The sequence below is a fragment of the Watersipora subatra genome, chromosome 6 (assembly GCF_963576615.1).
Source record: "Watersipora subatra chromosome 6, tzWatSuba1.1, whole genome shotgun sequence".
NCBI classification, from domain to species: domain Eukaryota; kingdom Metazoa; phylum Bryozoa; class Gymnolaemata; order Cheilostomatida; family Watersiporidae; genus Watersipora; species Watersipora subatra.
In genome coordinates, this window is record NC_088713.1 from 47,829,674 (window position 1) to 47,933,588 (window position 103,915).

General features: G+C 35.9%; 2 protein-coding genes across 2 annotated transcripts; one reads left to right on the forward strand and one right to left on the reverse strand.

Annotated features, from left to right (window-relative positions):
- The first annotated feature begins 13,904 nt into the window (after positions 1-13,904).
- Positions 13,905-61,153, forward strand: LOC137398587 (uncharacterized). Its single transcript, XM_068084747.1, has 11 exons — positions 13,905-14,039; positions 21,291-21,393; positions 25,285-25,389; positions 29,851-29,985; positions 38,441-38,615; positions 45,484-45,609; positions 47,022-47,215; positions 52,839-52,979; positions 56,999-57,111; positions 57,814-57,969; positions 60,495-61,153. Exons 2-11 carry the CDS (start codon positions 21,340-21,342, stop codon positions 60,691-60,693), a joined length of 1,398 nt encoding a protein of 465 aa, XP_067940848.1. The 5' UTR covers positions 13,905-14,039; positions 21,291-21,339; the 3' UTR covers positions 60,694-61,153.
- A 938-nt stretch (positions 61,154-62,091) lies between these two features.
- On the reverse strand, positions 62,092-101,463 carry LOC137398982 (cyclic AMP-dependent transcription factor ATF-6 alpha-like). The gene is made up of 15 exons (XM_068085141.1): positions 101,325-101,463; positions 99,297-99,373; positions 96,169-96,277; positions 94,180-94,298; positions 84,295-84,456; positions 84,116-84,208; positions 80,517-80,687; positions 77,466-77,576; positions 73,021-73,139; positions 70,115-70,299; positions 68,715-68,854; positions 66,692-66,919; positions 66,167-66,292; positions 65,201-65,285; positions 62,092-62,837 (listed from the first exon to the last, which is right to left on the reverse strand). The coding sequence occupies exons 1-15, from the start codon at positions 101,380-101,382 to the stop codon at positions 62,707-62,709; spliced, it is 1,914 nt and encodes a 637-aa protein (XP_067941242.1). The 5' UTR covers positions 101,383-101,463; the 3' UTR covers positions 62,092-62,706.
- Positions 101,464-103,915: the final 2,452 nt, after the last annotated feature.

The following is a 103,915-nucleotide window of genomic DNA, read 5'->3' on the forward strand; positions in this document are numbered from 1 at the left end:
TCTATTTCGACAATACATCTTATATACAGCGACCTGCTCTACAGTCAGTGTGTAAATATTAGTCAGTTTTGTCAATAGATGTACAACTTGACTATAAATCTGTTCACTTATTTAACAGATTGCCTAAAACATTGATATAAAGTACATGTACATGTAGGGCAACTCATTTGTATGATATAGAGCAGGGGTTACCAACCAGGGAGAAATGCCCCCCTAGGGGGAATTTCAAATATACAAGGAGAACAGAGAGGTGTCTGATTTGATAAATTTTTAATTTATGTCCTGCAGTTCCGTGTGAGGTTGGGTTTTATCATTTAAAATTTTGGTTTTATCTATAGCACTAGTTGCTAATAATGAGCTACTAGTCAGAACCAAAATATATGTGAACACATCCATCAGATTTTGATTGGATAGTAAATTAAGCTAGTCACAAACCAATTCACCGCCATGCTGAAGGTCATGTATTGTTGTGTGCAGGCCCGTATTCCCTGGGGCAGCTGGCTAAGCCACCCCAACCTATTAGGAATTTTCTGCAACTAAGTACAGTCAAACTCAGATAACTCGCCCTCGGATAATATGTAACATTTCATCTCGAACACGAGATTAACTAAAACGGATTTGTTTGGTCCGTTCCCACGCAATGATAAATTGCTTCAGATAACTCGACCTCAACATCATTTACTCCAACAGGTATTTGCCCAACGGCTATGGAAACGATTTTGATCACTGTAGAATATCACTTTATTCCAAACCATAGAGACAAACATCAACTTTTAGTAGTTCTTGGGCGTCATTATTATTGTCATCAGTGGCAAAATATTCTTGTTAACGACTTTTATAAAGGTTTGCAAAAGGTCAAGTTTTACCAAACATCTGCTTGACCATGTTCCATCGAAAGCGTGGAAACCTCCAGATGAACTTTAAATAAAATCGGCAAAATTGATCGTTGTTAACACACTAACAAAAATCTCTTTTTTCGGAGCGTTTTAACCGCGGTCAAGTTTTACCTATTTTAATCTAAAAACGTCTCGGCAGTCACATCACCTAAAACAAAACAAATCTCAAAAAATAGAAAAATGTTGATACTTTCCGATAAAATTTTTTAAAACTTTACATGAGAGGCCCAGCTGAGACCTACATGAGAGAAACCTGTTGGAGGCTTTCACCGCCCCCCTCCACACCCACAGGTGTTCATAACTAGTCGCCTAACATTAGCCACCCCAACTTGCAATCAGTGAATACAGGCCTGGTTGTGTGTTGTATGTGTGCTGTATAAAAAAATTATATGTTGTTATATGTATAGATATGTACAATAAAATAGGATTAGAATTTGTATCGGTTGTTTTTAATCTTGTGAGTTAAAAGTGCAGAGAATCAAATTTATAAAAAGGCGAAAGGGGGAACTAAATGAAAAAGGTTGGGAACCCCTGACCTAAGCACTATTTTGATATAAGAATATACCTTATATTATTTGATGTTCAGAGTAAGTACAGCAATATGTAAGTGGAAGGATGGAATACACCTTCAGATATTATGTACCTCATGATATGGTCTTTAAAATCAATGAATGAATGAAAAAGGTTGGGAACCCGTGAAGTAGAGCATCAACTATCACATATATACATTTTTATAGTCTTCCTACTATTTTTTTAATTGTTAATAAGTGCAGTATATAATGTTTAGTATTTTATTGAGGAAATGAAGATTACCTACAGTTAAACAGATGTCAATATCTGTACTTTACAGACCTCTTCTGTTCAGTTCTATCATGAATAGTCTACACAAAGACTTCTCATGAAACTGCTAAGTAACAGTACAGATGTTTATATGGTACAATAACAGCACAGATGTATATATGGTACAATAACAGCACAGTTGTATATATGGTACAGTAACAGTACAAATGTATATATGGAACAGTAACAGTACAGATATATATACGGTACAGTAACAGCACAGTTGTATATATGGTATAGTAACAGTACAGATGTATATATGGTACAGTAACAGCACAGTTGTATATATGGTATAGTAACAGCACAGATGTATATATGGTACAATAACAGTACAGTTGTATATATGGTATGGTAACAGTACAGATGTATATATGGTACAGTAACAGTACAGATGTATAAATGGTACAGTAACAGTACAGATATATATATATGGTACAGTAACAGTACATATGTATATATGGTACAGTAACAGTACAGATGTATATATGGTACAGTAACAGTACAGATGTATATATGGTACAGTAACAGTACATATGTATATGTGGTACAGTAACAGTACAGATGTATATATGGTACAGTCGACGTGTAAAATCAATCAATTTGTAACATGAGTTAGTAAATCAGGTAGTTTAAAAATTGACTGGTTTTAAACTTTGACCGTACCATATATACTTCTGTACTGTTACTTAGCAATTTCATGAAAAGTCTATGTGTAGACTTTTCACAATGGAACTGTACAGGATATGTCTGTACAGTTCAATTGTGAATCAATTTCAATAAGTTTTTATCAATTTTTTGTAATCAATTGCAGATTTCAACAAATTGATTTCAATGGATTGAATCAATCAATCAAACAAAGGATTACAGTCTTTCAGTTCTATGAAGGACTGTAATCTTTTAATATCCTTGCTTCTTGCAAAGCAAGAAGCAAGGATATTAAAGTCTTTTACAGAACTAGCCCTAGGTCTCAATCTTTTTTTCCTTTCATAAACAATAAGTTTTCCCATAAGTGATCGTTTTGTTTGCGGTTATATCTCTGTTTTGACAGCTTTTATAGTTATTTGAGCTAAGTTAGATAAGCTGATATAGCATATAAAAATTATGCAATAAATATTTTGACCAGACGGCCATTTTTTTGCCGATGGATGGCAGCCATTTTCACTTATGGCGGCAAGATGTAAGTCAGAGACAAACAAAGAACTAAACACAGTTTCATTTAGTTAATTGAACGGCTGAATCAGATTGATGTTGCAATTTCCTTCTTAATAATGTTCAACAGTCTTTGATCTGCTATTATCAGAAAATAATGTGTTCATGAGCGTTGATATTTATTTTTCTTCATAGTTGCGCCTTAATAATAGAGGACAATTCCAAATATAGCGCAAGTGAACTTTTCAACCGTTGTTAATCTTTATTATTTTGGCAAAAGTTCCAGTTAGCTTTTAGGCTAGTAAGTTACTACCAGAAAGAAACTTGTGTAATATTACCTACCAATTAAGGCCATAGTAATTAACAAAATATATCATCAATTTGAGTTATTTACCATATAAGGGCTAAATAAATCATTAGTTTTGTCCAAATAATTAGCTATTTGGAGTTGTCAAACTAATATTATTGGCTAAATGGTTTAACTATATAAGTTGAGTAAATTAATTGGCCACTGCAAATTCCAAATAAAATTTCAAAGCCGCCACAGAACATTTTCAACTTTTGCAGTGTGCCCTCGAGTTACGATGACCTTGTCATACGACATTTTTTGCCGTACGATACTAACAAAGATTCTTCTTGAAATTTAAATTTGGCAGTCGGTGTGCTGAATACATTAGAATAATAAATATGTCGATATGCTATTTGCCGAAGTTCCTCCCACAATGCATGAAAGAGATAGGATGCTTGATATTTTTCAATTATCCTCATTCATTTCCGGCTAAAATTGTATCAAATTTATTTGTCTTTGGTAACTTTCATGGGTGGAAACAGAAAAGATAATATCAAGACCCGGCAGTGGAACTAACCCGGATGTAGAGGATGAAGGTAAGGGCAATATTGCCATTTAGAGCCACTTAGAAAGTTAGGTTTGGGCGATAACTTTGGGAGTAAAGGACAAGTGTAAATGCACAAGCAGCCCAACTTGAATTGAATTGAATATATTCTAGAAGGTTCTGTCTGTTCCAAACTGGTGAAACTTTATTGGTGTTACTAATAAAGCTTATTAGTAGCACTAATAAAGTATATAATTTTTATATATTTATATTTTGAATAATATGATAATATAAATATTATATAATATTAAAATATTATAATATTATTATAATATCAATCAATCTCAATAATCAATATCAATAATGACATTATTATTAATGTTATACATGTATAATGTATTAATAATATTAAATATTATATAATAATATTATATAATATAATGTTTTGTATTATATAATGAAATATAAACATTACATAAATACAGTATAAACATTATATATAACATATTAAACTTTTCTACTTCTTGTTCTTTTAGATTAGTACTTTAGCCAACCATTTCATTTCAAATTTCATTTTTAAATTATGTCATACATGAATCATAAAACAAAAACAAAAAAGGGCAACAGTTACCTAATAAAACAAATAAATGGCTTGACATGAATCGCTTGAGGATCTAAACCATGAAAGATCTTGAAATAACAAAATAGTAACAGCAACAACAATAATGCCAATATTTTGCACAAGTACAGCTGCACATAATTATTAGCCAGCAAGACATCATTCCTGACCTACTAGCTGGTTTCAGCCACTCCAGACACTGAAATATAAAGGATTCACGTAAATCATCTCAATTTTGCAGTGTCATAATCCTTTTTATTGCATCCTCTGGATATACTGAAGTCATGCTAGTGGTAAGATTTCTGGTTAATCAGTTAGTAAGGTTTGAGGTTGGTTGGTGGTTAGAACTAGGGCTAATGAGATAAGATTTGAGGCTTACCATGTGGTTAAATATATGCAGCTAGATTATTTAGCAATTTTTCTTTTTACTTTGTCATTTTTGCTTGAAGTTTTGCATCTTAAAAATGTTAGCCCTTGTCACATATTATTAAATAGCATTATTAATCTATGTTATCATTGGCGGTTGTCAATTGATCTGTCCGTTTGTTCGCTTTCTAGTCTCAAAGCATAGAGAATAAAGATTAGTACAACTATTTTGAGACTTCAGAGTGAGTTACAATGAGTCGATAAGCTCAGTTGATCTGATAGAATGTTGAAATGTCAGTGAAATAAGCTGAATGTAGGTTCAAGCCCTATATCAGACAATATTTTAGTCATCTCCAAAATTGTGTTTACAGAATTTTGTTATTAAGTAAAAGATGGCACATTTAAAACAACTGATATTGTAAAATATTCATACTACACTTTATGCTTTCTTACAATTTAACGTTGATTCAATGGCACTTTCAATAACAATGAATCTGTGAGACTTGAAAGAATCTCAAATAAAAATGATTTCAGGTAGAAAAAATTAAAAGGAAATTTCATTCTGTCCAATGAGAGCCACTTGTTTCAGTAAAGCAAATATATGAAAAGGATTTTTCAATCGTCAATCGGAAAGCCTTATGATTAAAGAGAGAGCTTTGCTATCACATAAAATGATCATACATATGTAATAATAATAATAATGGGAACATAAAAAAATATTTTGAAAAATTCTTATTGTTTTAATTTAAATTATAAGCTGAATGTTTTATCTGGTTAATTGCTATTATTTTACATTATTAAAAAGTGAAAGTGTCCAATCTTCTCCAGTTGATGATAGCCAAATCTTTTACAACAAAATGTACTTTATAAAGTGTATGGAATGTAAAAGTAAACTTTCAATGTGGCGCGAAATTGTTAACAAAAAATTACTTAATAATATTCTGCAATGTACCAGCTGAAAACTGATTTCAAGGTTCTATGAGTGAATCTGGCAACAATGACCTAAGCAGGCAGCATGTCACTAATCAGTGTGCTCAAGTTAAATCTGTGGCTGTCTTCTGATAGTCTAGTGTGCAGTCTTGTACGCATATATCTATATAAATCTCAGTTTTTGATTTCATGTTACACCTTGTATCCAGTGATAGCAATTAAAATCTAGATGACACATTTGCATGACACTGGATTTGATCTTGGAACCTCCAGGTCTAAATGCTCAAACTTTACCATTAAGCTACCCGGCATGCAATGGATTCACTAGGCAAATAGTTGTGTATTCTGTAATAGTTCTGTATTACCATCAGTACAGAAAACCATGCACCTTGTCAATTCTATGGATTTCATCACCATTCTTCGTAAATAGCATTAATAGGCTTTAAATAAAGCAGGGTGGCTGATGATGTGGCATTGGATTCCGAGCCAGCACTTTTGCTAATATTAACGAACGCTATTGGGGTAAACTGTCAAAAACTGGCAAGCTATTGGTTGTGGGTGAGGTATGATTGCCTAAATGTTGTAGAGGTGCCAATGGAAATTGTGGGGGTATACACTGATATACAGGCATTAATAAGCCATCAAGCATAATCAGACAAGCTAAAGATGTGACCAGCTAGCATCCGGCTCCTGGATGACGCTGTTTTCTAGAATTTTAAAACGGAAGAGTATTTATAACTCAAGTGTATGTTGTATATAACTTACGTGTATGTTGTATGTTGTATACATCTTGTGTGTGTGATCTAATGGTCAAATTTTGTTTTGTTTTCGTAATGCTGTTGCTTAAATTGTGTTAGGTAATTTTCTGTTGCAAGAGCCACCTCGAGGTCAAATTTGTGATTCTTAGGACAGATGCTGCACCGCATCGGACAATCATTCAAATCCTGTACATTGACCGGACAATTGAATGTCTGAGAAAATGAATTCCAAAGAAGGGGGGTTGCCGGTATTAAACACACAGGCTCATCTTATATAACAAAGTAACTACATGAATTGATGCAAGCACCGGCAGCCATCGACAAGTGCTTCTCATATGCATATAAAGCAGGCTGGTGTTTGTTTAGAGAGCATTAGCATTGCTGAAAAGTCACTGGCTGTTTTGTTGCTGATAAGTCTGTGCTGTTTTGTGGAATGCTATAAAAAACTAGTTTCCAGCCAATCTAGTGTATATGTAGCATAGTACTCACAAATATATATGAATCTCGGTGTTTGCCTTTTTGTTACACCCTGTGTCCAGTTATAGCAATTAAAATCTACCAATGACACATCCGCATGACAGTGGATTTGATCTTGGAACCTCCAGGTCTAAAAGCGCGAACTTTACCATTAAGCTACACGGAATACAATAGATTCATTGAGCAAATAGTCATTACATTGGTTCAGATACTCATTATTAGTGTTAATAATTAGCCCAATTGACCGTTACTCAGAACCGTTGTTAAGCTGGCCCAAAACCTGCATATTGTTTTTTGTAAAGATCTAGCTTTCCAGATAAGTTCCTCAAATTTCATGGCTAATTTTTTATTATTAGTATATACATAAATTTCAGTGTTTGTCTTTTTGTTGGTTAAACCTGTGTCCAGTTATAGTGATTAAAATCTACCAATCAAACATGGCACGGGATTCGTTCTCTGAATCTAAACCTCTAGAGGTGACAAAATTACCAATATGGCTATGGTACCTAAGTGATAAATGATTGCTAAGACATTTATTACATCTGTTAAAATATTCACGCCTCAAGCGCTAAGGGTCATTAACTAGCACAGCAAACACAGCAGTTGTTTTAGTAACTTTACTAGCTTACGAGATAATTAACTCTTGCAAAAATTATATTACTAATAAAAGAAATAAAAAAATATTAGGTAACAGTGTATAAATTTATCAATTAATATTGAATCAGTGTAAGCATTACAGAAAAGTATTGATTTGGTTTAGGGAAAATATCAGGGGTCCAAAGCAACCTGACATTTGATGAAGATAATGTTGCAACGCATGGACATCACTCTCACTACTACATGCTAAATAACGGACGAGTATAACTGGAGTGGCTCAGAACCTGGTCCCTTGACGGGGGAATTTTCTGTTTTTGTCACATTTTCTGTTCTTGCACATGCCCAGTTGCATTTAATCATGATTAATATTAGACACTGGCCACAATGCTATATTCTATCACAGCAATATTGCAATAACCCACTACTAATAACCCAATACTGTTAAGAAATATAAGATAAGATATTATGCAAAAATGTGCATAAATAGTTGCAGAATCTTGCATAAGATTATTGTACACAGAGAGGTATTTGGAAAATGTATAGAAAAATAGAGAAATGTATAAACAAAAATAAATCTCGAAAAAATTGGTAAGATTTGGCATGAGATATTAAATATTAGACAAAAACAGAAAATTCCCCGTCACGTGACCAGGTTCTGAGCTACTCCAGTTATACTCGTCCCTAAAAAACTAGCAGGTGAGACACACTTTCTGTTTTCTGACCTTGATGTACCATCACCAAGGCCAGCGTCTGGTAGCCTTAGGTCTGTAGTTTCCGTGCGTTTTCATTACAGAACTTTGTACGGCTGACGAGAGCAATCCGCAATCTCGTACCGCCTTGTTTTGAAGAAACCAAAAAAGGCTAAAAACATAATGAAAAACAGACATATTTAGAATTTATGAAAACAGTATTTTATTGGAAGCCCTTTTTACCGATAGTTGGATTGTGATGAACGATTCGTCAAATGATACCTCAAAACAAAAGCTGTAACTCATTTATTATTTGTGATAATCTTTTTGTCAAAAAATGCAGCACAGAGTATTTGAAACATTAAGACTTTTCTTTATTGGGATTTGCTAATAGGTGATGAAGAGATTTTTCATGAAGATCTTTTTTGCAATAACGTCAACTTTTTTCATTTTCACAAATGAATCTTGCATCATCCCGAACAACAGGTTGCACCCCTAATCTATAAGCTCAGCTTTAGTTATATACAGTATCTTGCAGTTTTAACAGCAGTTCATAGTCATTTTTCCAAAATCCTTATTATGAAAACTCGATGTGAAGTTGTCTGCACTAGGCAGTCTGTAAAGTCGGTGCTCTGAGGGTCAAAAAGATGTAAGAAAGACGATTTATAACGGGTGAAGCTAATACTCCTCATAGCTACAGAGATTGACTCTTGAGGAAAACTGTAATAAGAGTTATCCTAAAACCTCTGATTGAACGTCGCCTTTATTTCACTTCAACTATAATAGAGGAAGGATTAAAAAGTAGAGCGCCATGGCATCCAAATAGAGGTTTTACGGTATTATGGATCAGACATAGACACGATTGGTGATTGTGATATAATAACATAAAAAGACAGATTTGGAGGTCAACATCAGAAAATAATATATAAGATGGAGAGTTATAGATTATCCACATTTATGTTGGTACACAGGGTATGAGAGATGCCTAGTGAAAGAGTTCATTTGATCCATTTAGTTTACAGCTTTATTTAGACATGTGTAACAAGTTTTTATTATCAATACCTTATCAAATCATAAAATTATTACTTACCTTTATTCAAGTTCTTATTACTACCTATTAGCGCTGCTCAAGTTAAATCGGCACGCTTTGCCTTAGACAGCCACAATTTTGCTAAATTTGGCGACTGAGACACAGGCACTCTAAAAGAAGTTATGCCATGACTTCTAGTGTCAGATTCGCAACTAGCTAAAAGACATCTACGCATTGTAACTAACTGATTGTGGCTAAACAAAAAAATTCAAATGCGCCAGACAATATCTCACTAAGGAATAAGTTACAGGAAACGGCTGAATTGAGAATCAATGATGATCCGAGGTAAATGCACCAAAATATATTTTCAACTTTGAACTTGCTAAGCTAGTAAAAATATCTGCTAAAATTTTGTTTTCTCGTTCAATTAACGTTGTATGATGCATTACCAATCATATAAAACATTCTTAAAATTACGTGTTTACTTTCATTCTAATACAACAACTTACAGTTATGGAAATGGTTTTGCATCTGTTATAAACCCATTTTTAACAGATCAGTACTTGTTAGGTTTAACCAAAGTACTGTCAATCTATTGGCCTTTCTCTACTGAATCAGTTAACGAACCCATTTAACTCATTTTTATTATTAACATGCGATTATAAAAGTTACTTTATTTACATGAATTCTACAAAATGATTCTGAGCTAAAACTTGAAGATAATATAATACATAAACTACTACTATTTATCTAGTAATGGTAAAATTAGAACTTGAAGGTAACGCTACACCTAAAAAGCTTTACAGGAGCAATTTATACATTATACATGTAAATGTTGAATATATGAAAATTGAAAAGCTTTTTTATGATCAATAAAAAACAAGCAAGTGAGTAGAGCTGCTTTTTTTGAATAGCTAAGATAATATTAATATATAATATACATAATATATTACATTATATAATATATATTACATTATATAATAATATATACTATTATATATTATTATATTATATATATAAGAATTATTATATATTAATAATATATATTTTATTATTAATATTATTAATAATAACATATAAGAATATAATACATTATATATTATTACTAATATATAATCTATATATATTGTGTTGTCCTGATAAGTTTAGAAACAGATTATGAATGAAATCAGAAACATATAATAAAATAACTAAATAAACTTTGCTAGTCAAATATTTCAGGAATCTTTTCAAGAATTTCATTCTGAAAAAAAACAACTATTTGCTCCTATCATAGAAGAAAACTGTGAAAGATCGTAAAAGTTCGATGTTTTGTCCAAGCTGAACTAAGTCTGAACAAAAATCAATTTAAACACATGTAAATGGTGAGTTGACATTGTTGATGAGCTTGGAGTTAAATATGTTTGGTAAACTAAGCTGGGCTGTTGGTTATATACTATTACATGTGACCAAATATTTTGTCATTTTTAAACATGATTTTTAAAAATGCGCAGTGTCAGAAAAAAGTACGTCAAACAGGAATTGAACTTGAGAAAGAGATGTATCAAGTCACAGACATTAATAGCAACTGGCAAAGAAGTTAGCTATCGAGTGTAGTCAGTGATTGGCAGATTACAGAGATAATTATATTATTTGTACTATTAATTATAATATTATAATTATAAATTATATAAAATATATTATAATTATAGATAATTATATTATTTTTATTCTTTTAATTTAATTTTAATTTAACTTTAATTTTAATTTAATTTTAATTTTGAGTTAATTAATTTTAATTATTTATTTTTATTATAATATTTCAACGGCAGTATGAATCATCAACCATAAATAGTGAAAAAGCGTGATGAACTTGATAGTGATCAGCAACACATAATGTTAATATTGATATCATACGATAAAACTTTTTACAACTCTCGTCTGCATCAGTCTAGGAATATTTATCTAGGTAAAAACAATATAAACATCGATAATGATGGCAAGTCTATGAATATCAGTAAATAGTGTACGATGTGTATAGTGCAAGTTACTTGGGCTTGTGTTTGCATGTTTTTAATTTGTAAACTGTTGGTGTGCTGAGTACATAATAATTTAGTTGAGTGTTTGTTGCTACGGTCTCCACAGCGATCACCTTCACCTCAGCTCTGTCATTCCACTTAACTCGGCTATTCAGCATAGCAGACTGACATGCTAACCCAGGGGTCAGGAACCTTTTTGATTGAGAGAGCCAAAAAAGCCCACATGTTTCAACTTTAATTTTAGGAGAGCCATATTTATAATTTAAATCCCGAAAACATAAGGAAAAGGAAAGTCAACAAACTTAGGATGTTTGAGCAATTTTAGATTATAAGAAAACTGGATTTATTTTGAACAACAATATTCAAATAACAATTTTTTCTATTAGCCATCTTTTGGTTTGAAGGGTTTACCTTTTGATCTAAAAATGACTTGTGCGGTCTCTGTGCGGCCTGCGCAGAGTGTAGGACAAAAAGCACTAGACACTTAAAACTAGAAACTGCAGCGCCCCATCAAAAAGTTGTAAATGAAAATATATCTTTATTAAATGAGCGTTATTTTTTATTTTGTTTATTATTACTGTAATTTCAGCATTATTTGTATTATTATGTTGATTAAATTAACAGCCAACTTATGGATTATTTCTCCATTGATTTATTAAAAAGGCAGATGCAATCATCAAAAAGAGCCACATACGGCTCGAGAGCCATAGGTTCCCTACCCTTGTGCTAACCATTGCACCAAAATTGCATTTTAAATCTTTTAATACTATAATAAAAGCTGTGTCTGTCTATCTGAAGCCATGGATAAAGGTTATGGAAAAAGATTGCACCGTATGGGATTTGAACTAAGGTCATTTAGGTGCGCAGCAGGACACTCTGACGACTGCGCTAAACCTCTTTCTATCATTGTACATTAATGGTGCCGATAGTTATTACACCTGATTATCTCTTACAAGGCACTGGAATACTTTAATATTATCAGTTCATATAAATAAAGCAGAGCCACACAATGAACATGAATAGCATCAACTATTTTATTATTTATTACTATTTATTACTATAATAAAAGTTGTGTATGCCCATTTATTCGAAGCGATGGATGGAGGTTGTGGAGAAAGATTACACCATGTGGGTTTCGAACTCTTATCATTCAGCTTTGCAGCCGAACACTCTAACGACTCTCTCAGCACCCTAGTCACAATAATATGAGTGTTCATTGTGGTAGATTTTTACAATCTCTGTCGAGAGATTGTAAAAATCTTTCTGTCGAGAGTCAGTAACCTAGAAAATCTATTATTTTCATCTCATTGGCCTGCTAGCTTTGAAAGCTAACTAGAACTTATGCTAGGCTTCTCAACTGTGGTGATACATTTGACAACTTGTCTCTGAACGAGAATGTTCTTTCTACCCTTAGTTTGGAGTTGACATAGGATTTGTTTCCTCTAAGGAGGAAATAACTCCTAAAACAATTATGACCTAAAGGATGTGTTACATATAAAAAGCCTTAGGCTAATAAGTTACAGCTAATTTGAGTCTATTAAAGTCTCAATCAGACAGCAAGGTAGCCAATCAACATATAAGTCTATAAACTTAGTGCCTTAAATAATAAATATGAATAAAAGATGATCTTGGGTTGGAGTAAACTGCCGACAAAATCAAATTAAGATTAAGACAATGTTACGAGTAACGAGTGTTTTGGTCTCATGATAAAACATTGGGATTTGTTCTTGCATTTTAATATTCTTCTTTTGATCATACCAGTACAATATATTATATTATTGTATATTAATACTAGAATACATTATATTAGAATAATATATTATAATAAAATATTATTACATGTGTATTTATTATGATTTATATATAATAATATAATGTAAATTATATTATTATTTTATAAAACAAAATTTTTTAAACAAGAAAAATATTTTTTTTACTTTCATACTAGTTTGCGGCTGATGTGTATGGGCATGTGTGTGCTATGACTGTCATACATAAGGTTTTAATTAAATTAATGTTCAAGTAAAACTGCATTCATATTGCTCATATCCATCAGAGATAGTTCAGATCCTAGAACGAACTCAAAAATGCAGCTCATGTATGAAATAAGCTCTTTTTGGTATCAATGAATGTTACATCTGGCACCTTGAACTAATATCCTACACCAAAAACTGTTTTCTTGTTCGGTAACATGTAATAGGGTAAGGATTGTTAGGATTAAAGGTCCTAACCCATTGAACAGACCAGTCATGCAGTGCTGCTACTTTATCTTCAAAACCAGCAACCCACACTCTGTGATATTTATGCCTAACAAGGTGTCATCTGCAATAAGTTGGCAGAATGTGCCCTTCATAAAACAGCAGGTGGCCCAGATCCGATTCCTGCAGGACTCAAGGAGAGACAGCAACAAACTCTGACCTTAACAGTAACAAATGAAGTACGTTCTTCAACTACATCTTTACAAACTTTACTACAAGAACATTTAATCAATTTTATTGACAAGTAGATGATGTGGCATCTTACCAAAGACCTTAGCAGAGTCGAAAAAATATTTGATTTTTGGTTTCACAAGCCATCCCATAAAGAAAATGGCGCTTTGGTCGATGTGTGGCTTACGCGTCGATCGTTTATTGCAAGAGTGTGAATAGATCTATTAATAATACACTTCGTGTTAGGAAAGCGAACTATACTACGGACTTCATTTTCGGCTGTGAAACAGCTCAAGTAAGCAATTTCCTGCGTCGCATAAGTTTAAGCTTACCATCAACTTTTTCAGCTGTCTGCAGTCATTTGATTATTAATAAACTTTCAAATTATTTGAAAACCAGCTTTGACGGGTAGGTTGCATATTATCGAACTTTTTGCGTGTGAGTATTGCCTGTAATGTTGAATCGATTTTGCCGTTTCAACGTGGATAAGCTATATTGGTTTGGGTTTGCATTTATTAAAGCAGGTTTTTTTGTACCTATGCGTTAAAGAAGCTGCCAATGAAGTTAAATTGAAGATTTTCAGTCATGTAGCTTTTTTGACACACAAATGTGCATAGAGCATATTTGAAAGATTTTGAACGGCAGTAAAATCTTTACTAAGTGTGTACAAAGTTTGTTGTGTGACCCAATCTTGTAGTTGCAGTTAATAAGTTCAACTGATTTTTTAAAGAGTATATGCTCTGCTGTTTTAATTCTGATTTAATTTAACGGTTATTTTGGTATACATAACATTGATCAGCTGTCCGCCATAGTAATGATAGCACCACATTGTTCCAATCGCCAAGTTGCTGCATGTGGGATGTCTCATAATAATTATATTTATGGTGTTGTTTGTTGTTAATTGTTATCATTGTTGAGAATAAAAAAGTTGACTTCCATTACAAGCACACTCGTGCGTCACATTTTAAAATACAATGATTTTCGTTTTAGGCATAGAATTTACCAAGTGTAACTGAAAAAAACCTCATAGTCTCAGATTTTGATGATTTTTTAATATGTTGTTGCCCATGTTGGAAAACGCTTAAAGGTATAAACACACTAGGCGATATTTAGAGCGATATCGCGCTCCGTGGCGCTAATCTGCGCTGGAATTCACTCAGCGTGCTCTTGCAGAGCGATAACGTTAGACTTTCTCTGCACAACTTTATCGCTAGCGAGATGCATTTCGATTGGTTGGATTTTACCAGAATGCAATTTTATGGCGGGTAATTATTTCTTATCGATGTTCACCAACGTACAGCAGCGACAATTTGCTATTTTGTTAATATTGAAACATCTTCAGAACGAGCACTGAATTGTTTATAAATTTAATAATAGCACTCCCAGTCATGTGCACCATAACAAACAAAAATTACAAAAAATCCAAGTTGAAAGCCAACATTTGGAGTCAATCGTTGCGTAGGCTGACCATCTTGAGAACGGTAAATATTTAATACATTAGGCCTAAATATCAAAAACCACTACAAAATAAAATATGTATAAAAATAGTAAAAAATATTACAATTAAAAATGCAATAATCGTTTTTCTTATGTCTCCTTGTAGTGTAGGCAGTGTACAATCCGTGAAAGTGAGATAGGTTTAATAACAAATGCGTAAGTTGTTTACGTTGTCGTCTAGACGGCGCCGTATTGACTGACCTAAATTTATTAACAACTCCGAAGAAACTAATGACACGGAATTTTATTGGCAGTTTGTGGGCGTGCCCATTATATCGCTTGCTAGTGAATCGCTCAAGTGTGTTTATGCACACGCTAGCGATATCTCTGCCCTCCTCATGACGCTCGCGATAAAATCGCCTAGTGTGTTTATACCTTAAATCCTAAATTTTGATTTTCTAGGGTCATCGGTTTAGGTGCTTTAAGGATTTGAACTTTGACCATTTGTCGCCCGAGTTTGAGGGCATAGCACATCTAGCTGACTTTAGACTCGTATAAGTTCAAGAATATGCAAGTTAGATGTATAGATTGTTTTGTGTCCACACACAATTCCATATTTACACAAAAAATTGGTTTGAAATTTTTCGGATGAATAATGTGAGAGATAGCTCTGACCGAAAGTGCTATTTTAGCCACTATTCAAAAGCAATTATCACCACTAGCATATAATTTGCCACTTGTTTCTGTTAATGTTTTTGAATTCCTTCAGGCCTCCGCTTTCCAAAACTAGTCTCATCTTCTCTGTAGAGGCATCGGGTCAGCGTCTAGAAGCCATACAAGATTAACGTCTTTGTCGAAATGCTACAAAAGCAGAGGTCAACATGTGGTTTCAACAAAGTAACACATTTTCTCATGTTTTACACCAATTAACATATACAGATTTCATGAAAAACCATAAAGTTTGTGTTTCAGACTGTAAAATGCTTAAGATTGAGTCCCAAATGCCCTCTAAACACCTTTGTAAATCACCTCAATTAAGTGAGATTATCCCCCTTGTCAAGCTTTAACTTGGCTGATTATTATCCTAACAAATTCAACTTTGCTGTGTGCTTGTGGTTTGTGACTGGGATAGTAATGAGCCTTAAAATATTTTCTCAACTTACATTCTTCAATGTTATCATCAAATGAATATGTTTTGCCTGAGTTGGTGGTAGATGGCGGCGCCAAAGCTAATAGAACATGCTCTTGTGGTACCCAGCAGATGTCATCTCGCTTTGGCCATGTGAAACTGTTTGTTGAGCCTTTGTGCATGAATCTCACATTAACATCATTGTTCTCTTGATCAAAGCCAATTGCCATCCCCATATACCACCAAACATCATATATACAGTCCAGATATTGTCCAGGTTGAGGTGTTAAGGTATTGCCGGTAACATGTGAGTCATCATTCTTCCCAACTTGGTATCCTTGTAGCATACATTTTTCATCAACCAGTGGTGAAAGTTTGCAAACTTCAATGGCTGTTCTACTGAGTGGCTTGAACCAGTGCTGGTCCCAACAACCAATGACTCGTTGTGCTGCTTTGAACCTTGGTTCCAAAATTGCTGCTCGCTTTGCGACTTTTTCAGTGGGTACATAAAACACCTCCACCCCAGCAATGTTTTCCCAACCATACTTTTACAGTTGCTCAGCACTGAGCAGTCTTTCTTTCCCTGACTTAACTAACTGCTTGGAGTGACGGGTGGCCAGTCTTTTGACTACCCCGCCAATCCCATCGCACGGACCTTTTCCATGTGAGGTGGCAAAGAAGCTCCAAAATGCTGTAAGATTGAAATCAAGCTCATGGTGACATAAGTTGGCAAAGTTCTTGTATTGGGCATGAATTGGGTATTCACATGAGTCACTTGAGGTAGGTTTTCTTTGATGAATCTGATGAGCGCTCTCTAGAATGTATGTATACATTCTAGAGAGCTCATCAGATTCATCAAAGAAAACCTACCTCAAGTGACTCATGTGTGAATCATTTTAGTGACGAATCTGGTGCCCAATACAAGAATTACAAGAACTTTTTTTACAAGAGGCGCTTTTCAACGTGGACAACAACATATTAAAAATCATCAAAATCTAAGACTATGAGGTTTTTTCAGTTACACTTGGTAAATTCCATGCCGTTCCCAACTTACAGTTTTTGCACTGATTTAAAGACAAATCAGTAATTCAATCGTTTTCACTAGTTCTTACAATCTCAAGATGACTTTTAGTATCATGAAAAGCTGATGATGAGACCCAAGTCCGTCCATATTTGCTTAGTCATGTTAATTCTCTTTTGTTCACCGAGCATAGATTAGCCTATGCTATATAACAACTCTTGTAGTAGAACTACTTGTACTTGGCAGAGTGATCACTTCCATTTTGTAACATACTGTCGAAGATGTTGCCAAAATGAATTTGGTAAGAGTGTGAGTTAACATGTTGTGGATAGGCCTACCAGTTGGTATCGCTTGATCATAAGTTCATGTACAAATATTCTCATCTATGAATATCCATTTTTATCTATATAAAGTTGCCCTGCTGAGTAATCTGAATTATTCTTGCAAGCATCTATGTAACTATTATGTGATGTTTTAATCAATATTGCTGTTTGTGTATTCCTGTGTTAATTACTATAGCGCTTTCAGTACATTAGAGACCTGTTTAGTTATAAATATACAAACGTTTATTTGTTTTCTGCCAATCATCTTGTGTATTACCTTTATTTTGCTTCTTTGCTGTCTAAGATCTGTTGTATATCATAATGTTGTATTACATAATTTATTCTCTCTTGTGTTTGTTGTAATAGTTGAAAAACATCATTTTTCATTACGGCGCTTTCTTCGGTCAATATCTTCCAGAAAAGTTTGTGCCAAATTTTCTGTTTCTGAAAGGATTTCTCTAACAATCACTATTCTACAAGATAGACGAACTTCAAGACAGTCAAGTTTTAAATTCATGTTTTAATTAAAGCACATAAATTACATAATTTTTTTATTATATATTTCAATACATCAGAATCTTGGCTTTCGAATGAGCCTATATTCAATACACAAAGAATAATAAAACTTTGAAAAACGGGGTGTCAAAAGTATGTCCTGCAAAAAAACACTTGGTTCAGGTACTCAAAACGTGACGTCCTAATTCTCATTTAGCCTTAGGTCGTCGATCCCTTTCGCTGCCATGGAGGCTGCGTTTTTCTGTGACAATCGCTGCTGTTAAACCCGGAGAGCGCTAATAATAAACTAAGATTCTAGATAATCAACAATGCCCGCGATCGTGCTAACGCCGACCAATACAAACACATGCTCTGGGTTAATTAATTATGCTTCAACAAACGTACTGTCGTTGATAAAGGTAATGAAATCACATCGATTGAATTATGACCTGCGGTTGCGTGGCCCTTGGACTAAATGTCAATCGCACTTTCCCGAGATCACACAATGTTTGAAATTAATTAGTCTCAGTCGTCACCCTCAACATCACATTAAAAATAAAGAGCTAGTGCATAATATCATCTGGAAAATATAGTATGGTTCTTGAAGTCTGAGGTACTTATCATAGAAATAATATGTAAATGGAGAACTAATGACACAGATTCCTTTGTCATCTTCATTTGTTCTCTGGAGTTGTCCTACCTTCGCCTGCCACCAGCGTCATTATCGTCATTATCGTAGTTGATAAATAAGCGGTAAGAGCACACAACAACAAATATGAGAGTTGTGACATCACAATTTTCGAGACTGCCAGTGAACTTTTTCGCGGTAGAGCTCTGGGGAAATCCTATAAACACCAACCAATGTCTGTCTCACCATGGCAAACAATAGCTCATTCGAAAGCCAAGACTCTGATGTATTGAAATATACATTAAAAAAATTATGTAATTTATGTGCTTTAATCGTGTGAAGTCTGAGCTTTATCCTTATTGGTCTTGACATTATCGTGAATTTGTTAGCACAAAATGGTTTTTGTACAAATTGTGTTGTGCTACACATTTATTTGACCTTTAGATTCTGATTCAAAGGCTCTTTACAAGGGACTATGGGAACAAGCATGTATCATATATTTAGACCAAATAACCTTGGTTCAGTTATCTATGGACAGTTATATGCATCTGGTGACTGAAGGATGAGGGCTGAATAGTTAAATTATAGTTACAAGTGGATAGCAATACTCACGTTGGAAACAATTTTTAGAGGCATGCACGTGTCTATGAAATAATAATTTTAATAATACATTCACACTATATTATTATATTATATGTTTATATTGTAACATGTAAATAGTAAACATAATGCGAGGGCAGGTTTTGACATAAGCTAACGAATAGCTAATTTTTTATCATAAATTATATTATTATTCTTTATTTATTAGCTTTTTACAATAATAAGAGCCGTGTCTGTCCGTCTGTATGTCCATCTGTATGTCCAAAGCCTGGGTTAGAGGTTAGGATAAAATATTACTTTTAACATTAGTCGAACTTATGACATTCAATTAGATAGACCAACACTCTAATGCCAATCGACTGCCTTCCAGTTTTCAGAATAAGTGTGCACATAGTTATTCTCCATACTTTCTCTCATGACACGCTAGACTACCAGGGTATTAGTTTTAATAATACACTCACATCTCAACCCACAGAGTTAATTTGCTCTAAAACCAGCTTCGTTTCTTAGAACCATCATATGTTGGAGCCATGGTTCTTTTTTGGTTTATTCAACTCATTTCAGATCCTGAATTCCTATAGTTACTCAATAATAAATGCTACCGGTCATTAAATCAACACCATTGTGCATAAGTATATTAGACAAAAATGTAAACAAACTTAATCCTATGTAAGAGATAAAATTGTTAAGGGAATACTTAATATAAGAAAATTTTTTATATAAGAATTATATGAATTTTATATAATATATATTCTTATATAATTTATATAAGGAAATATAAGGTTTTTTTCTGTAATTTTTGGGAGCAAATGTGGTGCAATGATTACGGTACATACTTACTATCAGTAGGTCAATGGTTGGAGTGACACAGAGACCATTAGTAGAGTTAGGAAAGGCATCCAACCACTATTGTTTCTATCAGTCCAAAGTCTATAGACTTGGCTTAAAAAACCTTTGAGCTTATTCAAATAATCTGTGCGCATGTTTACTGCTAATCTACTTGAGAGATTGTAAAGGCTGGGGGATGTATAGGTTTATAGGCAGAAGTAGTAGTGAAGATGGAATGTTAAACTATTAATCTGGCACCTTCAGTTTTGAGTACAACCAGAATAGCCAGCAGAATATTTTTGTTCAGTAGGTCAAACCTACTGAACAAAAATATTTTGCTTATGACTTAATGTAACTATGGCAGCTTCTCCTTTACTATTGCTCCTCTGTTTTGTATCTTTCGCAGCCTAATTTTAAAATAAATCCCTTTGGTCAATTACAGCTGAAATTGTTTTTTTTCTGGACACTGGTTACAAAAGAATATTTCATTGCTTTTTAACTGTTTCACTACCGTAAGCCGATGTATTGGCTTTCGCGGTAATATAAGTACAAACCGTAAGCCAATGTATCGGCTTATCAATAGGGTTTCACGTTTCTTTTCATTACGAAACCCACACAACATATCTCCAACAAAACGACCTTGTTACCAATCACGTGCACCAATAATGAAGTCTTTTGGCTCGGCAATTTCATTTTTAATTATTTTTCAAAACAGGAAAACCAGATCGTTATCGTTATGGCAATAAGAAACACACCACGTTCGTTCAACGCAAAGTAAGCGTCAGAAGTTTCGCGAGAGTTGGATTCACTAACAATTTTATACTTATAGAGAATTTTGTTTTGAATAAGATGCATTTTACAGTAAAACGATATCTGTTTTTATTCTCAAGATATTGCATAAATACTAGCGGTGTATCGATTTTTTGAAAATCCGTTTGAATTAATTCGGTCAGAATAATCATTCGGTCAGAATTTAATGTGGTGGCGAAAGAGTTAATGACTCGGTTTGGAGCTGTTTGCTATTTACCTTGATTGCCACCCCATTGTCTATGTTTTTTTAGTCTTCGTGGTATGATAATAGCTTTCACTCATCTCCAAGTCACAAATGGAGTGCTGGAGCCATTTCATTAATGTGGTTTTGTAGTGCCATGGGTTATCACATTTTAGCTGCATTCTTATATGCCTCGGTTTCTTATAGGCTTTGGAAAGCACGATAGTCCCGTGACAATGTCACGTAGCCTGTGGTCATGCGGATAATGAGGTTCAACCGACAGATAATCAATGAGTTCTGCCTGATAATGGTGAGTCGTTTGAATGACAGGCTGTTTCTGCCTGCGGAAACTTCCAGTAATTTCCGCTATCAAAGATGAGCTTACACAAAGTTTTCGTAGATTTTATGATAAAGTATCGGTATTTTTCTTGTTGAGGTGATCTGACTGACAGGATGTTTCAAGATTAAAATCGACTAAAACTAGATGGCTGTTAAAACGCTCTGATTAAGTGCAAGTATGATTATGGCATCTATCCTTCGTTTTTTCGTGACGTAATTATATCGTTGTCGGCCATCTTTATAGACAATTTTATCGTTAAAAACACAAAGCTTTTGCAATAAATTTTTGAAAACGATGCTTTTGTTTGCATTTTTTTATTATAGTATCAAAACAACACCAACAAGTACTGTCAAATAGAAGAAAAACGATTGTTCTCCACAAATATGGCGGCTTTTTCGTGCGCTAGCGCATGTGCAAACGGCTTAATGACGTAAAAAAACGATGGATTGTTGCAAAGAGACGGACAAAATGGAGATGCGTGATGCTGCACCTTGAACGCAACAGCTGATATCAACTAAAGAGATGAGAACTAGTAAATTCATTTCAACTCATTTTCCTTTTGAGCGTTTTAACTGCTATCAAGATTTGTCGATTTTAATCTTGTAACATCCTGACAGTCAGATCACCTCAAACATCAACAACAATCGCAAATGCTAGAAAACTGCAGATACTTTCTGTTAAAATCTAATAAAATGTTGTGTAATTTAATATTTGGTTTGCCTAATCCTTCTGGCTAGTAAATGCCAATTATTGAGAAACTCAATTTTATTTCCACTATCAAGTTTGTTAACCCCCTCTTAGGTTGTTTAAAAGTACCTTGTATTTAACTCAGCTTCGTTGTTTCATGGTAGCCCTTTAAACAGCCTGTCACATTTATTGAAGTAGATGAGACTTAATCATAAACAGCTGTCACCTGCTGTCACCTGCTAGGCTTATTAATATTCTATGACAGATTTAGTATTACAATTGGAACATATTGAAGGCAAAATAGGATTCGTTGAACAGTGACTTTAGCATTGTCCTGCAAATTTCACTAGGCATCTTTTTTCTTTGAAATCTATAGATGTAAATTATTATTATTACTCTTGCAGTATGAATTCTGCTTTTTAATACTCCATTTTGATAATTTTATTTTCAGAACAATTTTTCTTTCAAATATCACGTGATTTTACAAATCAAATTACTTTGGGTTTTAAAGGTTGACTTGCAACAAAATTCACCTTACAGTTATTTGGTATCAAAAGGTTTCCCATGTCTTACTCTGCTGTGTTGTTAGTGCAAATATATGTGTAAATGTGATTACAAGCTCTTAAAAGCTCGAAAGCAAACAGTTAATTGCAGCCATCACAAAAATGTCATAGTTTGGAATTCCTTTATTTTGATGACGTACGTATTTTGAGCTTGTAATCACATTTTCACATATTTTGCACAACACAGCAGAGTAAAACATGGTAAACCTTATGATGCCAAATAACTGTAATGTGAAATTTGTTGCAAGTCAACCTTTAAACCATAACTGTCACGAACAAATTTTATCGTATTTACTAGGTAAATCAGACACGCTGATTCCGATTTTGTACTCAAAATAAAGATTAGTCGACTAACTTTCAAAGTCATTTAGGCTTTTTTAAAGCGTTTCAATATCCGTTTCGAAAACAACACCATCGGCATTACAAGCTCTGCCCATAAATATGTGACGAAACCTAGCTTTTTCAGAAACGGAAGTTAGGAATGTTTAGTCCGATTTAGAATAATAGAGATGGGTGTCTTAAAACCCATTATTATCTAAATCCAGCCTGTAAAATAGTTTCAGTTTTTTATGAAAGGGATATAAACTATTTAAAATTGCTCGCAGCTTGTTACATGACGTTTAAATGGGCTGGACGCCGAGAAAAATGAGCTCAAAAACTGCGGTTTTATCACAAGCTAGCGTTGTTATAGCGCTTTTTTAAATATGCAATGCTAAATAGCTTATCTACCTTTCAGAAAAGACTGATATTGTTTTTAAGGCTGAATTTAGATATTAATGGACTTTAAAACACCCATCTCTATTATTCTAAATCGGTCTAAACATCCCTACGTAACTTCTGTTCCTAAAAAGCTAGGTTACGTCACGTATTTATGGGCGGAGCTTGTTATGCCGATCGTGTTGTTTTCGAGACCGGTATTAAAACGCTGTAAAAAAGCTTTCATTACTCTGAAAGTTAGTCGACTAATCTTTATTTTGAGTACAAAATCGGAATCAGCGTGTCTGATTCACTAGTAAATACGATAAAAGTTGTTAGTGACAGTTATGGTTTAAGCTTGCACGTAATAAGAAAAGCATGTCTATGATGTTGTAATCTCAAGTTCTTGCTCAAGTACTTGATAATTTGCATGGTACTAAAAACATATTACCTCATTTTGTAACAATTTCCTACACCTTGTGTATTTTCACTAGTACTGCCACAGAGAGATCTTTAGCAGTAGTTAAAGATCAGGCTTGCATCCAAGTTTGTTTGCTCAGTCATGTTACTATCAGCTATTTCGGAAGTGATTAAGTGGAAGACAGTCTAACATACTATGTCTAAAATGTTGACTCCAAGGGAGTCAGTGGCTTTTATCTCACGTCACGAGCCAACCATCTACAGACGTAGTTCATCTCCGTTAGTTTGTAAACTAACCATCTACAGATATATGTCGTATCTGTTTGCCAACCAACCATCTACCGAGGTAGTTAGTTCATCCCTGTTTGTGCGGGAACCAACCATCTACAGAGGTTACAATCTTGCTCGTTTTCCTTTTCACTGATATAGTTGAGGTGATCAGGTACCTTTGGAGGATCGTCTAAACATTAAGGAACATCGGCAGCAATTTCTTCACACTAGCCAACTTTTTAGTTCAATTATTGCCCGCAACTAAACCTTTAGAAAATTACCATGTGTTCAAAAAGTCATCTCGACTGTGAAAATGCACAAGTTATAATGTCTGGTTTACAAAATGTATTGCAATATTGGAATGTAATGAAATATGATGACAATATATAAATGTATTATAAATGTATATTCCTAATTGTTTAGAAATGGAGTTTCTTTTCTACAGTATCTAATGAGATAATGGTTATCACATGTTCTGCCATGTGTTGTTTCTATTAAGATCTTGATGGTATAAAATCTACATGAAAACTTCTTTTTAGGTTTCCTCATTCTATAAACTCATCACCCGAGTTTACAGGTCACGTTTTACTACTGTAAGAAAACACTGACTACTGTAAGAAAACACTGACCTCTGTAAAGCCTGGTTCTCATATACTCCGCAAGCACCTGCGACAGCACCGCAGGGCTATCAACGGTGAAATGTAAACCTACGCGCCGAGTATTGCTAGTAGTTGCCAGCGGTCAACATAAGAGTTTAGCGCTGTTCATCTTTCGTGAAGAGTCACAGGCAAAACTTTCTTGAAATGCACTGTACAGGCGCAGATCAGCTTTTCGAAATTGCGAGTGAACAATTTTTATGCGATTATTAGCGATGTAGCTTTTTGTAAACAGAAGCCGCTGGAGTTTAGCACCGCAAGTGTTTTGCTGCATGAGATTACTGCCGGGGTCTTGCATTCGATATAGGAACCAGGCTTGAGAAAACACTGTCATTCCACAGAGTTTTTACAATTTGCACAATTACTTTTCCTCATTTCAGAATCACATATTTGTTGGTTGAAGTTTTGGCACTTGCGTCTTCTTTTGACTATTGATATATTTTTATTCGTTTCATCTTACAGTAATTTGTATTATCTTTTAATTTAATATGGTAAGTTTGCAGTAGAATTGCATATTCATGTGGAAACACGGCCTCTTGATTTATAACATGTTTGTTTTATTTTTATAGACTTGTATAGCAGTTGTCGGATTTTTTCTGGTGGTAGCCATAATTCGTGCTTCTATTGCTGGAATCCTGAGCCAGTGTGACACTGATCTGTTCGTCAACAATTTTGTAAGTTTTTCCCTTCATCCTTACTAATTGTAAAGCCATATGCAGGGTTGGATCGGTGTTAAACCACTCAGTTTAAACCTTTGGTTTAAACTGAGTGGTTTAAATCAGCTGAAAAAACCGGTTTTTTCGGTTTTTCATTATTCTTTGAGAAAAAAACATAATATTTTAAGCTCCTAGTGGTTCCTGTGCAGTAGCAATGCAATTATATGTAATTATCAGCTGTGTAAGTTTATTTAGGACACAGCAGTAAATTGATGGTAGAGCTCAAGTTGAAACTACATGGAATCCTAGCACAACAATGAATTAGTTAGTTTCATTTTCAATTGGTTTTATCGAGTGATATGATGATCTCTTTACTGATGAAATATAAAAACCATGTGAAATATACTCATCCAATCATCGTTTCTAATAATGAATAAATACTCTTTCAAGTCTGGCCAGTGAGAAAGGATCACTTATAATTAGAAAATAAAACAATAACATCCTTTTGGGCAAAAGCTTTGAGTTTGCAAACGAATATTTCATTTATTGGGCACAAGCCAAAGTAGTTGGATTGTTAGAATTCAGTTTATCAAGTTTTTGTGTTTTGAAAAGTTAAAGTTGTACCTCAAATTTTCAACATGCCTCACACACAGGATCCCGTTTGGCAGTTTTTCACTCGAACTACAAAAGGCAAACGTTTTAAGGCAAAATACAATAGGTGTGCTGTCATAACGGGAGGTCACGCAGATAGGCTTAAAGCCCACGTAGCAAAATGTCAAGCTGACAACACCAATTTAGACAGTGATGCTAGTATTCAGGTGATAGAAGTTGAGTCATCTGCCACTACTCCAAACACTAGCAATGTCAAACACTGTCCAAACACTGCATTATGCTCTGCTCTACACTACCACATGACTAATCGCTTGAATTAAAATTCCTACTTATAGATAGAGCTGTATGTAAAATATTCACTTTATGTGATAAGATTTCTGCTCTGTATTTCATTGATCATGTTTGATTAAAGACTCATTCCAAAATTTCCATGTTTTCTCTCTTTTTCCCATCACAACTCCCACAGTACCATCTTTAATAGATGATTCCACATATATACGTTCAATACCCAATCATGCAGCTATATGAAGTGATGTTAATTAGACTTATAATTGCAAAAGCTTCGATAAAATTATAAAAACTGCAAAAACTGGTTTAAACCATAAAAACCGGTTTAAACAAAAAACCTGCTTTTTTCATAAAAACCGTGGTTTTTTCCAACCCTGACCATATGGTCATATCTCGACATATTAGCTTAATTCACTCCAGAATTGAGCTCATTTGTCAATTTTCTTGGATCTCAAAGGAATATTTTTTATATGAAAGAATTAAACACCAATTAATTCGTTTTAATTTTCTAAAAACAGAATAAAACAATGGCAAACATGTTTTAATGGTTGTAATTTACTACCTACGCACACAAAGTAACAAATACTTGTCTAGTTGTTATGATCTGCAATACAATATAGCATTATTATGTATAGTATACTGTATGGAAATCTTACCTTCGAGAAAGACAGCTGCTAACGACAGTGAGAGAGAGTTCATGGCACGCTACACTCTAATAATGCTTCGTAACACTGTATAAACCTTAAACTTGGTTTAAATGAATTTATCTTACTAAACACACACTTAAAGATTACTGTTTATTTTACACGAAATTCAATTTTAATTTTGTCTTCCTTTTCATATTTTATTATCATCCTCCGGTTTGGTGCTTTTTGCATCGATTTCAATTTGAATTTAGGTCGCAACTTTAAAAACTTTTTCAAACAGATTTGATGAGAAAAACCGAGGAATGCTTTTCTTGAAAGCAGCCCCTTGCCTACTTGTCCATGTAGCGGCCGCATCGGGCACTTTCATTTTATGATGTTATCTAAAATTGGTCTCGCATCCCAAGGCAAAAGCTTGATCGAAATTCTGTTAACATCTCGATTTTCTCATACGTTGAGGTATGACTGTATTTGATCACTGTATTGTATGCTTGACCTGATATTCATGCAAACGTGTGTGTGTGTGGGCATGTTGCGCAAGGGGGACGATTCAATACATTGTATAAAACTGTCTGGTTGAGTCATTGATTGTAGTAATCTCCCTTGTAATTCATATTTACATTACCCACATTCACAAAAAAGGTTTGTCCTTCATTGCAATACTGCTGGATGTACAGGAAAATTTTCAGCTAAAATTATAGAGGTGGGATAAACCGTTTCAGGCAGCCTTCAAAACCATTTTAGGCAGCCTAACAACTTGATAGATAAACCAGCATACTTTATCAACCTATTGTTGTCTGACAAGTTGAGTTTTTTATGATCCTTGTCATCGGTACCAGTACCTGGCTAGTTGTCTTACATTGTTTTTACTTGCAAATTTTTAGTTAGTTCTATTGTACTTGGATGCTGTGTTCCTGAAACTTGTATTTCAGACTGTAAAAGAATGTATAATGTTAATATCTCTTGGCGGAGGTCATAGCAGCCGTGGTGTAGTGGTTAATGCTCAGAAATGTCTAGAGGGAGGTCATCAGTTCAAGTTTCGCTAGGGACTCAGGATGTTATCTGGTTTTGACTCACTCCTGTGCCTCAATTTGAGCTTTATGATATGGTTATTTGTTTGTTTGGTAGGGATTTTTAAAGAAGTTTTGAAAATTGCTACCATTTAAAGATATATTGTATAATTGGCTATATTGTATTTGTACTTCCTTCACAAGTGTCAAGGAAGTACAAAAACAATAGCTGAAGTATTTAATGAAAGCGATCAGTTTTTAAACAAAAGAATTAACTAATGCAGTTAATAATGGAAAACGTATCTGCACGGCACATCAAATACATACCATAATGTCCAGATCAGAATCATGATCGTCCTCAACTTCGGTATTCGAGATTGATGGAGTTGATTTCAATGTATAAAGACTAGGAGAGCTTTTTTGCGATGATGAAGCCATGCCGAACTACTTATAAAAACCTTGAATAATTTTGTAAAGTTTGCTGCAATGGCAATAAAACTCGAACCCCGGCGAAAATTTTAAAGAAGTTTTGGAACTCGGCTACGTTCAGTACTTCTGCCTAGTGGCTATTTTCGCTATGACGCCGTTCTGCCTATCTTGTGACAACCTTGAATAATTTTGTAAATAAATGTGATGCATTGGCAATGGTGTTAGCTCAAAGCCTAGGCAACGATTTTAAAAATGTTTTGGAACTCACCTACGTTTAGTAGTTATATTAAAAACTAGCCTAGCGACTAGTTTTCAATTTGATGCAGTAGTTATTCTCCCTTGTGATAAAAAATAGAACTAATTATTCACGGAATTTAATAATTCGCGGACTTGACTGTTCGCGAAATCGCGAATTTTTATATCCATCGGATATTTTCATCCTGTACGGTATATCATTTACACAATTGGCGACATCTCTGAAATGGTGGCGATTTTTTAATAGTTAAACCATTACTGTCACGAACAACTTTTATTGAATTTTTTAAGTAAATCAGACACGCTGATTCCGATTTTGTACTCAAAATAAAGATTAGTCCACTAACCTTCAAAGTCATTTAGGCTTTTTTAAAGCGTTTCAATATCCGTTTCGAAAACAACACAATCGGCATTACAAGCTCCGCCCATAAATATGTGACGAAACCTAGCTTTTTCAGAAACGGAAGTTCGGAATGTTTAGTCCGATTTAAAATAATAGAGATGGGTGTCTTAAAACCCATTATTATCTAAATCCAGCCTGTAAAATAATTTCAGCTTTTTATGAAAGGGATATAAACTATTTAAAATTGCTCGCAGCTTGTTACATGACGTTTAAATGGGCTGGACGCCGAGAAAAATAAGCTCAAAAAGCGCGGTTTTATCACAAGCTAGCGTTGTTATCGCGCTTTTTAAATATGCAATGCTAAATAGCTTATCTACCTTTCAGAAAAGACTGATATTATTTTTAAAGCTGGATTCAGATATTAATAGATTTTAAAACACCCATCTCTATTATTCTAAATCGGTCTAAACATCTCTACGTAACTTCTGTTCCTAAAAAGCTAGGTTACGTCAAGTATTTATGGGCGGAGCTTGTTATGCCGATCGTGTTGTTTTCGAGACCGATATTATAACGCTATAAAAAATCCTTTATTACTCTGAAAGTTAGTGGCCTAATCTTTATTTTGATTACAAAATCAGAATCAGCATGTCTGATTTATCTAGTAAATACGATAAAAGTTGTTCGTGGCAGTTATGGTTTAACTTTCGAAATAACTACCAAACAATTAAATGCCACATCACGAAGCTCCAAGAAGCCCTTGGTCAGTGCTAGGCCTACCTAAGGCAGCTTAATTAATAGTTAGTCCTAGTTGTTTAAAGGGCCTAGTACAATCCAACCTTTGTCGATTATGACTGAATCATGCCATTCCACTTGTGGTAGTTGTGAGTTTATTTTACAGTGTGAAGCGGTTAGATCTGGTAAGGTAGAAGGGGGAGCATGTGATTGGCTCTGTAGTGACAAGGAAGGAGAGCAGCACTGGAGGACCCTCTCCCTGTGTGATCGACATGTTACACACCAAATGAGTAACAGTAAGGTTAGTGAAATCCTCTACTTACTGTACGTGTCTGTCGGGAGGAAGGAATCTCACTCAGCCACCTTTGATTATCATCTATAGTTTTCGTCTGGGTTGACTGACTCTTGAGGGTCTCTATCCCATTGTTGCTGGTGTGTATTTAGATAGATGCTCCATCCAGTATGGGATTGGGAAAAATAGGGCCATCAAATTTTGATGGCTTTTCAGTCTAATATGGGGTTGCCATACTTTGGAACAAGTTTTAACAGTGATTCTGCTGTGTTGTAACGAAACTTTTCTTTTCTTCGTGGCCCTTTCATGCATCCCCCTTTTCAATGTCGTTCACTAATGGCGGTCATTGTTATCATCAAATGTGCTGCAAGACGCTTCTTCATGTTGTTTACCATTGTCTAACTCAGCGATCTCTACCGTGATAAGAGACGTGTCCGTCTGCCCAACGCCACGGCTGGACAGAAAAAAAGATTGTATTAAACGGGATTCGAACATGATATTCAGTTTAGTAGACCACCACCTTACCTCTGCATCAATCTGCCGCAGTTTGGACTAATTGTGTAGATGATTGTTCCAAGAATAATGTACGCATAGTTATTACAAGTGCCAATATCTCCTGGCCGCTGATTACTGCCAGGTTACTACTAATTGTAACGGTTGTTACTTATTCTGTGGTAAATATCGTGTTATCTGTATATCTACTGTAATCAGATGTCAGAGTCAGTAGACTGTGCAAATGGGGTTTTATCCTTGCATTAAGAAGCAGTCCTGAGTGATAAATTGCTTTGTCATGTTGCTGGCAGTAGGGCGGAGTACAATGTGGTTTACGCTAGCTAATTAAGTAAGGTGCCAAGACTCATAAAGCCAGAAATCAACTCATCAAGTACAGCCCAAAACCAACTCATCAAGTGTAGCCCAAAATCATCTCTTGAGGTATAGCCTAGCCCAAAATCAACTCATAGATTGTAGCCCAAAATCAACTCATCAAGTGTAGCCCAAAATCATCTCTTAAAGTATAGCCTAGCCCAAAATCAACTCATAGATTGTAGCCCAAAATCAACTCATCAAGTGTAGCCCAAAATCAACTCATAGATTGTAGCCCAAAATCAACTCATCAAGTGTAGCCCAAAATCAACTCATAGATTGTAGCCCAAAATCAACTCATCAAGTGTAGCCCAAAATCAACTCATAGATTGTAGCCCAAAATCAACTCATCAAGTGTAGCCCAAAATCAACTCATAGATTGTAGCCCAAAATCAACTCATAAAGTATAGCCCAAAATCAACTATATTCTGCTTGCTTTTAGAACCTTGATTAGTTTTGGTAAAGAACAGATGTATTTACTAGTTTTAGACAGATTGGTTATTACTTATACCATTAAAAATGAGCTTGCACTAAATTTTAGCAGATTTTATTAGAAAAATTAGTATTTTTCTATTGTTTGCAATAGTTTTTGATGTTTGAGTTGATCTGACTACCAGGATGTTTTAAGATTAAAACCAACAAAATTTGATCGCTGTTAAAGCGATCAGAAGAAAAATACAGGCTGAAATAATGTCACCAGTCGTGGCTGACTGTCTCTCTCGTTATTGATATTGGGTATTGAGTTCAGGTTACAGCGTTACGATTCTCTATTCTGTCTCTTTGCCGAAGTGCAACTAGGGATGTTGCGCTTCGGTAAAGAGCTGCTTCTGAGTGAATGCTTGATTCTTAATGCGTTGAACTCGACCAAGTTTGGTTGAATTTAATCTTAAAACATCCTGACAGTCAGATCATCTCAAACATAAAAAAATCGCAAATGATAGAAAAATACCGATAATCTTCGATTAAATCTGCTAAAACCTTCTGTAAGTTGATCTTTAATTGTGTACTCTGAGTAGCATTGTTTCTATGTAGAGTTTTTAGTATAGTTTCTGTGTGAAAGGAGAGCTTCAGAGTACTAATTGAGCTGCGTTTTCATTAGCAGGCAAAATGTGTGCAACACAAACTCTCAGTAGAAACAGCAAGACTAATTGTGTTTTATGCATTAGTTAGGTATGAATGCTGTATTAAGGTACAGCCGTACGTGCTGATCATTTTGTTGGTTCTGACCGAAATTACGAGATGACAAAAAAACACAGAATTTTTCACCAAAATCGTCGACGAAATGCTTTTAATTAGCTAAACAAATTATTAGCGAGCGCTATTCTAGCAGCTTTCGCAATTTATATAGTCCGAGGCACATAACATGACACGCAAGAAAAATACTAACACAATTTGCCATAGGGAATACAATGCAATTGACTTGATTGCACTAAAGATGGCAACTCTTTCTACAGCGAAACTTCTGCTAAAAAGAAATTGTTATTAATAAAAAAGAAACGTTTCGTAGCCATAGTGTCTGAATAATAAAAAACTAACAATAGCGCAATCTAAGCAGTTGCATCGTGTATACTACGTTGAATTGCACTGGTACTTTTATTGTGTGTCATAATACATTTCTTGGACTATACTAATTGCGAAAGCTGCTAAATTCTCGCTCGCTAATAATTTGTTTAACCAATTAAAAACATTCCATCAACAAGTTCGGTGTGCATGCACAGCTCTGACAATTCTGTAAATTTCGGCCGAATTATTCGGTGTTTTTCGTTCATTGCAAGATTTCGTTTTTCACCAACGAAGAGTTTGGCCCGTTTGGCCATACCTTTAGTGGTGCTCTTGTTATGAATACGCCTATTTTTCTTATCAGCTTAGGTTGGTGAACAACCAGGGCTTACATTCTCAGTGTTGATAACGACTCCAGTAAAGTCTGTTCACACGATTTGTTATCGTTCGATCACATGTCGTTTTAGCTCTCGCATTATTCGTAGTAAATATCTAGGAAACGATTAGGAATGAAGGAATCGACACTTTTAAGATGTTAAACATGAGTAAGTTTGGGCCTTAGCATGGCCTATTTGTTACCATGGAAACTGTAACTCTAGAGTTTCGGCTGTATTTATTACGCATTATATAGATGATGAAATCAGTAACACCATTTTCAAGGGGTAATTTTAAATGAGTACATTTGCTGCCATAACCATAAATTTTCTGATGAGTCATAATAATCCAAAGCATGAGTCCTTAGCTGATAGAAATTGTATGCGCCTCTACATATGGTCAGGCGTTACTACCTTGGTAACAGGCGGTGGGAGAAGCGCACTAAATATGAACGCATCAGTAAAGTTATCGTCTTTAGCATTGATTCGTCTACACTAGGCAATGTCTCTCGCTCCAATAATGTTAACCTCCTATAACATAAATTCCACGTATCATAAAGAATTTATGGAATGTTTTAGCTTTGCGCAAAAATTACGCAACATTATGCAAAAGTTCTATATAATGTAAAGAGTCAAATCAGTGCGAGTTCTCAAATTCGATTTGAATAATGAGATTCTCGTAATTAGCCTTAGAAAAATCAATTTCTCTCCTGCCAAGTACGGGAGAGAAAACAAGACATGTGTGTATTTGTATTACATGTGTATTAGTACCTCGTAATCTAGTGTGCCGTGAGAAATCGGCAGATAAGTCGATAAAGCACAGAGGATAAGTAGCTGCGCAAGTATTCTGAAATACCAAAATGTGGTCGATTAATAAAGGTGTTAAGGTCCGGCCAAGCGTAACGGGTTTTTCTTTGGAAATGAACGAAAAACAGAATTATTCGGCTCAAATTCACAGAATTGTCAAAGCTGTGCATGTACACCGAAATTGTCGACAAAATGCTTTTAGTTGCCTAAATAAATTATTAGCGAGCGCGATTTTAGCAGCTTTCGCAGTTGGTATAGTCCAAGACACATATTACGACACACAATAAAAATACAAGTGCAATTCAACATAGTACATACGATGCAACTGCTTAGATTGCACTATTGTCGGTTTTTTATTATTCAGGCACTATGGCTACGAATCGTTTCTCTTTTATTAATAACAATTTTTATTTAGCAGCAAAAGTTTTGTTAAGTAGAGAGAGTTGCCATCTTTAGCGCAACCAAGTCAATTGCATTGTATTCACTATGGCAAATTGTGTTAGTATTTTTCTTGTGTGTCGTGTTATGTGCCTCGGACTATATAAATTGCGAAAGCTGCTAAAATCGTGCTCACTAATAGTTTGTTTAGCCAATTAAAAGCATTTCGTGGACGATATCGGTGTGCATGCACAGCTCTGACAATTTTGTGAATTTCGGCCAAATAGTTCTGTGTTTTTCGTTCATTTCGTGATTTCGGTCAGTGCGAATGACAAAATCGTTACGTGTGGCTGTACCTTTATAGTGTTGATCTAACGATCTGAATGTCATGATTTGGTGTCTCGTTAAAATTGATCATTCATCCTAATCTCTAGCTTAAAACATGAACGGACTGACAGACACCGTTCATACTATAAAAAATATATATATTTTTGATTATTTTATTTTAGACATTTACAACTTTTCTCTTTCCAGCAAAGACTGTTATCTAAGAATAATGTAAAAAGTTGATTTAAATTGATATTGAAGGTGTGCACTTCCCTTAACGTAAAATTACCACAATCACGGACCTTAAACCAAGCGAAAGGGATAAAAAAAAAGTTGTTCGTAAAAACCAATAGTACCACAGTTGCTGTACAGTCAGTAAACAAATAAGTTAGGTTTAGTTTTTTCCTATGTAAAGGAACAAATGGGTATGTGACTATGTGTCAAACGATCTTGGAACAGATTAGGCAATTTACTTGTATTTTACTGTTCATACAATGTAAACATTCTTGGAATGTTGTAAGAACGTCTACTGTAGTTTCATTGCCAAAGTCGGCTAACTAATTCTATACCTGTGTTATTATCCGTGTAATCACTTCTAGCCTGTGATTTCATGTGTGTTAGGGGCTTGCCCCTAACACACATGGAATCACAGGCTAAATCATATTCTCTTACTCCACATACAAGAAAAGTGTGTACCCAACCTTCTCGTGTCACCATTTCTGAAGTCAAGTCCGTTCACCCACTTTCGATATATTGGAGATCATATCGTCAGACATTTTATATGAGTGATGAGCTGTACTATGGTTGTGACTCTTCCTTTTAAAACTGCCATCAAGTAGGATTTATACAAGCTATAAATTTTATAGCTGTTTAGTGTTTTTCACCTTCACTATGTTTCCAAGATACGCATCATGCATATCATGCTGATTTGGAGTTGTGCGCTAGTTGCGTTACTGTGTGAGTCAAATGTTTCTATGGAAATTTGTATGATGCGGGTCGACTCCGCCACCTTGTTGAATAAAGGTAAGGAACTGTAAGCTATAAGTTAATAATTATTGATGCAATTGGCAACGCACGTGTTAGCGACGCAAACGCGTGGATCTCGATTGAGAAAGGATGACGGAAGTATTTAAAATTGAATAGTTAGCGCGGTATTTTAATGTGCATCATTCGCAAGTGCTGTTTCCATTATTCGCAAGCAGGATGGAATCGATAAAGTTTTGCGAATCGCGAAACTCGCTTAGCTTGCGAAATTTTCCATGATGCGGTTAACTTGTGGATTGGCTCAAATTTGCGAATCATGCGCTTCATGGAAACATAGAGTGTATTAACAACTTTCCATCGACTGTGGAAACACTTAGGAGAGCACAACTCCTTTTTAACTGTATATCAGTTTTAAACTCCAAGCTTATAGAACGCAATAGATGAAATAGAGATCAAGTAGAGTCAAGCTTTTTATGTTTCAGAGGCAACTAAAGCAACATGGTCAGAGTAAACCGATTCTATTGGAGTGTTTATGAATAGATAAACAACTAGTTTTAGTATGAAGCTCTTGTTGCTAAGGAGAAGCTTTTTAGCTTTGGTTTTTTTTATCCTTCATTACCGAGACGTTCAGTCGGCGTCACTTTAGAAACTAGTGTCCAGTTAGCAGCCATTTCTCGGTCTATTAAAAGTACCTTTTGTATTTTTGTGATATCTCAAGAAGTAGGGATCTAATCAACTTCAAAATTCAGTGTTAGACTGGGAACATGTGAAACACGCAGCTACCAAATTTCGTATTCCTACGTAAGCAGAAAGTGCGAAAAACAAAGCGTTAACAAAACTCCGCAACCGAGTTTACTCAGGCGTAAGATCAAGTGGGATCACAATTTTCCAAATTACTTTTTATCTAAGCTTGAAAGCGTTAAGGTACGGCCACACACGCCGATTTTTCCTGGGTTCTGACTGAAATCACGAAATGAACCAAAAACACAGAATTATTCAGCCGAAGTTCACAGAATTGTCTGAGCTGTGCATGCACACCAAAATCATCGACGAAATGCTTTTAATTGGCTAATCAAATTATTAGTGATCGCGATTTTAGCAGCTTTCGCAATTTGTATAGTCCAAGACACGTATTACGACACCCAATAAAAGTATGAATGCAATTTAGGGTAGTACATAATAGTACATAATTAAAAGGAGACGAGAGCTTAACCTTTTAGAGCATTTTCCTTAAAGTGGTTACAGGGCAGACAGCTTTATTCTATGAGCATTGTTTTGTAGAACAGTTAATTATAGTTCAGCATGTTTGTGTGAAATCTAGGACAAACAAACACGAATTCTCGTCGTTATGCACTTGTTTAATAGAAAACTATGCCAAGAGCAGCATATTATCACATCAGAACTCTACAGTTTTGAGAAATTTGTGTAAAATGGTCGAATACAATGGAATCTGTACTTACGAAAGAATCTTCATACAGAATTTTCAAGTTACGAAATGTCTCTTCGTAGAAGTTGCATTGACTTATGAAAACGTTTCTCGATGCCTAAGGCCTTTAGTATTTTGTTTGGTTCGTGAGTTTATTTCCCATATTGGCCCGTTTGTGCACCGCGGTTACAATATACAACCTGTCGTACTCATTTTTATGTGCTAGCGACAGTCAGTAACCGACTTGTGTTTTGTTTTTGTTTGTACATTATGGAGTCGTTTTTGAAGTATTGTCTTAGAAATTTGTACAAAACAGCCTAATACTCGCTACAAAAAAATCTTAGTACCGTACTTGCTGGTACGCCCCTAACTTTTAAGTCCATAATGTTCAGGAGTTAGGCTTTGATGCATGACTGGTTCTGACTGCCTCCTCCTTTATTGTTATTTGTTGAATGGCTTACGTAACTTGTTCTGCTAGGATCCATTTAAAAGTGATCATCACTATTGTTCATTTAGAAGACACACTCGTCGAGTTACACTATGATGGTGCGTTGCGGATTAATGTGGGCACATTGTTAAAAAAGGATGAGCAATTCTACACTAGTCGTGACGCCACACTTCTGTCTCACTTAGCAGCACACTTTCAAAATACGAACGACTGAAGTTTGGAAAATGTTTAAAAGTTGACTTGCAACAAAATTCACATGCAGTGACAACACCTGTGATGGTCAAAAAATGCTGCAGAAATTGTTCGCACTATTTGGCAGAAATATGGGTCACATGATCAGATTATGACTAGTTTATTAGACCAAACTGAAGCGAAGCTGTAAAGTGACGAGCATCTATATTTGATAAGGGCTTTTCGGTAAAACCTGAAGTGTTTGTCATAAACTAGTGCTACGAAATGTTTTATATTGAGCCTTTTATTGGCTTTTCAATTCATGTGATAACATCACGTCCCAAAACAATAACCATGTCGAGTTGAGTATATTGTAGAAATAAAGGGATTCCAACCTACGGCAGTTTCGTGATGGCTGCGATTAACTGTTCGTTTTTGAGCTTTTAAAAGCTTGTAGTCACATTTCCACATATTTTGCACCTACTACACAACAGAGTAAGACATGGTGAATCTTTTGATACCAAATAACTGTAATGCAAATTTTATTGCAAGTCAACCTTTAAAATGGAATAGCTTGCAGGGCGTTTTCTTGTGCATCATTCTCAAGTGATGTTTCCATCTTTCTCAAACATGAAACATTTATAAGATGCAATTTATACAAATTTTTGCGAATACCAAAACTGCTAGTCTTGTTGCGTTTTGCCGTTTTCATATTGTGGATGACAGAAACTTGCGAATGTAAACATTGATTAAGCAATTATTGACGTACATGTAAATCAACAATTTAAAATGTGATCGATCACTGTTTGAAGTTACCAAATTTTTTGTCACGCTTCAGAAAAGATTTTTGTCATTGTTGGTCTTTACTACAATAAAATATGCATCCATCTGTCTGTCTGTCCGAAGCTACGGTAGGGGGGAGGGGGTTGGGGAAAATATTGCTTCATACCGGATTCCAACTTGTGATATTCAGTTTGGTGGATCAACACTTCAGCTAGCACCAGTAGCGATCGTCTGCATTCCGAGATGTTGAAACAATTGTGCAGACCATTGTTATCTCTGCTTTCTCATCACACCTGCCGATATCTAATGGCACACCAAACTGACAGGTTACTAGAATATATACCAGAGCCATGTGTCTAACATGTATCCGCTGAGGAAATAGGAGTTGTTTGTTTTTTGCAGTTCATATCTAGTTCCACCGGTGTAGTGTTTGCTGTCGAGAAGGATTATCTGGAGAAAATATCCAAACCTTATGTTCTACACGCGACAGTTCAACCAGAAGGGGACACGTTTACTAAAGCCTCGTCGAGGGCGAAAGCCATGTTCCGCAAGGTCTTGGATCAATATCTTAACGCAGGTGAGCATCCATTTTTCATCTTTTTTATGATATACAGTGTTGAGTTGCATTTCAAAATGCATATATGATTTGATATAACTTGTTTTAAATGCGTTGAAACCTTCAGGAATAAGTTGTGTGGTCTTTGTGTGATCATACAGGTGCTTGATTACAGGTGTGAGAAATAACCTGGAGCCCTTTGCTTGAAAACTAACAATCGCACCTACAATATTGTTACTCATTGTGAATTCAGTCAATAGCCATAAATTATATATTAAGTGAATTATCATCTTGTCCTGATTTCAAATATGTAAACCTAACAACTGTCAAAGTTATGATATGGAATGGTTATTTAGACTAAATCCTGATCGTTTTATTTTTTTATTGTTGAAGATAACTTGTACAGATATGATCATGTCGCATACACATTTATTAACTTAATGCAAGTCATTTACATTTATATGACTTGAAATAAACATATTTGTAATCAAAACAAAATTATATACAGTGTACGACGTGTTAATATGTAATTTATGGCTATTTTTGGAAACAAGAAATCATTTAAGAAACCTATATGATTAAATGTTCATAATTTAGGCTAATGACTCATTTAAAAACATAATTCTACAACAGTCTGGTCTAAATATTTGAAATCAAGACAAAATAAGATTTAATATATAATTTATGGCTATTGACTAAATTCACAGTAAGTAACAATGTTGTAAATGAGAGTTTTAGTTTTCCACCAAACAAAGGATCCAGTTGATTTTGCTTAACACTGTACTTTCTGCTTGATATTCTCATATCTCATATATATTTTCAAGTACATAGCTAGGAATCCTCCATAGAATTTGGTTGGTCGATATAAAACTTTTTAACCTTTCAAAGCAAGCTACAGACTGACGGAATGCACCTGCAAGTAGCATTGTGTTTGCATGAGCATACAGCGGTCTCTTGAGATATGAATTTAATTCATTCTACATTATAATCTTAGTTGTATGTCAAACAATTGTATCTCAAAGCAATTCTTCCCATTTAAAAGAATGTAATATGTATCAATGCGATCCAGCGATATGAAACTACCCAAATAAGGTTAGATAACATATAATATAGCAATTTGTATATAAATAAACTAGTAAAAATGGTAACATAACATATTGATGTAGGATAAATGTGAATAAAACCATTTAAAAATAGGTTTTTCTGTATGTTACTTACCGCTATAATCTTATGCTTATCTTCCTTTGATATCATTTTTTTAGACTTTCTTGTCATCACCTTTGACTTTAGCCTTGAGTCTCATGGTTGACAACATAATAAGGGTCTTTAGCCTTGAGACCTATGGTTGACAACATAATAAGGGTCTTTAGCCTTGAGACCCATGGTTGAGAATATAATAAGGGTCTTTAGCCTTGAGACCCATGATTGAAAACATAATTAGGGTCTTTAGCCATGGTTGATCACGTAATAAAGGTGTATAATCCAAAATAAAACAGAGCGCAACGAATAAGTAAGTATTTGGGAACGGAGCGGCGGCGACAACCAAACAGGCTAAGCAAACACACTGCTCCTTAGCGGCACTCACAGCGATCATCAATTCGTATCTCAAATCTTTCATTGTATGTCAGAACAAAATCTGTAGAATCTTTCATGTCGTATTTCACACGAATCAGATTTACTGAGTTGATGCCCAATGAACATAATCTTTATTTTATTTTTGTTTTCATTCCGGCACAGGCTGGATTTATTAAGAAACGCTTTCAACATGTTTTCACATGAACAACAAATTATATGTGGACAAAGATACTATCGCTTGTAATAACAGATATGGGAAGGTCATAAGTATAAATTGCAACGGTTCATAAAATCTGTCAGGTTATTCATCAATAAATTAATGTTGAAACCCAAAGATTTGTGCAGTTCATCTTTTTTATAATGCTTATAGCCTCAGATACATTGCTATAGCTTGTTTCACATGGTTTAAAGATAGGCTGGTTAGAATTTGTCCCGTCGATTTCTCTAAATGCTCTGTAAACATACGAGTACCTGATGCTTATGAAACTGTATGTTTATTACTTATGAACTATAAAACTATCGATGTCATTTTTGGAGTAGTCTTTTTCTTATGAGCGTTTTAACCGCGATCAAGTTTTGCCAATTTTAATCTTGAAACACCCTGGCAGTCAGACCACCTAAAACAAAAAAATGAAAATATCAAATAAAAGGAAAATATATGTTTTTTTCTGATAAAATCTTTTAAAATTTCATGTTGGTGACCTTCTAAATTACATTAATGCGTCACTGTCTTAGTAATTTTTTGTAGTAGCATGTCAACATGGACAGTTAATTAATGTATTATATGACGAAAGGGAAAAGCAGTTAGGTCGCTCATGCCATTTGATTTGAGGGATAGGTTTCAGCTTGCCAACAGGCTGATGAACAATGATCGTGAGCAAGATTTGTTGCCATAGGGTAAACAATAATTATTCATACGTTTGAAAAATGACATTGTGATAAGGCTGGACTTGCTAAATGGGCTCCAGTCAAAGGTTCACAGACTTGTTCAAATACAACAAAGGACTGCTCTAGTTTAAACAGTACTGCCTTGTCAGGAATAATCAGTTTGCTCTCTAGAGAAAAACAACTACCCTAGGACACTCATATTTCGCTAGTATTTAGTTTTGTGAGTAGCATACAGAGTAAAATTTTGCTGCAACTTAATTTCGCAGCTCTGATGAGTGCGAAAATATAGTGATGTGAAAATAAATGCAGTGGAACAAACATAATTAGATTCCTCAGGTTCGGTTCACCGGTAATAAAAAATTTCAATTTGAGACTAGTTTGTAATTGTCAACCGCAGGTAGAATTGTGTGGGCGATATCGATGATGCAATTTGATCGCTTGCTACCATTTGTTTCTTGGACTATCAATGAACAAAGCTATTTAATTTCGCGTTTTCGCTCGTTCGTTATGATAATTTACTTTTGCTCATGAAATTTTCGCGAGAGGATGGCTTCGCGAAAACGCGAAAGTTAGATGAGGCGAATACATAAGTGTCCTAGGTACAGATTTAGAATGAAGATATGCACCATGTTTTGATTGTGCGGATGGTGCCGATTTGGAATTGTGTGCACATTGAGTTACAGCACGATAAGTGTTTCATTGGACATTGACATGTTGCGGATTGACTCGGGCGCTTTCTATGACAGAGGTCATAGCGGCACATTCTTGTATCACCTAGCAGGGCGCTTTCGAAATAGGAACGAGTGAAATGTTGCGCATCATTCACAAGTACTGATTCTATCTTTCGCAGGCGCGAAACATTGGGTCAAAGTTTGCGAATAACAAAACTTGATTAACGTATGGGTTTTGCTGCTTCCATCCTGCAGACAACGTAATGTGTGATAAGTGTTTCAACCGACATTTGCACGATGCGGATTAATGCCCGTACTTTGTTATGAAAGATAAGGATTGCTAACACAGAGGTGGCGGCAACGCATTCAGAAATGTTCAAAGCGAAAAAAGAATGACTGAATCATGCGTCATGTCATGGAAACAGCGAGTTTCTAGTTGATAATTTCAGAATAGTATAGCCTTGTTATCTTAGACAGATGGAAACACGCAAAGCTACAGACATTCAAAGGAAGCGCTTTTTGGTATTTTTATTCGTTAAATGGTGGTCTCCATCAAAGATTTTTCAATGAATATAATCAGTGAAATATTTCAACTTTTCCCAGGGATACCCAAACTGCTATTTAAAATTTCAATATTTATAGCCTCAAAAAATGTCAGTAACATTGCAAATTGACAGTTGTGAACAGGTTAATAATTGATAGCTGTGAACAGGTTAACAATTGACAGCTGTGACCAAGTTAACAATTGACAGTTGTGAACAAGTTAACAATTGACAGTTGTTAACAGGTTATAATTGACATCTGTGAACAGTTCAACAATTGACAGCTCTGAACAGGTTAATAATTGACATCTGTAAACAGATTAACAATTGACAGCTGTGAATAGGTTAACAATTGACAGCTGTGAACAGGTTAACAATTGGCAGCTGTGAACAGGTTAACAAGTGACAGCTGTGAACAGGTTAACAAGTGACAGCTGTGAACAGGTTAACAATTGAAAGCTTTAAACAGGTTAACAATTGACAGCTGTCAACAGGTTAACAACCATGTTAAGTGAGCATAGCAGCAAACCTAAAATAAACTTACATTAATTTGTTTATTTGCTTAATATGTTTATTTCAAGTCATATAGGTGTATATGGTTTGAAATAAGCAAATAACAATGTATGTGGTGTGATCATATCTGCACAGGTTGTTATCTTTAACCATTAAAATAAAATGCTCAAAATCTACCCTAAATAATCATTAAAAACATAATAATGTTTGGTTTATATATTTGAAACCAGAAAGTAATGAGAATTAATTTAATATATAATTTAATAATTTAATATATAATTTAATAACTTAATATATAATTTAATAACTTAATATATAATTTACTAACTTAATACATAATTTAATAACTTAATATATAATTTATGGTTATTGACTGAATTCACAATGAGTAACAGTGTTGTAAATGAGAATGTTAGTTTTCAAAGAAAGTGGAACAGTTTATTTTCCACACCACTGTAGCTACCGCAATGTTTGTTCTTTTTCTAAATGTATTACTACATTTAACCTTGACAAGCTAACTTTTTTTTTAAATAATGGTACAACCTTATAGAATAAGTTTTCTGAGGTTTTATACTTGTCTTCTCTCATATAAAATGCGAATTTCCGATGTGGAAATAATGTTCTTTAATAGTTTCACTGAGGTGTTTGGTCCGTATTCCATGTAGAGCTGGGTGATTCTCTCTAAAATCATTTTGATTCCATTTTTATATTATGTATGCGATCTTCAGTTCGATTCTCAATTTTATTACAAAGGAACAAGTACTTAATTAGAAGTACAAACCAGCAGTAGTTTAATACTACCAGCATAGTCCATATCTGATCGTAAAATAAGTACATACTAACAGTAAAGGTACGGCCACACGTGCCGATTTTTTTCGTTGGTTTCGACCGAAATCACAAAATGAATAAAAAACACAGAAGCATTTGGCAGAAATTCACAGAATTGCCAATTGCTCTGGCACTCCATTTCATCCTTAAGAGCACCACTGATAGCAAGGCACAAACAATGGCCAAAGCAATACATTCGAGGAGTCATGAGAAGTCTACAAGCTTTCACCATGTTGCTAGCATTGCACTCAAATTGCACAATTGCAATGACCAGTTGTCTGAGGAATTTTGTACAGCCTCTTGAATATATTCAGCATCATGATGTTCTGGAGTATAGAGGCACTGTAGGCATCTACTTTGAAATTACCAACTTCTATCAATAAAATGTATGGTTAAAGCCATGTAGGGGTCTGACGTATTACTTGACCAGAAGTCTGAAGTACAAGAATACATCGAGCAATGGTCTATAAGTAAACACTTCTGCTTGTCCACTTCAGAATTGTAGGGTTTGGGTAGTAACTGATTGGTGAATGCCTTTCTACTAGGCAGCCGATAGCGACGATCTAAAACTGAGGGCAAATTTTGAAAACCAGATTTTTCAATGGTCTAGATGGGAAGTCCATATTTGACAATAGATCTCACAACTGCTTAATTGATTTCGGCTAGACGCTTATCTCCGGCTTTGTCAAATCGTGCTGTGCAAACAAAGTTGTTAGTGACAGCTGACTGCCGTTACCACGGCTACTATTACTAGTAGTGGTTGATGTTTGACTAGATATTTGCTCATTTTCAACAAGACCGCTATAGTCAGCACTATGATTCCTCCGTACATGATTGCGGAAGTTTGTGGTATTACCACAACAGCTTGCTTGCATTCATGGCACCAAGCCTTGTGTATATTTATCTCGTCAAAGTACTGCCAAACGAGCAAACGATGAACCAAATGATGTTTTCGTGCAGTAAAAAAATTTCCAAATAAAAGCTGTATGTGTCGCTAAAAAACACAAGTTTTTTATAAAATGTAATTAATAAAATAGTTTATAAATTTGACACAATAGAATATAAAGAAGATGGATTTAGTAGATTTGGTGCCAAAAAATCGATCTAGCAGCGGAATCAAAACAAGATCGTCAGAACGATTCATCACCCAGCTCTAATCCCATGTAATGTTTAGTGAAACTGCCAAGTGACAAAGACCTTGTTCTTTGGTAGGGCAGACGACTCTCTTTTGAGAATGACTTGCATGATACAGTTACCATGGAATAGCATGCCTATATTGAATCTTAGCACTGGCTAAAAATGTAGTGAAAAATGGTTGTGCTGTTGTGTTGGTACGCTATCAGTCTTCCTGACCTTTGTGACCTTACACGCTGTCATTCACTACCACTACTACTGCTGATTTAACCGTTCCTTAGTTCAGGGTTAGCATCAATAACTCATGTCTCCTAATCAGATTGTCAGGGTTACAGGCAGCGCTGTTGTTGTTGGCTAATGGTGATGTCTAAATTTGAATTGAATCAATCGTTGCTTTACTTTGTAGGACTTTGTACTTTGAGTTTTAAAGCAATTCATGGATGCAGCTGCCACGAATTTTTTCCAACGCGAATTCGGCTTGTTTATATTCCTAGTATAGGATGAGCACAATCACATAGATCTTGTTGCCACTTCAGTTTGGCTCTATGCGAAAATCGGGGCTGTACATGAGGGGTAACTACAAATTGTTAATCTTGCTGTGTGTTTTTCAATTGGCACTCTATGTTAAGCCTCAAGGGTCAATATTATAACAAGTGTGTTTGCTAATATAATTACCTGTTTTTCACCATTGATTGTCATTGTACCCTTAGCGTCTCTATGGATTAATCTATGCTTCAGGGTCCCATGACGCTTTGCTAAACTCGGTGAGAGCTCCGAGCAAGGAACCTATCCCTGACTCTTATGTTCAGTCAGTGATGGAGATTCTCAGCAATCGTAGATTTGTCCTCTCGCTGCTCTTCTATGGTGAGTCTGAGCTCTCCTCGTTTAGTCAGGTAGGGGCAGTGGCAGGTCATCCCTCTCTTTTAACTTTTGTGGTCAAAGCAAAGCCAGGCCCAGCTTGCTCTGCTTTCCGCTTGAAGATTGAGATTATTTTATAGTGATAAAAATGTAATTTAAAATGCTTCGTTCATTATGCAGTAGGCACCCCTATAACGCAAATATTCTTTCACATATATTCCATTGGCCGTAAATAATTTATGTAAAGTTTTTGCATCATATTATGTAAGGAATTCCTTGTAACAGGAAGTGTCAAATCAATGCAAGTTCCCAAATTTGATTTGAATAAATAGAATTTGGAAACTTGCAACTGATTTGACGCTTTTAGTTACAATGAATTTCGTACGTAAAAAAATTGCTGCAGAATTGTTACCTAAATTCGTTTCGTTCATTGAATTTTATCGCAGAATTTAATTCAATGGAATTAAATTCCATAGTTAGCTTCACAAGTATTGTTTTTCCTTTTTTGAAAAAAACAGCATAAAGTGGTATCTATTGTGTATATACCCTTGACTGTATTTTACACCTGTACAATTTTTTTTCCATAGACGTTGCCGTGAAGAAAAACGTTAAAGAAGTCAATTTAAATTGACATTGAAGGTGTGCGCTCCTTTAATGTTAGATTATTGTAATCACGAACCCTAAACCAAGCGAAAGTGACACGAAAAAAAGGAAAAGTTGTCGATAAAAACAATATATTGCCACAGTTACTGTACAGTCATTAAATTAAATGTTAAGTTTACTTTTTTCTTTTTTGACCTAAAGCTGAGTTTGGGATTATTTCAGAACAGATTTGGCAATTTACTTGTATTTTACTGTCCATATTATGTAAAATCGCTACAATGTAAATATTCTCAGAAAGTTGTAAGAGCGTCCATTGTGTTTTCATTGCCTATAAAGTCAGCTAACTAATTTTATACCTGTGTTATTATCGGTGTAATCACTTCCAGCCTGTGATTACACATTCTTAAGGCTTACCCCTAACACCTAAATCAGGCACATCACCTTATCACAGGCTAAATCATATTCTGTTACTGCGCTTATAAAGAAAAATGTGTACCCAACTTTATCATGCCACCATTTCTGAAGTCCCTGTAATGTAAACGTTTCTCGGAATGGATTGTTTACATTGTAGAAGCCTTTATTATACTAAAAATACTTTTATAGGGGTTAACAGTTTACCAAAAACAGTAAGGACTTAGTGATGATTCAGTTAGCAAAAACCATCCTATGCAGTAACAACATTGTTTTTACAATCTAAAAATTATTTGCAATTTTGTTTTATCATAGGTATTCTGCATCCTGTTTATAGGGCAGCTAATAAGACTCTATCAGTGTTCAGGCAATTTTATTTAGACTAAAATCTAGGCTATTTGTAGGGAGCGGTGACAGAAGTATGGAGGTGCATGGTACAGCGACCGAGTCTATTCCGGCCGTTTCCCTTGACTACACATGCGCAGGTGTATACCAAACATATAACCTCGGTAACAACACCACACCCATGACAGACATGATCGGCGGAAAATCCAGCTGGTCTCTTGGCGCATCCATCACTCGTTTCCGCCTTTACGAGGTATGGCTTATCTCAGTTGTTGCCGTCTGCTATAGTTCATAGATCAACAAGTGTCATTACCAAAGTCATTACTGCAGCACTTATAATATCGAATCTGCTATCTACTGACATCCAGGAAAACACTAGTATATTTAAGATGCCTGCCGGAGTCATCTGCTTGTTGTTGAGCTGTCTCTATTCTTGCAGTGACCTTTCATCCATGTGATCCACACCCTGCTTACTGGCTGCCAACTGTGTTCTACACCTAGATTAGCAAAGCTGTTGTGTACATGCAGCCTTCATCCATGATTTTAATGGCAAACTTCTTAGTATATGTCTTACTTCAGAATATAAAATGCAATATAGAATTCAACGCGAATTTCAATTAATTATAAATTTCAACTCATTATAAAATTCAATATAAAATTCAATTCAATGTAAAGTTTAATTCAATATAAAATTTAATATAAAATTCAATTAGCTATAAGATTCAATTCATTATAAAATTCAATTCATTTTAAAAATCAATTCATTTCAGTGATGAGAAGTGGCCAAGATCATGTTCTTTGGTAGGGTGGATGAACCCATTTTGAAAATGATTTACATTATACAATTACAATGGTATAGCATGCCAATATTGAATATTATCACTGGCTAGGAAACTTATTGTTCCTTCTGATATTCCTTCTTTCTACTTTTCTCAATTCAAGCTTATGTTTGGTTTATCGGCTGTCAGTATTATAATTGCTAGGTCACTGTTGCTAGGTCACGGTTGCGAGGTCACGGTTGCTAGGTCACTGTTGCTAGGTCTCGGTTGCTAGGTCTCGGTTGCTAGGTCTCGGTTGCTAGGTCTCGGTTGCTAGGTCACAGTTGCACGCTGATGATATGCTTAGCAACCTGTTATGGCTTCACATGATGCCGATAAATAAATTAAACTAGATTAATGCGTTGCACAGGTGATTTGAGTATTCATCATAGATGAATACGACTCTTATTATAGTAAGGGTTAGTTGAATGCTTGGTGTTGCATGGGTGTTTTAAAACATTTTTTGCATAGAAAATTTGTTTTTAATTGACTAAGTTTTTTTACCCAATGAATTTGAGTAACTTAAGCTCTTATTTAAGCTCCTTAATAAGTGCTGTTATTGTAACTTAAGCTAGTAAAAAGTAAAAGCTAGTAAGCTTTAGGAAAAAAATTGTGTCATGCTCTTTAAGCGTGCTAGCTGACACATAAGAATTGTGTCATGCTCTTTAAGCGTGCTGACACATAAGAATTGTGTCATGCTCTTTAAGCGTGCTAGCTGACACATAAGAATTGTGTCATGCTCTTTAAGCGTGCTGACACATAAGAATTGTGTCATGCTCTTTAAGCTTGCTGACACATAAGAATTGTGTCATGCTCTTTAAGCCTGCTGACACATAAGAATTGTGTCATGCTCTTTAAGCGTGCTGACACATAAGAATTGTGTCATGCTCTTTAAGCGTGCTAGCTGACACATAAGAATTGTGTCATGCTCTTTAAGCGTGCTAGCTGACACATAAGAATTGTGTCATGCTCTTTAAGCTTGCTGACACATAAGAATTGGGTCATGCTCTTTAAGCTTGCTGACACATAAGAATTGTGTCATGCTCTTTAAGCCTGCTGACACATAAGAATTGTGTCATGCTCTTTAAGCGTGCTGACACATAAGAATTGTGTCATGCTCTTTAAGCGTGCTGACACATAAGAATTGTGTCATGCTCTTTAAGCCTGCTGACACATAAGAATTGTGTCATGCTCTTTAAGCGTGCTGACACATAAGAATTGTGTCATGCTCTTTAAGCGTGCTGACACATAAGAATTGTGTCATGCTCTTTAAGCGTGCTGACACATAAGAATTGTGTCATGCTCTTTAAGCTTGCTGACACATGAGATTTGTGTCATGCTCTTTAAGCTGACACATAAGAATTGTGTCATGCTCTTTAAGCTTGCTGACACATGAGAATTGTGTCATGCTCTTTAAGCTTGCTGACACATAAGAATTGTGTCATGCTCTTTAAGCTTGCTGACACATAAGAATTGGGTCATGCTCTTTAAGCTTGCTGACACATAAGAATTGTGTCATGCTCTTTAAGCCTGCTGACACATAAGAATTGTGTCATGCTCTTTAAGCGTGCTGACACATAAGAATTGTGTCATGCTCTTTAAGCGTGCTGACACATAAGAATTGTGTCATGCTCTTTAAGCGTGCTAGCTGACACATAAGAATTGTGTCATGCTCTTTAAGCTTGCTGACACATAAGAATTGGGTCATGCTCTTTAAGCTTGCTGACGCATAAGAATTGTGTCATGCTCTTTAAGCCTGCTGACACATAAGAATTGTGTCATGCTCTTTAAGCGTGCTAGCTGACACATAAGAATTGTGTCATGCTCTTTAAGCGTGCTGACACATAAGAATTGTGTCATGCTCTTTAAGCCTGCTGACACATAAGAATTGTGTCATGCTCTTTAAGCTTGCTGACACATAAGAATTGTGTCATGCTCTTTAAGCGTGCTGACACATAAGAATTGTGTCATGCTCTTTAAGCGTGCTGACACATAAGAATTGTGTCATGCTCTTTAAGCGTGCTGACACATAAGAATTGTGTCATGCTCTTTAAGCTTGCTGACACATGAGATTTGTGTCATGCTCTTTAAGCTGACACATAAGAATTGTGTCATGCTCTTTAAGCTTGCTGACACATGAGAATTGTGTCATGCTCTTTAAGCTTGCTGACACATAAGAATTGTGTCATGCTCTTTAAGCGTGCTAGCTGACACATGAGAATTGTGTCATGCTCTTTAAGCTTGCTGACACATAAGAATTTTAACCAGTCAGCATTGGAGACTGGCAGGTGTAAAAGATATGCTGTGTTATTCCATTGTATAGCTATGCAACCGCATGGTCTACTGGCTTAGCAAAATTTCTGCAGACTTGTCAGTTTCAAGTTGAAATCCCATATGGAGCGTTCTTAAAACTTTTTTCGTTTCTAAACTTCATCGATATAACTGGACACACGTCAGACAAATTACAAACGCTGAGATATTTATTTAGACTAGCTGAATGCCCAGCTTTGTACGGTTAATAAAATAATTACCCGATAATATGAGTAACTAATAAGCTCTAATAAGCTGACTTACTATAATAAGGGCTGTGTTCTCCTTCACCGTGTTTTAAACTAATTAACTGGCTCACTATAATAAGGGCAGAGATCTAGTGTGAAGTGAGCTTACTCTACGCATAATGATCTCTAAAGGTATAAACACACTAGGCGATATTTAGAGCGATATCGCGCTGCGTGGCGCTAATCTGCGCTAGAATTCACCCAGCGTGCTCATCCAGAGCGATAACGCTAGACTTTCTCTGCACAACTTTATCGCTAGCGAGATGCATTTCGATTGGTTGGATTTTACCAGAATGCAATTTTATGGCGGGTAATTATTTCTTATCGATGTTAACCAACATACAGTAGCGACAATTTGCTATTTTGTTAATATTGAAACATATTCAGAACGAGCACTGAATTGTTCATAAATTTAATAATAGCACTCCCAGTCATGTGCACCATAACAAACAAAAATTGCAAAAAACCCAAGTTGAAAACCAACATTTGGAATCAATCGTTGCGCAGGTTGACCATCTTGAGAACGGTAAATATTTAATACATTAGGCCTAAATATAAAAAAATCACTACAAAATAAAATATGTATAAAAATAGTGAAAAATATTACAGTTAAAAATGCAATAATCGTTTTTCTTATGTCTCCTTGTAGTGTAGGCAGTGTACAATCCGTGAAAGTGAGATAGGTTTAATAACAAATGCGTAAGTTGTTTACGTTGTCGCCTAGACGGCGCCATATTGACTGACCTAAATTCATTAACAACTCCGAAGAAACTAATGATACGGAATTTTATTGGCAGTTTGTGGGCGTGCCCATTATATCGCTTGCTAGTGAATCGCTCAAGTGTGTTTATGCACACGCTAGCGATATCTCCGCCCTCCTCATGACGCTCGCGATAAAATCGCCTAGTGTGTTTACACCTTAACACAATCATTAGCTTTGAGTGCGCTAGTATTTTCGCAAGCGATGCAGAAGTATGCTCTATTATTTCCCAGCTAACGACAGCATAGTGTAGTGGATTAGTGCGCCGGTCTGGAGACCGGGAGGTTCAGAGTTCAAATTCAGTGTCAAGTTTCATTGCTCAAATTTTATCGGTTTAACTGGACACATGACAGGCAAACGACACGCACAGAGATTTATATATATGAATTATGACCTTTGCTGATGATGAGGTCAAGGCCATGACATCTAAGCCATATTTTGTAAATTGTTTAATGTAAGACCCTGCATCTACTCTTCTTATCACCTATCATGCAATAAGCTTTTTATAAGCTATCATGCACTGTAAGCACATAGTGATATTATTAGAGGTTTTATAAACACGTATGCTGGTTTATTTTTGTTAACAAATATAACAAAATTTTGTGGATTATCATGATCTTTGATCACCCATAAGTGAACTTTAAATAAAGATTTAAAAAGTTTTAATGGAATTGTTATTTTGTCAGATGAGAATTAACCAATCCCATAATTGTAGGATAGCAGTCTGTTGATGGACTGTTAAAGATAAACTTACACAAAATCTTTTGTAGATTTTATCAGAAAGCATCAGTATTTTTCTACCATTTGTGATTGCCTTTGATGTTTGAGGCGATCTGACTTCCAGGTTGTTTCAAATTAAAATTGACAAAACTTGATCACTCGGTTCGAACATTCAGAAGAAAAGTGCGGGTGAAATATTGTCACTAGTTGTTATCGTTCCCGATATTTGTAATCGGCTATTGCATTCAAGTTGAAGCATTCATCATATTCATCTATTCATTCATCTTTATCCATCATTTTTTTTACGTCATCAAGCTGTTTGCACATGCGCTCGTTCACGAAAAAGCCGCCATATTTGTAGAAAATGATCGTTATTCTTTTATTTAATAGTACTTTTTGGTGTTGTTTTGATACTATAATAAAAAATTGCAAACAAAAGCATCGGTTTCAAAAATTCATTGCAAAAGCTTCGTGTTTCTAACGATAATATTGTCTATAAATATGACCGACAACAATAAAATGATGTCACGAAAAAACGAAGGATTACGTCTGTCTCCTTGCAACTATAGATATTTCACAATCATACTTTCACTTGATCTGAGCATTTTGACCACGATCATTTTGATCTGGAAACATCCTGGCTATCAGATCACCTCAAACATCAAAACCAATCACAAATTATAGAAAAATATCAATACACTCTGATCAAATTTACAAAACTTTTTTGCGAATAAAAGTTATAAAACTTTTATGCTAATTCATCTTTAATGACAGCATTTAGAAGGTTTAGGAAGCCATGACTGTAATTTCACACTGAGCACCTGTTATGGGACATTACTTAGATATACACTGACCATAAGTACTGATGGAAACAAGTGGCTTTGGGAGGGTTAGGACAGATTTGAACATTCATATTGAACATCCGCTCTAGAAGGTTAGCAAAGGTCACAATAATTGTTAGCATTTTGTAGATTTAAAAGAACGATATGTTTCTTGAAAACCATATTTCTACAATTGCAGGTAGTGTTGAGCTTGTTGGACATAGAAGAGACAACGAGTGAACACGCTTACGAGGGAGTTTTCTACTTCTGCAATCTTAACACGTCTCAGCTGCTATTGCATAATGACTGTGTGAAATATAGCCAATCAGAATCCTATATGGTATGTGACATTTGACTAGTTTGAAGCAGGACTTGGCTAGTTCATACTATATCCTCGTATGTCAGTGTTAGTCACACAATACTTCGGTGATCGTCTGCAATAACATTGTTAACACGATCACAAACCCATCCGCATTTACATCAGCGAAAGTTCCACAATATAGCTTTCTCATTATACAATGCAGTCATGGAAACAGTGAAATAGTCCCGCAGGAACGGTCATGAAAAAAATATGAATCGAGCAATCCACGACAGTCAATACTCATCGCTGACGTGGTTCACATCGTATACAGGTTCGTGAAGGTTTGGCCAACCATCGGGAAAGTTTGACAGCTGCAAACGTTTTCGAAGTGTTCACGTTGCTGCGACGATGTCATCGGTTTATGGTGCGCATAATCGACGAATGATCGACGAGAAGACAACACCAACATATGGCGATATAGTGTGAACCAGCCTTTAGACATTAAATTGCTGAGCAGTTTTTCTGCGTAGAGAGAAATATAATAAAATCACTCAATTATTTGCATCTTAGACTGAGAACTTATGTTCATACCTAAGTTATTTTTTTGAAGTCATGTATTCCCGTTTGCAGTCTACTGTTAAGCTTTACACCTAAACCTGTTTTATATACAGTGAAACCTCTATTTATGAAAGATTTCACATTCAGAATTTTCAAATCCCCGAAATTTTGCTTTGACTAATGAAAAATATTTCTAGATACGAAAGGCCCACTTGTATTTTTCATGTTTTGTCCCGTTTCCTTCTCATGGGTCCAATGTACACTCAGTGTCTCACTCAGTTTTAATTGCTAGGGAAGTCAGTTACTGTAAATGACTAGTGGTTTGTGTTTATTTGGTTTTTAAATTGGAGTTATCGTCTATCACATGCAGGGTAGGACAACTGCTTTTCTAGTCAGTCAAGTTCTACATTTTCTCTATGATGGCGGATTTTTTAGTTCTTATTGATGTCAACTAATCTTTCTACATGGAGTTTTAAAAAATATCGTTTGAGCAAAATGAAAACAAGACAATAATAATACTACTACCTCTTTTGACCACTGGCGTTGACATTAGTGAGGACATTAATATGTCTCACGATTCACGGCATTCGCTTAGCATCGTCTAGATAGCCAAAATCAAATGTAAACAAACATACCACTCAAAGATTTTCTTTCTTTTTTCACTGTTCTTCTTTTTATGTACAACTTCTATTTATTTTGTTATGTAATAATATAATTCTAATATGTAATTGTTACAGGTTTAGACACATTACATGTATTTAAAATTTTTACAAATGCTATGTCCGATTTTTATGGTGCCTTGGAACGGGTTAGAGCATTTACATGGTAACATCGGCTTTTTTCTACGAAATCTGTTACTTACAAAACAGCTTCGGAAATTAATTAATTTTGGAAGTAGATGTCTCACTGTATTTACATTATAATTATCAGAAAATTTTTAACTATAGCAAGATATGCCATTGGTCACATTTGCTCAGCAGTATTTGAAGAAATTAAAGGTTTATTAGTGGATACTATTGCTATACAGTCCGCATAATTAAAACTCGAAGGGACCAAGCCAAATGGTTTGAATTAACCAGAGTTAGAATTATAAGAACCATGTTGTATCTCGTATTTTACATTAGATTAATATCGTATTGTTGATGGTCTGTTAAAGCACATAAATTACATAATTTTTTTATTGTATTATTCAATACATCAGAGTCTTGGCTTTTGAATGAGCTATTGTTTGCCATGGTGAGACAGACATTGGTTGGTGTTTATAGGATTTCCCCAGAGCTCTACCGCGAAAAAGTTTACTGGCATAGTCTCAAAAATTGTGATGCCACAATTCTCATATTCGTTGTTGTGTGCTCTTACCGCTTATTTATCAACTACGAAAGTGATGATAATGACGCTAGTGGCAGGCGAAGGTAGGACAACTCCAGAGAACGAATGAAGATGACAAAGGAATCAGTGCCATTAGTTCTCCATGTACATATTATTTCTATGATAAGTACCTCAGACTCCAAGAACCATACTATATTTTCCCGATGATATTATGCACTAGCTCTTTATTTTTAATGCGATGTTAAGGGTGACAACTGAGACTAATTAATTTCAAGCATTGCGTGATCTCGCGAAAGTGCAATTGACATTTAGTCCTAGGGCCACGCAACGCAACCGCAGGTCATAATTTAATCGATGTGATTTCATTACCTTTATCAACGACAGCACATATATTGAAGCATAATTGATTAACCCAGAACATGTGTTTGTATTGGTCAGGTGTTAGCACAATCGCGGGCATTGTTGATTATCTAGAATCTTAGTTTATTATTAGCGCTCTCCGGGTTTAACAGCACCGATTGTCACAGAAAAACGCAGCCTTAATGGCAGCGAAAGGGATCGACGATCTAAGACTAAATGAGAATTATGACGCCACATTTTGAGTACCTGAACCAAGTGTTTTTTTTGCAGGACGTACTTTTGACACCCCGGTTTTCATAGTTCTATTATTCTTTGTGTATTGAATATAGGCCCATTCGAAAGCCAAGACTCTAATGTATTGAAATAATAAAAAAATTTTGTAATTGATGTGCTTTAAGCCCTGTGAGTTCTCAATGCATCTTATACTTGTTCATGTAAAATTTTAGTAAATTTTTAGTCTAAATGTTAATGACTTACTCAAGAATAGATACACTATTTAGGTATTACGAATAAAGTATGTATGAATTTTATAGCTCGTATAGGTTTATTTCATTGTACGATAGATATATACAAAAGATTTACAGACACAGACTTATTGAACAGAAGAGTTGGTGAATTGTGTAATTCAAACTTTACACTGTACGCCGTTTTCAATGTCGAGTATTTGCTGATAATGCTCAAGTCAAGAATAGTTTTGGCTTGCAGAAAAAATCTTATCTCTATTTTAATCTCTATTTTTAATCTCTATTTTTAATCCATGTTGATAAGGTAGATTTAGAGAGTTCCTCTCTTTCTGCTATCTCACTTGATTTTATTCTTTGAATGCCATTAATAATATCCACTTTATACTGGTAAGTTTTCGTTTTGTAATTTTGTTTCGATTCTGAAGACATCTTTGCAAATATAGAACAAGCTTTGAATAAAGCTTGAAACTGATAGCCTTTGATCATTCACTTTTGTATCCAAGATAAATCTTCAGTATTGCTCAAGTTTGATGCGTAGTCATAGCGCACTGATTATTTTCCAGTGAGTCCATTTTCAATTTTTTTGGAGCTCACAGATTAATAACGGCTTTACCAGTAGTGCAACTTGTTCTATCAAGGTCGTGTGTTAGGTGTCAATTTTGAGCTTGACCTATTAAATTGACACGCCTCTCACAATCACCAAAGAATACATGTCACAGCAGTTGGGGTTGATTCTGTGATTGCATTTAAATTAGCAAGAGTTGATTTGAATTAGCCAGGCTATTTACACTGTAAGTAATATAGAGGGACAGGGACCTACAAATTGTTTGAGTTGAGCAGAAATTCGAATTATCCAGGTCCAGCGTGGTTCCCATATACGCCGCAAAGTACTGACAACAGCACCACAGGCTGTTAGCGGTGAAATGTGAACCTACACGCCGGGTACCACCGAATACCACCGGTAGTTGTCGGCGGACAACGCAAGAGTTTAGCGCGGTTCAAATTTTGCGAAAAGCCGCAGGCAAAACCTTTCTGAAATGCACTGTACAGGTGAAGGTCACCATTATCGAAATGGCATGGCGAGCGAACATTTTCATGTAGATATTAGCAGCTTTATGTGAAGCCGCCTAGCGTCGCAAGCATTTTGCTGCGCAAGATTACCGCCGGGCCTCGCAATCGATATGGGAACCAGGCTTTAGGTTTTCAATTTTTTCTGAGATATTTTCTCGCTGAAAATAAGCATATTGTTCATTTATACCTCTAGTAAGATCCTAGTATGTTATTCTGCATCAGTCTTCGTTCATTGTTTCCAATTCCAATCTCTGCATTGCGAACTTATTCTTGCAGTTATCCCACCCGTGCACTTTGAAGACCCTTGACATAAGTACCATGATCTTCAGCAGAGACCAAGTGCAACGTCAGCTCGAAGCTAAAACATGCCATACTAACAAGGATTGTTTGTAGGTATCCCAGGTGTTAGACTTGGCTGTATGTTCATAGCAATTAATCTGTCTGTATGTCCATGCCAACTATTTTGTTTGTCTGTATCAACAGTCTGTCTGTATGTCCATATCTACTAGTCTGTATGTCCATTTCTACTAGTTTATTTTTTATGTCCATAACTACTGGTCTGTCTGTATGTCCATATCTACTAGTCTGTATGTCTATATCTACTAGTCTGTCTGTCTATATCTACTAGTCTGTCTGTATGTCCATATCTACTAGTCTGTCTGTCTATATCTACTAGTCTGTCTGTATGTCTATATCTACTAGTCTGTCTGTATGTCTATATCTACTAGTCTGTCTGTATGTCTATATCTACTAGTCTGTCTGTATGTCTATATCTACTAGTCTGTCTGTATGTATCTATATCTACTACTCTGTCTGTATGTCTATATCTACTAGTCTGTCTGTATGTCCATATCTACTAGTCTGTCTGTGTGTCAATATCTACTAGTCTGTCTGTATGTCATATCTACTAGTCTGTCTGTATGTTTATATCTACTAGTCTGTCTGTATGTCTATATATACTAGTCTGTCTGTATGTCCATATCTACTAGTCTGTCCATATCTACTAGTCTGTCTGTATGTCCATATCTACTAGTCTGTTATTGCGCTGTGACGGGTCGATAAGGCCGGACTCACATAGACCTGTGCTTTAGGTTCTACTCTTGCCGAGGCATATGCAGCAACGGCCATTGCCAATTGTCTACGCTCACATCTATGGCAGGCATCTTGCAAATCTGTCAGCTTCTTCGAAGAATGGAAGACCAAATCCTCGAGGGGTCCAGTGGGCAATTTTATAGCATCATTGACAGGTATTTATAAGTTTATTAGCTTAATGCCCGGCGTTTGACGGGTAATAAAGAAATTTTTGCACAAAAATTTTGTTTTCAATCAACATGTACAGCCTTCACCATTCCAACTTTTAAATTAAAGTGGTTGTTTAATGTGTTTATTTATTTCTGTGTGTGCTATGTTTATTAAAGTTTATGCTACATATATATATATATAAATATGTATATATATATATATATATATGTATATATATATATATATATATGTATATATGTGCTGGGTAGCGCGGTTAGTATGCATATATTTATAGCATTTTAGGACAGTCTGGGTTCTTCTAGTTGTTCAAGCATGCTAGGTGATGTGTGAAGGATGCATATTTTAACCAATCGCCGTTAAAGATTAAAAGGTATAATAAGTGTTACCACAACTAATCCATAGTATAGCGTGTGGTTAGCGCCTGTCTGCTAAACTAGCATTTTTGAGTTCAATTTCAGTGTGAAGCAGTTTTTATGCGTATCTCATCGCTACAAATGGAAATATGACAAATGAACACTTAATTGTGTGCATATAGATGAGATTTTCAAGTCTACGATTCTCTAACTCCATGGAGATTGGCTGTGGTGTCCTGTTACTGTTCAGTATTTGGCTGTGGCTCATTATTAATGAGCTCTAGGCAACTTGTTCCTTCTGTTTCCATAATTTTTTATCCATAATTTTAAATTCAGTTATGCTTCTTTAAGCATGTACGAAGGAAATAATGAAGTACAGTCAAACATGGATAACTCGTCCACAGATAGCTCGAACACATGGTTAACTCGAACGGTTTCTTTGGTCCGTTCCCACGTAATGATAAATTGCAATAGATAATTCGAACGCAACACTGTTAACTCGAACTGTTTTTCCCAACGGCTACCGAAACGGTTGTTATCGCTTTAGAAAATCACTTTATTCAAAGCCATAGAGGTAAACCTCAATTTTGCGTAATTCATAAGCGTCGTTATTACCACACTCGGCAAAATATTTTTGTCAACGACTTTTCTAAAGGTTTGGTGAAATTTGATTTATACCAAACATCGGCTTAGCGATCGCCCTTCGGAAGCAAGGTCAAGTGAGGTAATCTTTGCATAAACTTCAAGAAAAATCAGCAAAATTGATTGTGGGTAAAACGCTTTTTAGATTGACATTGGCAAAACTTGATCGTTGTTGAAATGCTCAAAAGAAAAGACATCTTTTTCTTTTGAGCATTTCAACAACGATCAAGTTTTGCCAATGTCAATCTAAAAAATGTCCTGGCAATAACATCACCTCAAACAACAAACCAATCTCAAGTGATAGAAAAATCTCTATAATTTTTGATAAAAACGTTTTAAACTTTACATTAGAAGCATTTAATTTGAAACAAGCCATTTGTGCTTTTGATTTATATTAAAGTTTGTATAGGTACATGTATCTACTAATAAATAAGTAAATACATGGACTTGTGACAGTGCTCTAATAACGTGAACGCTCTGATAATTCGAACACTTTCGCTCGGTCCCGTGAAGTTCGAGTTATCCATGTTTGACTGTACGTTTTGGCGATTTGAGGCTGCGATACTTTTGATTTTATGAATGCTCCATGAGTGTGCCGTCTATTTTTTCAGAATTTCCCAAGCAGAAAGTTATTAATCGAGAATTACTGCTTCTCACTACTACTGAATATTCTCCAAAAAGGACAGCTACAAGCTTCTTGAATTTTGAATATCAGCACACTCCGCCTTTTATTACGAGTATTATATACTTCGGTACACTGGCAGTCTGGTGTACTGAGAAATCATGATGTGTATGTAATAACTATATTCACAACTATTCTAACATGTGGCTACGGAGTCAATTGGCGCAGTTGTTAGAGTTGGTCTATCGAGCTGAATGTTGTGGGTTCGAATCCTATACGTCGCAATCTTTTTTTTACCATGTAACTGTGGCCTTGGGACAAACAGATAACATTTTTATTATAGTGGAAATTAACCTTTTTCACAGTTAATCAAGTTGTTGAAACGTCACCCGAGGGTTTTTTTGCAATTCCTCCCTTTATTTAAGATTAGTTATTGATAAAAGGAAATTGATTATTATGCACTCAATTTAACAACCTAGAAAACTATTTTCCGCAAATATTCCTTTTTGAAATCTTTATCATAATAGGAGCAGTTGTTGTCCGTTCGTAGCCATGCTAAAAGCGTTAGGAAAACGATATGCTCAGCTCGAGAATCAAACCAGCATAGTCAGATTCGAAGGCAAGCGCGCCAACTTTATGCCACTCGACCACCTTGTTTATGCTTTACGACCACGCATTACCGTTATGATATACATTACATATGATGATCCTTCATGGCGAGCGGGACTTTTATTAGTACAAGTCCCGTTCAACTATACTTAGTTTAACCTATGCATGCAACTATACTCGTCTGCACTCCAGCGTACTAGCGAGTATAGTTAGTACAAGTGTTAAATTTGAAAAGTTTCAATTATACCAAATGTGAAATGAGGCAATTTAACTTCCTTTGTAGGTGTTTAGATCTTCCATACTACCCCGAATCGGCAGCGAACTCCGGTCATCACTACATAATTTACAATTCTATCTTCCAAGAGCTCAAGGACTTTTTTCTTGATCTTTTTATTGCGCAAGAAACCAAAATGAAGCGTCATGTAGAACATATTGCAGCAGAAAAAGAAGCCAGAAAACGATCCCAAGGCCATCATAAATAAGGAGTGTTGTCTATACAATGGGTGGACAACTGCTCGTACTCAAAAGTATATTTTGAAACAAGGCCAGCTATTATATAATAAATGTTAAGTTTGTGTTGCTCATGCTATATTCGCGGTGACAGTGCTCTTGCCTTTTTCTTGATTATTGATATACCGATTGTTCCTAGTCATGCTTGGCATTCCTTGGCGAGTGTCAAGTGTCCAGTTTATTTTTTTATTCAGCTGGTTTATTGATGAGTCTTCCAGTAAGTTTTGTTTCTGAATCATGTGTTGTAGCCATCACCTGCGCTTCCTTGTACTTATGTCCTAGAGCTACGCAATATTAGAGCACTGTTTCACTACAACTGTTATGCTATATAAGAAGCCTCTTGAGTTATTGTTCTTTCAAGGTGAGCTTCATCAACATCTCCATTATTGAAGCTTTTGTAACTTTTGCAAAAACAAGAAAGCTGTAAAAGGATATTGCAAGTTATTCAGAGTGTTTACATTAGATTGCAAATGACTTAGCAAAGTATCAACTTGTTATTTTTGCTAATAAAAGTTTAGGAAAACTTAAGAATATCAAATAATCGTGTCATTACAGACACCTACTAACAGGGATAATACTCAAATGAAAACTACATAATGCTGTAATTCCATGTTAATAATAAAAATAGATGCGTGCAGAACACATAGCAGTCACCAACAAATATTTGCACCGAATGTTGGAAAATGTGACTTTTCCTGTGCCATTCTGCTAGCATAATGTAACAAATTAATAACATTTCGCCGGAATAGTGTAGGAAAAGTATGGTGAAGTCTTGTAATTGTCATATTTCAACACCCATATCAGAGGCGTAGGCATAAGCTATATTATCATTCAAAGTGCACTAAAAAGTCATCCGTAACAGTAGTTGACCACGCGTCAGCTACTAATTATGTTGGTGCAAATTTGGTTGGCCAAACACTTTCAAATGTTGTGGCTCCTGATACATTAGGTGTTGCTAGGGAATTTTCAGACTAAGGTGCTTTTGCAGGTAAAGCCAGATGAATTTCTTGCAAATATGTGCAATTGTGTTCCATATGTAGACCGCCTGTCAAATGCTGGCAACTTTCAATGGCATAAATCATTCAATTTCACACAAGTATGGAGTGCACCATAGACCTAGAGAGGTTTTTCCTATATCTACATGTTCTTAGCAACCACTGAGCACGCAAAGCATAAATAAAATGCCTGTACGGTATCTAGAACACCCTTATCTCATAAGAATGTTTTTTAAATATGGAGTTTTCATGTTACTATTCATTTGTCTTTTAATTGCTTTTTTGAAGCGGCCTGATTTGCTTTCTTTGGCCAGTGAAATAGAGTTTAGATCAAATCGTAATTAACTTTGTGATGGTGAACACCTTGGCTAACAAATGATGACCTAGAATCGTGTATTTTAACATAATCATTGAAGGAGATAAACATAGAATATCGATTAAATGAAAAGGATGGAAGAATACATTTGACAATACTTGATAGTTTGCCTTTTGATAACATAATATACACACTTTGACATTATGCATAAAGAAATAGGATAAATCATAGATAAATATGAAATAAAATTATATCGTACTTTATTTCCTACGCACATGATTGTAGGAGAACATCACACCTAGCTTTCAGCTATATACAAGATATGTAAACATGAGTGTTAGAATAGAGATATAATATCTGTAGAACTAGGATAATAGATTGCAAGAGATAATTTTATACAACATAGCAAAGGTGAAATAATACAATTAGTTACAAAATAGTACAGGACAAACCAAGACCTACAGAGTCTGGACATTGCATAAAGAGGATATTGCCTGTTCAGCAGGGGGAAAACTATGTGCAGTCGACAGAGACACCGGAAATCAAAATAGAAACAGATTTACCAATTGAAGAGAAATAAATAATCAGTAGAATTGAGACGATCATAGCAAGAGAAGTAATAAATAGAGCGTTGGGTAAGCGTGGCAGTGCATAGAACAAGCAGGCAAGGTCGACTAAGGCAGAGCGATTCTCAGATCATGTTCGGGCTGTAGAATAGACCTATCGATATGAATATACTTAGTGTCCATCACCTCACAGTCTATCTGCATCATGGTCAGCGTTCCTTCAGGTCCCTTCATAGTGTCTACAAGAACATAGATGACTGTGACAGATTATGGTAAGTGATTCATGCAGAACCCTGGCAGTCCATCATACCATGAGAGATCATCAAAATGTAGCAAGGCGGTTAATTGGTGCAGGTGTTAGAGTGTTCGTCGGCCAAGCTGAATCTTGCGAGTTCTAATCCTACGCATTGCAATATTTTTTCCCATTATACAACCAATGGCTTTGGACGCACGGACACGGCTCTTATTATAGTAAAGATTTACACTTTCACAGATTGCTGGGTTGTTGAAACACCTGCTGAGGGTTTGTTCTGAATTCCTCCTTTTCTTTTAGATTAGTCAATGACAAAAGTAAATTCAATTTTAAGGGAAGTAGCGTAGTAAATTGTTGTGAGCTGTTGACATTACGATGGCCTCAGACAGCAGACGTTTAAGTTGAGCATCTCCTGACGATAAAGGTCCAAACACACTCGGAGATTTTATCGCGTGCGTCAGGAGTGCGGAGATATTGCTGGTGTGATACTAAACACACTTGAGCGACTCATCAGCAAACGATAACGTGGGCGCGCTCGCAAACTGCGAATAAAATTCCATATCATTAATTTTTTCGGAGTTGTTAATAAATTTAAGTCAAGATGGCGCTGTCTAGGCAACAATGGAAACAACTTCCACTTTTGTTATTAGGCCTATCTCACTTTCATTGATTGTTCACTACAAGAAGACAGAAGAAAGATATGATTATTATATTTTAACAGGAATATTTTACGATTGTTATGTATAGTTTACTTTATGGTAGTTCTTTAGAATTAATATGATAAATATTTGCTATTCTCATGATGGTCAACCTGCGCAACGACTGACTCCCAAATGTTGGTTTATAACTGGGTTTTTAGTAATTTTTGTGTGTTGTGTCATAAGGATTGGGGAGTGCTTTTATTAAGTCTATGAACAATTTAGTGTTCGTTTTGATGATGTTTCAATCGTAACTACATTGCAAAATGTTGTTGTACACTGGTGAACATCGATACGAAAAAATTACCAGCCATAGAATTGCATTCTGAGAAAAACCAACCAATCGAAATGCTTCTCGCACGTGATAAAGTTGTTATAGAGAATGTCTCTCGTTATCACTCCGCATTAGCTCGCTGAACGAGTTCTAGCGCATATTAGCGCCACGCAGAATGATATCGCACTAAATATGACTGCGTGTGTCTGTATCAAATAAAATGCAGCTTCATCAATTTAATCCAATTGAGACTGAATAGATATGTTTTGGCACAGCTTGAAGGACCAAAATGGGCCAATGAAATATCTGGTCACCTTGTCGTACTGGAGTAAACATGACATTTTTACTTCTCAGTACCACTCATAAACCATACAGCACCTCAAAATAAAAAGGCAAATACCGTACTTTTCGGACTATAAACTGCACCCCTATATAAGCCACATCTGCTTTATTTTTCAAAAACGATAATAAAACAATACATAGGCTGCACCTTTGTATAGGCCGCAGAACTCAGGACGGTGCTTTTTAACACGACAGCGACTTTGCTGTATAAAACGGAACAGTGCTTAACGGCACTGTTTCGTATTAGCTGACGTTTTTAATTTAGTGCGTAACATAACAGTACCGTTAGGCATTGTTTCGTATTTTCTTTCACCGCTCGAGGCGCACTAACCAGAGAATCTGGTTAATGCGCCCTAGCAGGGAAAGAAAATGCCACAGAATAGCCGCACCGCACCCTTATATAAGCCGCATGGCTCAAATCATCAGAAAAAAGTAGCGGCTAATAGTCCGAAAAGAACGGTAATCTATCATTCTTAATATCTCTACTGCGTGACCACAGCAACAAAAGAAAAGCATCTAGGCTTTTACAGAAACAATTAGCACTGCTTAGGAAATTAAGGTTTTGTCATCTTTTGCCTTCATAATTTGAGTTTAATACCCAACATGATGGTCTAAAATATCTGTTTGTTATGTCGACGACAATGTTGAAAATCGTGCGCTGCTACCACAAGACCACAAAATTAGCAAAAAAGGATTGTGCAGTAGTTTTATCACAATTACAAACCTCAAATATTGTATTTTGCCAAATGGAGATAAACAAAACTATTTTTTTGCAACTCGAGATTCTATTAGGCATTACTTTTGAGTAAAAAAATTGTCGACTGAAAAGCAAAGTAAAAAAGAGCCAATCAGTTTTACTTTAACCACTACCCAAGCTCTATGCCAAAAATCAGAATAAAATACTTCCTGATGATTTAAGACTGAATGAGAACCTTTGTAATTAAAAGAAGGGCATAGTAATGTGAAAGTAAGAACTTTGAAAGGTAAAACAATGAAAGAGGAAGACATATGCTGCGAGTATGGAGACAAACTGACCGTTGAGGCTGAGAGCCGGCATGACCAAGGACATCTTCGGACGGCTTGTCTGGTTGTGAGTAACAGCAGGTAACAGCCAGTGATCCTACAGTCATACAACCGTACTATCATTAGTCTTGAGTATAACGCCAACAGATAACCACAGGCTAGTTGCTTGATAAACTACTAGCCAAATAAGAAATTCTAGTTCCGAACAACGGTTATGAGACAAATCCAAAAATTTCATGAATATAGAAGTTTCCGGAAGAATCTAAATAGTAATTCCCTGTTACCATTCAACCCTCAACAAAGGCGACAAGAACACCAAATGCACTCACTTTGAAGAAAGCCAAATACAGTCGACACCCGCAGGATGTGAATAATCTGATCCAATATCGTTTACATTATGGAGATTTTACATGATAGGAATGATAAAATAAATGTAAATTGCTCAATCTAATAGCCTAATTCCAAGTTTTTCCCAAACGCACCTCTTTGGCTCGTCAAACAGAAAAAAACTAAACCTTTTCATTTAATGACTGGACAGTAACTGTAGTATTATTGTTCTCTATCGACAACTTTATCTTTTTTTATCCCTTTCATTTGGTTTAGTGTTCATTATTACAGAAATTTCACAAAGTTATAGGAAGCGTACACACTTAATGAGTACGCTTAAGTGTGTACATCATCTTAAATCAATTTTTCAATTTTTTTCTACGCAGCGAGATCTATGCTGTAAAAAAACCAATTGGATGTTTAAAATAAAGTAAAACTAAAATATATCTTCACTATAATACTATAATGTCGCAGAAAGCCAAATATATTGCCACTCAATGAAAATTCGTAATGAGAAAGTACAATGTATATTAATGCCAGGTTGAACAAATATCTGTTTATGATAGTAAATCTTTTAAGGAACTAACGACCATCGTAAATATGAGTCATGCACACAACGACTTACATTACATACTATTTCTCAGTGTTTACCTTATGGAATGAGACGACGTAGAATGTGTCATTTCTCCTCTGCAGCGCTTCAAGGAACTCATGGGCTTGATAGTAGAGCGAGTCGATCTTAGGTTGCTGGTCATTGTACAGCTGTATCGGGTAGCCCTACAAGGATAAACACTAAACTTGACCTTACAAGCAAGTATCTGCTGTCAGGCATAAATTGAGCCAGATAGCTAAGCGTGTCAAGTGTTGCGCCTGCCATTTGTCAGGTGTCACATGTCAGGTGTCACATGTCATGTGTCACATGTCATGTGTCACATGTCATGTGTCTCATGTAAAGTTCACGTCAAACAGGCAATGCCAATGAGGAAGTAAATAATGAATTTAGTGTCCTTCTCTAGCGGTTTCTACTCACACCTATGCTGTATAGTTAGCCTTACACTGAGTTGGGGCAATACCTCATAAAATTATCGATGTTCCAGTCCAAGAACATCTCCACTGAAAATGACAAAAGAAGAAAAAAACAACTATTTTATCAAGAGGGACGGACAGGAGACTTACTCTGCTGCCTCGTTTGTTATTGCTGCTGTACTTTCTCTTCTGAAAGAGGGTAGATGAAGGGCCCCGTCTCTTTTTGCCATTGCTAGCCTTAGCCGAAGTATTTTGGCTGAGCTTGGCAGCTAATTTGGAGCGAAGAGCCCAGCCTGTGAGTTCATTGGCTAGACGGAGAGCCTCAGTGCTGTTGAGATATTTGGGAGAGCAGATTTTTTGGTCTTCCGGCGTCAAAACCTACAAGAAAGCAGATTCGTAAGACTACTTATTCTTTTCTCCAACCTTACAAAGTTTTGAAAATAGAAAATAACCATTATTTATGTTAAAAACAACCTACGTGAAGGTTGCTAAAAAACTAGATGAAAATTCAAGCCAACAAAGAAGAGGAAATCTTCCAACTTGAATTTATTTCCACTATTCTAAGAGTCATCTATATTCTAGGCTGAGTTCTGACTAATGATGAGAATATTTGTAAGAATAAGGGATTTATTTAAGTACATTCTAGAGTAGTTCAGAAGACAGTACTAGAGGGAAGGGGGGAATAAAAGGAGCTATTAAAATGAAGGCTACTTAATTCTTCTGGTACTAAAATGACAGTCAACTGCCTTAAACAAATTTATCACTAAACTTTGCTGGCTGGAAGAATCAAACAGTAAACTGGGGTCATCAGGAATGATGAACTTAACAGCGAACCCTGTATTACAATATAAAGTCATTTAAATATTATCATATTTATAGCATCCATATAGAGTTGAAGCAAAATGAAGACCATGAACAAATTTTTTACAAAGTGTCTTTTTAGGTGCTGAAAAATTTATGTTGTTCTTCGAATTTTGCACATGTCCCTTTCCTTTATTGAAATTAAAGCAAAGGTTTGAGGGTAAGTTGTGTATCGACACTTTATAACAAAGAAAAGACATCATAGGTGTATGCTGTATGATATCATTTGCTTAGAGGCAAAACACAGCAGCAAGTCAAATCGCTGTATACCATGACTATATTTATTAGCTTCCTTAGCAACAGCATTGTGCTTCCTTAGCAACAATCTTCATTATTACTACAAATTTAAGTTGCTAGACATTTACAACAGCTCTTGTCATTTGCTATGACCCAGATGCATTCAACAGATTTTAAAAAGCCTACAACCTGTTTTCAGATGGAACTTCCTAGGAAACACTGCTTTGACGATTCGTATTAGAATTAGAATTATATGCAAATATTGGTTAGACTAGCTGCATGTCCGGCGTTGCTCGGGTAATAAAAGTCTTTGTGCAGTAAATTTATTTCTATATAACATTAACAACATTTACCATTCTAACTTTCAAACTTCATATCATGAGGAAAATGTTTTGTGCAGTTCAAATAAATTACGAGAAAAAAATAAAACAACTGTAAAGGTTTACAAACTTTGTCAAACGACTGTAACTTTCAAATTTCATATGAGGAAAATTTTTTGTACAGTTCAAATAAATTAAGAGAAAAAAATAAAACAACTGTAAAAGTGTTTAAATGTAAATGTGAAATAATTAGCAAATAATAGCTAAATTAAGTCTGTTTTGTTATATTTGTATACAATAAATATGAACCGAGAAAACAAAATTTGAGATATATATAGATTCAACTACATATAGTTTGGGACGCTTCCTCACAATAAGGTTTTAGTGACATTACACCTACTTTGAGAATTATTTGAGAATTACACCTACTTTAACACAAATCATTAGAACAAAGTGACACTTACTTAACCAACATGGCCAGTTTATCAAAATCTCTTCCTTATCTGATAGAGTAACTCATTTTCAATTGTGCATTTAAAGAAAACAAAGTAATTAATCTAACTGTATAATGCTGACGTATGTCCAATTGCTCTCCTAGATTAGTCAATGCTCTTGTAAACACAAGACAGACAACTCCCTAGGAATAAAAAGGCTTCAGTAGCAGCGGTAAAATGTGGAAATGTCAGTTCATCAGTGCGCATTGAGCATATCTGATAATTTGAGTTGACAGACAGTACAGAGAATTCAAAACTTACCATGAGGTTACTACTGTTGCTTGCTGACTCATTCATCAGAGAAAACTTGTCTACAGTGACATTGTAGAGCCTCTCATTATCTAGCCTGCGAGACGAACTAGGTGGGACCAGTTTATAGTCGACCCTGTTTCTCCTTGAAGCTGCAAGCAGAAATTTTTTTACAGTTTTAATTGATGCTTGCGGTGTACGAAGGAGTTGTCTGTTCTTTGCGTTGAGGAGATAAATCTTAATTATCAATTAAAAACCACTATTTGGGAGAGAAATGGATTGTGAATTTACAGCAAACATTCCATTTATTAATGGTACAAATCTAGTTTTGCCATTCATGACGAAATGAATCTCATACTATCGACACAGTCAACTACAGTTACTTCACAATTTGAAAAAAGTGACATTTCAATTATCAGTAATCCCTCCCGTATCGTGGATGACAGGAACTGGTACCCCACATCCGCGATAAGTGAAAATCGGCAAAATAAAAACTAATTTTTCAAAGTATATCCGTGAGCCAAATTTTAAGACCAGAACACTTGAACTGCTTTTTAAACATATTGTATTTATTTCCTATATAACAAGTAAGTAAATTGAAGTTATCTTGTTTGACCTTCAGTTTATATTTCAACTTCAGTCCCAGTACTTAAGCCAGAGAATGCACTTACGAAATATGGGCAAAGTCCGGACTTGATTTAGCCTGAATAATCATACTTGCGATTAACTGGGTTCATTGTGAGAAAGAAGTCACATGTTTATAAATGTATTCTATGTATATCTATTAATTTTTTTAAGGCTTTTGTTTTATTTTATTTTCAATTTTTTAACGAACATTTTTCAACCCCAAAGTACTGAAACCATAGAAAGTGAGTAGCGAAGGATTACTGTAAAGGTGAATTATAATGGAAATGTTTGTCCCTTTACCAATTTTGATCCAAGCATATGAATTACTAATAAGCCTAGGTATGGTAAGTTAATTAGAAATTCTGAAGCATATGACAAATCATACTCAATTGCCGCAATATTGCATGAACATACATTGTAGAAAGCAATAGTTGAGGTGAAAATACATCAAATCTCTTTGCAAATCGGAAAATAAATTTCGATATCAAAACAATCTGCTGCTTAAGATGCATCGCTATACATTTAGAACTTGGTTAGTTAGTCTTGATTTAATGATTCTATTTTGGTAGCTTGTTAAAAACAATTTAGGTCCTGAATACGTACCTTAGAACTTAACTAAAATAAAAAGCATATTTTCATGAAGAATATTGTCTTGTTTGAGGATATTTTAACAATCTCATTTTTCGATGAATCCAGATTTTCCTTGTGTAATGCTTTCAATGCATCTTCAATCTAACACACTGAGAGGTAAATTTTACGTGTTTCAGCCATAAAAATGTTAAAACCTTTTGATCCATGCTGGTCAGGAGGTGGTTGCTCATGTTGGTGATGTTGAGATGTTCGTGTCTCTTCTTCCATGGAGAGAAGATGTCTTTGAAAATGACTGGAGGGTTCTAACAAAGGCTTTGATTGGTCGAGATCATGTGAAAAGTACTGAGATTGGTTAGCTGAGAGCGACACACTGGAGATGCTGAAAGATACATTATGAAACATGAGTTGCATAAATCTATGCAGTATTTGAGGATATGAACACAGGAGGTTATTTAGATGGATGGTGGTGAGTCAAGGCCACTAAAAAGATCGCAAACATTTAACAAGTTGACAAATGCTGAATAATTTTGGCAAATCATTCTGATTAAATTTTCAATTCATAGCATACTAATATAAAGTATACATGTGAACTTCTTCACTATTTATGATTGGAATCAATTTGACAGCTGACCAGACATACAAAGGTTTATTCTTTCACAGACAAGAGCATACATGAAATATAAAAGGAACATACATGGAAGTGAAACTGAAATCTATGCGAAAAAATACAATATATACCTTGGATGAAAAGGAACAAAGTTGCCTGTGCAATGACCACGTGGCCAAAGAAACTAATTCATCGTAAGTTTAGATGAACAAGGAAAACAATATAAATTAGGCCAAGAAAAAAATCGGTTGATGTTTGTTTATTTCAGAATATGGAGTAAACTAGATCAAGTTGTGAAAGAGCCAACAAATTGATGTTAGTAATTGAGTAGAAAGCTGTCAGAAGGTAAACTGACTAGATGGCCAAAAGATCTACATACAGTCAAACATGGATAACTCGAACTTCAAGGGACCGAGCAAAAGTGTTCGAATTATCAGAGCGTTCAAGTTATCAGAGCACTGTCACAAGTCCATATATTTACTTATTTATTAGTAGATACATGTACATATACAAACTGTAATATAAATCAAAAGCACAAATGGCTTGTTTCAAATTAAATGCTTCTAATGTAAAGTTTAAAACGTTTTCATGAAAAAGTATAGAGATTTTTCTATCACTTGAGATTGGTTTGTTGTTTGAGGTGATGTTATTGCCAGGACGTTTTTCAGATTGACATTGGCAAAACTTGATCGTTGTTGAAATGCTCAAAAGAAAAGACATTTTTTTCTTTTGGGGTTTTACCCACGATCAATTTTGCCGTTTTTTCTTGAAGTTTATGCAGATTACCTTACTTTACCTGGGATTCGTTAAGAGCAACACTCCGAGGCAGTTCAATTAGAAGTTTTACGAGGTTTTACGATACATTCTATATCACTCACGCTTTTTTAATAGATACTTATTGAATGTACACACGTATTCTGTGTTTAGGTCAAACGATGAATAGTTTTTTGTAGCTCAGACAACGTATACGTTTAATTACAACAATTTTTAAGACGTTTTAAACATTCAACATTCCGACGTTGATTCAACACGGAATCAACGTCGGAAAACTATTCATCACGGGCTAGCCGGGTCACGCACTCAAGGATTTTTGCCACGCACATACAAAACAAAAACAACATGCGATTTTTGTTTTGTATGTGCGTGGCGAAAATCCTTGCGCGCGTGACCCGGCTAGCCCGTGCTATTCATCGTATTGCGGTATAAATCAAATTTCTCCAAACTTTTAGAAAAGTCGTTGACAAAAATATTTTGCCGATGGTGGTAATAACGACGCTTATGAATTACCAAAAGATGAAGTTTACCTCTATGGCTTTGAATAAAGTGATTTTCTAAAGCGATAACAACCGTTTCGGTAGCCGTTGGGCAAAAAAACAGTAAGAATTAACAGTGTTGAGTTCGAGTTATCTATAGCAATTTATCATTACGTGGGAACGGACCAAAGGAAATGTTCGAATTAACCATGTGTTCGAGCTATCCGTGGACGAGTTATCCATGTTTGACTGTATATCCTAGTTAATACTCAGTTTGTATGGGGGTAGAGAGCATGACACATTGGGCAAAAGTTCGACTGAATTGACACCTGCCAGTAGGTGATTTACACCTATCAGCAGGTGGAGTGACATGATCTAAGCATTTTACAAGCACCCACAGAATTAAATCTTGTCATCTGTTCTCTGCAGTTGATACTATTACAATTATGAAAATGAGATTTCATAATACGGCTCAGGAACTAATGGTGAATAGAAAAAATAATGTAAATAAAAACTTGAAAATTAAAGATTCAAAAATTCCAGTTTTAAAAATAAAATATAAGCTAATATTAAATTAAAATTGAATTATTCTTGTCAGCCCTATTTGATGCGCTTATTTGAATTTTTAAACTCATTTAAATATATTAGAGTTTGTAAGTTCGGTGCAGAATTATTATTACTATTGCCATTATTAGTATTGAACCATCGAGTGTCTATCATTAATCGCTTAACTATGTGTTTCAGAAGGGTGAAAAGGTCATCTAATTTGTCTAAAGTTATTGAGTCGAAATGTCGAAATTATTAAATATGCATAATATTTACTGAGCAAAATTATTAAAATATGAAAAGCCAGTCTAATCAGTGTCTATACTATGAAAATAAAATCTAATAATTAGGAGTTATGTACACATTGTCTATGATAACTCTACATAATAAAGCTTTTTGACAGAGAAGCTTTAGTCATTGATCACTACCATCCTAGCAGTCTAGTGTGCTATGAGAAATCATCAGGTATAATAGCTATATGCACAATTACTTCTAAATGTTGAAGGGCAGTAGAATGGCACACAAGTTAGATTGTCGGTATAGCAAGCTTATTGCTGTGAGTTCAAATCCCACACGACGCAATCTTTTTTAACACCACAGACTTGGGTGTAATTATAGTATAGATTGATGCTTACTACTGAATCTACCAAAAACCAACAAACAAACTAAACTCGGGATATTTACTCAGACTTACCTGTTGTTGGTGAATGCATTAAATGTAAAGAGAAGGCAGAACGAAAAAACAATGGATGAAGCAAGCTTCCTTTTTGTTGGTGGAGACAGGAATGTATTGCTGCACCTGAGGGATTCATTCTACAACCAAAAACTTGCGAGATCAGCTAGCAATTGAAAATAATCCTTTCATTTAAGGACGCTTATGAAATATTTCGCTAAACCACTGTCAACTGTGATATACAAGAAAATACATGACAGTAAAATAAAGATACCATAAAACCTCTATTTGAACGCCACAGGGGAGGGGGTTTAACCCCTGTCCTATGGTGGTATTAATTAGAGGTGGCATTTAATTAGAGGTGGCATTTAATTAGAGGTGGCATTTAATTAGAGGTGGCATTTAATTAGAGGTGACGTGAAAATAAAAAGTGGCGCTGTACTTTCTGATTAGTTTGTCAAAATTCTGGGAAAATAAATTTCATCTTTCACAGGCGAAGCGATGCTAAAGTCGCCTATATTTTGTACTTTCTTTTTGACCAAGCCGCGTTAATGCCGTCATACTCTGCATTTTCGCTAAACCACTTTTGCATATCTACATCAGAGTATTGGACTTAGCTCAACAAGGATCTACTTCAATTTTAAAGTATTTGCGGGATACAGTTGTTAATTATGTTGTTGTCTCTTCCAAAGTTATAAAAAATACTAAAGATTCGGAATTAGAAAATGTAAATAGCGTTTCAAATTTTTGAAGACGTTTTTAAATTTTTAAAGGTAGAAAACGCCATAATAATGGCTGTTACTATGTTGTACGGTGTTCCTGAAGAGTATTCTCATCGCACATGAAAAGTATCTTTAAAGTCATCAGGGGGATTGTAAACCACATTATGGATAATTCTGAAAACAATGAATATGATTTAGACTTTAAAGACTTCGAATCGGAGTGTAGTTCTGATGACTGTGATGATCGACCTTCTCAAGTACACCATCACTAAACTCATGACAACCACCACAGCAACAACGAAAAATGTTATACATGTATGTTATGGGTTCGTAAAGATCAAAAAATGTCGAGGTGACATTCAATGAAAAGGAAGCATTGTATTTTTCAACCCTTTTCCACGGTGGCATTCAAATGAAGACGGCATTCAAATAGAGGTTTTACAGCTCTTTGAACAAAAAAGGGTTTCACAACTCCCAACAGAAGATGGGTAAAACATACACAAGAGAAACTAGAGTTGCCCCTTTTAATATCGGAATCGGTATCGATATGGGCATTAAGTATCTGAATCGGTATCAACCGATCTTTTCTTAAAAAATCGGAAACTTCAGATACTTTTTACATATCAACTATTTAGCAGAAAACAGTACTTGAGCCTGCTACACACACTAATAAAAAATCATCAGCTGCAAGTTCTTTATTTTGCCTAATGAACTCTGGGCCTGTCACACAATCTATTTCATGGCTGTAGTCTGATAAACATCCACACAGCCGAGGAATCTTTTGGCTTTAGTCAGGACGTAATCACAAAGTGCAGTATTTCCCAATTACAGCGATATGATTTATTGCAGCCAATCACGAACAAGAGAACAATGATGAAAACAAGAATGTGATGTAATGTTTCTATTTACTAGCATTGCGAAAGTAATTTGAGCAGCTGATGCATAAAGTCTGATGCATCTATCTCTCTCTCTCTTGATCCTGACGATATATTGTGTCGTTTGTATGGCATAAAATAACCTCAATGGCTTATCGGTATTTAGCCTGTCCTTCATCCTCTGTGGCAAGTGAGTGCTTCTTCAGCACGACTGGCTACATCGATAGTTATAGAAGATAGAGACGTCTCACTAAGAGAATTGAATCACTAACGGTAATTAAACGAAACATCTATTTGCTCTAAACTTGTACAGACGCAGCAGTTCGATCAGCAGTAGAAGAGAGACTTCATTATCACAGATAAAACTGTACTACTAACAGTAATTACAATTATTAGTAACAAATTACAAGAAACATGGACTGTTTTGTTACTACAGCGCGGTATGTCAGCATGTGAATATATATACATATCCTTTTTCCATAAATACAAACAAACAAATACATCAATATTTATATTTTCTTTGCATTATATTTATATTTGCATAATAAAACTAACAACTATTTATGCAACACAAAAGATCTGAATCGGTATCTGAATCGGATTATTTTTCAATAAGAATCGGTATATCGGATCGGTATCGGATTATTTTTTAATAAAAATCTCTATCTGAATCGGCTGGTGAAATAAGAATCGGGGCATCTCTAATAGAAACAAGTGTACTGTGAGCTGGCCAATGTAGGCTACCAGCCAATGCTGAGTTGCTCATGCAGAGGCTAAAGGTCAACTTTGAGTGTCTAGTAAAGACAAAACTAAATCGCTCAATATAGTTTCAAGTCACAATTATACATATGAAATATACATACAAGAAATATATACATTTATATAATAAAAATATATAATAAATATATATATTTCTTATATATAGATTATAAATATACATATGTATGTACATGCAATGTTCATTTACAATTTGTTCATTTTTTCTAAATAGCGAAGTCTACTCAGCAAAGTAAAACTAATAACACAAATTTTGTATGTCTACAATAAAGCAAAACAACATAATATTTTACAAGAATTATTATGATAATAAAACATTATGATTTTATAAAATAATTTACTATCTGTCCGTCGTCTATCTGTATCAAGGCTAAAATATAAGAAAACTTTCGACGATACTCCAACTCGTGACAATTCGGATTGGTGGACCGACGGATGTAACACCTGTACCAGTTTATCGCCTTTGCATTCATGAACAATTGCAACTATCTTATTCTCTGTTTTGTTACACATCTGACGATCTCTCATGGTGAACTAGATTGTTGCAAAAGTTGTATATAATATAATAAATACAGCGCTGCACACATGTTGTTTTTTCATAAGATAAAACACAAGGGATAAGATAACATTAAAATCGAATTTGAGAATTTGCCACTTTAGGTTGCACAGAATTTTTTATGTGGCACGAAGTAAAAACTTCACATAAATTCTTTATGTTATCTGAAATTTACGTTACAGGAGCGTCAACTGTACCTTCTAAAGGTACGGCCATACGTAACGATTTTTTCGATAGTTCTGACGAAATCATGAAACGAATGAAAAACACAGAATTATTCTGCCGAAATTCACAGATTTGTCTGAGCTGTGCAAGCACCAAATTTTTTTTGATTTTTTAATATTTGATCGCACTAGAGATGTCAACTCTTTTTACAACGGAAATTTTGCTGTTAAAAAAATTATTATTAACCCATTCAGGACTAATTAGTTATTGGTTGACTGCTCCTCAGCCTAATTAATTTTTCAGTAGCCTTACAATTAAAATAGAGCTACACGAAATTGAGTATAACTAAAGTTATTTTCAAAATAATCTGGATTTGTTTTTTGCAGCTTAACGAAGAAATTCCAGGCTACAATTTGATATAAATGTCTGTACACCTTTACAGATTCTACTAAACACAATTTCTAATACTTCCGTGAACTTGTTTTGATCAAAATCATTTTATATGTTTCATAGCAGCTCACAAGCAGTTTTTTGGTACTGACATTGTTGGACCTATGTTAGATTGATAGCAAACTTTATCAGCAGCAAATAAAAAAGATTTCTCAATTCCAAGCAATAGAACAGGTGTTACGAGCTTCTAACCAACACTACGTCGCTGACAGTTTAATCAATTGTATAATCAAACAATTGTTGGTAAAAAGGAAATGAGTTGCCGCTATGCTGTAACTCCGAACAATAGAAAACCAACAATAGCTCAATCTAAGCAGCTGCATCGTGTGTACTACATGTCGAATTGCGCTGGTACATTTATTGTGTGTCGTTATACGTGTCTTGGACTATACAAATTGTAAAAGCTGCTAGAATCGTGCATGCTAATAATTTGTTTAGCCAATTAAAAGTGTTTAGTCGATGATTTCGGTGTGCATGCACAGCTCTGACAGTTCTGTGAATTTGAATAATTCTGTGTTTTTCGTTCATCTCGGTCAGAATCAATGAAAAAATCGTTACGTGTGGCCGTGCCTATACGCTGCGCCTACTTGGGTGAATATTCTTCATAGGGAATGACACACTAATAGCCATAGTCAGTGCATAAATTTGAGTGTCCTGACATTCATAATATCTGTACAATAAATGCAAATGAATTCTGGTATTTTGGTTCCAATCCGCTAATTCTCCAACTCTCCAGCATTTCAAATTGTTCCATAACTAGAAAAGCACTAGTATCCAGTATCTATTGCGCCCATAACAGACGGAAGAAGACAAATCCAAAAATAGTATTAAAGCGATAAAATAAAAGTTGAATGGCACTTCTTTAAAATCACAAAGATGTCCTGTTAATCCAACTAAGCCATGAAAGGAAGGGGCGCGTACCTCACGCCGCAAACTGCTGATGAGTTCTTTGAGCGTTTGGTTTTCTATCTCAAGCTTTTCAGACTTGGCCTTCTCTGCTTCCAAGTCATGCTCAAGCTGCTGCAGTAGCTCCTAGCAACACAAGGACGAGATAAGGAGTATTAGAAAGGTTAGTTCATACAGTAAGTAAGAGCCACTCTACTCTAGAGTTTTCAGAGATTGATAAACATCGATAGTTGAAGTTAAAAGGCAGATGGAAGTGGTGTGTTTTACAAGCACTTCATGACAGTTCACAAAATCAAACCTAATGTAAATGTTCTTTACCATAGAAAAATAAACGGGTAACATCTATGGCACCATTAACAATGGTTCTCCATACGCTATTCTTATGATGAGAATTTTAAATGAAAACAATATATCTGGAAACTGTCGTGTTCAAATAAAACAGCACATAGTCAACAAAACAAGGCAACATGATTAACAATCATCACATACCATCATCGCAACTGTTACGGGGTTATTGCAGCTGCGGCAGGTTAAACAAAAAAGCCGAAATAATCATTTTCTGTTAGAAGCGCAGCGGAGCTGTGTATTTCGGTTGCAAAGTAATAGAAAATGTAAACAAGTCGTTCTGAAAGGATGTATGGAAAGATAAAGACAAACACTCTTGGTGTGGCACTGATATGTCCTTGACATCATAAGTGCAACGTCTATCAAACTTGATTCTTAGCTTAAGCGCCATTCACCCTACCTCCAACCGACGCTCATTTCAACAAAAAAAATTGAATGAAGGCTGGTCAGGAGTACAAATATAAAAGTTTATATCTAATCATCAATGGCTAACTCGTTAGCCTCATAACAACTTACATAAATTATCAACAGTGATCAATGTTTAACACAAACAAACCTATCTACCAGAGCATTTTATCCGCAACAACAAAGCATAAGTTGTAGTAATGATTAAAAAATGTTATCACCACCAAACTCAGTTAGTTGAAAGAAATATATACTATTGACAAATATTTAAACATCAGGAGCGTCCTTATCAACCTATAAAGACTCGTACCCTGGTAGTGCTCTGTGAGACATCCTCAGGTGCACCAATAAAGCACAGAGAATAAGTATGTGTACAATAATTCTGACATCAGAGAAGGTGGATTATTGGTACAGTTGGTAGCCAGTTGGGCGGCAAAGCTTGATGTCGCAGGTTCAAATCCCGTATAATGCAATCTTTTTTCCACCTCCAGCAGCGGGTTCGGACAGACACGGCTCTTATTATAGTAAAGACTAGTACGCCAGTAGTATAGTGTGCGGTGAGAGATCGTCATATGTAATCACTATATGCGTAATTATTCCGTAAGATGATCTAGTGGCACAATTGGTGGTAGGCCTAGCTGTGAAGTCAGATATCCACATTCCATTTCTTCGCGATGAATTTTGAGTGATACAGTTTATTGTGAGTATTTTTACATGATACACAGGTGTGGTCGCACAACTCCCAATTGTTCGTAGCTGACGAGTTTACATGCTACGAAGAAATTGTTGCACAACTCCGCTTTTTTTATATTAGCCTGTTGCGCTTTTAGCTACAACGGGGCCCATAGTTTATATCACGACTGACACTATTAAAATGGGTCCAGGGTCAAATGTCAAAACGTGTGAGAAATTTTTCTTTCAAATTCGGAGCTAATATTTTTTATTTCGGAGATTGAGAACAGAGCTGCATAGAGATGCTGTAAGGACGTCACCAATGACGAAGATGAAAATCCAACCTCCGATCGCAAAGTTTTATGCAATAATACAAATATTGATGTTTACATCATACACAGTACTTCGTTGTTGATAACATGTTTTTAAAAATACCCTCTTTGAATCGAAAGTTCGAATCGCTTTGAAGAATTAAATATGTGACATTTAATAAAACTATTTACATTCTACGAAGATGAAAAATAGTACATAAACTTGTAGCAACTGATACTAGTGATAGATACAATGGACTGAACGCCACCAGAGCTGTGAACTACCTAACAACAATTGTCATAGCAACGGATCATAAGCCGACACCAGCTGGCAGGTCAAGAAGGGGTAAAGCAAAGAGGGAAGTTTTATGTTAACCTCTGCTAAGCTGACTACTTAAAGGTTGACTTGCAACAAAATTCACATTACAGTTATTTGGTATCAAAAGATTCACCATGTCTTACTCTGTTGTATTGTGGGTGCAAAATATGTGGAAATGTGATTACAAGCTCTTAAAAGCTCAAAAACGAACATATAATCACCGCCATCCCGAGACCGTCATAGATTAGAATCTCTTTCCAAAACGGCTCAAATGGGACGTAGTTGTACAAGATGGCTTCTGTTTACACTCTCATGCAACCTGATTCGTCGGAATATTTCACAAATATACTTCATGCATTCAATAAAACCATGTCTATTACTCTTACGCATCTGTTTTATCGTCATTGTAATGCTGTCACTTTCAGCACTGACATCTTATAACTTACCGTAAAAACTTGTTTAATTTTTTAACCTTAGATCGAAGGAGTACATATCATTGTCTGATAATCATGACGAGCCTGTTGGTCACCTGTGATAATCGAAAAATGCTGTAGAAATGATTTGCGAAGTATTGGGTCACATGATCAGATTACGATTAGACGATTAGACCAAGTCAAAACAAAACTGTAAAATAGCGAGCATCTGTATTTGATACGGGGTCTTCAGTAAAACCCGAAGTGCTTGTCATAAACTAGTGCTACGAGAAGTTTTATATTGAGCCTTTTATTGGCCTTTCAATTCACGTGAGAACATGACGTGAGAACATGACGTGACAAGAAAATAACCAAACTGTAATGACAACGACAGAGAAATAAACTGCATGATTGCAATCTACGGCGGCTTTCCGTTTTTGAGCTTTTAAGAGCTTGTAATCACATTCCCACATATTTTGCACCTACAACACAACAGAGTAAGACATGGTGAATCTTTTGATATCAAATAGCTGTAGTGTGAATTTTGTTGCAAGTCAACCTTTAAAATAAAATTAGTAATAATCGGAGAGCTCTGACCCACCTTCCTTCGTTTCCTAGACAGAGTTGCAGCCTCCCGGTTCTTGATCATACGCGCCTGCTTCTTGTCATATTCTGTCAATGGTTTAGTGGCTAACACAGATTGATTGGCAGGCTGAGATGAAGGCCCCTTCCTTGAATTGCTTTGCTGCTTGTTAAAGCTCAAACTATTTGACTATAAATATATAGGCTACAGACATAAGTAGTATTCCCAGTAGTAGACAGGTGCTATTATATATTATTAAAACTCTTTTAGACATAGATATTAATACTATCAGTTCGAATGATGTTTATCGAACAAATAAATAAAATAGACAGCTGGATTGAACTTCTGCATAAAATCTGAGAATCAAAAAATCCAGCGCGTATCCGATTGGTGATGGGGAGGCAATAAAACAGTCATCGATTTCATATTATTCTGCAGATAATTAAATCAGCTGAAACCTTGTCAATTTCTAAAATTCATGTCGTGAACCTACAGCATTTTTGTGTCCTTCCACCAATAATGCGCAGTTTCTTGGAAATAATCATAGCATTGCAATCTGCAGCAAAAAATTACTACTCTCACAAATTTTTGATGTTCCATATTAGATGCTGAAAAAAGAATAACCCATGAATTACATAATGGATTTCCCCACAACTGAGGTAAATTCTCATAGATCAATCTATTCATCAACAGAACACAGCATTTAGTAGTGTTTAGTATTGTGTTGGTGTTACACCGTCTTTAGTAGTGTTGGTGTTACATCGTCTTTAGTAGTGTTGGTGTTACACCGTCTTTAGTAGTGTTGGTGTTACACGGTCTTTAGTAGTGTTGGTGTTACACGGTCTTTAGTAGTGTTGGTGTTACACGGTCTTTAGTAGTGTTGGTGTTACACCGTCTTTAGTAGTGTTGGTGTTACACCGTCTTTAGTAGTGTTGGTGTTACACCGTCTTTAGTAGTGTTGGTGTTACACCGTCTTTAGTAGTGTTGGTGTTACACCGTCTTTAGTAGTGTTGGTGTTACACCGTCTTTAGTAGTGTTGGTGTTACACCGTCTTTAGTAGTGTTGGTGTTACACCGTCTTTAGTAGTGTTGGTGTTACACGGTCTTTAGTAGTGTTGGTGTTACACGGTCTTTAGTAGTGTTGGTGTTACACGGTCTTTAGTAGTGTTGGTGTTACACGGTCTTTAGTAGTGTTGGTGTTACACGGTCTTTAGTAGTGTTGGTGTTACACGGTCTTTAGTAGTGTTGGTGTTACACCGTCTTTAGTAGTGTTGGTGTTACACCGTCTTTAGTAGTGTTGGTGTTACACGGTCTTTAGTAGTGTTGGTGTTACACGGTCTTTAGTAGTGTTGGTGTTACACGGTCTTTAGTAGTGTTGGTGTTACACGGTCTTTAGTAGTGTTGGTGTTACACCGTCTTTAGTAGTGTTGGTGTTACACCGTCTTTAGTAGTGTTGGTGTTACACGGTCTTTAGTAGTGTTGGTGTTACACCGTCTTTAGTAGTGTTGGTGTTACACCGTCTTTAGTAGTGTTGGTGTTACACGGTCTTTAGTAGTGTTGGTGTTACACGGTCTTTAGTAGTGTTGGTGTTACACGGTCTTTAGTAGTGTTGGTGTTACACGGTCTTTTCAAGATGGAGTTGATAGGCAAGTTTGCGTCATCTGCTAGATGATAATATTAATAATATTTAATGCTGGCGAAGGATGGAAACGTCACTTGCGAATGATGCGTAAATGATGCTATTCCATTTTAAACATTTTTTCAATTCAGTCGTTCCAATTTCAATTTGAGATGTTGGCTATGACATCGGACATAGAATTCCTTATCTCTTTTAACAAAACGCCTGCAATAACTCACAACATACGAAGAATGTCCGATGGAAACGCTTATGGCTGGGTAACTCTACCATTACAATTATTACTCCACAATTATCCCATGGCCGCACAATTTTAAATCTGCACATTGTGTGTGTAACCGCAGCAAACAACTCAACTATGCGTTGGCTACACATTTTGTCTGCCGCTGTAGCCAGATCATTACTGTATGTGATGTCATGCATGGAGTATCCCAACCACAACATTCTTGCAATAAGCCGATTCCAATGCATTTGTCGACAAACAAAAATTTTACAATCCGCTGGAGTATAAAATCATTTGCCAAGGATAGAATCGAGATGAGAATTCCCACAAAACATCACACAGATAAGACACTGCCAAGCTCAGTAGTAATCTGAGGTAAACAAGTATTCAAATGAAAAATCATTATCTCTCTATGTGACGCAACAATGCCATATTGTTGCTCAATAACATTATAGCTATTTCATTATTGGATAACCAAAAAAAAGCCTCACAGTAAATAAAAAAAATAGAAATTTCAAAGGGAGTCAGACCTCCAATGAACTGGCATAAAGAAGGCAAGTTATCAAGCAAAGATGTAACATAGTGGCTTGATACCAGGGTTGAAGAAAATGACCACTTTTTTTAAATCAATTTTTTCAATGTTATAAATTTATTTTGATAAATTTGATAATTTTGTTCATGTAAATTGTCTGTGCATTGCATTGCAAATCAGAGTGCTGGTGAACTCGCTATTCAGTATTGGTGGCTTACATGGTTTAATTTGACGAATTCTTATATCTCTTGCATTCAACAGACATATAAAATAATAATGTAGTAACCACATGTAAATTAGTAGACTAGAGCGACTAGCAGTTTCACACCAAGTACAAATGAAAACAAAAAACACAGTCAGATACTAACTAGAGACTGTACTAGTTACCATGGCTACCCTACAATTAATCCTGCTTTGAGGTTTGCTACATAAACCAAAACCTGGTTCACACTATATCGACGTAGGTCAGCGTTTTCCTTTCAGTGTTCATCGTCGATTATGTGAACCATGAACCGAAAGAAAAAGGTTTGTTTGAATAAACCTCTTTGTAAAAACAAAGAGGTTGTTTGTGAAAATTTAGAAAGAAAAATGAGAACACTACGTCACTGATGCAAACGCGGATGGGTTTGTGATAGTATGAACATCGTTATCACCGACAATCACCAAAGTGTTGTAGCATCAACCGAGACATGTAATCTAGTGTGAACCAGCCTTTTTAGGTACTAACTTCAGTCCTATTTCTGTAGCACTGTACTACACGTGCAGTCAATTAATTCCGTTACGCTTGCTAATTCATGACAGTGAGATTAGCGAGCGTAACACTGTAGACAACTGTAACACAAACTTAATCAAATCTATGTGTTTGTAGAATTTATAGATTTTATAGATGTTTATAGATTCTATAAAACACGCGCATCAAAATAAGATGGTTTGTCAAAAAACACCAATTTTTACAACTTAACGATAAAATTAAAAGAATCGTGATTTTTCTCTGAGTAAATCATGATTTAAATCAACAATTTAAATCATTTAATTTTTTGTTTGCTAACCCTGGCAAACTTACCCCTCTGCAAAATGGTTAAAAATTGTCCTTATAGTAATTTATATAATCTGTAACTTGTGAGAGCTTTAGATCACAAGCTTAATAGCCAATCTGCCCCAGAAAAGATGGTTTGAATTTTAATTATCTTGCAAAAGTTTGAGAATAAATAAGAAGTCATAACATACATTCTGCAGAGAAGTTGGTCTGACATTGCTAACTTGGACTTTACGAGTTTTCTTTGCCTCATCGACAGCCAACAAAACAGGCTTTCTCTCCGCCTACAATTGCAACACAGACAACTCTAGCCCTCCTGTGAACACAAGCACTGTTATCTGTTATATTGGTAAAACAGACAGAAGCCTACCTGACTGGTAACTGTGTATATGACAGTATTGCTGGTGTCGGTTGCCTCCAACTTGGGCTGTATTCTAGGGAGATTGGATGTAGGAAATGTTTGATCAGTAAGAAGAGAAATAGGTTGAGAGACGACATGGAGAGGGGACAACTGGGGCGAAAGTATATTTACCTACAAAATAAATCAAATTTTTATTAGGCGCTATGAGATTGCAAATAACTACATAAATACCTCTAAATGATTACAACTTAAAGAAATTGTTGTAGACAGCTCCAAGGAATTTTGCTTTAAGCAAAAACACTCTTTTTCTTGTTACAGTTGCAGCAGTGAAGTATTAGTACATAGCTTACGCATATCACAAACTGATCAACAAAAAGGTACAATTCAATCTATTACACCGCTAAGCACAATGTAAATCAATAGATCTACGCGCTGATGCCAAGAGTTGAAATACAAGTTAAGAGAAAAAGCTGCCTTAGCAGTTTTACGGGCATGCTGGCAAGCCCGGCTAGTACATGAAATAGTGCATAGTAAATTTCCCTGCATATTTTTAACAGACGCGACAAAAACGATGCGAACTAACGCAACAATCGATACTTATGAATATTCGAGTGGCGCTGTCAATACAGCGTTACGCTCAGTCATCCAAGCCATCAACAAACAGCTAAATTAGGAGGCTTATGGGTCTGTAGCGCATCTAATCTTTCACACTCCACTTGTTTCCTTCCTCTAATGGATGAGAACTCACACGCTCCAGTGAAGCATAAAGTGAACTGAATGGGCCTGAACATCACGACTAACCAAACATGTATTTCCTTCCACGTGTAATAGCTATGGTTAACAGCCCTTAAAACTCATAGCAAGTACTCGCATATACACCAGTTTTATATATATATAGTATATATATATACTATATATATACTATATATATGCTATATATATGCTATATATATAGTATATATATATAGTATTTATATACTATATATGTATAGTATATATATATATATACTATAGATATAGTATATATATACTATATATATATAGTATATATATAGACTATAGATATAGTATATATATACTATATATATATAGTATATATATTATATATATATAATATATATATACATATATATATATTATATATAATATATATATACATATATATATATACTATATATATACACTATATATATATATTCCGGAATTGCGTAGGGAGTGTCAGAAACCCTAACGGCGGAATAACAGCATTCACATGGCTCTGTCTACTAATTCTGTTTCTACAGCAAGTAACAGCGTAAACCAATCAATTTTAACTCTTGCAAAGGGCATTAGAAAAAAAAGTTCACTTCCATTTTAACCATTTTCAAATTTTATCTTCTTTAGTTATAATAACAATCTTTATTTGAACAATATAGGGGAAAAAATTGATACGACTCATTTGTTAGTAGGTCATGGATGTTTGTGATGCAAATGAAGAATTTTATGATACTAAATATAATTTTCCAATATATTTTGAGTCATGAAATAATGATGAATGTGTGTTCGCTGGATATGATGCTACTGTAAATGTTTTAAAAGCTTTAAAAATTGTACGAAATTTTATGGTTCTAGCTCGAATTACTGTGAAACATGGTTTTTTTCTGTTTGGCGACATTTGCTGTGAGATGGACTTTTTTTACCCAATATTATTGCATTACGAGCACATTTAGATATATTTAAAATACAAGTTTTAAAACTTTGGATCGTTGGACAAATTTCCCAGGAATACTGACAGCATTGACAAGGAGAGCCAGGGTTCAAAGGGTTAACTTATAACTAGGCCCAACTAAAGGCGTGGTCACACGAGCACCGAACCGACGTAGGATCGGTTAGGTTCGGAGGCTGGTTCGGTTCGTGGCACATGTCACACGGCCATCGAAGTAACTTCGCTTCCTAGATACCATACGTATAGAGACAGGACACGGTTTCATTAGTAGTTGTTATGTATTTGAGTTAAATATTTTTATTGTAAACAAAAAAACTTTGAGGAACAATTATAAATTATAATTACACAGCAGATTTATCAGAAGATCGTTCGGCTGCTCAAAATAAATCACTCGATACAAATATTTTGCTAACCCTTCCCATTGTGAAGGATTTTCCCTAATACTTTTATATTACTACACCTTCAAGAACTCACGGGCTATAGTTTAAATGCTGTCAGATTAATATTAACCCTAATATTTAAATAGGCCTAGATAGCTACACTAAACTGTGATGAACAGTGTTAGCATAGCCACATAACCCTGAAAGGATGACTTTCGGGTTATTGATATTGCCCACAGCTACACTAAACTGTGATGAACAGTACTAGTGTAACCCCATAACCCCGAAAGGATGACTTTCGTGTTATAATTGCCACTTCAATAACGTAGTCCTATGTAATTGAGACAATCAATTGACATAGGATAATCAACTTGACATAGTGATATGATGACTATGGAAAGTTGTACAAACTCAAACAATATCTGAGATAATCAGATATTGATAGACCAACGCTGTTCGGTGATAAGCCGTTACAGCCTAGAATAGCATAGCATGCGGCTAAAATCTCTTATCCACAATCTAGATTGATAGATATAACAACAAGCTTAATTTCACAGGTTATAATTCCTTTTATTTACTGATTCAGACTAACACATACCTTGAATATAGAATAAGGCTTAGAATATATTCAGATAAGAGCAGGAAAAAGACTGAGTAAAAATAAGGTAACATATTATTATATACCTTCTAAACATAAATGGTAGACCAATAAACTTAAAGTTTCTATATACTTGGTCCAATCATTATCATTTCACGTGTAGGCTGTAGTTCCGGAGTCAGCAGAAATTCCAAGCTGACCACCGTTCTTAGCAAACAACATGATTCATAATTTCGTAATTCAAGTCTACCGGTTGTTTGTCATGAAGAAGGCAAAATTCTCAGCCAAACAAAAATGGCCAACATATCGCAGATATTATATATAAATCCATTACACAGCCCCTTCCTTTAAATGACTTAATTAAAAAAAAGGCATTTTAAATCGAGATAATATACAACAGTAAGAGTAACCATAATAATAATGTGAGTAAAAGATTAGTCATTGGGTTAAAGTATCCTTTGATGCTCTCTGGAGTCTTTCTTCTTTGACCGCAACTTTGGAGGCGAGACGACGCTGAATGGATTTTAGTTCCCTCAGTTCTTCGAGCATGGTGATAATAATATAATAAAGTATAATGACATGAGACTAGGTATATATATATGTGTAACTAACTACTTCCCAACACAAGATGGGCCTGTGAGATGATCACAGCCGTGGCAATGGAGACGATCCATCACTTATTTGCATAATCTACGAGATAATGTTTCAGTGAACGTCTTGGTCTTTCTTCTAACACCTCAGGCTGAGCGATCGCTTCTACTACATCTTCCGCGGAAGCTCCTTGCTCAGTGTACTGTCGCTCTTTTGGGTTTGGTATTAGCGGAGGAAAATCGTCTAAACTAAACAAAGGATCAGGTGCCTTTTTGAGTTTTCTAGCTCCTTTCATGTTAGGATGGCGCACAGGCTCTGGGATAAATGGAGCCTGACCCGCTTCTTCCACACACTCCACAAACGGTTTTAGTCGACCTTCATTTTGAATGGATTCCTGACCATTCCGCTTCAGTTTGTAAGTGTGGTTGGGCCTCACCTCAGTGATTCGGAAAGGACCAACAAATTTAGGACACAGTTTCTCGCTCTGCCCTTTCTTCTTTCTTTTTCGTGTCATGCTAACCAAGTCACCGACTTCGTATAGTGGAGGTTCGTCAGAATCATCTGTTCGAATTTCGAGCTGCTGCTGCCGCAGCTTGTCATGGGCCTCTTGAAGTCGCTCCAGCAACTCTAGGGCATATTGTTGGGTGGTAACATTTTCAGTATCTGTTACCCCATAAACGATTTGATCCGGAAGTCGCGTTTCTCTTCCAAACATAAGATAGTTTGCTGTCTCGCCAGTTGCAGAATGGGGCGAGGCACGGAACCCTCTCATAATTTGAGGCAACAGAAGATCCCAGTCCTCTTGTTGTCTTCCCAACAGGAGACTGCGCAATGAGTCTCCGAGCGTCCGATTCATTCTCTCTACCATACTATTCCCTTGAGGGTGGTAGGGAGTGGTTTTACTTTTGGCTATCTTCCAGAGCCGACAAAGCTCTACCATTAGGGCGGATTGAAATTGTGCGCCTTGGTCGGAGTGTATTTGTTCTGGCAATCCCAGGTAACAGAAGATACGGCTATCAAGTGCTTCTGCTACTACCGGAGCAGTGGCGTCAGGCAGAGGAAGAGCATCTTGCCATCTTGTGAAATGGTCGGTTAAGACCAGAATCCATTGGTTCCCTCGTTCAGTTTGGGGGAATGGCCCTACTAAATCTACAGCCACTTTTTGCCACGGTCGGCCGCTGTATAGCCGTTGGCGGTTTCCGGACTGTGGAACTGGGCTGTGTTTTGCTAGTTGACAAGTTTCGCAAGTGCGAACGAGCTTGCGAATTTCCGACATCATGCCGGGCCAAAACCACTGCATGCGAACGCGACGAGCAGTCCGCATTATACCACTATGGGTCAGACGATGAGTCTCCCATATAACTGTTTTACGCACTGTTTTGGGACAAATAGTGCAATTATGCATCCGTCCATTTATTTTAATCTGGATCACCAGCCTCTCATTTAGAATCTTCAGTGATGGTAACAAACTGTGTAATTTCCTTAGCTCCTTACTACCGCATTCAAGCTTTTGCCGTGAAATCTCTTGACCGCTTTCCACAGCATTGTAAATGTCTGCAACCTCACTTGGCTGCTGTTTTTGTAAACTCACAACTTTGTTATTCATAGACTGCGAGTCCACGACAGAAATGGTGGGAGACGATCCCTCCATTTCCATCAGGTTAGAGGGCGATGAGCCCTCCACCTTGTTGCTACTAAGTTCACTACGTCCAACTAAACCAATTTTACCTCTAGTGGGATAATGGCATGGTACCGGAGATGATCCGGTGCTCCCTTCCGTACGATCTGGTGGAAATAGAGATGATCTATTTTCACCCACCAGCAGTTCTGCCATTATTTCCTCTTTTGTAGGTCCACCATCTCGGATCTCTATTCGTTTACATTGTTTACAATCGAAACAAGTCATTCGACTTAAACCATCCGCGTTTCCGTGGCGGATGCCTTTCCGGTGTTCGATCCGATACTGGAATTCTCCGAGAATTTCTAACCACCGAGCCACCTGACACGAAGGCTCTTTCCTTCTAGCCAACCATATCAATGATGCATGGTCCGTTCGGACGAGGAACTGACGACCATACAGATAGGGTCGAAAGTGTTTAACACACTTAATAACAGCAAGAAGTTCCTTTCTAGTTACGCAATAGTTTCGTTCAGGAGGACTGAACGACTTGCTATAATAAGAAATTACTCTTTCTTTACCATTTTGAACTTGGGACAAAACTCCCCCTATACCTTCAGCACTAGCATCTGTGTCCAGAATGAACGAAAGGCTTGGGTCTGGATACCCGAGAACTTCTGAAGTCACCAAACATTCTTTCAAAGTCTCGAACGATTTCTGACACTCGGGCGACCAACAAAAAGAAGCAGACGTAGATGTTATCCGATTCAAAGGACTAGCAATAACTGAGAAATTTGGAACATACTGGCGGTAATAGCCAGCTGTTCCGAGGAAAGCCTTCAGCTCACGCACACATTTTGGAACAGGCCACTCTTTCACATCCACTATCTTTTCGGGGTTGGTAGCTACACCATCTGCACTCACCACGTGACCAAGGTATTTCACTTCGGCTTTAAAAAGATCACATTTACGAGGCTTCAATTTCAGACCCGCTGCCCGTAGGCGCTCGAATACAGCTGCTAACCGCTCTATATGCGAATCAATATCCTCACTGAACACAATAATATCGTCGAGATACAAAAGCAAGGTTTTCCAGTGAAGACCCCTCATCACCCGCTCCATCAAGCGACTAAAACAAGCAGGAGCAGAGGTGAGCCCAAAGGGAAGCACCGTCCACTTCCACAGCCCATCTCGAGTTACAAACGAGGATTTGTCCTGTGCATCCTCATCTAAAGGAAGCTGCCAGTACCCGGATATCAAATCAAGGGTGCTGAATATCTTACTCCCGGCCAATGCATCAAGACTTTCATCTATTCGCGGCAACGGATGACAGTCTTGTTCTGTGACGGAATTCAATTGGCGGTAGTCAATACAAAACCGCCAGTTTCCATCTTTACGTTTCACCAGGACGACTGGCGAACTCCAAGCACTATTGGACGGGGTGATGAGCCCCTGCTCCGATAGTTCTTTTACCTGCCGCTCAACTTCCGCTTCCTTTTCAGGTCCGAGGCGTCGGGGTGGTTGCTTAATTGGCCGAGTTCCTGGCTTAACCGGTATCGAGTGCTTGATTAAATGTGTCCGGCCAACATCAGCATCAGATCTGCTGAAAACGTCCTGAAACTCCATCAGCAGCTTCCCAATACTACGTCTTTCTCTGTCAGTAGTGCAAAGTTTTATTGCTTCCTGATATACAGAGCCCACATGTTCAGGCATAGAGCCTACTGAGAGATGGTCTTCAGTTTGACTGTTACCTTCATTTAACACATTTGTTATTTGACGTACTTCTACCTCTCCATCGCTTGGAATCTCTACCGCATGGAACATCCCCACGCAACTACCTGCATTTATCACGATCGGTGCTCGTGTTATATTAATGCAGCGTATTGGGACTTGCAACTTCTCACCTACTTTTGCCAAGCATGTTCCCAGCAACAACCCAGGAGCAGCCTTGGGGTTCTCCTCCCATCTGTCAACTACCCCAACTTCGTTTGTCGTTTTCCCACATAGTCTACCCTTCACTATCATTTCAGAATGGGATGGAATGGTAACTTTGTGAACCACTTGAACTTTGCTCTGCAGTCGATCACCGAACCGATTAGTACACTTCAGCTCTCTGTCTTTCATTTTTAAACTCTGAAGTCTAAAATCCATGACACAAGCATTGTTTTCTAAAAATGGCATTCCTAGTATCGCATCCTCAGTGACGGGGCATACTAAGAATTCAGACACAAAAGCAATATCTCTGAGTCTTCCTGACAACTCAATTGTCCCTGAGATCTCCATCTGACTACCATCTGCGAGTCTTCCTTGAGACTCATATGGCATCAGCTGATCTCTAACTCCTTTAGATATTCTTTCAAACACATGCTGTGATATGATATTAGACGTACAACCAGAGTCTATCAGAAAATGAACAGGTCTGCCCGACACCTTCCCTGGGAGGAAGTAACTGGGGTTGATACGTGTAGGTTCAGTTACCTGTGATGAACGAGGTAACTCCCTATTGGGCCCATCTACCGCCAAAGACAAGAGACTATCATTGCCATTTTGGGGTGATGTCAATTTAGAAGCGTTGGTAGATTCCTGACTTTTTGACCTATCAGTATTGCCACAGTCAGCAGGCCTTACTGCTGTGGACCATCTCCGTTTCCCGCCTTTGAGGTTTCTGTCTTCAAAGCGGGACAGTTTCTTTTTAGGTGAGGGCCTCCGCACTCATAGCATTGCAAAGGAGTTCTCGATCCATTGTTAGATGCCTGGCCGGAGGATCTACCTGTAGCTGTAGATTTTTGCTGTAAAAGCTGTTGCATAACTTTCGTGTTTGTTTCCATTTGCTGTAACATTTTCTCCATCACCTGCTCCATTGGCGATTTCTTTTCGACAGAAACCTGATCCACTTCTACAGAAGCAACGTGATGTTTTGTTTTTCCCGAGTTATTTCCCACTTGGAAATACTCCTGAGCAGCTGTTACAGCATCAGCTACTGACTCAATTGGAAGCACTAACAAATGGCGTTGAAGCGCATGATGATTTAATGCTCGGGTGAAGGAGTCAATGGCCAAGGTGTTTCGTACTTCCTGACCTGCAGCTGGGTAAGCAATATCAACTAATCGCTCCACCTCAGTTCCTAGTACATGTAACGATGAGTTACTCTCGTACCTTAACTGTCCTAGTTTATCTCTAGCCTGTCTTGGACTAATGCCAAAACGAGCTCGTAGACCTTGAAAGACGATTTCAAGTGTCTCCCCACGACTGCAAGCCGCAGCCGCCCCTTCCAAAGCGCATTTTAGATGTAATAAGGCGGCTCGATCTCCCCATTGATTAGCAGCACTAATATCAATGAACTGCTGCAAATACAATTCAACATCTCCGCTACCATCATACTTAGGTAGTTTAAAAGTTGCCTGTTTATTTAAATTCAAATTAGCCAAAGCCTGAGCTAATTGGTCCATATTTGCGCCTCCCGTTGCCATTGGTTCAGGTGACGCTTGACGACGCCGACGCGGGGGCATTATAAACTATATAGAATCCCACCGCTGCCACCAGTGTGAAGGATTTTCCCTAATACTTTTATATTACTACACCTTCAAGAACTCACGGGCTATAGTTTAAATGCTGTCAGATTAATATTAACCCTAATATTTAAATAGGCCTAGATAGCTACACTAAACTGTGATGAACAGTGTTAGCATAGCCACATAACCCTGAAAGGATGACTTTCGGGTTATTGATATTGCCCACAGCTACACTAAACTGTGATGAACAGTACTAGTGTAACCCCATAACCCCGAAAGGATGACTTTCGTGTTATAATTGCCACTTCAATAACGTAGTCCTATGTAATTGAGACAATCAATTGACATAGGATAATCAACTTGACATAGTGATATGATGACTATGGAAAGTTGTACAAACTCAAACAATATCTGAGATAATCAGATATTGATAGACCAACGCTGTTCGGTGATAAGCCGTTACAGCCTAGAATAGCATAGCATGCGGCTAAAATCTCTTATCCACAATCTAGATTGATAGATATAACAACAAGCTTAATTTCACAGGTTATAATTCCTTTTATTTACTGATTCAGACTAACACATACCTTGAATATAGAATAAGGCTTAGAATATATTCAGATAAGAGCAGGAAAAAGACTGAGTAAAAATAAGGTAACATATTATTATATACCTTCTAAACATAAATGGTAGACCAATAAACTTAAAGTTTCTATATACTTGGTCCAATCATTATCATTTCACGTGTAGGCTGTAGTTCCGGAGTCAGCAGAAATTCCAAGCTGACCACCGTTCTTAGCAAACAACATGATTCATAATTTCGTAATTCAAGTCTACCGGTTGTTTGTCATGAAGAAGGCAAAATTCTCAGCCAAACAAAAATGGCCAACATATCGCAGATATTATATATAAATCCATTACACCATCAACATAATTATATTTTTTTTATTAACATATGAATGTTTTTCTATGCTGAGTACATAACAAACAAAAACAGTCTTTATCATAGTACTGTGGTTTTACATAAATAAATCAGTCAACGATAGTTCATCAGGATGAATATGACACATTACTTGTATTCTACACGAAAGAAAATCACAACCATTCCCCTACATTTATGCAAAACTTAAGTGCAACATCTTACATTTATGCAACCCAATCACAAGTCCGGGTGAACCTTGTCGTAAATTGCTTCATGTTGTTTATTTAACGAAATAAAAGTATCGTCCCATTTCTTTTTTAACTTTACTCACACGCACGTAAGAAAAAATGTGACGCGTGCTCGCTAGAATTCTAGAATTTTAACCAGCCAATAAGAGCAAGGGTTCGGCACGAAATTTCGAGCAGTACCGAAATAGTTCGCTTCGGCCAGAAATGTCCTCAGCCGAACTTTTTAGAGCTGAAAACGACGTCGTTTTGCGTCATTTAGTTCGGTTCGGTGCCCGTGTGACCACGGCTTTAAACTACTAGCAAAGACTTGATTGACTTACAACTGAGTTGTCAGCCTCACTGAATAAATGTTCAGAGTCTGACGTAAAGACGAGATTGGGTGAGACAGCGGTGTATGAGTCCGGAGAGAGGGGTTCTCTCTTCACACTCAGGCCAGCGCCTAAAAGTTATTCGATATGAACTTTAATGGCTCATCAACAGAAACAACTGACAGCCATTTCAGTCAAGTGAGCATAAAAGAAAGGCAAACGTCACAGGTTCATCGCCATTCAACAGCTTCCGTAATTACCTAACTTTTTATAGAAATTCTCAATTTCAAATCATGTTCTACGATGACCTCTTATACAAACAGCAAATTGTGAGTAACATCAACTGCTCATCGCAGTTGCTAACAACTAATCCATTTGATTCGCTGAAATCAGATGGCCAATAACCAGCTACCAATGTTTCCATAAAACCAACTGTTTTCTATAAACCAACTTTTCATTCATTAGAATTAAGAGTACCACCATTTCTTTGTGCAAGTATTCTGGATTTTTTAAACACTAATCAAGAAAAATACATCATGCTATGCATTAAGTTTATACTGCACAGACTGGCTGCTGAACTGTGAGCAATGTGATTTGTCAGTTTAAACAAATTGTTTGTGCTAAAATTGAAGATTTTTCAACATGTTTATAAAAATTCTCAATTTCAGACCATGTTCTATGACAACCTCTTATATGAAAGTTGTATTTAAATACTGTCTATACTATAAAAGTTACATAAGTTGAGAATGACAGTCAAAGTAACTGTCATTCTTGATTTACATGCCGACACCTGACCTGTGGAGACAGCATAATGATTTTAAATCCAGCATAAGTTAACAAATTCTAACTTTCTAGTTATATTATAATATATACATTTAACATAACATACGTGTAAGTATGGTTTAGTAACAAACAAACAACCCTCATTTCTTTGGACTAATACAGACTGGGATATGAAAAATGTTCCAAATAATTGATAATAACACTGATAATGTCCGAATATTGAAAATTATGTCCGGTAAAGTGCTGTATACTAAACAGCCTATATTGTCTTGCACACTTACTCCTAGATTACAATATGTTACAGTATGTATATACAGTATACGTGGAGTAAAATATGTAGGGGCCCCTATGGATTTACCTTTGGAATTATTCATACTATTCAACAGCTTCTGTACTTGCACTTAAATGATTTTATTCAAGTATTGTGTAGAGAAACATGACTGGTTTGTTAAGCGTTTGTTAAGCACTCGAAGTAGATTCAAATCTGGCAGATTGGCACGCACCAACAGGTAGCTTTTCTGTGGCTAAGAAGATGATGAAATAGACAAGTTGAATATAAGTAATTGAGAGACGCAACAGCAAAACTGAGTTTATTTCCACTTTTAATTCTATTTTTAAACCATTTAATTTAGACCACTACTCAGTTCATTTGTTACTGCAGTATCCATCGTTTTTTTCGATGTCATCAAGTCATTTGCACATGCACTCATTCACACGAAAAAGCTGCCATATTTGTAGAAAAATGATCATTTTTCTTTTATTTACTAGTACTTTTTGGTGTTGTTCTGATACTGTAATAAAAAAATTGCAAAACAAAAGCATCGTTTTCAACAAATCATTCCAAAAGCTTCGTGTTTTTAATGATAAAATTATCTATAGAGATGGCCGACAACAATAAAATGACACCACGAAAAAACGAAAGATAATCAGGATTATTAGAGTCCAGGCTACAATGACATTTGAGGATCGAGCAAATCACAGGAAGGCATAGACATCTAACGAGTTCAAGGCTAGTATTAAAGCGCAGGGAGAGAATTTCTTCTTAGCAGTAAAAACTCAGCAGGGTATTCATATACCATTTTACAACAGCTTCAGCTAATTGCTGGGTAAAAAGATTTCTGTTCGATTGGTGAGAACAGTAACGATTGGATACTTGTCAACAAGCATATAATCTGATAAATCGAGTTACACGATCAAATGGACAGTCAATAAACTTACTGCTCACTCCACTATCAGAGCTGTTGTCTCCACCATACTCTCCGCCACCAAGGATCGCGTCTAAGCCATCTTCTCCTAGCCCTATCATTGCATTTTCACCAAATAACTGCTGCAAATCATATCACATATTTAACACTTTTGCTACACAATTAATTTTTAACTGGGACATAAATAAATATTCGACAAAACCTAATAATTGATGATGTCATATATACCGTGAAACCTCTGATTGAATGCCAGGGCACCATTATGGGTTTATATAGTTCTAACGAGAATGTCAAATAGAAGTGGTCAAATAGAAGTGGCACTCAAATTGAAATGGCATTCAATTAAAGGGAGGCATTCTATTTTTCAATCCTCCTCCCATAATAGCAGTCAAACAGAGATTGCATTCAAATAGAGGTGGCGTTCAATTACAGGTTTTATGGTGCACTGGCATAACATTTTAACTGCACGCTCTATGACACATATTTTTATACCCAACTGGTCAGCATAAAATTTACATCAGTTGATGCCATAGATAAATGTGTTGCAGAATGAGCGCGGACACTTTTTCAGCTAGTATTATTCTCCCCCTATTAGTAACAAGCTAGGCATGTTCCGAGTTAGCCTGTCTTGACAAACTGTTGTTTCTGCGGAGATGTCTCTTGGTGAGCGGAGCGAGCAAAACAACAGCTTATCACAATACGCACTGCACCTGATGTATCAGCTGCACTGAAAGGGTGTTGTTCTCTGCCGTCTATGCAGCTTGGCTGCAATGTTATGTCGGTCGCTCAATAGATAATCATAATGGATTTAGCTAAAAAATTCATGTAGAAAAAAATAAGATAAAACGTTTAACCAGAGACCAGTCTCTGCAGTAAACTTCAGTAAAACTTGAAAATAAAATAAATTAAAAAATAAAATAAGAACAATATTTGACTGATACAAAAATACAAATAAAACTGACTGAGAGCACAAATAACATGTTTAGTTGCTGTTGTTGCCTAAGTTCCTAAGTTCTACTTAAGTTTACCATAGAGACTGGTCTCTGGTTAAACGTCTGTATCTTAATTTTTTCTACTTAAATTTTTCGGCTAAATCCGTTATGATTACCAATGGAGCGACGGACATAACATCACAACCAAATCGCATAGATGAAAGAGAACAACTCCTTTTCAGTGCAGCTGATGCATCAGGTGCAGTGCGTATTGTGACAAGCTGTTGTTTTGCTCGTTCCGCTCAACGGAGGAATACTCCGCAAAAACAACAGTTTGTCAAGCCAGGCTAGTTCTGAGTCAGAAAAGTTACCACTATTACTATAGCTTACGGCAATATTATTATTTAAGATAAAATCATCACTTTCACTAGTACTATTACTTAATAAGCAATCATCAGAAGTCCGCTGGTCCACAATTTGTGAAGCCTCAGTAACTGTAAGGTGGCTGATGCGGCTGGTTGTCGACTACTGCGAAAAAAATATCTTTTTTGCAAATCGAAACTCAGCTAAGCATGGACTGCAAACATGTTTTCTATTGGCTCAACGCAGACAGACGATTGTTTATTTTCATTCAACTACAGATATGATAGGCTAATTAGCTCATCACTAATCATAAACAGTTTGCGCTAACCTACTGGAACTGACTAAACCTCCTGGAACCTGCTGGATCCTTACTAAAGCTGCGCCATGCGACTGCTAACCCTGTACAAACACTGTGCCGAGCCGAACTACAAAGCGCAAAGTACTCAATGCTTTTTCCGTTTCTACTTCTTCACAATACTTTGTCTCTTTACTCTATGAAAGATATGTTCTTAGATGCATTAAGGTAAACGCTCTAAAAACAACACATTGAGAAGCAGAATTGAAAGTCAATTAATGGCACACAATAACAGTCCCTTTACACTGAAGACTAACAAAGAAAAATTAGAATGGTTTTAAAAATAATGTTTTAGTGTTATGCTACCTGATATGGACAGTTATGATCAGCATCTACATGCCTCTAGTGATGAGGAGCTAAATGTTTTTTTTAGATATTTACTGTCTAAAATATTCAAATCGTATCTCCAATCTGCCTGACCATCCATTACATTTCTACTCGTCCAAAAGATCCACCACACCTTATACTAAACACCGACACATTGACAATCCATAATTTAGGGATATAGGGATTTAGGACAGGGATATGCAAAAAAAGCTTTTTTCTTTCAATGTCATAATTTTATTATTCTTGATTTTATTTTTTGCTTACAATCTCATGATTTAATTTGCTTTGGTGACCAGTGACAATAAAGCTTATACCTATCTGCTCTAGATTAATCAAACTTGATCAGCATTTTAGATGAATAGATGCTTTTAACACAGCACCAATGGAGATACGCTTGACCGCAAGCAACCGCCATCGCACGATAAAAGTTATGTCCCAATAAGGAAGTAAATTTGATCAAGGTGCCAGTAATTGATTGAGCTCACAACAGTCATGAGACTACAAGTTAAAATTGGTTAAATCGACCTTCCCTGTTACTACATGAACTTCCCTACACTGCTTACAGATAATCGAGCAACACGCAGATGGTAATCACATCTAAACAAAGTGGGTTGTGTTTTGGATGTTACCCAAAGATTTATCTGCTACACTTCATTGATAACAAGAGTAACAAGTTATCACTCGCCAGCCCTGAAGACTGGTACACACTATATTGTCCTATGTCGACGTTGTCCTTTCATCGTCTACATGTGTTGCAAATCAATGGCATCGTTGAGGCGATGAGAATATGTCGGTAAGGATTGCAGCTGTCAAACTTCCGAAATAGTGTGCCGAGCATCCACAACAGCCTATGCAATGCGCACCACTTCATTCCATAGTTCATTTCATGATATTTGCTGCGGGGCTAGTATTTTACTGTTTCTAATACCGCAATATATAATGAGAAAGTTATGCCGTGGACTATTCGCTGATGTAAACGAGATTTGTGATAGCGTGAACATTGTTATTACAAACGATCAGCAAAGTATTATGCGATTAATGCCGACGTACAATGATGCAGTGTGAACCAGCTTCAGCTATCGACATAAAAGATGCTAAAAGTTGTCGAGCAGAATTCACTATACAGTTAGTTAAAGAATAAGAACGATTCCTACATGCACCTACCTGACAAGCATCGTCAGTTGTACCGAGGAGGTCTGTGAAGTCTTCAATACCGTCCATTAGAGCAAGTGTTGTGGATTCTAAACAATACAATACCTACTTATAAACTAATAAAAGCAAAAAATTGGATGCAACACCAAAATTTTCGATTTTCAAACAAAACAGCAAAGTAACTCAACTATATATTTATTTATGTTGTGCCAGTAACAACACGATCTAAATTTTTTATTAAAAAATAGTGTGCATACACATGTAAAACATTCAGCATGTTTAATTGATTTTACACACAGGCAATGATATAATGTAATGTCATGAAAGACACCAGAAGGCTCACAATAAGCAAGCTGCTTAATAATAATGACATACACACAAAATCGAAATCGAAAGCAATACGATAATGTACACTCCTTGATAGCTAGATGACAATGCAATGCAAACAAGAATAGATCATGAAAAGGTCTGCTTTCAGTCAGAAAGTGTTACTGATGTGTTAAGAAGCATTCAAACTTCAACAGACTCATAATTTTGAAAGCTATCACCATAAGCTATCACGAAAGCTATTTTGAAAGCTATCAAAGCTACTTGAACCACATTGAAGAAAAATTGCTTCTGTCATACAAGCTGTATAACCTCATTCAAAAATTGACTAGTAAGGCACAATAAACCCGTTTATTAGTCCGAAATTAATTGAATTCCTTCTTAATTTTATGCACTTGAAAGATATTGGAGATTGTGGAATCTTTTAAATACTTGGGAGTGAATGTCTCTAATGACTTTAAATGGGACATACACATAGATGACATTACCTCTAGAGCATATCAAAGGTTAGGGATGTTGAGGAGAGTATTACACGGAGCACCCAGAAACGTCAAAAAAATTGCATATCTTAGTCTGTGCAGGCCCGTTTTGGAATTCGCTTGTGAGGTATGGGATCCATACCTCATAAAACATGAAACACAACTGGAAAATGTCCAGAGGCGCGCTGTGCGTTTTATTGCGGATCTTAAAGGGGTGGAAAGCGTAACTATGGCCAGAGACAAATTAGGGTTGGAATTGCTTAAGAACAGACGGAAGTCGGCTCGAATGGTTTTACTTATAAAAATTCTCTCCAGCAGTGTGCATGAGTCTTTAATCAATAATTTTAACAATATACACAATGACACACACTCACATCATACCAGATCGGTATCCAATGACGTACCTAGGGCTGTTCTAGCCAGCAAAACATTTTATCATAACAGTTTTTTACCGAGAACTTCTCGCGACCTACGAGGAAATTTTTAACGCACTTTTTATAGTCATGATTTTACTTACTTCGAATATTACTTGACTTTTATTGAGAACATTTGAACTAGATCTAGATACGTACATGATGGCCCTTTTTTCCTCGGGGATCGAGGTCTTAGGGTTCGATCGACCAAGACCAAGAAGAATTTAGTGGTTATTTTTAAAGAGCAGTTGTCCTTAGGCAGACAAGAACAAGAGACAAATATGTATTACATTACTAGAACCATAATTGTGGAGTAGTGTTACATTGGATATTATTTTTCCTAGCGCCTATTCGATGCAGCTTTTTTGTAACTGCATGTGTGACCAAAGGCGTAAAGAGTATAGATTTTGAACCCTCTTAGACAACCGAGGCAAAATGTCTTACGTCCTATTATTTAAGCTTTCGTTAAAAATACTCCATAGCTTTGTCAATGGAAACCTAGCAACTAACATCACATACAATGGCTTTTGCATGTATTGAAGTTGACTTGACACTTTAACCTCAAAACAAAGTCTATAGTGAAAACACTCACTCCAAAATCATCGAGTCAAACCTTACAATCTCACTCTATAAATCTGATCTACAGCAACTTACTAAAGTATATAACAAATTAATTCCGTAAAATAGCTGTAGTTGTTAAACGCTACTAGTCGTTTATGCCATGAGGCAGTCATAACTAAATTTTATCAATCGATTCAATGAAACTACAACTGAAATGAATTTCCCGAATCAGTATTATCACATTTATATAATAGTCTTACCATCCACAAAATGCGAGAAAACGTTATCCTTCGCGTCTTTATGACAATGAGTTGACATTTTGTTACTCAAGTCTAAGCGTTTCTACACGTTAAAATAAAATCAAAACAAGAGAAATGTATCGGGAAACCACATAACAAAACTTTTTACCGGAAATGCCAAACAAGAAAAACCGACCAGCAGCAAACATCCGGGTGTAGTCCGAGTTTTTAGGCGTATCATTCATACACCTCATCAACGTAAAGTGAGCCTAATACATTTAAATTGAAAAGCCAAAGACATAGAGGTAATACTTACAAAAAGTGGTTTTACATTTGCAGACGAAGACTAGCATTTAGTTCAGGAGACGAAGGAGGCGTGCCTTTGGCCTGTAGAGACTGGGTTGCTTGCAAAATCATCATCGTCCGTAGTAAATCGTGCAACTTTATTTTCTGTATTTGTGAGATTTTTATGGTTTGTTCTCTCCAATAAGCCATATTTTAAGGTATGAGATTTAATAACAAGCACATAGTAAAGTAAAACAAAAACGTTGACTGGGTAGTAATGTATTGTATTTTTAACTTCGCATCATGACTAGAACATACGGAGGCTAATCATCGTTTACTGTAATAAACCGTTAAACATCACAGTGTGTTAATCATTACAATTTTGTGAATCTTTATATATGAGCGCACTCGATTAGAGCCTGGCTAATACTTAGACTACTAAAGAGAGGTTATGTGTGTACATGTGCTCAAACATCAGATCAGAAAATTTTCCACTAAAATCCTCAAAATGAGGCAACAGGGTGAGAACTCGTTGCAAATATGTATTGTATTTGCAAAGAGTTGCATTGTATTAACTCTATTTTATACTTCTTAATAAGAACTTTTAAGTCTACATCTTCAGAAACCAAATAGTTAGCCTACAAAACAATATGTTTACCGATTCTAGAATACAGCTGTATGTTCTAGTCACCCTATCTTCATAAACATATAAACTTACTTGAATCAACTATTCGCCAAGCAGTTCATTGGGCACAAAACCTTCATAAATTTGATCACATCACTGACCTAATCCAAGCATCAAACTGGGACACTCTCAAGGACAGAAGGAAGTATACTGACCTTAAAACTAACAACCAAATCTTGTTACATGACAGCACCTGACAAATTTTTATTACAACCCTCCATTCACTACTCAACTCGCGCAGGTTCAATTACTTCCTATACTTCACTAACACTAAACTGAATTTTTCTTACCATCATGCATGTAAACACCGATTGTCTTTGGCATGCATTCATACCATTGTTCTCATACCATTTCGCGTTGATATTATTGAGCACATGACTTAATACCTCCGTCACAAACCATTCCACCATATCTGCAACTTTGTCTGTACAAACTATTTTATCACCTCCCAAACTTTATAACAGAAAGGACAGTCAAACCACAGACACAAGCCTCAGTAGACATATCACTCTAAAGCCCGCCTGGGGCGACTGTGATTAACGTGAAAAAGAAGAAATAATTCTGCACGATGTTTTAGTTTTACTTTTGTTGGAGGTTATATATTTGCTATTTTGAAATATTGTTTTAGCACATACTACATAACCATACGTGTATATATTTTTTGTCCATCATGATAATTTAGTATTAATTTGTATTAGTAATATTTTGCAGTGTATTTTGCAGGCTAACATAACATGGCAAATACATATAATATATAAATAGCTACATATAATAGCTAAAATGATTTTCTGTGCAATTCATTTTCATAATATAACAACTAAATTAATTGTTTATATCTGAAGTAGAAAGGAAGGAAACTCTTGAAGGGGCACTGTAACACTTTGTTGATTTGAATACTGGTCTGGTTCATTCTAGCTAGTCTGATTTGAGCTGGAGACTGGTCCAGCAGAAGTTGCACCGAAGGCTAGCCAGTTTGGTCTGACTGAATTAAGACTAAATTTTGCTGGGCTGAATTGGGCGAATTCACTGTAGCTACTCAGAGTGAGCAGATAACTAACTTACTTACGCGTGGTATAGGGCAGCTATGGCCAAATGGGGGATCTAGATCCGGATACAGATCTAGATCCACCATTTAGTGTTGGATATTTGGCGGATCTAGATCCGCCATTGTAGTTTTTTGTAGGTCTTTCAAGTTGGCTGTCAAACGATATTTTTGAAGTATTTTTTTAAATTTGGTTTAAAAAGGATTTTTGTAAACTTTTTTTAGAATTTTTGTAAATTTATCATTTTTCTCACTGATATCAGACATATTTATTACAGCACATTCATTCAGTGATTTTTAGTCAAATTTTTAGTCAAATCTAATCTTTGTCAGTTTTGTGATGGCGGCGATTAACTGCTTGTTTTTGAGCTTTTAAGAGCTTGTAATTACATGTCCACATATTTTGCACCTACCACATATCAGAGTAAGACATGGGGAACTTTTTGATACCAAATAACTGTAATGTAAATTTTTTTGCAAGTCAACTTCCAAAGATATGATTTTATGACTTGCTAGTTACATGGTGCTAGGTTAGTTGAAATGTGTGCTATTGTTTTTCTTTAAATGGTATGTAAACATAAATAGCCAATGCTGATGATT

Coding starts and splice junctions, on each gene's coding strand:
- LOC137398587 (XM_068084747.1), top strand. CDS start 21,340: ATGCGGATAATGAGGTTCAACCGACAGATAATCAATGAGTTCTGCCTG. Junction 21,394..25,284: donor ATGAGTTCTGCCTGATAATG/GTGAGTCGTTTG, acceptor TTATTTTTATAG/ACTTGTATAGCAGTTGTCGG. Junction 29,986..38,440: donor ACCAAATGAGTAACAGTAAG/GTTAGTGAAATC, acceptor TGTTTTTTGCAG/TTCATATCTAGTTCCACCGG.
- LOC137398982 (XM_068085141.1), bottom strand. CDS start 101,382: ATGTCAACTCATTGTCATAAAGACGCGAAGGATAACGTTTTCTCGCAT. Junction 84,209..84,294: donor TATACACAGTTACCAGTCAG/GTAGGCTTCTGT, acceptor TTGCAATTGTAG/GCGGAGAGAAAGCCTGTTTT. Junction 80,688..84,115: donor GACCAACTTCTCTGCAGAAT/GTATGTTATGAC, acceptor ATATATTTATAG/TCAAATAGTTTGAGCTTTAA.